The sequence below is a fragment of the Parasteatoda tepidariorum genome, chromosome 1 (assembly GCF_982258835.1).
Source record: "Parasteatoda tepidariorum strain Cologne lab strain chromosome 1, Ptep-v5.0, whole genome shotgun sequence".
Classification (NCBI taxonomy): Eukaryota; Metazoa; Arthropoda; class Arachnida; order Araneae; family Theridiidae; genus Parasteatoda; species Parasteatoda tepidariorum.
In genome coordinates, this window is record NC_141755.1 from 104078410 (window position 1) to 104191937 (window position 113528).

Below are 113528 nucleotides of genomic sequence, written 5' to 3' on the forward strand. Positions count from 1 at the left end.
AAAAATTATTTCTTACATATAGGACCCCCTAAAGAACTGAAAAGCACAATAAAAGAATAATATAATGCGAAATAAGCAAAAGAAAAAAAAAGAAAATTTTTAAAAGTTGCCGCAGCAGGGATTCGAACCTGCGACCTCTCACCCCAGCCGTGAGTTACTATTCCGGTGTCTTGACCACCAGACCACTTGAACACGGGAAGCCGGCCACAATTTCACTTCAAAAGCCCTCTCACGGTCAGCTATGAAATTGCCTATTGGGGACCCCCCCTGCTCTCCCTAATTCACCTATAAAAATTTCCTCCTAGAGTATTGTTTGGACGATGGACCCCTACTTAGGGTTAGAGTTTGAAAATTATATCTTAATATTAAAAGGAGTTACACGGCTTCGGAATTCGAACCGCACCCCATCTTTTTATTTCATTTTCTACTTTTTTAGTTATTATTCCATTATGTGTTGTTTAACATAGAAAGATGCAGGATTTTAATCATAGAACACCTTTCGCAGGATAAACTTTCAAGTATATTATAAAAATAATTTAAAACAATGGAAAAAACCAATTTTTCCAGTATTTTTCCAGTTTTCACCCATTATTTGAAGTTTTCCCAATTTAAAAAAATTATTTCTTACATATAGGACCCCCTAATGAACCGAAAAACACAATAAAAAAATAATATAATGCAAAATAAGCAAAAGAAAAAAAAAAGAAAATTTTTAAAAGTTGCCGCAGCAGGGATTCGAACCTGCGACCTCTCACCCCAGCCGTGAGTTACTATTCCGGTGTCTTGACCACCAGACCACTTGAACACGGGAAGCCCGCCACAATTTCACTTCAAAAGCCCTCTCACGGTCTGCTATGAAATTGCCCCACCTGCTCCCCCTAATTCATCTATAAAACTTGTTTGGACCATGGACCCCTACTTAGGGTTAGAGTTTGAAAATTATAACCTAATATTCAAAGGAGTTAAACGGCTTCGGAAATCGAACCGCTCCCCATGTTTTTATTTCATTTTTTATTTTTTTATTATTATTCCATTATGTGATATGTGATGTTTAACAAAGAAAGATGCAGGATTTTAATCATAGAACACCTTACGCGGGATAAACTTTCAAGTATATTATAAAAATAATTTAAAACAGTGGAAAAAACCAATTTTTCCAGGATTTTTCCAGTTTTCCTCCATTATTTGAAGTTTTCTCAATTTAAAAAAACTATTTCTTACATATAGGACCCCCTAAAGAACTGAAAAAACACAATAAAAAATAATGTAATGCAAAATAAGCAAAAGAAAAAAACGAAAGAAAATTTTTGAAAAGTTACCGCAGCAGGGATTCGAACAAGCGACCTCTCTCCCCAGCCGTGAGTTACTTTTCCGGTGTCTTGACCACCAGACTACTTGAACACGGGAAGCCGGCCGAAATTTCACTTCAAAAGCCCTCTGACGGTCAGCTATGGAATTGCTCTTTGGGACCCCCCCTGCTCCCTCTAATTCACCTATAAAAATTTCTTCCTAGAGTATTGTTTGGACCATGGACCCCTATTTAGGGTTAGAGTTTGAAAATTATAACTTAATATTAAAAGGAGTTAAACGGCTTCGGAATTCGAACAGCACCCCATCTTTTTATTTCATTTTTTATTTTTTTAGTTATTATTATATTATGTGTTGTTTAACAAAGAAAGAAGCAGGATATTAATCATTGAACACCTTTCACAGGATAAACTTTCAAGTATATTATAAAAATAATTTAAAACAGTGGAAAAAACCAATTTTCCCAGTATTTTTCCGAATTTACACAATTATTTGAAGTTTTCCCAATTTAAAAAAATTATTTCTTACTTAAAGGACCCCCTAAAGAACTGAAAAACACAGTTAAAGAATAATATAATGCAAAATAAGCAAAAGAAAAAAAAAAACGAAAATTTTTGAAAAGTTGCGGCAGCAGGGATTCGAACCTGCGACCTCTCACCCCAGCCGTGAGTTACTATTCCGGTGTCTTGACCACCAGACCACTTGAACACGGGAAGCCCGCCACAATTTCACTTCAAAAGCCCTCTCACGGTCTGCTATGAAATTGCCCCACCTGCTCCCCCTAATTCATCTATAAAACTTGTTTGGACCATGGACCCCTACTTAGGGTTAGAGTTTGAAAATTATAACCTAATATTCAAAGGAGTTAAACGGCTTCGGAAATCGAACCGCTCCCCATGTTTTTATTTCATTTTTTATTTTTTTATTATTATTCCATTATGTGATATGTGATGTTTAACAAAGAAAGATGCAGGATTTTAATCATAGAACACCTTACGCGGGATAAACTTTCAAGTATATTATAAAAATAATTTAAAACAGTGGAAAAAACCAATTTTTCCAGGATTTTTCCAGTTTTCCTCCATTATTTGAAGTTTTCTCAATTTAAAAAAACTATTTCTTACATATAGGACCCCCTAAAGAACTGAAAAAACACAATAAAAAATAATGTAATGCAAAATAAGCAAAAGAAAAAAACGAAAGAAAATTTTTGAAAAGTTGCCGCAGCAGGGATTCGAACCAGCGACCTCTCTCCCCAGCCGTGAGTTACTTTTCCGGTGTCTTGACCACCAGACTACTTGAACACGGGAAGCCGGCCGAAATTTCACTTCTAAAGACCTCTGACGGTCAGCTATGGAATTGCCCTTTGGGAACCCCCCCTGCTCCCTCTAATTCACCTATAAAAATTTCCTCCTAGAGTATTGTTTGGACCATGGACCCCTACTTAGGTTTAGAGTTTGAAAATTATAACTCAATATTAAAAGGAGTTAAACGGCTTCGGAATTCGAACCGCACCCCATCTTTATATTTCATTTTTTATTTTTTTAGTTATTATTATATTATGTGTTGTTTAACAAAGAAAGAAGCAGGATATTAATCATTGAACACCTTTCGCAGGATAAACTTTCAAGTATATTATAAGAATAATTTAAAACAATGGAAAAAAACCAATTTTTCCAGTATTTTTCCAGTTTTCAGTCATTATTTGAAGTTTTCCCAATTTAAAAAAATTATTTCTTACATAAAGGAACTGAAAAACACAATAAAAAAATAATATAATGCAAAATAAGCAGAAGAAAAAAAAAAGAAATTTTTTGAAAAGTTGCCGCAGCAGGGTTTCGAACCTGCGACCTCTCATACCAGCCGTGAGTTACTTTTCCGGAGTCTTGACCACCAGACCACTTGAACACGGGAAGCCGGCCACAATTTCACTTCAAAAGCCCTCTCACGGTCAGCTATGAAATTGCCCTTTGGGGACCCCCCCTGCTCCCCCTAATTCACCTATAAAAATTTCCTCCTAGAGCATTGCTTGGACCATGGACCCCTACTTAGGGTTAGAGTTTGAAAATTATAACCTAATATTCAAAGGAGTTAAACGGCTTCGGAATTCGAACCGCTCCCCATGTTTTTATTTCATTTTTTATTTTTTTACTTATTATTCCATTATGTGTTGTTTAACAAAGAAAGATGAAGGATTTTAATCATAGAACACCTTACGCAGGATAAACTTTTAAGTATATTGTAAAAATAATTTAAAACATTGGAAAACACCAATTTTTCCAGTATTTTTCCAAATTTCACCCATTATTTGAAGTTTTCCCAATTTAAAAAAAATATTTCTTACTTATAGAACCCCCTAAAAAACTGAAAAACACAATGAAAAAATAATATAATGCAAAATAAGCAAAAGAAAAAAAAAGAAAATTTTTGAAAAGTTGCCGCAGCAGGGATTCGAACCTGTGACCTCTCACCCCAGCCGTGAGTTACTATTCCGGTGGGTTGACCACCAGACCACTTGAACACGGGAAGCCGGCCGCAATTTCACTTCAAAAGCCCTCTCTTGGTCAGCTATGAAATTGCCCTTTGGGGACCCCCCCTGCTCCCCCTAATTCACCTATAAAAATTTCCTCCTAGAGTATTGTTTGGACGATGGACCCCTACTTAGGGATAGAGTTTGAAAATTATAACTTAATATTAAAAGGAGTTACACGGCTTCGGAATTCGAACTGCACCCCATATTTTTATTTCATTTTTTACTTTTTTAGTTATTATTCCATTATGTGTTGTTTAACATAGAAAGATGCAGGATTTTAATCATAGAACACCTTACGCAGGATAAACTTTTAAGTATATTATAAAAACAATTTACAACATTGGAAAACACCTATTTTTCCAGTATTTTTCCAAATTTCACCCATTATTTGAAGTTTTCCCAATTTAAAAAAATTATTTCTTACATATAGGACCCCCTAAAAAACTGAAAAACACAGTAAAAAAATAATATAATGCAAAATAAGCAAAAGAAAAAAAAAAGAAAATTTTTGAAAAGTTGCCGCAGCAGGGTTTCAAACCTGCGAGCTCTCATCCCGGCCGTGAGTTACTTTTCCGGTGTCTAGACCACCAGACCACTTGAACACGGGAAGCCGGATACAATTTCACTTCAAAAGCCCTCTCACGGTCAGCTATGAAATTGCCCTTTGGGGACCCCCCCCCCTGCTCCCCCTAATTCACCTATAAAAATTTCCGCCTAGAGTATTGCTTGGACCATGGACCCCTACTTAGGTTTAGAGTTTGAAAATTATAACTTAATATTAAAAGGAGTTAAACGGCTTCGGAATTCGAACCGCACCCCATCTTTATATTTCATTTTTTATTTTTTTAGTTATTATTATATTATGTGTTGTTTAACAAAGAAAGAAGCAGGATATTAATCATTGAACACCTTTCGCAGGATAAACTTTCAAGTATATTATAAGAATAATTTAAAACAATGGAAAAAAACCAATTTTTCCAGTATTTTTCCAGTTTTCACCCATTATTTGAAGTTTTCCCAATTTAAAAAAAATTATTTCTTACATATAGGACCCCCTAAAAAACTGAAAAACACAGTAAAAAAATAATATAATGCAAAATAAGCAAAAGAAAAAAAAAAGAAAATTTTTGAAAAGTTGCCGCAGCAGGGTTTCGAACCTGCGAGCTCTCATCCCAGCCGTGAGTTACTTTTAAGGTGTCTTGACCACCAGACCACTTGAACACGGAAAGCCGGCCACAATTTCACTTCAAAAGCCCTCTCACGGTCAGCTATGAAATTGCCCTTTGGGGACCCCCCCTGCTCCCCCTAATTCACATATAAAAATTTCCTCCTAGAGTATTGTTTGGACGATGGACCCCTACTTAGGGATAGAGTTTGAAAATTATAACTTAATATTAAAAGGAGTTACACGGCTTCGGAATTGGAACTGCACCCCATATTTTTATTTCATTTTTTACTTTTTTAGTTATTATTCCATTATGTGTTGTTTAACATAGAAAGATGCAGGATTTTAATCATAGAACACCTTACGCAGGATAAACTTTTAAGTATATTATAAAAACAATTTACAACATTGGAAAACACCTATTTTTCCAGTATTTTTCCAAATTTCACCCATTATTTGAAGTTTTCCCAATTTAAAAAAATTATTTCTTACATATAGGACCCCCTAAAAAACTGAAAAACACAGTAAAAAAATAATATAATGCAAAATAAGCAAAAGAAAAAAAAAAGAAAATTTTTGAAAAGTTGCCGCAGCAGTGTTTCGAACCTGCGAGCTCTCATCCCGGCCGTGAGTTACTTTTCCGGTGACTTGTCCACCAGACCACTTGAACACGGGAAGCCGGCCACAATTTCACTTCAAAAGCCCTCTCACGGTCAGCTATGAAATTGCCCTTTGGGGACCCCCCTGCTCCCCCTAATTCACCCATAAAAATTTCCTCCTAGAGTATTGCTTGGACCATGGACCCCTACTTAGGGTTAGAGTTTGAAAATTATAACCTAATATTCAAAGGAGTTAAACGGCTTCGGAATTCGAACCGCTCCCCATGTTTTTATTTCATTTTTTATTTTTTTACTTATTATTCCATTATGTGTTGTTTAACAAAGAAAGATGAAGGATTTTAATCATAGAACACCTTACGCAGGATAAACTTTTAAGTATATTGTAAAAATAATTTAAAACATTGGAAAACACCAATTTTTCCAGTATTTTTCCAAATTTCACCCATTATTTGAAGTTTTCCCAATTTAAAAAAATTATTTCTTACATATAGGACCCCCTAAAAAACTGAAAAACACAATAAAAAAATAATATAATGCAAAATAAGCAAAAGAAAAAAAAAGAAAATTTTTAAAAGTTGTCACAGCAGGGATTCGAACCTGCGACCTCTCACCACAGCCGTGAGTTACTATTCCGGTGTCTTGAACACCAGACCACTTGAACACGGGAAGCCGGCCACAATTTCACTTCAAAAGCCCTCTCACGGTCAGCTATGAAATTGCCCTTTGGGGACCCCCCCTGCTCTCCCTAATTCACCTATGAAAATTTCCTCCTAGAGTATTGCTTGGACCATGGACCCCCTACTTAGGGTTAGAGTTTGAAAATTATCACTTAATATTAAAAGGAGTTACACGGCTTCGGAATTCGAACCGCACCCCATCTTTTTATTTCATTTTTTACTTTTTTAGTTATTATTCCATTATGTGTTGTTAAACATAGAAAGATGCAGGATTTTAATCATAGAACACCTTACGCAGGATAAACTTTTAAGTATATTGTAAAAATAATTTAAAACATTGGAAAACACCTATTTTCCCAGTATTTTTCAAATTTCACAGATTATTTGAAGTTTTCCCAATTTAAAAAAATTATTTCTTACATATAGGACCCCCTAAAGAACTGAAAAACACAATAAAAAAATAATATAATGCAAAATAAGCAAAAGAAAAAAAAAAGAAAATTTTTTAAAGTTGCCGCAGCAGGGATTCGAACCTGCGACCTCTCATCCCAGCCGTGAGTTACTATTCCGGTGTCTTGTCCACCAGACCACTTGAACACGGGAAGCCGGCCACAATTTCACTTCAAAAGCCCTCTCACGGTCAGCTATGAAATTGCCCTTTGGGGACCCCCCCTGCTCTCCCTAATTCACCTATGAAAATTTCCTCCTAGAGTATTGCTTGGACCATGGACCCCCTACTTAGGGTTAGAGTTTGAAAATTATAACTTAATATTAAAAGGAGTTACACGGCTTCGGAATTCGAACCGCTCCCCATGTTTTTATTTCATTTTTTATTTTTTTACTTATTATTCCATTATGTGTTGTTTAACATAGAAAGATGAAGGATTTTAATTATAGAACACCTTACGCAGGATAAACTTTTAAGTATATTGTAAAAATAATTTAAAACATTGGAAAACACCAATTTTTCCAGTATTTTTCCAAATTTCACCCATTATTTGAAGCTTTCCCAATTTAAAAAAATTATTTCTTACATATAGGACCCCCTAAAAAACTGAAAAACACAGTAAAAAAATAATATAATGCAAAATAAGCAAAAGAAAAAAAAAAGAAAATTTTTGAAAAGTTGCCGCAGCAGGGTTTCGAACCTGCGAGCTCTCATCCCAGCCGTGAGTTACTTTTAAGGTGTCTTGACCACCAGACCACTTGAACACGGGAAGCCGGCCACAATTTCACTTCAAAAGCCCTCTCACGGTCAGCTATGAAATTGCCCTTTGGGGACCCCCCTGCTCCCCCTAATTCACCTATAAAAATTTCCTCCTAGAGTATTGCTTGGACCATAGACCCCTACTTAGGGTTAGAGTTTGAAAATTATAACTTAATATTAAAAGGAGTTACACGGCTTCGGAATTCGAACCGCACCCCATCTTTTTATTTCATTTTTTACTTTTTTAGTTATTATTCCATTATGTGTTGTTTAACATAGAAAGATGCAGGATTGTAATCATAGAACGCCTTACGCGGGATAAACTTTTAAGTATATTGCAAAAATAATTTAGAACATTGGAAAACACCAATTTTTCCAGTATTTTTCCAAATTTCACCCATTATTTGAAGTTTTCCCAATTTAAATAAATTATTTCTTACTTATAGAACCCCCTAAAAAACTGAAAAACACAATGAAGAAATAATATAATGCAAAAAAAGCAAAAGAAAAAAAAAGAAAATTTTTGAAAAGTTGCCGCAGTAGGGATTCGAACCTGCGACCTCTCACCCCTGCCGTGAGTTACTATTCCGGTGTCTTGACCACCAGACCACTTGAACACGGAAAGCCGGCCACAATTTCACTTCAAAAGCCCTCTCACGGTCAGCTATGAAATTGCCCTTTGGGGACCCCCCCTGCTCCCCCTAATTCACATATAAAAATTTCCTCCTAGAGTATTGTTTGGACGATGGACCCCTACTTAGGGATAGAGTTTGAAAATTATAACTTAATATTAAAAGGAGTTACACGGCTTCGGAATTGGAACTGCACCCCATATTTTTATTTCATTTTTTACTTTTTTAGTTATTATTCCATTATGTGTTGTTTAACATAGAAAGATGCAGGATTTTAATCATAGAACACCTTACGCAGGATAAACTTTTAAGTATATTATAAAAACAATTTACAACATTGGAAAACACCTATTTTTCCAGTATTTTTCCAAATTTCACCCATTATTTGAAGTTTTCCCAATTTAAAAAAATTATTTCTTACATATAGGACCCCCTAAAAAACTGAAAAACACAGTAAAAAAATAATATAATGCAAAATAAGCAAAAGAAAAAAAAAAGAAAATTTTTGAAAAGTTGCCGCAGCAGTGTTTCGAACCTGCGAGCTCTCATCCCGGCCGTGAGTTACTTTTCCGGTGACTTGTCCACCAGACCACTTGAACACGGGAAGCCGGCCACAATTTCACTTCAAAAGCCCTCTCACGGTCAGCTATGAAATTGCCCTTTGGGGACCCCCCTGCTCCCCCTAATTCACCCATAAAAATTTCCTCCTAGAGTATTGCTTGGACCATGGACCCCTACTTAGGGTTAGAGTTTGAAAATTATAACCTAATATTCAAAGGAGTTAATCGGCTTCGGAATTCGAACCGCTCCCCATGTTTTTATTTCATTTTTTATTTTTTTACTTATTATTCCATTATGTGTTGTTTAACAAAGAAAGATGAAGGATTTTAATCATAGAACACCTTACGCAGGATAAACTTTTAAGTATATTGTAAAAATAATTTAAAACATTGGAAAACACCAATTTTTCCAGTATTTTTCCAAATTTCACCCATTATTTGAAGTTTTCCCAATTTAAAAAAATTATTTCTTACATATAGGACCCCCTAAAAAACTGAAAAACACAATAAAAAAATAATATAATGCAAAATAAGCAAAAGAAAAAAAAAGAAAATTTTTAAAAGTTGTCACAGCAGGGATTCGAACCTGCGACCTCTCACCACAGCCGTGAGTTACTATTCCGGTGTCTTGAACACCAGACCACTTGAACACGGGAAGCCGGCCACAATTTCACTTCAAAAGCCCTCTCACGGTCAGCTATGAAATTGCCCTTTGGGGACCCCCCCTGCTCTCCCTAATTCACCTATGAAAATTTCCTCCTAGAGTATTGCTTGGACCATGGACCACCTACTTAGGGTTAGAGTTTGAAAATTATAACTTAATATTAAAAGGAGTTACACGGCTTCGGAATTCGAACCGCACCCCATCTTTTTATTTCATTTTTTACTTTTTTAGTTATTATTCCATTATGTGTTGTTAAACATAGAAAGATGCAGGATTTTAATCATAGAACACCTTACGCAGGATAAACTTTTAAGTATATTGTAAAAATAATTTAAAACATTGGAAAACACCAATTTTCCCAGTATTTTTCAAATTTCACAGATTATTTGAAGTTTTCCCAATTTAAAAAAATTATTTCTTACATATAGGACCCCCTAAAGAACTGAAAAACACAATAAAAAAATAATATAATGCAAAATAAGCAAAAGAAAAAAAAAAGAAAATTTTTTAAAGTTGCCGCAGCAGGGATTCGAACCTGCGACCTCTCATCCCAGCCGTGAGTTACTATTCCGGTGTCTTGAACACCAGACCACTTGAACACGGGAAGCCGGCCACAATTTCACTTCAAAAGCCCTCTCACGGTCAGCTATGAAATTGCCCTTTGGGGACCCCCCCTGCTCTCCCTAATTCACCTATGAAAATTTCCTCCTAGAGTATTGTTTGGACCATGGACCCCTACTTAGGGTTAGAGTTTGAAAATTATAACTTAATATTAAAAGGAGTTACACGGCTTCGGAATTCGAACCGCTCCCCATGTTTTTATTTCATTTTTTATTTTTTTACTTATTATTCCATTATGTGTTGTTTAACAAAGAAAGATGAAGGATTTTAATTATAGAACACCTTACGCAGGATAAACTTTTAAGTATATTGTAAAAATAATTTAAAACATTGGAAAACACCAATTTTTCCAGTATTTTTCCAAATTTCACCCATTATTTGAAGCTTTCCCAATTTAAAAAAATTATTTCTTACATATAGGACCCCCTAAAAAACTGAAAAACGCAATAAAAAAATAATATAATGAAAAATAAGCAAGAGAAAAAAAAAAGAAAATTTTTAAAAGTTGCCGCAGCAGGGATTCGAACCTGCGACCTCTCACCCCTGCCGTGAGTTACTATTCCGGTGTCTTGACCACCAGACCACTTGAACACGGAAAGCCGGCCACAATTTCACTTCAAAAGCCCTCTCACGGTCAGCTATGAAATTGCCCTTTGGGGACCCCCCCTGCTCCCCCTAATTCACATATAAAAATTTCCTCCTAGAGTATTGTTTGGACGATGGACCCCTACTTAGGGATAGAGTTTGAAAATTATAACTTAATATTAAAAGGAGTTACACGGCTTCGGAATTGGAACTGCACCCCATATTTTTATTTCATTTTTTACTTTTTTAGTTATTATTCCATTATGTGTTGTTTAACATAGAAAGATGCAGGATTTTAATCATAGAACACCTTACGCAGGATAAACTTTTAAGTATATTATAAAAACAATTTACAACATTGGAAAACACCTATTTTTCCAGTATTTTTCCAAATTTCACCCATTATTTGAAGTTTTCCCAATTTAAAAAAATTATTTCTTACATATAGGACCCCCTAAAAAACTGAAAAACACAGTAAAAAAATAATATAATGCAAAATAAGCAAAAGAAAAAAAAAAGAAAATTTTTGAAAAGTTGCCGCAGCAGTGTTTCGAACCTGCGAGCTCTCATCCCGGCCGTGAGTTACTTTTCCGGTGACTTGTCCACCAGACCACTTGAACACGGGAAGCCGGCCACAATTTCACTTCAAAAGCCCTCTCACGGTCAGCTATGAAATTGCCCTTTGGGGACCCCCCTGCTCCCCCTAATTCACCCATAAAAATTTCCTCCTAGAGTATTGCTTGGACCATGGACCCCTACTTAGGGTTAGAGTTTGAAAATTATAACCTAATATTCAAAGGAGTTAAACGGCTTCGGAATTCGAACCGCTCCCCATGTTTTTATTTCATTTTTTATTTTTTTACTTATTATTCCATTATGTGTTGTTTAACAAAGAAAGATGAAGGATTTTAATCATAGAACACCTTACGCAGGATAAACTTTTAAGTATATTGTAAAAATAATTTAAAACATTGGAAAACACCAATTTTTCCAGTATTTTTCCAAATTTCACCCATTATTTGAAGTTTTCCCAATTTAAAAAAATTATTTCTTACATATAGGACCCCCTAAAAAACTGAAAAACACAATAAAAAAATAATATAATGCAAAATAAGCAAAAGAAAAAAAAAGAAAATTTTTAAAAGTTGTCACAGCAGGGATTCGAACCTGCGACCTCTCACCACAGCCGTGTGTTACTATTCCGGTGTCTTGAACACCAGACCACTTGAACACGGGAAGCCGGCCACAATTTCACTTCAAAAGCCCTCTCACGGTCAGCTATGAAATTGCCCTTTGGGGACCCCCCCTGCTCTCCCTAATTCACCTATGAAAATTTCCTCCTAGAGTATTGCTTGGACCATGGACCCCCTACTTAGGGTTAGAGTTTGAAAATTATAACTTAATATTAAAAGGAGTTACACGGCTTCGGAATTCGAACCGCACCCCATCTTTTTATTTCATTTTTTACTTTTTTAGTTATTATTCCATTATGTGTTGTTAAACATAGAAAGATGCAGGATTTTAATCATAGAACACCTTACGCAGGATAAACTTTTAAGTATATTGTAAAAATAATTTAAAACATTGGAAAACACCAATTTTCCCAGTATTTTTCAAATTTCACAGATTATTTGAAGTTTTCCCAATTTAAAAAAATTATTTCTTACATATAGGACCCCCTAAAGAACTGAAAAACACAATAAAAAAATAATATAATGCAAAATAAGCAAAAGAAAAAAAAAAGAAAATTTTTTAAAGTTGCCGCAGCAGGGATTCGAACCTGCGACCTCTCATCCCAGCCGTGAGTTACTATTCCGGTGTCTTGAACACCAGACCACTTGAACACGGGAAGCCGGCCACAATTTCACTTCAAAAGTCCTCTCACGGTCAGCTATGAAATTGCCCTTTGGGGACCCCCCCTGCTCTCCCTAATTCACCTATGAAAATTTCCTCCTAGAGTATTGCTTGACCATGGACCCCCTACTTAGGGTTAGAGTTTGAAAATTATAACTTAATATTAAAAGGAGTTACACGGCTTCGGAATTCGAACCGCTCCCCATGTTTTTATTTCATTTTTTATTTTTTTACTTATTATTCCATTATGTGTTGTTTAACAAAGAAAGATGAAGGATTTTAATCATAGAACACCTTACGCAGGATAAACTTTTAAGTATATTGTAAAAATAATTTAAAACATTGGAAAACACCAATTTTTCCAGTATTTTTCCAAATTTCACCCATTATTTGAAGCTTTCCCAATTTAAAAAAATTATTTCTTACATATAGGACCCCCTAAAAAACTGAAAAACGCAATAAAAAAATAATATAATGAAAAATAAGCAAGAGAAAAAAAAAAGAAAATTTTTAAAAGTTGCCGCAGCAGGGATTCGAACCTGCGACCTCTCACCCCAGCCGTGAGTTACTATTCCGGTGTCTTGACCACCAGACCACTTGAACACGGGAAGCCGGCCACAATTTCACTTCAAAAGCCCTCTGACGGTCAGCTATGGAATTGCCTTTTGGGGACCCCCCCTGCTCCCCCTAATTCACGTATAAAAATTTCCTCCTAGAGTATTGTTTGGACGATGGACCCCTACTTAGGGTTAGAGTTTGAAAATTATAACTTAATATTAAAAGGAGTTACACGGCTTCGGAATTCGAACCGCACCCCATCTTTTTATTTCATTTTTTAATTTTAGTTATTATTCCATTATGTGTTGTTTAACATAGAAAGATGCAGGATTGTAATCATAGAACGCCTTACGCGGGATAAACTTTTAAGTATATTGCAAAAATAATTTAGAACATTGGAAAACACCAATTTTTCCAGTATTTTTCCAAATTTCACCCATTATTTGAAGTTTTCCCAATTTAAATAAATTATTTCTTACTTATAGAACCCCCTAAAAAACTGAAAAACACAATGAAAAAATAATATAATGCAAAATAAGCAAAAGAAAAAAAAAGAAAATTTTTGAAAAGTTGCCGCAGTAGGGATTCGAACCTGCGACCTCTCACCCCTGCCGTGAGTTACTATTCCGGTGTCTTGACCACCAGACCACTTGAACACGGAAAGCCGGCCACAATTTCACTTCAAAAGCCCTCTCACGGTCAGCTATGAAATTGCCCTTTGGGGACCCCCCCTGCTCCCCCTAATTCACATATAAAAATTTCCTCCTAGAGTATTGTTTGGACGATGGACCCCTACTTAGGGATAGAGTTTGAAAATTATAACTTAATATTAAAAGGAGTTACACGGCTTCGGAATTGGAACTGCACCCCATATTTTTATTTCATTTTTTACTTTTTTAGTTATTATTCCATTATGTGTTGTTTAACATAGAAAGATGCAGGATTTTAATCATAGAACACCTTACGCAGGATAAACTTTTAAGTATATTATAAAAACAATTTACAACATTGGAAAACACCTATTTTTCCAGTATTTTTCCAAATTTCACCCATTATTTGAAGTTTTCCCAATTTAAAAAAATTATTTCTTACATATAGGACCCCCTAAAAAACTGAAAAACACAGTAAAAAAATAATATAATGCAAAATAAGCAAAAGAAAAAAAAAAGAAAATTTTTGAAAAGTTGCCGCAGCAGTGTTTCGAACCTGCGAGCTCTCATCCCGGCCGTGAGTTACTTTTCCGGTGACTTGTCCACCAGACCACTTGAACACGGGAAGCCGGCCACAATTTCACTTCAAAAGCCCTCTCACGGTCAGCTATGAAATTGCCCTTTGGGGACCCCCCTGCTCCCCCTAATTCACCCATAAAAATTTCCTCCTAGAGTATTGCTTGGACCATGGACCCCTACTTAGGGTTAGAGTTTGAAAATTATAACCTAATATTCAAAGGAGTTACACGGCTTCGGAATTCGAACCGCACCCCATCTTTTTATTTCATTTTTTACTTTTTTAGTTATTATTCCATTATGTGTTGTTAAACATAGAAAGATGCAGGATTTTAATCATAGAACACCTTACGCAGGATAAACTTTTAAGTATATTGTAAAAATAATTTAAAACATTGGAAAACACCAATTTTCCCAGTATTTTTCAAATTTCACCCATTATTTGAGGTTTTCCCAATTTAAAAAAATTATTTCTTACATATAGGACCCCCTAAAGAACTGAAAAACACAATAAAAAAATAATATAATGCAAAATAAGCAAAAGAAAAAAAAAAGAAAATTTTTTAAAGTTGCCGCAGCAGGGATTCGAACCTGCGACCTCTCATCCCAGCCGTGAGTTACTATTCCGGTTTCTTGACCACCAGACCACTTGAACACGGGAAGCCGGCCACAATTTCACTTCTAAAGCCCTCTCACGGTCAGCTATGAAATTGCCCTTTAAGGAACCCCCTGCTCCCCCTAATTCACCTATCAAAATTTCCTCCTAGAGTATTGTTTGGACGATGGACTCCTACTTAGGGTTAGAGTATGAAAATTATAACTTAATTTTAAAAGGAGTTACACGGCTTCGGAATTCGAACCGCACCCCATCTTTTTATTTCTTTTTTTACATTTTTAGTTATTATTCCATTATGTGTTGTTTAACATAGAAAGATGCAAGATTTTAATCATAGAACACCTTACGCAGGATAAACTTTTAAGTATATTATAAAAATAATTTAAAACATTGGAAAACACCGATTTTTCCAGTATTTTTCCAAATTTCACCCATTATTCGAAGTTTTCCCAATTTAAAAAAATTATTTCTTACATATAGGACCCCTTAAAAAACTGAAAAACACAGTAAAAAAATAATATAATGCAAAATAAGCAAAAGAAAAAAAAAGAAAATTTTTGAAAAGTTGCCGCAGCAGGGATTCGAACCTGCGACCTCTCACCCCTGCCGTGAGTTACTATTCCGGTGTCTTGACCACCAGACCACTTGAACACGGGAAGCCGGCCACAATTTCACTTCAAAAGCCCTCTCACGGTCAGCTATGAAATTGCCCTTGGGAGACCCCCCTGCTCCCCCTAGTTCACCTATAAAAATTTCCTCCTAGAGTATTGCTTGGACCATGGACCCCTACTTAGGGTTAGAGTTTGAAAAGTATAACCTAATATTCAAAGGAGTTAAACGGCTTCGGAATTCGAACCACTCCCCATGTTTTTATTTCATTTTTTATTTTTTTACTTATTATTCCATTATGTGTTGTTTAACAAAGAAAGATTCAGGATTTTAATCATAGAACACCTTTCGCAGGATAAACTTTCAAGTATAATATAAAAATAATTTAAAACTATGGAAAAAACCAATTTTTCCAGTATTTTTCAAGTTTTCACCCAATATTTGAAGTTTTCCCAATTAAAAAATATTATTTCTTTCATATAGGACCCCCTAAGGAACTGAAAAACACAATGAAAAAATAATATAATGCAAAATTATCAAAAGAAAAAAAAAAAAGAAAACTTTTTAAAAGTTGCCGCAGCAGGGTTTCGAACCTGCGACCTCTCATCTCAGCGGTGAGTTACTATTCCGGTGTCTTGTCCTCCAGACCACTTGAACACGGGAAGCCGGCCACAATTTCACTTCAAAAGCCCTCTCACGGTCAGCTATGAAATTGCCCTTTGGGGACCCCCCCTGCTCTCCCTAATTCACCTATAAAAATTTCCTCCTAGAGTATTGTTTGGACCATGGACCCCTACTTAGGGTTAGAGTTTGAAAATTATAACCTAATATTCAAAGGAGTTAAACGGCTTCGGAATTCGAACCGCTCCCCATGTTTTTATTTCATTTTTTATTTTTTTACTTATTATTCCATTATGTGTTGTTTAACAAAGAAAGATGAAGGATTTTAATCATAGAACACCTTACGCAGGATAAACTTTTAAGTTTATTGTAAAAATAATTTAAAACATTGGAAAACACCAATTTTTCCAATATTTTTCCAAATTTCACCCATTATTTGAAGTTTTCCCAATTTAAAAAAATTATTTCTTACATATAGGACCCCCTAAAAAACTGAAAAACACAATAAAAAAATAATATAATGAAAAATAAGCAAGAGAAAAAAAAAAGAAAATTTTTAAAAGTTGCCGCAGCAGGGATTCGAACCTGCGACCTCTCACCCCTGCCGTGAGTTACTATTCCGGTGTCTTGACCACCAGACAACTTGAACACGGAAAGCCGGCCACAATTTCACTTCAAAAGCCCTCTCACGGTCAGCTATGAAATTGCCCTTTGGGGACCCCCCTGCTCCCCCTAATTCACCTATAAAAATTTCCTCCTAGAGTATTGTTTGGACGATGGACCCCTACTTAGGGATAGAGTTTGAAAATTATAACTTAATATTAAAAGGAGTTACACGGCTTCGGAATTCGAACTGCACCCCATATTTTTATTTCATTTTTTACTTTTTTAGTTATTATTCCATTATGTGTTGTTTAACATAGAAAGATGCAGGATTTTAATCATAGAACACCTTACGCAGGATAAACTTTTAAGTATATTATAAAAACAATTTACAACATTGGAAAACACCTATTTTTCCAGTATTTTTCCAAATTTCACCCATTATTTGAAGTTTTCCCAATTTAAAAAAATTATTTCTTACATATAGGACCCCCTAAAAAACTGAAAAACACAGTAAAAAAATAATATAATGCAAAATAAGCAAAAGAAAAAAAAAAAGAAAATTTTTGAAAAGTTGCCGCAGCAGGGTTTCGAACCTGCGAGCTCTCATCCCGGCCGTGAGTTACTTTTCCGGTGTCTTGTCCACCAGACCACTTGAACACGGGAAGCCGGCCACAATTTCACTTCAAAAGCCCTCTCACGGTCAGCTATGAAATTGCCCTTTGGGGACCCCCCTGCTCCCCTTAATTCACCCATAAAAATTTCCTCCTAGAGTATTGTTTGGACGATGGACCCCTACTTAGGGATAGAGTTTGAAAATTATAACTTAATATTAAAAGGAGTTACACGGCTTCGGAATTCGAACTGCACCCCATATTTTTATTTCATTTTTTACTTTTTTAGTTATTATTCCATTATGTGTTGTTTAACATAGAAAGATGCAGGATTTTAATCATAGAACACCTTACGCAGGATAAACTTTTAAGTATATTATAAAAACAATTTACAACATTGGAAAACACCTATTTTTCCAGTATTTTTCCAAATTTCACCCATTATTTGAAGTTTTCCCAATTTAAAAAAATTATTTCTTACATATAGGACCCCCTAAAAAACTGAAAAACACAGTAAAAAAATAATATAATGCAAAATAAGCAAAAGAAAAAAAAAAGAAAATTTTTGAAAAGTTGCCGCAGCAGGGTTTCGAACCTGCGAGCTCTCATCCCGGCCGTGAGTTACTTTTCCGGTGTCTTGTCCACCAGACCACTTGAACACGGGAAGCCGGCCACAATTTCACTTCAAAAGCCCTCTCACGGTCAGCTATGAAATTGCCCTTTGGGGACCCCCCTGCTCCCCTTAATTCACCCATAAAAATTTCCTCCTAGAGTATTGTTTGGACGATGGACCCCTACTTAGGGATAGAGTTTGAAAATTATAACTTAATATTAAAAGGAGTTACACGGCTTCGGAATTCGAACTGCACCCCATATTTTTATTTCATTTTTTACTTTTTTAGTTATTATTCCATTATGTGTTGTTTAACATAGAAAGATGCAGGATTTTAATCATAGAACACCTTACGCAGGATAAACTTTTAAGTATATTATAAAAACAATTTACAACATTGGAAAACACCTATTTTTCCAGTATTTTTCCAAATTTCACCCATTATTTGAAGTTTTCCCAATTTAAAAAAATTATTTCTTACATATAGGACCCCCTAAAAAACTGAAAAACACAGTAAAAAAATAATATAATGCAAAATAAGCAAAAGAAAAAAAAAAGAAAATTTTTGAAAAGTTGCCGCAGCAGGGTTTCGAACCTGCGAGCTCTCATCCCGGCCGTGAGTTACTTTTCCGGTGTCTTGTCCACCAGACCACTTGAACACGGGAAGCCGGCCACAATTTCACTTCAAAAGCCCTCTCTCGGTCAGCTATGAAATTGCCCTTTGGGGACCCCCCTGCTCCCCCTAATTCACCCATAAAAATTTCCTCCTAGAGTATTGCTTGGACCATGGACCCCTACTTAGGGTTAGAGTTTGAAAATTATAACCTAATATTCAAAGGAGTTACACGGCTTCGGAATTCGAACCGCTCCCCATCTTTTTATTTCATTTTTTACTTTTTTAGTAATTATTCCATTATGTGTTGTTTAACATAGAAAGATGCAGGATTTTAATCATAGAACACCTTACGCAGGATAAACTTTTAAGTATATTATAAAAATAATTTAAAACATTGGAAAACACCGATTTTTCCAGTATTTTTCCAAACTTCACCCATTATTTGAAGTTTTCCCAATCTAAAAAAATTATTTCTTACATATAGGACCCCCTAAGAAACTGAAAAACACAGTAAAAAAATAATATAATGCAAAATAAGCAAAAGAAAAAAAAAAGAAAATTTTTGAAAAGTTGCCGCAGCAGGGATTCGAACCTGCGACCTCTCGACCCTGCCGTGAGTTACTATTCCGGTGTCTTGACCACCAGACCACTTGAACACGGGAAGCCGGCCACAATTTCACTTCAAAAGCCCTCTCACGGTCAGCTATGAAATTGCCCTTTGGGGACCCCCCTGCTCCCCTTAATTCACCCATAATAATTTCCTCCTAGAGTATTGCTTGGACCATGGACCCCCTACTTAGGGTTAGAGTTTGAAAATTATAACTTAATATTAAAAGGAGTTACACGGCTTCGGAATTCGAACCGCACCCCATCTTTTTTTTCATTTTTTACTTTTTTAGTTATTATTCCATTATGTGCTGTTTAACATAGAAAGATGCAGGATTTTAATCATAGAACACCTTACGCAGGATAAACTTTTAAGTATATTGTAAAAATAATTTAAAACATTGGAAAACACCAATTTTCAAAGTATTTTTCAAATTTCACCCATTATTTGAAGTTTTCCCAATTTAAAAAAATTATTTCTTACATATAGGACCCCCTAAAAAACTGAAAAACACAGTAAAAAAATAATATAATGCAAAATAAGCAAAAGAAAAAAAAAAGAAAATTTTTGAAAAGTTGCCGCAGCAGGGTTTCGAACCTGCGAGCTCTCATCCCGGCCGTGAGTTACTTTTCCGGTGTCTTGTCCACCAGACCACTTGAACACGGGAAGCCGGCCACAATTTCACTTCAAAAGCCCTCTCACGGTCAGCTATGAAATTGCCCTTTGGGGACCCCCCTGCTCCCCTTAATTCACCCATAAAAATTTCCTCCTAGAGTATTGTTTGGACGATGGACCCCTACTTAGGGATAGAGTTTGAAAATTATAACTTAATATTAAAAGGAGTTACACGGCTTCGGAATTCGAACTGCACCCCATATTTTTATTTCATTTTTTACTTTTTTAGTTATTATTCCATTATGTGTTGTTTAACATAGAAAGATGCAGGATTTTAATCATAGAACACCTTACGCAGGATAAACTTTTAAGTATATTATAAAAACAATTTACAACATTGGAAAACACCTATTTTTCCAGTATTTTTCCAAATTTCACCCATTATTTGAAGTTTTCCCAATTTAAAAAAATTATTTCTTACATATAGGACCCCCTAAAAAACTGAAAAACACAGTAAAAAAATAATATAATGCAAAATAAGCAAAAGAAAAAAAAAAGAAAATTTTTGAAAAGTTGCCGCAGCAGGGTTTCGAACCTGCGAGCTCTCATCCCGGCCGTGAGTTACTTTTCCGGTGTCTTGTCCACCAGACCACTTGAACACGGGAAGCCGGCCACAATTTCACTTCAAAAGCCCTCTCTCGGTCAGCTATGAAATTGCCCTTTGGGGACCCCCCTGCTCCCCCTAATTCACCCATAAAAATTTCCTCCTAGAGTATTGCTTGGACCATGGACCCCTACTTAGGGTTAGAGTTTGAAAATTATAACCTAATATTCAAAGGAGTTAAACGGCTTCGGAATTCGAACCGCTCCCCATCTTTTTATTTCATTTTTTACTTTTTTAGTAATTATTCCATTATGTGTTGTTTAACATAGAAAGATGCAGGATTTTAATCATAGAACACCTTACGCAGGATAAACTTTTAAGTATATTATAAAAATAATTTAAAACATTGGAAAACACCGATTTTTCCAGTATTTTTCCAAACTTCACCCATTATTTGAAGTTTTCCCAATTTAAAAAAATTATTTCTTACATATAGGACCCCCTAAAAAACTGAAAAACACAGTAAAAAAATAATATAATGCAAAATAAGCAAAAGAAAAAAAAAAGAAAATTTTTGAAAAGTTGCCGCAGCAGGGATTCGAACCTGCGACCTCTCGACCCTGCCGTGAGTTACTATTCCGGTGTCTTGACCACCAGACCACTTGAACACGGGAAGCTGGCCACAATTTCACTTCAAAAGCCCTCTCACGGTCAGCTATGAAATTGCCCTTTGGGGACCCCCCTGCTCCCCTTAATTCACCTATAATAATTTCCTCCTAGAGTATTGCTTGGACCATGGACCCCCTACTTAGGGTTAGAGTTTGAAAATTATAACTTAATATTAAAAGGAGTTACACGGCTTCGGAATTCGAACCGCACCCCATCTTTTTTTTCATTTTTTACTTTTTTAGTTATTATTCCATTATGTGCTGTTTAACATAGAAAGATGCAGGATTTTAATCATAGAACACCTTACGCAGGATAAACTTTTAAGTATATTGTAAAAATAATTTAAAACATTGGAAAACACCAATTTTCAAAGTATTTTTCAAATTTCACCCATTATTTGAAGTTTTCCCAATTTAAAAAAATTATTTCTTACATATAGGACCCCCTAAAGAATTGAAAAACACAATAAAAAAATAATATAATGCAAAATAAGCAAAAGAAAAAAAAAGAAAATTTTTTAAAGTTGCCGCAGCAGGGATTCGAACCTGCGACCTCTCACCCCAGCCGTGAGTTACTATTCCGGTGTCTTGACCACCAGACCACTTGAACACGGGAAGCCGGCCACAATTTCACTTCTAAAGCCCTCTCACGGTCAGCTATGAAATTGCCCTTTAAGGAACCCCCTGCTCCCCCTAATTCACCTATAAAAATTTCCTTCTAGAGTATTGTTTGGACGATGGACCCCTACTTAGGGTTAGAGTTTGAAAATTATAACTTAATATTAGAAGGAGTTACACGGCTTCGGAATTCGAACCGCACCCCATCTTTTTATTTCTTTTTTTACTTCTTTAGTTATTATTCCATTATGTGTTGTTTAACATAGAAAGATGCAGGATTTTAATCATAGAACACCTTACGCAGGATAAACTTTTAAGTATATTATAAAAATAATTTAAAACATTGGAAAACACCGATTTTTCCAGTATTTTTCCAAATTTCACCCATTATTTGAAGTTTTCCCAATTAAAAAATATTATTTCTTTCATATAGGACCCCCTAAAGAACTGAAAAACACAATGAAAAAATAATATAATGCAAAATAAGCAAAAGAAAAAAAAAAGAAAACTTTTAAAAAGTTGCCGCAGCAGGGTTTCGAACCTGCGACCTCTCATCTCAGCGGTGAGTTACTATTCCGGTGTCTTGACCTCCAGACCACTTGAACACGGGAAGCCGGCCACAATTTCACTTCAAAAGCGCTCTCACGGTCAGCTATGAAATTGCCGTTTGGGGACCTTCCTGCTCCCCCTAATTCACCTATAAAAATTTCTTCCTAGAGTATTGTTTGGACCATGGACCCCTACTTAGGGTTAGAGTTTGAAAATTATAACTTAATATTAAAAGGATTTAAACGACTTCGGAATTCGAACTGCACCCCATCTTTTTATTTCATTTTTTATTGTTTATTATTATTCCATTATGTGTTGTTTAACAAAGAAAGATGCAGGATTTTAATCTTAGAACACCTTACGCAGGATAAACTTTTAAGTATATTATAAAAATAATTTAAAACATTGGAAAACACCGATTTTTCCAGTATTTTTCCAAATTTCACCCATTATTTGAAGTTTTCCCAATTTAAAAAAATTATTTCTTACATATAGGACCCCTTAAAAAACTGAAAAACACAGTAAAAAAATAATATAATGCAAAATAAGCAAAAGAAAAAAAAAGAAAATTTTTGAAAAATTGCCGCAGCAGGGATTCGAACCTGCGACCTCTCTCCCCAGCCGTGAGTTACTATTCCTGTGTCTTGACCACCAGACCACTTGAACACGGGAAGCCGGCCACAATTTCACTTCAAAACCCCTCTGACGGTCAGCTATGGAATTGCCCTTTGGGAACCCCCCGCCTCCCTCTAATTCACCTATAAAAATTTCCTCGTAGAGTATTGTTTGGACCATGGACCCCTACTTAGGTTTAGAGTTTGAAAATTATAACTTAATATTAAAAGGAGTTAAACGGCTTCGGAATTCGAACCGCTCCCCATCTTTTATTTCATTTTTTATTTTTTTATTATTATTCCAATATGTGATGTTTAACAGAGAAAGATGCAGGATTTTAATCATAGAACACCTTACGCAGGATAAACTTTCAAGTATATTATAAAAATAATTTAAAACAATGGAAAAAACCAATTTTTCCAGTTTTTATCCATTATTTGAAGTTTTCCCAACTTAAAAAAATTATTTCTTACATGTAGGACCCCCTAAAGAACTGAAAAACACAATAAAAAAATAATATAATGCAAAATAAGCAAAAGAAAAAAAAGAAAATTTTTGAAATGTTGCCGCAGCAGGGTTTCGAACCTGCGACCTCTCATCCCAGCCGTGAGTTACTTTTCCGGTGTCTTGACCACCAGAAAACTTCAACACGGGAAGCCGGCCACAATTTCATTTCAAAAGCCCTCTCACGGTCAGCTATGAAATTGTCCTTTGGGGACACCCCCTGCTCCCCCTAATTCACCTATAAAAATTTCCTCCTAGAGTATTGTTTGGACGATGGACCCCTACTTAGGGTTAGAGTTTGAAAATTATATCTTAATATTAAAAGGAGTTACACGGCTTCGGAATTCGAACCGCACCCCATCTTTTTATTTCATTTTTTACTTTTTTAGTTATTATTCTATTATGTGTTGTTTAACAAAGAAAGATTCAGGATTTTAATCATAGAACACCTTTCGCAGGATAAACTTTCAAGTTTATTATAAAAATAATTTAAAACAATGGAAAAAACCAATTTTTCCAGTATTTTTCCAGTTTTCACCCATTATTTGAAGTTTTCCCAATTTAAAAAAATTATTTCTTACATATAGGACCCCCTAAAGAACTGAAAAGCACAATAAAAGAATAATATAATGCGAAATAAGCAAAAGAAAAAAAAAGAAAATTTTTAAAAGTTGCCGCAGCAGGGATTCGAACCTGCGACCTCTCACCCCAGCCGTGAGTTACTATTCCGGTGTCTTGACCACCAGACCACTTGAACACGGGAAGCCGGCCACAATTTCACTTCAAAAGCCCTCTCACGGTCAGCTATGAAATTGCCTATTGGGGACCCCCCCTGCTCTCCCTAATTCACCTATAAAAATTTCCTCCTAGAGTATTGTTTGGACGATGGACCCCTACTTAGGGTTAGAGTTTGAAAATTATATCTTAATATTAAAAGGAGTTACACGGCTTCGGAATTCGAACCGCACCCCATCTTTTTATTTCATTTTCTACTTTTTTAGTTATTATTCCATTATGTGTTGTTTAACATAGAAAGATGCAGGATTTTAATCATAGAACACCTTTCGCAGGATAAACTTTCAAGTATATTATAAAAATAATTTAAAACAATGGAAAAAACCAATTTTTCCAGTATTTTTCCAGTTTTCACCCATTATTTGAAGTTTTCCCAATTTAAAAAAATTATTTCTTACATATAGGACCCCCTAATGAACCGAAAAACACAATAAAAAAATAATATAATGCAAAATAAGCAAAAGAAAAAAAAAAGAAAATTTTTAAAAGTTGCCGCAGCAGGGATTCGAACCTGCGACCTCTCACCCCAGCCGTGAGTTACTATTCCGGTGTCTTGACCACCAGACCACTTGAACACGGGAAGCCGGCCACAATTTCACTTCTAAAGCCCTCTCACGGTCAGCTATGAAATTGCCCTTTGGGGACCCCCCCTGCTCCCCCTAATTCACCTATAAAAATTTCCTCCTAGAGTATTGTTTGGACGATGGACCCCTACTTAGGGTTAGAGTTTGAAAATTATAACTTAATATTAAAAGGAGTTACACGGCTTCGGAATTCGAACCGCACTCCATCTTTTTATTTCATTTTTTACTTTTTTAGTTATTATTCCATTATGTGTTGTTTAACATAGAAAGATGCAGGATTTTAATCATAGAACACCTTACGCAGGATAAACTTTTAAGTATATTATAAAAATAATTTAAAACATTGGAAAACACCTATTTTTTCAGTATTTTTCCAAATTTCACCCAATATTTGAAGTTTTCCCTATTTAAAAAAATTATTTCTTTCATATAGGTCCCCGTAAAAAACTGAAAAATACAGTAAAAAAATAATATAATGCAAAATAAGCAAAAGAAAAAAAAAGAAAAATTTTAAAAGTTGCCGCAGCAGGGATTCGAACCTGCGACCTCTCACCCCAGCCGTGAGTTACTATTCCGGTGTCTTGCCCACCAGACCACTTGAACACGGGAAGCCGGCCACAATTTCACTTCAAAAGCCCTCTCACGGTCAGCTATGAAATTGCCCTTTGGGGACCCCCAGTGCTCTCCCTAATTCACCTATAAAAATTTCCTCCTAGAGTATTGTTTGGACCATGGACCCCTACTTAGGGTTAGAGTTTGAAAATTATAACCTAATATTCAAAGGAGTTAAACGGCTTCGGAATTCAAACCGCTCCCCATCTTTTTATTTCATTTTTTATTTTTTTTGTTATTATTCCATTATGTGTTGTTTAACAAAGAAAGATACAGGATTTTAATCATAGAACACCTTTCGCAGGATAAACTTTCAAGTATATTATAAAAATAATTTAAAACAATGGAAAAAACCAATTTTTCCAGTATTTTTCCTGTTTTCACCCATTATTTGAAGTTTTCCCAATTTAAAAAAATTATTTCTTACATATAGGAACCCCTAATGAACTTAAAAACACAATAAAAAATAATATAATGCAAAATAAGCAAAAGAAAAAAAAAAGAAAATTTTTAAAAGTTGCCACAGCAGGGATTCGAACCTGCGACCTCTCACCCCAGCCGTGAGTTACTATTCCGGTGTCTTGACCACCAGACCTCTTGAACACGGGAAGCCTGCCACAATTTCACTTCAAAAGCCCTCTCACGGTCAGCTATGAAATTGCCCTTTGGGGACCCCCCCTGCTCTCCCTAATTCACCTATAAAAATTTACTTCTAGAGTATTGTTTGGACCATGGACCCCTACTTAGGGTTAGAGTTTGAAAATTATAACCTAATATTCAAAGGAGTTAAACGGCTTCGGAATTCAAACCGCTCCCCATCTTTTTATTTCATTTTTTACTTTTTTAGTTATTATTCCATTATGTGTTGTTTAACATAGAAAGATGCAGGATTTTAATCATAGAACACCTTACGCAGGATAAACTTTTAAGTATATTATAAAAATAATTTAAAACATTGGAAAACACCAATTTTTACAGTATTTTTCCAAATTTCACCCATTATTTGAAGTTTTCCCTATTTAAAAAAATTATTTCTTTCATATAGGACCCCCTAAAAAACTGAAAAATACAGTAAAAAAATAATGTAATGCAAAATAAGCAAAAGAAAAAAAAAATTTTTTTTGAAAAGTTGCCGCAGCAGGGATTCGAACCTGCGACCTCTCACCCCAGCCGTGAGTTACTATTCCGGTGTCTTGACCACCAGACCACTTGAACACGGGAAGCCGGCCACAATTTCACTTCAAAAGCCCTCTCACTGTCAGCTGTGAATTTGCCCTTTGGGGACCCCCCCTGCTCCCCCTAATTCACCTATAAAAATTTCCTCCTAGAGTATTGCTTGGACCATGGACCCCTGCTTAGGGTTAGAGTTTGAAAATTATAACCTAATATTCAAAGGAGTTAAACGGCTTCGGAATTCGAACCGCTCCCCATCTTTTTATTTCATTTGTTATTTTTTTATTATTATTATTCCATTATGTGCTGTTTAACATGGAAAGAATCTGTATTGTATTCATAGAACATCTTTCGCAGGATAAACTTTTAAGTATATTATAAAAATAATTTAAAACAATGGAAAAAACCAATATTTCCAGCATTTTTCCTGGTTTCACCAATTATTTGAAGTTTTCCCAATTTAAAAAATTATTTTTACATATAGGACCCCCTAAAGAACTGAAAAACACAATAAAAAATATTAATATATTGCAAAATAAGCAAAAGAAAAAAAAGAAAATTTTTTAAAAGTTGCCGCAGCAGGGATTCTAACCTGCGACCTCTCACCCCCGCCGTGAGTTACTATTCCGGTGTCTTGACCACCAGACCACTTGAACACGGGAAGCCGGCCACAATTTCACTTCAAAAACCCTCTCACGGTCAGCTATGAAATTGCCCTTTGGGGACCCCCCCTGCTCCCCCTAATTCACCTATAAAAAGTTTCTCCTAGAGTATTGTTTGGACCATGGGCCCCTTCTTTGGGTCCGAGTTTGAAAATTATAACTTAATATTAAAGGGAGTTAGACGGCTTCGAAATTCGAACCGCACCCCACCTTTTTATTTCATATTTTATTTTTTTATTATTGTTCCATTATGTGTAGTTTAACAAAGAAAGATGCACGATTTTACTCATAGAACACCTTACGCATGATAATCTTTCAAATATATTGTGAAAATAATTTAAAACAATGGAAAAAAACCAATTTTCCTGGATTATTCCAGTTTTCACCCTTTATTTGAAATTTTCCCAATTTAAAAAAATTATTTCCTACATGTATTACCCCCTAAAATGCAGAAAGACACAATAAAAAAATATTATAATGCAAAATAAGCAAAAGAAAAAAAAAGAAATTTTTTTGAAAAGTTGCCGCAGCAGGGATTCGAATCTGCGACCTCACACCCCGGCCGGGAGTTACTAGTCCGGTGCAATGACCACCAGACCACTTGAACACGGGTAGCCTGCCACAAACGAGTTTGAAAATTATACCCTGATATTAAAGGGAGCTAGGGGGTCTCGAAATTTGAACCTTACTCGCGCCATTTTAATTTTTTATTCTTTTTTTTCGTTATTCCGTTACGCTTTCTTTGCTGAATTTCCCGCACCGGACACCCCACGCATGCTTGAATATCCAAAATGTTGCAAAAAGAGTCGAAAAAGAGCTAATAAATAGATTTTCCTGGATTTTTCCAGTTTTTTCGCAATAAAAAAATTATTTCCTTCATGCAGGGCCACGTATTATATTACCGGGTAATAGTGTACCCTTCCTGAGGAAATAATTTTAGACCTCATAGGGGGTTCACAATGTGGCCTTGTAATTTACTATGTATTTATATCTAAAATGGTCTTCTGAAAAGTTTTAAATGAGGAAATTCGTCTTCTAAAGCAGCGGTTCTTAACCTATGGATTTCGACCCGAAATTGGGTCGCGAAGCATATTTCGTGGGTCGCGCTGAGTCGAATCAAAAAAGTTAGTAATACACCAAATAATAAGTAATTCCAACAGCGTTTGGATGCACCAAGTAGTAGTGGTTTTATAAATTCTGCCAAACAAGCTACGCTTGCTTCTTTTCATGTGGCTTGGCATATTGCAAGACAAAAGAAACCCCATAATATTGCTGAAAAACTTATAAAACCTGCTGCCATGCCATTGACATTGACGGAGATGAAAGTTCAAAGAAATTACAAAAGATACCATTATCAAATGATACAATTCGTTTACGAATTAATGATATGCCATTTGATATTAAGAATCAACTTATTTCTGCTATAAAAATTGCTGGTTTATTTAGTATTCAACTGGATGTAACGACAGATGTAAGTAAAGATGCTCATTTCATGGTTTACGTGCGGTATCCAGGTTTAACAGCTATACAGGAGGACATTTTATTTTGCAAACCAATGTCAACAACAACTAGAGGTGAAGATATTTTTCTTATGGTCGATTCGTTTTTTGAAGAAGGATTAAATTGGAATCAGTGTTTCAGTATTTGCACCGACGGTGCAGCTGGCATGACAGCATCTCAAAAGGGATTTTCGACAAGAGCAAAACAAATGAATCCGCAAATTATATCGATTCATTGTTTGTTACATAGACAAAATCTTGATTCAAAAAATTATCTCCCGAATTATGTATCGTTTTGGATGAAATTGTTGCGGTAGTCAATTTTATCAAATCAAGAGCCCTTAACTGTAGAATTTTCCGCGAATTGTGTTTTGAATCTGGTGCAGAATACGAACATTTATTATATTATTCTGAAGTTAGATGGCTGTCCCGGGGCAAAGTTGTTCAAAGAGTATTATCATTACGGACAAAAGTCAAATTATTTTTGAGAGAAAAGAAACACCCATTAGCATTCCGAGTTGAAGTGGATTACTCAAGTTGCTTATTTGTCAGATATTTTATTTGAAATAAATAATCTAAATACGTCTATGCAAGGACGTAATCATACTATTATTGTATTAACTGAAAAAATTACATGTTTTGAAAATAAACTCAAATTATGGAGAAATAAGGTTGAAGTAAAGAAACTTGCTTCATTCCCGACTCTTAATTTGCTTGTTGAAGACAATAATATTGATACCACAGATTTTGAAATACAGAAAATTATTATTAATCATTTAGAAAAACTAATAGCAGACTTTGATCGATATTTCCCTGCAGACGATGTTTTCAAATATAATTGGGTTCGAATGCCATTTAATTTTGATGTAAGTGGTTTACATGAAGAATTTGTTAATATTAATCAATTTCAACAACAATTAATAGAAATACAAAGTGACCAAGCATTTCGATACAATTTCTACAAAAGCACTGAATCTTTATGTGCTTTCTGGTTAAAATTAAAAACCGAAAAGCCAATAATTGTTAAAGAAGCCCTAAAAGTATTATTGCCCTTTTCAACAACATAAGCATTCAACCGAGGTTTGAAGATCTTTCAAAATGTATTCAAGCACAAGGTTCTCATTAAAACTGTATGACTTGCATTTAAAATTTAAAAGACTTAACATATATATTGATATTTCCCTTTTTTTAGAAATAAGTTAACATGTCAATTATTTTCAAAAAGTTATAAATATATTTTAATTTGGTAAATAAAAATTATTAAAAACACTTGATTATTAATTAAATTTTCCTTGGATCGAAAAGTACTTTTGTTTATCTTTATTATTAAAAAAATAAATAAAAAATTTGTAAGTTAAAAAAAATCATCATCGTAGGATTGAAGATTTTTTAAAAATACGATCTAAAATAAAGCAATGAAAAAATTTTGACTTTTGTTTGGTCGCGACATGAACATATTTCTCAAATTTGGGTCGCGGCTTAAAAAGGTTAAGAACCACTGTTCTAAAGAGCTTTAAAAATTTGAAGTCATTTTTCAATATTAACTAATGCAAGGCCCGATATCAGAGCTTAATATTGACCATAATATTTTGATTGGACCACGTATTATATTACCGGGTAATTGTGTACCCTACCAGAGGAAATAATTATAGATCTCATAGGGGGTACACAATGTGGCCCTGTAGTTTACTATGTACGGTTATCTAAAATAGTGCGTTCAATCGCTTTAAAATGAGGAAATTTGTCTTCTAAAAACCTTTAAAACGAGGTGATTCGAAGCAATATTAACGCAAGGCCCGATATCAGACCTCAATATTGACCCATAATATTTTAATTGGATAACGCATTATATTACCGGGTAATAGTGTACCCTACCTGAGGAAATAATTATAGACCACATAGGGGTACACAATGTGGGTCGTTAATTTCTTATGTATGTATAAATATAATAGTGTGTTGAATAGCGTTTAAATGAAGAAATTCGAAGTCAATATTCTGTATAAAATATGGTCCTATATCTCCCTCTAATATTAACCTGTAATATTCAAATTGTACCATGTATTATATTACCGGGTAATAGTGTACCCTATAAATCATAGATTTTTTAGGGGGTACACTATGTGGCCCTATAGTTTACTATGTATCCATAAATATAATTGTGTGTTGAATTGCGTTAAAATGAGGAAATTCGAAGTCAATAGTCTATTTTAGCACTTGGCCCGATATCTTACCTTAATATTAACCCATAATATATATATTGAACCACGTATTATATTATCAGATATTAGTGAACTCTACCAGAGGAAATAATTATAGGCTTATTAGGGGGTGCGCAATATGGCCGTATAGTCTACTATGTATGCAGAAATATAATAGTGTGTTGATTAGCTTTAAAATGAGAAATTCGAAGTCAATATTCTGTTTCAACTAATAGTTTATTTTGAAATGAATATTATATTATTATATAATAATATTCATGTGACTTATATTATTATAAGCCACGTGTATACGTGGTTTATATTAATATTATACATACGTGGCTTATATTATTATAAAAGAAGAAAATATCTACCTTGTTGATTTATACTATAAGAGAAATGATTTTAATTTTAATATGTATAAACTTAATACGAGGAATTTTAATGTCTCTAGGAGCATCTATTTAAATACCACTTTTAATGAAATGAGTAGTATTAATATTTATTTATCTAAAAAACAAATCGATAAACTCTTTTAAAACTTGATAAAAAAAAACAATGGATACCCAACTAAAGTAATAAAATTCTATATAAAATCTTTGAGTTAAACGTATATTATTGTAGATATATATTTACTAAAAATTTTCTTTGTTAATTTATATACTTTTCCCATGTGCAAATCCATTCCGGGCAAATCCGTGATCAAAATTATTTACTAAAAAATTCCTATGTTAATTTATATAATTTTTCCATGTGCAAATCCGTGGCTAAAATTATTTACTAATAAATTTCTTTGTTAATTTGCACAATTTTTCTATGTGCAAATCCATTTCGGGCAAATCCGTGGATAAAATTATTGACTAAAAAGATTTCTCTGTTAATTTATATAATTTTTCCGTGTGCAAATCCATTTTGGATAAATCCGTGGCTAAAATTATGTGCTAAACAGGCAATTCATGTTTCTTTCTCTTTTCTCTTTTATATTTTTCTCTTAAATAAATATTTTTTTTCTAAAATTATTTATAGTCAATTTCTTTAAATTATCCAGTATAATATTACCTTGCGCACATCCATTTTCGGGCCCATCCTTGGTAACTAACAAATAAAACGCACTTCAGTATTACAGTAAGAACGCACTTTAAAACAAAACTCCTCTAGTTACGCTTTTATCTCAATTTGCGCTTTTGTTTTCATATTTTGCAATCTAGCAATCATGTTACGAAAATATTTTAAATCATTCTTGAAAAATTTCTCGTTCATGTAAGTTCATTTGATTTCGCTACTCGCTTTATAGATTATGTTTTATTCTGTTTTTTCTTTACACGTGTGTGTTATTTTCTGTTTTTAAGTGTAATTTTTACTTATTGTGTTCTATTTTATTTGTTGTAATTTTTGTAAATATTTTTTGAGTGCTCTTCACACTATTGTATTGATATATTTTGCTTTGGCTATATTGATGCAATATTAGAAAGCACTCTTTTTTGCGGATATGATCGTGAGGACTGATAAAAAGATGATATCTTTTATTTTCCAGATTTTTTAAAGGTATTCTACCCTTTTTTTGGATTTTTTCTTCTCTCCAGATTTTGTTATTTTTATTATTAATTTTTTTCGCCCCCTTTTTTTCATTAGTCTGTAATTTTCCTTTGTTTTATCTTCATTTTGAACATTGATATATGTATATATATAAGTTCAAAATGAAGATAAAACAAAGGAAAATTATAGACAAATGAAAAAAAAGGGGGGAATAATAATAAAAAAAAAGGAACAACTGATTAAAAAAAAAGGATGAAATTTTTTTTAAAAAAACCGGAAAATAAATTATATAATCTTTTCATCAGCCCAGACGATTATATCCGAGAGTGCTTATTGTTTTTCTTAACTTTCTTCGTGTTTTCTTGAATATATTTATTTTGTTGTTATATATATATATATATATATATATATATATATATATATATATATATATATATATATATATATATATATATATATATATATATATATATATATATATATATATATATATATATATCTGTGTGTATGTGTGTGTGTAATACAAAAATAATAAATACTTTTGTATTAATAAAAGAATTAAAACTCTTTCGGTTTCATAAAATGTCTTTGTTAAAGAGTAAGCGTAGAGCTATTCTATTTTGGGAATTCAAGGCTGAAAACATACCACTAAATAATAATTAGATTTATATTTGAAAGGAGAAGTTATTTTTAGAATCTTGGCCCTCTTTCACTTCCATATTAGGAAGAATTAAATGATTTTCCATAGTGCGTGGAGTTACAATGGCATGTACGACTGTAACCTAATTACACCAATCTCTGTACTGTTTAATGCGGGAGCGAAGGTTTTCGCATGTCTCTTGCTGAATAACGTGTTCCACAAAACATCTGTCGGAACCATCCGGAGTTACGTCCACACTCCCTCCCTTGGGGAGGGCGGATATGAACTGTTATAACCACCACCATATCTTTTAATAAACCTTTTGATAACTTATTATGGTTTTGACTGCATTTCTTAATATGAATACACCAATGATAACAGAGATGTAGCCCTGTTATTACACACACTCACACACATATATATATATATATATATATATATATATATATATATATATATATATATATATATATATATATATATATATATATATATATATATATATATATATATATATATATATATATATATATATATATATATATATATATATATATATATATATATATATATATATATATATATATATATATATATATATATATATATATATATATATATATATATATATATATATATATATATATATATATATATATATATATATATATATATATATATATATATAAGAGTATGTTAAATAGCGTTAAAATGAGGAAATTCGGAGTCAATATTCTTTATTATAACAAAAGCCTACATCTGCCCTTATTATTGACCCATAATATTTATCATGGTCCAGGTATTATATTACCGTGTACTAGTGTACCCTTCCAGGGGAAACAATTATAGGCTTAATAGGGGTTCGAAGATGTGGTCCTATAGGCTACTGTGTGTATGTATATGTGTGTTAAATAGCGATAAAATGGGGAAATCTCCCCTTAATATTGACCCACAATATTTATATTGGACCACGCATTATAATATCGGGTATTAGTGTACCCTAAAGGAGGAAATAATTATGGCCCTATAGTTTACTATAATAGTAAGCTAAATATCTTTAAAATGAGGAAATTCGCAATCAATATTTCTGTTTTAACACATGGCCCGATATCTTACCTTAATATTGACTCATAATCTTTATATTGGCCCACGTATTATATTACCGGGTTCTAGTGTACCCTGCCAGAGGAAATAATTAGAGGTTTATTAGGGGTACACAATATGGCCCTATAAGTACTATGTATTTTACTATAAAATAGGATGTTTAATAGCTTTAAAATGAGGAAATTAGAATTCAATATTCCGTTTTAACACATGGCCCTATATGTCCCCTTAATATTGACCTATAATATTCAAATTGGACCACGTATAATATTACAGGCTAATTGTGTACCCCAACGGAGGAAATTAATATAGGCTTATTAGGGGTACACAAAGTTAAGCATGTGCAGGGATAGTGATTGAAATTCCAAGAAACATCCCCAACCTATTCATTCCTTCTATTATTAGAAATTCGAAAAAACAAATTTGTCATAAACATGGAACATGATTTCGGACAGTAAATGTAGGGAGTTATAGAAATTTTTATATATATATAGGTTTTGGAGACAAAGAGGTTAGAGATAAGCAGGTTGATATAGGGCCATGTTGCAATACAGAATATTGACCTCGAATTTTCTCATTTTAACGTTATTCAACACCCTACTTTGTACATACATACATGGTAATCTATAGGGCCACATTGTGGTCCCCTATTAGACCTATAATTATTTCCTCTGATAGGGTACACTAGTAAACCTGATCTAATTTGAATATTCTGGTTCAATATTAAAGTGAGATATCCCATACAGCAAATTTCGTCCTAAAGACATTCCGAACGCTCCTGGAACAGTCATATCCGAAGAGTGTCAGAAGGAAGAATTTCGTAGGATATCACAGATATTAACGCTATTCAATACAATATTATACAGGGCTATTCATGATTCCCTCCGGCTTTTCGACGCGTTATAGTAAAAAAACGAATATGGCAAAAAAGAACATATGAAAGTATTCAAGTTTTAATTTAAGCAGTTGCCGGTAGATGTTAGTAACATGTACCACTGAAGCCAGTTGTAGTAAAGAAAAATGGCGTTTACTGGAGGAGGCAATTATGAATAACCCTGTATATATCCGTAGAAACCTATAGGGCTACATTGTGGGCCCCTATTAGGCCTATAATAATTTACTCTGGTAGGGTACACTAGTTCCCGGTAATATAATAAATTATCCATCTTTAATACTAAGGTGAGATATAGGGCCATGTTTTAATACAGAATATTAACTTCGAATTTCTTCATTTTAATGCTATTATATACTTACATGCATAGTAACTATTATATACTTACGGCCACATTAGAGGTCCCGTATTAAGCCTATAATTGTTTCATTAGGGTATTTCCTCTTTACAATGTATATATATATATATTTAAATAATATACTGTATTAATACTTGGCATTATATCCCCCTTAATATGGACCCATAATTTTCAAACTCAACCACGCATTATATTACAGAGTACCCTACCAGAGGAAATAATTATCGGCCAATCAGGAGGCCCAAAAAACGGCCCTTTAGCACATGGCCCTATTAACACATGACACGATATCTTAGCTTACTATTGACAAATAATATTTTTATTGGACCAAGTATCATATTACTAGAGGAAATAATTATAGGCTTATTAGGCAATGCGGACCTATAGGTTACTATGTATATATGTAATTGCGTGTTGAATTTTGTAAAATGAGGAAATTCGAGGTTAATATATATATTAACCTTGAATGCTATCATCAATTGCAAGAATTGTAAATTTTTGTTCTGTGGAATAAAAAAATTTTTGTTTTCATTCATTATTGAACTCTTTGATTTCTATGTTGCTACATCTTGATTTAGGATAATTTTTCCTGGTTTAAAATAAGCAAGGATTTATATAGAATATCTTTTTCAGCACCATAAAAATAAATAGATAAAATTGACACTCTTCTGTCCAAAATCAGTCTTGAGAAAAGTCATGAGACTAAATTTCATCAATTAATCTTATTTTCATTTGTTCTTAATATTAAAATATTCCTTAACCGCTTCCCTTAACAATTTTTTTGAAGAAAAAAAAATGCAACAAATCAACATGTTTTTCAATTTCATTAATAAATACCTGGAACTAAAACAAATCATAATACACAGGTTCTAAGTTGAAATTTTAATTTTTTTATGTGTAAAAAATATATAATTTACCATCAGTTTCGATCACGTACAATATATTCACTCGATTGCTAAAGGCAACACAGGAGCGACCACGACCGTGAACTTAATACAGCTCTCACGAACAGCACTCAAAAGTACAGTGATCTTAATACAGCTCTCCCAGCTTCTCACAAAACAGCAATGAATCAACTAGTAAAATCCATTCATAGAATTCTATCACAGCTAAAATTCTAGTGGGGGAGTACTGTAGTGTGTCAGTGTTATTTTAGTGTTGAATTAAATAAATAAAAAAACAAGACATAAAAAGGAGATACTTTTTTAATATTTTTATGAAGAATTCACAATGAGATGCATCATAAAATATTTTAAATGAGAAGATATAATTCAAATCAAAATATACTATTCATCAAGCTGATACAGTTTTTTCGTTCTTCTGGAACGCAAACACTTACATACCTGTAATAAAAATTATAATTAATTTATATTCAGTTTAAAAGCGTTCTTTAATAATCACTTTATTTATTTTAAAAAAATGACAGTAATAACTCCACAAAATTTTTAGGGAAAGTAATCTTGACTGGGCAAATCTATACAATATTACATTATACAGCAAAACCACGCTAAAACAATATTTTGGGGTCCAAATATACATATTGTTGTAGTGGTATATCGAGGGTCAACCTACTTTGGGGACACAATAAGATTTTCTTAAAAAAATTTTAATGTTATACAATATGTATTAACTTTATACATTATGCGAAAAATTAATTTGAAGAGTGTTAATTATGGTTAAATATTAAAGACAATTGAAATTAATTCAGAAAATAAGATCGTGAACATCGCTGAAAACTATTTTTATTGAAAATAATCGGATATTTGTGTTTGCATATTCATTTTTTTGACAGTTAAGTCAACCAACAAAATATGTATTGAGTCCAAAACATGAAAACGATTTTCGTTTGTGAATGGTGTTCCACCCTCCCTCTACATAAAAGATTCTCTTTCTGCTGGTCATTTGTGACTCATGATCAGCTTTCAACAAAAAGGAAATGAAATCAGATAGGAACGTTACATCTTCTCAAGAGGAAAGCAATATTAAGAACAGAAGCTCTTGGGGGTGATGACGGCAGATGATAAAATAATATTTTTTTTTTGCATTATTTAATAACTAATGGAGAAAATAAGGGTGAAATTTAAAAACAAAATCGTTTTACTGCTGCTTCAGAAAACATCGTAATATTGAGAGGAACATGACATTAATTCATATGCAAGTTCGCCGGGATCATGAAACATTATGGTAATAAGGGGAGCTGCATTGGATATTGTAGCAGCGAGAGATTATTGTACCTGTGTAGCGGAATTTACAAAGGGAATTCCTCTGTGTCCTCCCGACAAAGATAATTATTGTAAAAATTCATGTTGTTTAAATTTGATTTGAATTTTGTACAATGACACAAAATAATTGGAATAAATACCCTATACACAGAATCAAGTAACAGAAGAAAAAAAAAACTTTTATTTGCTTTTTTTTATTCATTATTATTAGAGATGAGTTTAGAGATGTTTTAAAAAGGAGTCAAACTTTCTTCAAACTAATCTGCAGAAATGGTGATAAACTACAATGCCTGAAACCAAATATAGTTCAAATGTCAATGTTGGAAAATATAATAATTATCGTGAATACATTGTATTTTTAAATTTTTCAGCATGAGACAACAAAAGAGGGAAAACATGAGAAATAAAAGAAAAAAATTAAAAGAATGCTTTTGAAAATCTATTAAGATTATTTAGTGCACTGTATTAACTAGCAATTTTTTTTTGTTCAATTACTGCTTCAAGGGCATAAGAAGAATTAAATTTATTGACATAACATAATAATTTACAGTAAATTTTTTAAACTTTAAAAAAGAGTATAAATTTATCAGTAGTAAGCAGATTAGAAAATATAGTATTTGAAAAATGTTCAAATTCTCTTGCAAGGCTAGTTGTTCTTAAATTCCTTTTTTTCTTTTTTTTAAAAAAAATGCGTCTTTAAATGTCCTTAACTATTAAACATTTCAATTTTTGTGATTTTTCCGAATTTTTGTTGAAGTTAACAGGAAGAAAAATTATTATACATCTAAAAAAGAACTGAAGAAATTTCAAATTCAAAAATTATGTTACATGCCATGAAACAAAGTAAATTACAAGAAATAAGATGAAATGATGTCCATTTTTCCCTTTTTAGTATAGATATCAAAAATGAATATAAGTGCCTTTCATTTTGCCCTTTTTCATATAATATTGTTCACTCAAACAACATATTTCCATTAAATAGGTAACTGTTACAATAGCGAAATGGCAACAGGGTTGCCACTCAAATCTGGAAGAAAAATTCTCTCTGTTTTCCCTGTACATATTATACACAATATATTAAGAGGAAATAACAATTACTGTGGGCTAACTATATTTATTAGTTTTAATTGATGGAAAAACTTGAGAGGAAAAAAAAAGGAACAGCTGAACATATTTATATAATGCTGTAGTAGAAGAAATCGTTTAGTATAGCCAGGGTTCTGTCTAGGGTTTTTGAGAGGTACTTATTTTGTAAAAATTTAGACATAATTTGTGAAAATTATGTCTAAATTTTTACAAAATCTTCCTGCAACAATTTTCTCTTTCTGAAATATATATATACATATATTGCTAATTTCAAGTAACAGAAGCATTTCCTATTTACAAAAAAAAAAAAGAAAAAACAATTTTTTAAAAAAAGACGAGCATGTATAGAATAGAACAGTATATAATTTTTTCTTGATATATATATATATATATATATATATATAACTTTGTAAAATTTTTATCGATTTGGAAATTACTTTTTGTAGTATTAATCAGTCATTGCGGAATTTTTTTTTATTCTTCAAGAAAAGTAAAAAAAAACAACATAAGAGCGTTTTTTCCATTTCTGATATGCAAGAAAGGCATTTTCTGAAAATAATTTTGCAGAAAAGGAAAGCAAGAGTTCTGCAGAAAAAGAAATTGTGTGCATAAGAAAGTGAAACTCTTTTGCTTCCTAAATAAAAAATCTGTAATGTTCTGCGACAATGTCACCATGATTTTGCCACGGGGACACAGACATAAGAATTTGAGTTAAAATATGTATTTCATTCATTCTGTTCATTTCTAAAAATAAAATAACAATTTGTTGGCAATTTATATTAAATCATTCACCTTATGAGAAAAGAACACAATAAGTCACTGTAAGGTCTTCCAAATGCATGCGTTCTGTAATGTGTATGAAAGAAATACTTTTATGCATAAGTAAATGTGCATTTAAAAGTTGGGGAAGAAGAAGACTTTTTTCACCAAAGTATATAAATGTCATATTATTATTTGGTATATGTTTTTAAAATTACAGTCAATCCCGCTTAAAGAAATGCCATTTGTTCCAGCCAACTCTATTAAGCAGGTAATTCGATTAAAAGGGGAGTGCTTTGTTGAATCTTAAATTATACATTTTTGTGATATTTTACTTTTTAATAGTATTTAATGCATAGTGTAGTGTTTTGATTAATTAAACTCAATTTTACAATCAATAAACAGTTGTAATTAAAGCTGTCTGTGTTAGTATCATAAAATATAAGTGTCATTTAAAGTTTACTGGAGTAGGCAATTTTTCTACTTAAGAGAAAGACACACTATACACTAGTGTGTTAGGTTTTTGACCGCAAAACAAGGACCGCAAAACAAATCACTCATAATCAACATCAATGGCTCGACAGCCCGGGGTGGGCCTTGGCCTTTTCAAGAAGTTTTTTCCAGGCAGGCAAATCTTTTTCCTGATAGTGTTTTCCAGTTTTAAAGACCAAAAGGTCTCTTTCTAGTCTATTTATCCATCTCAAATTTGGCCTGCCATTTAAGATGAATCAAGCTCCGTGGCAGAATTTTTTTCGGGCTTTCTGCAACAAATTTCCCTAGCATTAATATTTTGCCTTAAGATCATTTTAATTATAGCAATTACTAATTTAAAGTAATGTTGTGTTCACAGAAGAAAGTACAGAATAAAACACATAAAAAGTTTTATTTGTCAGAGTAATATTGCATTAATTCTAATATTATAGACACTTTCTCGCATTTTGTATTCAGAAAAATGAACTATAATTATATCCTCTTTTGAATTTTGTAAATCATTACAAACATCAAAATTCGTAAATAAATTAAGAATCGCAAAATCAGAGCAGTATTTTCAAAGCAAAGATCGACGATGAAATCACATGAATAAGACTCTTTAAAAAAGAAATACTCAAATATGAAATAAAATTAAAGATAACTCTTTAAAGAAAAAAAATAATAAAAGGAAGAACATCATTTCTAGAGCAAACTATCTTTTAAACTTTCGCGATTTCTGAATTTTTTATTTTATATTATTAATTTGAAATTCTAGCTGAAACCAGTCATTACAGACTTTTTTTTCTGTCCAAAATGAGAATAGAAAAATCACAATTACTTCTTTCCTCTTCTCTGATGCACAAAAAATGAATATTTGGAGAAAAAAATCAGCAGAAAAAGAAACATTTTTCAAAAAATTATGCAAAAAGGAAAACCAAAATTTTCTCCTTCCCAAATAAAAAATGTTTCTGCAAAAACTCGGCAACGTTCTACGACAATGTCGCCGCAATTCTGCCGTGGGTCAATCAAGCATGGTCTTAAGTAGTCTATGGTTCCAAAATAATACCATTTTGGTATCATAGCTATTGTTAGTATTCATGATAAAATTCAATCAGAAAAAAAAAACTTTTTTATTTCAATTAAACATAGGAAAGTCTTGAAATTAAGTCAATATTAAAACAATGACGTAAAAATGATAACTTTGTTTAACATGTGCTACGTAATTTTAGCTTGGTGATTGTGTGTGACTACCATATGAAATTGAGCTTAAGTTGTACGTTTGAATAAGATTGCCACTCAAATTGAAAACACAATCTCTGTGGCCTTGTATGAGCGGTATTGTACTAGTTTTAACTGTACTAGTTTTAACTGTTGAAAAAACTTAGAAAAAAAAAGAACAGTTGATCATACAAAAAACAAAATAACAATTAAAACTCCTTTTAGTTAGTTTACTTCGATTTATTTCGTGACTTATTCCTATGAATTTTGTTTATCAATATGAATTTAAAACAAATGAGATTTTAAAAAAAGCTCTTCAAACTCATGCCTATATAAATAAGAAATATATTGTATTTTTATTTTAAAAAAAAGCTCTTCAAACTTATGTCTATATAAATAAGACATATATAGTATTAAAGAGTTTTTCTTATGATTAAAAAAAGGGCAGGGTGTTTCCTCTGTGTGTTCATCAGTTTTGGAAGAGCGCTCACATCAAAAATGTTAAAATGTGTAATATTATGTAGAACTGAAATTTATCCTAGACAATTTTTAAATTACCATCTCATACTATCTTGTGAGTATATTTCAAAAAGTAATTCTTTTTCATCATCAAAATATGAGAAAATTTGTATAGTATAAAAATAATTAAAGGCATGCTTAATGGCAATCTCTGTGCATGTTTTTTTTTCAATAAAAGAAAACTAACAAAAAATGATTAATTGATAAACAAGAAGAAAGCTTTTATCAATAAATTTAACTAAAAGTTATAAGAAAATAAACTTTTAAAGATGCATTTTTTAAAAATAAAAATATTTAAATTACCTAAAAAAAAAATAATATCCCCCTCCCACCTGCCCTAAAAAAGATACTTATATTATATAAATTTGACCAGTTGAGAATAATCCAAACAAAGTAAATGTTTGTAAAAGTAATCTGAATTTTACCTATAAACACATAACTTTACCAATGTAATTGGGTATACTATAGCCTACGTCACAGGCTGTGTTATTCCTACTAAATTTAACCCATGAGCGGCATTTTCTGCGAGCCTAACTTCAAGCCACAAATAAACAAACGAAGTGTTTGATCGTTTAAATAGCTGCTCGCCAGATTTTATTGCATTATAAAGAAAAGTAATTGATATTCGATTTTTGATTAATAATTGATTTATGTGGATAGTGGCATAGAATTTAGCATTGCCTCATGGTAAATGTTATTCCTTAAGTGGAAGTAGTTGTGTTTTTTTATATTATACCCAATTATTATTTAAACAATGAATTAATTCTTTTTTCAAAATATAATCTTGAATAAAAAGACATAGTAGTTTCTAAAGAAGGGCGTCTTATTTTTCTAAAAAGAACAAAGAGGGTACATTTATTGGGAATTAAAGGTAGGGTAGTGCGGGTCGCCGTTCAAGAAACAGTTAAAGAGAACGCCATATTAAAATATACTGTTAATGAATTTCTTGTAACAAAATTATAATTAATGAAGATAAGATTTTGCCTTTTCCGATCAATGGTGCAAAGAATGTTGTTGCTTTTTTAGTTTACTGTATATGAAAGAAAATTCTACAGCTCTTTCAACTCTTTTGTATCGTTTAATTATTAGTTACGTTATATCATTAATATTTTTAAAAGTTTCCTGATGTTGTATCAATTTAAAATAAAAAAAATTTATAATTATAATTACCTTTTTATTATAATGTAATATTACATATTATAGAGCTATATTGTCTTCATTTCCAAATTATGAAGTTTCTAATAGTGTTCTAAGTGCTAAATCTTGCTTATTTACATTTTATTTATCTTTTTACACTGTTTGGACAAATTAGTTAATGCTTTTCCTTACCATTATCACATTATCATTATTTTAAACTCGAAGCCATTCAAATATTATGTAAGAATATTTTGGACAATTTTGAACACCTCCCTTATCAGCATAGTTAAGTAAATTGCAAACCTTTTTCCATGTGTCAAGATGTTACATCACCCCCTGGTTTTCACTTTAATTTTTACTGTACTAATTTAATTCAAGGATAAAATTCTAATCAAAGATATTAACTTTATATAAATCAAATTTTATATAAGTTAATACGAAATTAAAAAAAAATACTCCCCTTTCCTTTGCCATTTTTTTACTATAAAAATAGTTCTAGGTCAGTTAAATGGGAGTCTGATTTAAATTTGGGAAAAGTACCTTATCCACTCCTCTCCTGTGATTGGATATCAAAATACAAGTAGGGTGTGGGAAAACCAACAGTGTAAAGGAAATAATTAGCGAAACCGTGACTAATGATAGCCCTGTTTTAACCATGCATTGTATGCACTCATTTTAAAATGTGTGGTTTTTGAAACTTTTTATTTCATTTGCTAACATGTGAAAATGGAATTTTATTCAAATTCGGAAAATCTGGTAATTTGTAATGTATTTATTGTATATAGCTATCAAATATGAAACGGTAAAACAATTTTCACCAACATAATTTTCAAAAAGCTACAAAGAGTGAATTCTTGAAGGTCAAAGGGGAATACATAATTTTTCCCTTTGGCTTTTTCTTGCTAGATTATCTTTCACTTTGATATTTAGTAAGCCAGAATTTTTAGCAAACAATTCTCATTTCTGTACATAGCTTTAGTTACCGCTCAGTATGCAGTGTTTTTTTTTCCGAAGTTTAAATATAATCACTGTGCTAACTTCATTTCACTTTTTTTTATCGTTTTATGTTCAGTTTTATACATTATATTTTTATCCCTCATAGGTAAATATTCTGTGAATAAAATAATCAAGCATACTGTTTCACATGAAAGTAGTTTACAAATTATGTGTCTCATTATGGTGATTTGTAAATAACTGATCAGAGTCAGCATTGAAATGCTTCCTAAATCCTGCTAAGTATCAGGGTTGCAAAAAACCCACCTGCCCAATTAAACCCGCCCGGGTTTTACTGGGTAAAACCCACTCTGAAAAACCCACCCTAAAGTGGGTTTTTCTAAGATTGATTTCTTTTTTAATCCTCTGTTATATTAAAAAGCTATTCTATTGAAATATATATGTAGTCGGCCGAGCCGACTACATAAGTAGTCGGCTCGGCATATTAACCGTTATAACTAGTTACATATTAAGTATTAAGTAAGGCCGAGTGGTTAGCGGCCAGACTGCGGGCTCGAATCCTGATCTCAGAATGAATGTTTCTCTCTGTGCGTTGTCTTCTATTGTGTATGAAAATTGAGCCGTGATGGTTAAGAGGATAGAGCTTTCTCCTTCCAATGAGATGAGCCGGTTCGAATCCAGCGATGGCTGGTCGATACGAATTCCGCATCCGGCTTGCACAGATAACAGTGCTGACGTAAAATATCCTCAGCAGTGGACGGATCATGGGTTAGAGTTCTCTTGCCATCAGACTAACCGTGGGAGGTTCTCGTGGTCCGGTTTAATTTTTAAGGTAGAATTTGTCATTTGTATTACGCGCCGACCCAAGTCATAATTTTTGATGGTTTTTCAATGATGGTCCACCATAATCTGGATGACAAACATTAATAATTCCATCACGAGCCATTATATTTTTAATGGTAGCCAACATAAGTAACCATCCCCCCAATGTAGAAATTCGGACCTATTTATGATGGTCCAACATAAGAATAGCAACTTGTTAGGATGGCTTGTTCATGTTAAACCATCCATCATAAACATTCCATCATAATTTCTTGGAAATCAAATGTTGGAATGATTCTGAACAACCATCATCCTACTATAGGAATTGGGACTGATTTGTGATGGGTTAACATAAAATAAAAAAAATTGTTTTTATGGTATTTTCCAGAGAACCAAGGAGAATTCCCATTAAACCATGATGGAAATGCATAATTGGAACCATCATGGACTGATGGTCCATGAGAATAAAACTTGTCTTGATGGTTAGCCATTATAGTATTGAAGTACTTTCCATTAGGGGAATGATGGAAGTTTGCTGGCATATCAAAAAGCATGAATGCGTAATGGAAAATGTTGGATGTTGGACCATCATGAATCGCACTGAAGCTAACATAAACCATCAAAATGTTTTGATGGGATCATCAAGAATTTTGACTTCCTAATGCATGTAAATTTTTTTTATAAATTTTTGCATCCGACTAACCTGATAAAATTTCTTTTGCAGATACATTGGTTTAGACTTGGGGGAATGATTCTCAGTATTGTGATCTGCTTTCTCACTACCGTTTACTGCCAGGATCAAAATTGGAATGGGCATTACTATCAGCATTATTCACCCAGTTCAATATGGGTTGCACAGAACCACAACAATCGAGGCGGAGATCTGGAGTTGCAAAGTTCAATGAATAGACCATCTTCCAGGTTTGGAAAAATGCCTTGGAAAAACCCACAGTTCAAACCACAGTGGCAATCTCCAATGTACAAGGCGAAATGGCAAAATTCGCTTTCAAAACCGCAATGGCAACTATCGAAAGCACACCACATGAAACCGTTTATGAAACGACCATTTAAGAATTCGAACTCACTAAACAAACAGCCGCGTGACCAATGGAGAGCAGGACCTAAAGAGTGACAAGGAAGATTACGCACTAAACCTAATGGCATATTTTTCCGACAAACTACACCCCAACCCAGAAATTGGCCAGATTACATTCCTCCACTTTCTATTATAAAACCTGAACTGATCCGCATTTGCGTTACATAGAGAGGAAGACCACGAGAACCTCCCACGTTTAGCCTGACGGCAAGGGGACTAACCCTTCATCTACCACTGAGGATATTTCACGTTAGCACTCTGATCGGTGTAAGCCGGATGGGGAATTCGTATCGACTGGGATTCGAGCCCGGTTCACCTCATTGTGAGGCGAACGCTCTATCCCCTGAGCCATTACGGCTCAGTATATTGTAATTATCATCGAGAGATGCAGAAAGTTTTCCACTATTAACTCATGTGTTGCCACAGAGATGATCAAATGCTCACTTTTCGATGGCATAGATTCACAAATTTTATTTTTCAACCAGAGATTATTTAAAGCACTCTTAATGTGCATATTTAAGAATTATTGTCAAAGTTGAAGCCATAAAAATGCATTGGCTAGGAATCTTAAAAATAGGATATTGGACTTAAGAAAAAGCAAAACATTTAAAATCTAATGAATCCTTTCTGAGAAAGGTGACCAGAAAAGATCAAAACCCGTCTGTTTGCCAGAAAGAAATTGGAATGTGATTATTAAATATATTTTTAATTTAATATGCAAACAAAACTTATCACAATTGCTGATAACTCAGTTTCATCTGATGAAATAAAAGTGAAATTCTTTTCATTTTTGACTTAATTTCTGGATCGGAAGCAAGCTATATCTAAAATGTTATATCAAAAAATAATTATATATTTAAATAATTTCCAACCAAACTAATGTACAACCCAAATAATGATATGAAAGCGCATTTATTGCTTCGAAAATTAAATAGTAGTTCGAAGTAAAGCATCAACTTTGTAAATTTATGAGAAGACAATAGTATTTTTCAATTTAAAAAGAACGGAAGAATTCATTTTTAGACGACAACTTCCGAATTGGAAAGAGCTAATCAGAAGATGTAAATAAAGTTTAATCAAATAGTTTAGATCTTAAAGTGCGAAGACGGCACTTTCAGAAAAAATGTATTTCATTTGATTTAACCAACCAAAGGAAAATTTTAATTAAGCAAATAACGAGATAGAATTTTCTACAAACTATGCAAACAAAATAATGGAAAAAAAGTATTTATTGATTGAAAAGCTAACTCTTATTTGAAATAAAGCATCGAAGCTTGCAAAGGGGACAAATTGCCTAAGACTGAGTTTAGAAAGCTCAGTATGGAAGAAAATATCCTAACATCGTTTTTTGTTTCACAGTGCAGGTAAGTGTACATTGCAGGTACATATTTCAAATATTTATGCATTTTTAAAGAGCTTTTAATATTGAATGAACGCACAAATTGCTAATTTTTATACCTTAATTTAATTTTTTAAAGGAGAGGTTAAAAATAATAACAAACTAACGTAGTTTAAAGAAAAATTATATGTCATTAAAATATAGATTTGATAAAATCTGCAGTTTTTGAAGATATTAAAATTTTTCTGAAACACCTCAACTACTCAAAACTGATAAAAGTTCTCTCTTAACCGACCTTTAGTTATGTTTGAAAATCTGTTTACAAATTTGAATTTATGTTGAACTATGTTAGAAATTAAATCAAATGTTTGCTGAAAATTTAACTCAGAACTTCACAAGAAATAATTTATAAAAAGGATTTTATAAGATTAAACAAAAAGAAATTTTTAAACAAATTTGACCTTGTATTTAAAAATCAAAGATAATTTAATTGGACTTACGTACAAGTGACAAGTTTTAACCGAGAAAAATTAAAATTCATAAGAGAATTTAGAAGCTTGCATTCCATGGGAAAAATCAAAAAGTTATTGACTTAAGAGATTACAAGTGCCAAAACTTTTGATTGGACTTTTCGTTATGCAAACTCTTTTTCTGGTTTGACAAAATATGCTTCGATTAATTTCGATGGAATCTAAAATGTTCATTTTATGAAAAATCTAAACTTTTTGAACAGTTTGAAACTAGAATTAAGCATATTTAGTTGTTCTCTTATACCATTGAAGCAATGGGGCTGCGCTTGTTTTCCAGCGCCGTCATCCATTGTCAAGAATATTACTACTGCCACACATATTAGTCTACCAGTTTAGAGGGCGGACCCATTCACACATCCACAAATCGTAATTTTTTCCTGAACTAGAGAACGATCAATTTCCAATCAGTACCCCCAGAAGTAAGATTTGTTATGGAAATATGGGACTAGTTCGGGAGACATTGGTGACCAGACAGATTTAACGTGCACCAGTCACCATTTAATAATTTCTTCGGTAGGCGGCGATCCAACTCACGATCTTTGGACACGGGCCGAACGCCCTACCGACCAAGTTACCCCTGTCCCCATATGCTTCGTTGTAAATCAGTTAATCTAAGGTCGTATGTCAAAAACTAGTGTTCAAATATATTCCTTATCGAGGTTATTTAAGGTGCCCTCGTAATCTTTAGTCCACCAACATCCTGAGCCACACAGCAAGAGTGACACTTAACTTCAAATTTTGCCCAAACTATATATTAGAAAAAACTTTCTAGTAGAACCGTAAGAATTTCATTTTGTGCGAGAGTATTAAATACTGGAATTTTTCTAATCCCGATCCTTAATCTGCAAATTAAAACCACACTAAAAACAAAAATTTTTAAATCAAAAATTTAATTTATTTTCAATATAAAATACACAGTACAGAGATGATTTTTACACTTTATCTTTTAATATAGTCTAGCATTACAAAAAACTAAAAATCTATAACCAAAATACTTTTATGATATATAGTACAAATATCAGAGTAAAATTTCTTTCAATTACTGTAAAAAGTTTCAAACACTAGTTCAATACAATTATACAATGTAAACATTTACCACTAATTTGTTTCGTTAAACATTTCCTAATAATTTGTCCCGGAAAAAATTTAGTAATAAAAATAACAACGTTTTCATTTCGTTTATGATAAATTTTCCACATTACTAAAAGCGGGTGATTAATAAATAGTATAAATCCTGATATTACAACTAAATCTGATAATTTTTAAATTAAAATTTTAGATCTTTGTAAAAGGACTGTTTTGTTGACTAGAGTTTTACAGCATGTTATAAAAAAAAAAAAATCAAACTTCAGAAATTTTACTAGCAGAGGGGAAGGAATTTCCAAGCAGTTCAAGTTATTATTAAATTTTAAGCCATTAGAATTTAATTTTGATTAGTATAAACTAAACTTTGAAAAAGAGATTTCTTCGATTCATCCAAAGTGAAAATCCTCCTTTCCAAAATGATAGATTCAGCTTCATTAAATTTTAAATCCAAATAAAACGTAGTCTTCTTGCTAATGTAATTGACAGAGTTTACAATGATTCCTTTTAATGTGAATTTGTTCTGTTATTAATTCTATTAAAATAGAAATGTTCGCAATCTAGATATATAAAGAAAACCAACTCTGCGATTATGACAACACTTTAAAATTAAGTAAACTCCCAGAAATTCAGAAAAATTTTAAGTTTTGGTTGCTGATTATTCAAACTTTGGCATCTTTAATATTTCTTTAAAAATATGCAAAACTGATTTGGATTTATTGTAAATATACTAAAGCAATATAGTTCTATATTCAAATTTATACTTTATAGTTTGGTATAAGTTACAACAGGATTTTTACACCAATAATGTTCTTATATACGCATTAGATTAATTTTAGTGTCAAATGCTCACAAATTAATGAGTTTCAAAAATGAAAATGCATAAATTTCTTATCTAACACATCAGAGTAGCATCAATATACATCAATGACATTTGCATTATGAAAAATTATAATTTATGAATTCCGTTAGGTACATATTTTATAATATAAGTTTCATTTTATGCCATACACATAGATTACACATTCGATATCTAAGACAAGACTGATTACATAAAGCCTAAAAAGCAGTGGAATATGCAGTTTAAGTCGATGTTAATTTAGCTGATACAAAATATTTAGGAAAAACTAAAAGTTTAAAATTTGAATAATTGTCTTAAAGTAGAATTTAATTAAAAATAGTATTAAAAGTAAATGAAATAAAATGTGCACTTAACAAGTTAATGCACGGCACAGCCTTCTCTTGTTTGTAAAAAAAAAAAAAAAATTCAGGTTTCTCAAACACAATTATGTTGATCCAAAAATATTAAAATTGACCTAAAAATAAAAATTATTTATCTAATAATAAATCGCTAGTTTAAAGAAATTTTCTAAGTGCTTAGAATTTTGAATAAACAAAACTGTTAAATGCAATTTAATGAAACTCACTCAGGTCGGTAATTGAATTTGTTTTCACAAGATTTTAATAAAAGTACGATTTAATTGTTAAAGTTTTCGTTTTCACACAGACACTTTGCTAAAATTTCAAAATCTACAGAAAAGTTTCACTACCATTTTTAGGCCGATTATAAGGTAATACAGAGAAAGTACGATAACTTTAATAGTTACGCACTTTTAGCATACAAATCTTAGTTTACAGTTATCTCGAGTCGTTTAAAACCAATTTTCATACAACTTAAAAATTAAAATTTAGTTAATTTTGAATACTAAACATTTTTTTTATCCAGCTCTCACTTCCTTAATTTCTAAGTTACAATATATCACTTTGACGTCTTAAATTTCTTTACAAAAAAGAGAGTTCTAAATTAAAGTATAACAGCTTAGAGTTTTTACGTACGGCAACGTACACTAGGGAATCAAACTTTCGAAACTGCTGAACGAGTGTGGACGTCGAAGAGGGCCGTCTACCGCTACCATTCCTAACTCCACACTTGTGTAGGACGGAAAATTTCGAACAAGTTTTTTTTGTTAGCTCTATATAAATCTCCAAATCAAACAGAAAGATTTCAAAGAATTAATAGTAATTAAGTTAAGTGTTTAGAAGTATACGAATCTCAATAAAGTTTAAAACTATTTGATTTTAGTAGCGCTGAAATCCATCATTGATCTGATGCTAAACTGATCTCATGCTGGGGTCGAGATAAGAAGCTGGTATAGAGAAAGAACAGTAATTTCCTAAATATAGCCCTTCCTGTAAGCTGCTTTAATTCGATCAAATTGGCAATGCTTGAAGGCACATTTTTAATATCAATTCAACAGTCATGAAATTTTATACAAGAGCTTATTTAACTTCCCATTACATAATATGTTGGCTCGTAATAAATTTGTTCAGTCTTTGAAATTTCGAACTTCAATAAAAGCATTTTCGTAACTTTTTAATATTGAAAACTTAGCAATTAGTTTTATTTTTTAAAAAGATGAAGATACTTTTAAAAGACAAGATACAATTATATTAATTCCTCGATTGCTAATTATGATTTAAGTTTTAGACTGGATTCTTTCTGCATAGTTGAATAGTTAAAATCTGTGCATATTACACGAAAATACGGTTTCGGCCGTGAGGAGCAGACGATTAAGAAAATACTGCACTGACATTTTGTTCTTTACGTGCTTGTTATATAATTTCTTTACATTTTGTTTTTCTTTCCTATTAATAATTTTAAAGATTTTAGTGAAAATTGCGAATTAGAGTTAAAATTAACTATTGGAACTTTAAGATGGAACTACATTTTTATCTTAAAACTTTAGGATGTTTTAACAGTTTTAAATACTATAAATATTACATCAGGGAAGGTATTACGAAGGTACAATCTGAAGAAAAAAAAATCGAACAATTTGGAAAGGTACAAAAGGCAGTACTGCACCTTTTACGGTAATTTGTAAACTTTAAGTATTTGTTTCTTTATAGATAAGCATTTCATTTAATTATATTAAAATTATGATTTCTTAACTTTAAAAGATTCTAAGCTCTGAAGGAATTCATGATTTTGTTTTCGCTAAGAAAAAAACTGTTCTACATACCAATATTTTACTTTTAAACTAAAAACTTAAAGTCTAGGCAAAACTGAAAATTTAGTAAACCAAAATTTTCGGAAAAAATTTGATAATTTTTTTTTGCGAAATTTTCTGTACAACGTTAATTTTAATTTCTTTTTTTTTTACTCAATTCTGCATAAAGTTTGGTGCTTTATAGGAATTTAAGGAAACTAATTCCACCACTGAAGCAACAAGTTAGTGTTAGATGTTAAGTTAGGGTAAGTTAAGTGATTAGTAAATTAGGAATTATTTTGTTACTTCAGCAGCAAAATTAAGTTACATTAAACGTCCTGAAAATTATGAAAATTTGCTAAGCAAAAATATTGGAGTTCTTTATTTTAAATATAAAAACGCTATAGCCTTCAAGTACTTAAAAAAAAATACTAAAAAATAGTTTTAGTTAATTTGTTGAAATTTTTTCCCCTCATAGCACGTTAATGTCTACAACTGGATACATTATCCGGATAATGTATCCAGACTTTTAAAAAAAATTATCAAAGTAACTGCTTGTTTTTACATTAATTTTTTAAATTTTATTTTTGGCGTTATCTACACTAAGTCATGTAAACCTTGGCATGCGAGTTCGTATATTCATTATTTTAACTGCAAGTCAAAGTATGTAGAACAGTAAAAATATGCGAAATTAAATTTAGAAAACCTAGAATTTGAATTTTTTTACCTTTCAAGAAGCACCTTTATAATACCTGCGTTTCGCGAGTAAAACCTCCCCCTATTGTGCTCTGTATGAATACCTTCCTTTGTTTTTCAAAAATTTACCAAGCTTTTATTCTAGCTTTGCACAAGAGAGTTTTAATTTTATGTTACAGTATACGAATGATATATTTCTTCTAATGTATTTGAAAAATTCAATTAAATATATTAAATTAATTAAATTTGGATTTAAAGTAATATCGCACATTATAATTTGTGTGTGTTCACTGTCCATGTTTAAGTTTATTTCAGTCTAGCTTTTGATTCAAAATTATGAATCTGTGAAAAGTGCAGAGGAGGATATTTTGAAATTTTATTTCTCACAATTTTGGTGTATAGAATTGTGTGGATCCGTTTAAGTTTCGTTAAAGGGATTTTTATTTACAAAACTTAATACATCAATAAAGAAGAAATGAGACATGTCTGCGAACTTGTTTAGAAATTTTATTTTTGAATGTTCTAGCATGAATAATAAAAGCTAATTTAAATAGTTTGGTAACTGCTGCAAAACAAAGTTCATAAATTATGCAATTAGAGACGGTAATAAATACAAAAACTCTTAAATTAAACAGTTGAGTCACTTTTTCGAAGTTTGAATGTCGGATTTTAGTTAAAATTAAATTGTGCCAAAATTTACCCTCCAAATAAATATAAATTTAGAAAATTTAAGCTTAGATCATTCTAAAGCACTTTAGCATTGTAGTACCGAAACTATAGTACGACCTTTTCTACCTACTTTTATTTACGATTTATTCACTTTAGTTCACATTGTCTAAAGCAAATTCTATTCTTTTTGGTAATTATCATAAAACTTAATTAAAATTTAGTTTATTTTGAATACTGAACATTGTTTTTTATCCAGCTTTTACTTCAATTTCAAAGTTACAATATCTCACTTTGAAGACATAAATTTCTAAACATAAAGAACGTTCTAAATTAAAGTACGTCAGAGCGGAGAGTTTTTACGTACAGCAACGTACAAGTGGGGAAGAGGGAGCAGACCTGCCGCCTACCGCTTCCAATTGGAACTCCACACTTGCTCAGATATTTCAAAATTTTCCGTCTTACACAAGCTTTTATGTTAGCGCTATATCAATCTCCAAATCAAACAGAAAAATTTCGAAAAATTAATAGTAATTAAATTAATAGTGTTTAGAAGTCTACGAATCTCAATTAAGTTTGAACCTCGGATTTAGTAGCGTAGAGAATTTTCGGTTACTCTTTTTAAAAATGTCAAATTGCGATTGTAGATTTGAGTAATGCACCGATGATTAATTTGTTCAGTATTCCTGCTATCAAACTAACAGTTAATATTTGGAGCGCGAATGATACTACTTTCGCTCTAAAGCCCCTTCAAGAAGGTCTGCACAACTGTGTATAATCCTGGTGTTTCGATTTAAATTAAGAACCGTAATCGTCCTGTAATTTGGCTGTTTATTTTATAGAATTTAAGCTTATCTGTCAAAACTAACTACGTTTGCGTAAAAAGTACTTAAACGTTTAACTTAAATTTCACTGTAATTAAAATTTCGGTCAAAATTTTTATATATATATAACTCATACCTTTATTAAAAAACATTGCCTACCTATTCTAGTAGTACACAATTTCAACTTAACATCTCAGGCACACAGATTTCCAGAACAGGTAAAATTTCTATAAACTTCTTAAAACATTACTACAGAATAAAACGACATAAAATTCTATCATTCGTCAACTCATCTCATGCTGGCATTGAGCTACGAAACTGAAATAGAAAAAGAGCAGTAATTTCCTAAATATAGCCTAGCGGTCTTAATTCGATCAAATTTTCAATGTTTAAAGAGAGCAGGCACATTTTAAAAATCAACTATAGAAATTTAACTAAGTTAACTGTTAACTGTTAATTAATTAAATTAACTGTTATGAAATTTTATATAACCAGAGCTTATTCTACTTCCCATTACATATAATACTAGCTCATAATAACTTTGATCGGTCTCTTAGAAATTTTGAAAACTTTGGGAAAACTTTAATAAAAGCATTTTCATAACTTCTCATATTAAAACGCAGCAATCTGTTAAGGCAAATCATTATTTTTTTAAAAATTTATAGAGATTTAAGACACAAGACAGTATAATTCCTAATAATGCTTTAAATTTTAGACTGGATTCTTTCTGCAGAGTTGAAAATAGTAAAAATCCATATTAGAGGAAAATATGGTATCGGACGAGGGGTGCAGGCGATTAAGAAAATGTGTACAGTCCTTGTAGACAGCTATATTTGCATTTTGTTTTATATGTGCTTCTTATAATTGTTTAATATTTTGTTTTTAACTTTTCTTTTTAAGAATTTTAAAGCTTTTATTAGTGAAAATTCCGTACTACAGTTAAAATTAACAAATAAAACTTTAAGATAGAACTGCATTTTTATCTTGAAACTGTTTTCAACGCTTAAAAATACTCAAAATATTACATCAGGCAAGATATTACGAAGATGCAATTTGAAAAAATCACAAACAATTAGGAAAGGTACAAAATGTACTACACCTTCACGATAATAAATTTGTAAACTTTCAAGTATTAGTTTCTATAAAGAGAATCATTTCATTTAATTATATTTAAAAATTTACGATTTCTTAATAAGCCTTAAAGGATTTTAAACTGCTGTTTAGTATTTTATGAAGGAATTCACTATTTTGTGCTCGTAAAAAATAAAAACTGTTCTACATGCTAATATTTTAATTTTTAGAAAGAATAACTAAAAATTTAGGCAAAACGGGAATATTATTAAACCAAAAGTTCCGGGAAAAATTACATTTAATAGATTTTTTTGCGAAATTTTCTTTATACCGTCAATTTTAAGTCTTTTTACTCAATTCTGCATAATATTTGCTGTTTTAGGGGAATTTAAAGAAACTTATTCCACTACTGAAGCAGCAAGTTAGTGTTAGATGTAAAATGTTAAGGTAAGTTAAGTGATTAGTAAATTACGGATTATTTTTCTACTTCAGCAGCAAAAATAAGTGACATTAAACTTCCCTGAAAATTTGCCAAACAAAAATATTTGAATTTTATTTTTTTTTAAATATATAAACGTTACAGCCTTTGAGTACTTTAACAAAAAAATACTCATTCATAAAAAAAATCAGTTTAGTAAGTTGAAAATTTTTCCTCCTTCTAACTCGTAAATGGCTACAACTTCTTTAAATTATCCAGATAATATATCCAGACTTTAACTATTGATGTAAAAGCAGTTACTTCGATTACAATTTTTATTTAAATTTTATAATCGGTCTTAACTACACTAAGTCTATATAAACCTTTGCATGAGAGTTTGTATATTAATTATTTTAACTGCAAGTTAAAGCATGTAGAACAGTAAAAATATGCTCAATTATACAATTAATTTAGGAAACCTAAAATTCAAGTCTTGTTTTCCTTTAAATGAGCACCTTTATAATATCTCCCTCTGCTTAGAGAGTAAAACATTCCTCTATTAAGTTAAGACAGAATTTCTTCCTTTGTTTTTCAAAAATTTACTTGGCTATAAATCTAGTTTTGTACACGAGAGGTAAATTTATATTACAGTATACAAATACATTTTTTCAATGTGTTTAAAAATTTAAATTTATTAAATTTGTATTTAGAATAGTATAGCACATTATGATTTGTGTGTGTTCACTGTCAAGTTTATGATTCCAAGTTATGAATCCGTGAAAAGTGCAGGGGTGGAGGATATTTAGAAATTTTATTTCTCACAATTTTGATGCATAGAGTTTGTGTGGATCCGTCTAAATTCAGTTAAAGGAATTTATTACAAAACCATTAATGCATCAATAAAGAAGAAACTAGAGTCTGCGAGTTTGTTTAGAGATTTTATTCTTGAATGTTCTAGCATGAATACTAAAAGTTAATTTAAATAGTTTGCGAACTACTGTAAAACAACGTTCATAAACTAAGCAATTATATAGCAATAACTCCTTAATTTAAAAAATTTGTATTTAAGTCACTTTTTCGAAGTTTGAACGTCAGGTTTTTGTTAAAATTAAATTGTGCCAAAATTTACGCTCCAAATAAATACAAATTTAGAAAATTTAAGCTTAGATCATTCTAAAGCACTCTAGCATTGTAGTACCGAAACTATAATACGACTATTTCTATACACCTTTATTTACGATTTATTCACTTTAGAATTTGCTTTATACAATGTGAACTATTCTTCTTGGTATAGGAGTTCCTGATTGAAAAACCCCGTTCTATTTCACGCTATTATGAACCAAATTACCCCTCGTAAAAGAATAAACTAAAAACTAAAGTTCGAATTTAAACTTTTTTTATAACGAATTTTTAAGCAGTCTAAAAAAATATGGTTCACAAGTTCTTGGTACAAAGTAAATGTCTAGTACAAATGTTTTAAATTACTGGTATCATGGCAGCGAGTTTTTTAAAAAATGGAGTGATACAATAAAGTTAAACGACGAGAACAGTTTAGAGTTTGGGAAAACTGCGTGCCTGCGGAAGATAGAAATATGGCAGATAATTATTTTGCATTTAACAGAAATGTACCTAAAACATTTTGCTAGAAATTTCGAAAGTTTGCGCAGAAGGCTTAAAAAGTAAATCTTTGTAAAAAAATTAAGACTAAAACTTTCTCGAATACCTTAAATTCCAGCAAAAGTTTTTTTAAAATACTAAAGCCAAAATCTAATTTTTGAACCTAGTATTTTTATCAATCATAAACTTTTACATAGTTAATTTACTTTTCAAAAACAAGAGAAATTATTATAGATAAAATCTGTTCAGAAATTAACATCTTATATATAACAATGAAATTTGCAATGAAAAGCACCGAAGATACGAGACCAGTCAATAGAACATAAATAAATGTTGAAGACCTGAACGCTGCAATTATGACAGCCATGTAGCAGATAAATCGCCATGTAGTTTATCGTGGAAGGAATACATGAAACCAGTAGTTCCTATCTGCCATTCTGAAAACAAAAATATTTGTTACTTCCTAAGCAAGGAAAAAATGCGAAATCCTTAAAATTAGTGATCTAAACACAAAAAATTGTGGCTACGACTTTATATTTAGGTGTAGTGAAGCGCCATGCATACTTCTATTGATCTAGATGTTTCCGTACATCAATAATACTCTTTTACACCACTTTCAGTAAAGTTTGACATTTGTAGCTGTTTTACTAAAATTTGTAGTAATTTCCATAAGAGGACGCCATGTCGCGGAATAAAATTTTACTCATTACGATAAGATATATAAAATAAGCTTTAAAATTGTTCATGAACTACTAAATGTGAGAGTCTTAAGCATATTCAATAGAAAATATTTAATTCAAAAAGAGTTTCATTTGTTTACCTTAACTAGATTCTTATCCTCAAGGTGAAGCATTCGTGTGAACATTTTGTAAATATTTAATATTTCAATATAATATTCTTTTATATAATAAATTTTATACATTTGTCAATGGTTAATATTTTGAGAATATCGCAGAACCAAATATGAACACATAAAATTTTATAAAAATAACTTTAAAAGAACGTCTAACTGTGGAATCACCCTTTCGAAACTAGTGTAGTTTTAATTTCCAAAAACCTTTCGGGCACGTTAAAAATTATTTACTGACCAATTAGTAAACAAAACTTAAAATTAAATAAGTGAATTATTCAACGTTTGTGATTCAATAATCACCCAAACTGTGTTTAAATAATTTTTACTAACCATTTAATATACAAACATAGAAATCATTATTTTCGTATAAACTAATACACAGGTCAATCAATAGCAAATCTTAAAAGCCAAACTGAAAAAAAACTTTAAACCTATTCTTAAAAAATTTAAAATTCTAATAATTTAGACATATTGAAAAAGAAATAAACTTTACTGCCAGTTCATAGAAAGTTGAACGATTCATCAAATTAAAGACTTCTCAACTGAGCAAAAATATTTTAAAGTTTGGGTTGAGACTAAAAGTTACCAGTATTTGCAAATTAAAAGAGAATGCAAATTGTTTGGAGTTTAAATTTATAAATGTTTACAAGCTAGATAGAGGATTTTTAAAAATTTTCAAAAGGATTCCCTCAAATAATTTTAAATTTAGATCGAATAACTAAGTTCTAGACGCGACTATCAGCACCTTATTTTTATGCCTCCTAAATTATCAAGATGAAACTTTATAAATTTAATTTATACGAGTTTCTTCACTCTATTTCGAGTAATAGAATCTATGTAATATCCACAAACAATTATATTTAACGATCTCAAATATTTATGGGCCAATAATTTATAATTTTTATAAAAGTATTTTCAGATAATACTTATCAGTTTTAAAAAGTTAAAGCGTTAAAAAAATTTGTCATTTTAATTTTAAACATACTTAGAATTTAAAGGCAGCCGACTTGCATAATTTTTTTATTTTTAGGAGTTTAAAAAAAAAGATAACCTTTATTTGAAAATAAGTATGACAGATCAGTTTTGAAAAATTTTAGGTTTTCGAAATAAGTTTTAGGACTTTCTGGAACCTCTAAAAATTACGAATTACGCCCTAAAAATATTTTATATAATTTATTATGATATATAATATATAATATAATATTTTATATAATTTATATAATATAAAATATAATATTTATAATATTTTATATAACATAAAATGAACATAGAATGTAGATCAGTGGTTACCAACTGGCGGCCTGCCATTTTTTTGTGGCCCGTGAACTGAAATATTAATTGTCATTTTTTTGCGAGCAATTTTTGTAAAAAATTTATATGGGTTTCAAGTACTTTTCTTTGTTAAAAAAACCTAGTTTCTTCATTTCTGCGAAATTTAACATGCCAACGGTGCAAAAAAAAATTTAAGTCAAAAATCTACTTATTTTAATTTGTAATTAAATACTTTAGTTTTGTACAACATGATAAAAATCTGACAGTAATATTTAGTGTTGCTTTAAACAAAGAATGAGTCCTATATAAAATTTTGATAAAGTTGCGGCCATCCATTTGACTGACGTTTTTAATTACGGCCTTCGGCCTCAAGTAAGTTAGAAACCCCTGATGTAAACGGAATTTTTTTCACTCTTGAAAACACAACGTCAACCTAGATTTAAGGTTTTAATATAGAAGGTTGTTTTCCAAGGTTTTGGATTAGGGTAATGAGCATAGAATAGAGTAGATTGTCACAGATCTAGTTTTGAGGTTAGAAGGTTTACACGTAAACCGCATAGCAAACCTTTTCAGGTTTACATTACAAGGTTTTTTCTGAGTGAAAATAAACATTGATATTTGGGATTAATTTTTAATTACCCTGTATTTAACGTTTGCACTCTTTGAAAATTTTTAAGTGTTATAGTGACAGCCCTAATTCCTCAAACTGGAGAAAGAAGTTTATCATAAGAACGTAAAAGGTATCCAGGGTTAAAATATAAGTTATGTAGGAAAAAAACTCACCCTTTTCTTCATATGCACTTTAGATGCATTTCCAGCCAAATATTTTCATTGTCTAGTCTCCAGATAAACCTTAACATCTAGCCGAATATTTCCAGTCATTATTGTAGTCGCATCTCCAAATAGAGTAGGTCTTTCCATGCATTTAGGCAAATATTTCCACCATCATTATTGTAGTCGCATCTCTAGATATATTGTCCATAAAACCACATCCATTTTCCATGTAACCTGGATGAAAATCTGTAAGAGATTGTGATATTACTTTAAAAAACTAAAATTAAAAATACTTAAAAACGTCTTAAAGAGAGATCAACATTTTTAACTGGTCAAAAGATTGAGTCTTCTAAATCTATGTAATTAGTATAAAAATACAAAAATCAGAACTTTTCGAACATTTGAAAAACTAAATAAAAATTTGCACTAATATTAAAGTTTATTTTATATATATATTTTTTTAAGAAGTCCTAGCATTACCACCACAATTATTGCCAAAAAATTTTCAAATTGTTTCTTATTGTTGGCTTGCGTCGCACTAGAGCTGCACAATTTGCTATTGGCGACGGTCTGGGGAACATACCCGATTAGGATCCAAAGACATGCAATCTCCAATTTTTGGATGGCTCTGCTTCGGTAGCCAGACGACCAGCGCGAAGTCTTGCACTTCTCGGTAGAACAGTTTGACGAGGACTTTTTTGTTCTATTGGAAACAGTGTCTTGACGATCAGTTCACTGCGGGACTTGATAATTTGTAAAATATGTTATGATACATTAATACGAAGCACGAAGTTATTATTAATCTTTTTGGAAGTGAACGCTGCAATTACCTGAATTTAAAAACGAAACATGACGTAAAATAGGCAAATAACCAGACTTCAAAATAATGGCAGAAATGAGATTTAGAAAGTCGTAAGGGAGACAATATTTCTAGAAATTCGATTAATGAAGCTTAAATTGCCTATAGTTTTTAATTATAAAAAAGTAGCAAGCTTTGGATAGAGTAGGATAATTTTTTTTATTGTGTATTTCCTTGTATTTTGCTCACAAATACAAAATGCGCTAGACTTGCATGGCATAAAATTGTCTTTCATTGTAATTAAAATTCCCGACCTACGAAGAGCTGGCAAACTTAATTATTGTACGAAAAGTAATACAATTTAATAATTAAACTTGAAAATAAAGAAATAATTAAACATGAAAAAAAAGCTTTAAGTTAAAAATTTGAAATGAGTCTGAAATGCTTGGCAGAAAAAATGTTATAACACTAAATGAGAAGTAGTAAACAATGACATTACCTACATTGTCAAACAAAATGAAACTACCAAGAGTGGTGGATAAATTGTAAAACATATAGATTCCTAGCAAAAAAATGGCTATTGCATTTAGAAGGTCCGTATGTGCTGTATACGAAACTAATGGTTGCTGGTTATTAATACTACAAAAACTTAGATTTAGGAATACTATTTTCTAACAATACTGCGATCACAGCAACAAGAGAAAATTTTTTTTAAAGTTAAATGAATTTTCCTTTCATAAAAAAAAGCATTGAAGTAAATAAAATAAGACTAAAAATTTACATAAAATATTGATTCGGAGTAATAGATTAAAATATTAGGACACAGTTTTTTTTAAGAAAAAAATATTTTGCAAATAAATTATTTAACCTTTCGTTTAAAAAAAATCAACAGTTGGAAAATAAGAAATTAGCATCGATTTTCTCTTTAGAATTTTTGCAGAAACATTTTCGTATGGAATGATAAAATTTGAAAAAAAAATTCTAAAACCAACATAAAATTCAGTAAATTGATAACGTATCTTAAACGCTTTCAAGGATTCTAAAAATTAAGTATTATAGCTACTTCATATTATTGAATCCTGAAATACGATGCACATTTCAACGCTAGCAAATAATATTAGGATTAAATATTTCAAGCACAACAAACCGTTTAGGTGAGTTTACCTTGGGAAACAATAAAGTGCTACGTGTTACTATTTATTGACTACTTATTTTACACTTGTTGAACTATTAGAAAACTAAACGGGAATACATTAAACCACTTTATAAGTATAAGCAAGCAAAATTTGGTAATACAAACTCCGTCTGGTTAATTTAAAAATTACAAGGCGCAATTATTGATACATTAAAATAAATAAGTAAACTTACTTGATAGAATCAAACTTCACAATTTCAGGGCCCACAAACTTCAACTTATAGACAAATTAATTAGTTATGTTTGTAACACCGAAAAATCGACACGTGGGAGATGAAAAAGTAAATAATGCACTCTTATATAGGTTAAAAAAAAAACTGCGTGAAATTACTTCCGGCTGCTGGGTTTTGCTTAATTAGTGAAATTTCACATGGACAGAGTCTCTTTATACAGTTTTCAATGATCAATATATTTTGAAAATATCGCAGAAACAAATATGAAAGCATAAAACTTTATAAATTTAAAAAAGTAAGTATAGCTGCTGAATCACCCTTTCAAAACTAGCGTAGTTTTAATTTCCAAAAACCTTTCTGACACGTTAAGAAACTATTTACTAACCAATTAATTAACAAATTATAGAAATTGAATAAGTGAATTACTCACTTAACGTTAATCATCCTAACGGAATTTAAATCATTTTTTACTAACCATTTAATATACAAACATTAGAATTCATTATTTTGGTATAAACTAATACGTAAATTTATCAATAGCAAATTTTACAAGTCAAACCGGAAAAAAGGTAACTTTAAACCTATTTAAAAAAATTTAAAATTCTAATAATTTAAACATAATGTAAAAGAAACAAACTTTGCTGCCAGTTCTTAGAAAGTTCAACAATTTGTCAAATTAAAGACTTCTCAACTGAGCAAAAATATTTTAAAGTTTGGGTTGAGACTAAAATTTACCAGTGTTTGAAACTAAAGAAAAATGCCGATTAATTTACGCATTTGAAGCAAATTACATTAGTTCCTAAAGCAAAAAATTAAAGTTCATGATAAAAACAATACTCAAAATAAGATTCCACTGAATCAGAAAAAAAAAAAATTGTACAAGGAAATCAGTTTTAAAAACATATTGCAATTATTAAATTAAATAAGTTTGAAGATCACCACTTGCTTATTTTTATAATTCATTTTTTGTCAAACAAGTCAGCGTTGAGTGATAAAAAAATTTAGATAAATTATAGGATAATTCAAAATGAATATAGCGATTACAAACAGCTATAACTATTTAATCAAAAATAATTTATCGATATGGTTAACAGAATGTGAAGTGACGCAGAATCCTGCGTATGCGCGAGTTCATAAGTGAAAATAGAGAGTCCCGTGCAGAAAATATTCTGCGTGTTAGAATTTGCCATTTAGTTATCACAGTGTAGAGAAGATTTCGCCAGCGTTACAATCAAGAACCTCCAAATGAAAACAACCGCAGATGGCATAAGATGTTCGAAGAAATGGGAAGTTTGTGCAAAGGGAAAAATAGCGGAAGGGCACCTACCTCAGAATGTTTGACAAGAAAGGACTACCGCCTAGATGGGGTCTAGGTGACCAAGGGAAGTTGCATAGAAAAATCTGGTGCATTTATGCAAAATGTTGAAATTCCTTCTAGATTCTGTGTAAATTTTATCTATACTTTTTCATTAAATAGTTATAGCCGTTTGTAATAGCTTATATTAATTTCGAACTACCCTGTATTTAACGTTTGGAACCTGATTATTAAGTGTTATAGTAACAACCTTAATTCCTCAAACTGAGGAAATTTTATCATAAAAACGTAAAGGTATCCAGGGTTAAAATATAAGTTATGTAGGAAAAAAACTCACCCTTTTCTTCATATACACTTTAGATTCATATCCAGCCAAATATTTTCATTGTCTCGTCTCCAGATAAACCTACACATCTAGCCGAATATTTCCAGTCATTATTGTAGTCGCATCTCCAAATAGAGTAGGTCCTTCCAGCATTTAGGCAAACTATTCCACCATCATCATTGTAGTCGTATCTCCAAATAGAGTAGGTCTTTTCATGCATTTAGGCAAACGATTCCACCATCATCATTGTAGACACATATCTAGATATATTCTCCATAAAACCAAATATTTTCCATGTAATCTGAATGAATATCTGTAAGAGATTGTGAAATTACTTGAAAAAATTAAAAATACTTAAAAACTTCTTAAAAAGAGAAACATTTTGAACTGTTCAAAAGTTTGAGTTTTCTAAATCTACGTAATTAGAATAAAAATACAAAAATCAGAACTTTTCGAACATTTGAAAAAAACTAAATAAAAATTTGCTCTGATATTAAACTTCAATAAAGTTTCTAAAAAATTTTAGTCCTTCCAGCATTACCCCCACAATTATTGCCAAAAAGTTTTCAAATTGTTTCTTGCTGGTTTACGTCGCACTAGAGTTTTATAATTGACTATTGGTACCTGGTCTAGGACACATCCTTGAGGATGACCCAAAGAAATGTCATCACAATTTTGATCCTCCGCACAGGGGATAGCTCCCCTGCTTCGATAGCCAGCCAACCTGCATACGAAGACTAGCACTTTTCGGTAGAACAGTTTAACGAGGGCCGATACCGCACACTGTCTCTTTGCAGGCCGATCAAAGTGGTCACCTACCCGCACACTGACCGCAACAATTAATGCTCGACTTCAGTGTACTATTGGGGAATCATGTCTTGACGATTAGTCCACTTCGGGACTTATTCATGATTTGTACAGCATGTTTTGATACATTTATGAGAAGCCCAACGTTATTAATCTGTTTCAGAAATGAACGCTACAAGTACCTGCATTTAAAATGAAACATTGTGTGAAATAAACTACCCGAGTTCGAAATAGCAGAAATGAAAGTTTTATTTGGAAACTCACAAGGGTGATAATATATTTTTAGAAATTCGGTTAATTAACCTTAAAAATTGTGTTTACTTTTTAATTGTTAAAAAATTTAGCACTCTTTGTATAATGTAGGATATTTTTATGGTGTATTTCTTTATATTCTGGTCACAGAAAACGAATTTACTAGACTTACGATATGCATGGCATAAAATTGACCAAAAGGTAAATTTATTTAAATTTAATTTTCTTAAAGTCTTTATTATAATTAAGATTTCCAACCAACGAAAGTAAATACAAAAGTTTACATAAATAAATGCTTTGTACAGACATACAAAGAAATCAAAATCCTAAAATTTTCAGCAGTAAAACTATTCCTACAGTTTCTCAATATAGTGGAACTGGGTTTTAAGAGGTTTTTAAAGTTGTGTAATAATTTCTATGTTTTTTTCATAGAGACTAAACCCTAGATTCTGTTGTGTTTATAATCAATGCTAAGTTGCAAACCTGTTCATTTATATTAAAATTTAATTTCAAACTATACACTTATAAAATCCATTAAGGTATCAAAATACACAGAGTGGTTAAAATTTGTATACCATACTCACATTCTAATATCCAGGATTGGCTAGAAGCCTGCAAACTTAATTGTACGAAAGTAGTACAGTTTGATAAATAATTAAACTTTAAAAATAACTTGAAGATAAAAAATTGAAATGAGTCTTGAAGACTTTGTAGAAATAGTGTTAAAATCCTAAATGTGAAGTAGACTAGTAAACATGGACATTACCTACTTTCTCATAAACAAAATTAAAGCTAACAAGAGTGGTAGATAAATTGTAAATCTTATAGACTTGTGGAAAAAAATAAAACTATAGAATTCCGTTGCTCCGTATGCGAAACTAGTGGTTGCCGGTCACCAATCTTAAGAAAATTAGATTTAAAAATATTTCTAACTATACTGCTATCATAGCAGCAAGAGAAAATCCTTAAATTTCAATGAATTTCCTTTCATTAAAAAGCATCTAAGAACGTAAATAAAATAAGACTAAAAATACTCAGTTATGTAAAATATTAAAATCCTAATATTATAATCTATTGTTCCGAATAAACAGTTCTTAAAAAATATTTTTAAATAACTAGTTTGACCATACTATAAAAGAAAGCAAAATTTTGAAAATAAGAAATTTGTAAAAATTTATTTTTGAATTTTTGCAAAATAAAATTTTCGTATAAATTACAGAATGCTAAAATTAGAAAAATTTATAAAATTGTAACATAAATTCAGTAAATCGATAACGTATCTCAAACGAATTCAAGGATTCTAAAATTAAATATTATAGCTACTTCATATTATTATATTCTGAAATACGATGCACATATGAACATATAGGATTAAATATTTCAAGCGCAACAAAACGTTTAGGTGGGTTTACATTGGGAAACCTAGAACAAAGAGTACTACGTGTTACTTTTTATTGACTACTTATTTTACACTAGTTGAACTGCTACAAAATCTGAACTAGAATATATTAAACCACTATATAAGTATAATCAAGCAAAATTCGGTAACCCAAATTCCATCTGGTTAATTTGAAAATTACTAGGCGCAATTATTCATACATTAAAATAAAGAAAGTAAACTTACCTGATCGAATCAAACTTCACAATTGCAGGGCACAAAAACTTCAAATCATAGACAGATTATTTACTTTTGTTCGCAACACCGAAAAAATCGACTCGTTCGTTGTAACGGAACTGGACAACTGATGCCTTACAAAATCGACTCGTAGGCGACGAAAAACTAAATATCGCACTCTTATATAAGTTCAAAAAAACTGTGTGTAAAATTACTTCCGGTTGCTGGTTTTTGCTTAATAAGTTAAATTTCATATGGATAGAGTCTCTTTGTCCTAATGGTATTTTCCTTCCACCAAACGTTGTGAAGGATAGAGATGGTAGGTTCGAATCCAACCGTAACCTGGTTGTATTTTTGGACTGAACTTCCTTATTTTGTGATTTCTGATTTTCCACTTTACAAGAATTTATAAGGTATTTCTTTGTATATATAAGCGCATAACCCTTATTATGTATGAACTGGGGCCTCCCTTGCAGAGCGGTATCACTCGCCAAAAGCTGTGCGAAGCGTTGAGACGGGTTGGAATCCCGCTGTTACACTGGATGTATCTTTTTGCTGTCCTTCAATTTGACAAAGGTTTATAAGTCTAAATTGAGCACATATGCCTGCAAATGTATGTAAATCCAATAAACCAAATAAATAATATGCATGTACTATGAACAAATGGTTGAGGTCTTCATGGCCACTGAGTATTGTCAATCCGCTAAACATTCGAAAGCGTAAGGGTCGTGAGTTGGGTACCCACTTTAATCCAGAATGTATCTTTCATTCTTACTATACGATTTTAATTAGTAACTTGTTGTGCCCTGTTCTTTCTTTTGAATTAAGCACATAGGTCTGTATTTATTCATTTTTTTTAATGCATATCCAGGCTTGTATGCTCATCACAAAGTACGACTTATAAGAGCATGTCAACTTGAAGATAGTACAAGTAAGAGAAAGATATCATAAAGATACAGGATTGATATCAAACGGATATCATACAGGTTTATGACGGAATTCGAACCCGCCACGTCCAAGCTAACCGAAATGGCGGGACCACTCAATCAGGGAGGCCCTCTCTCAAACCTGTAAATTTGTGAATTTCGTGTCGATATTTACTCGTTTCAATTGAAAGAGTGGCAGAAAGTTAATAAACTTGTGCTTCAGCAGAAAAAGTTATGCTATGAAAATAAAAAAAGCTACAGTTTATGTGCCTTATACTTGAAGCAAAACGATGATTTTAAACTATATATATAGATCATCTCAGGGCCGGGATTGCCTGGTTGGTAGGGCACTGGGCCCATGTCCGAGAATTCGTGGGTTCGATCCCAGGCTGGCCAAAGACTCCCCGAGTAGTAAATGGTGACTGATGCACGTTAAATCTGTTGAGTCGCAAAGTCCTCCATGTTCCCACAACAAATCAAAACCTCTGGAGGTACTGATCCAGGAGTTTCCCTGTCTTCTGTATTGGTTCAAAATTACAAGGCTACGGAGTTGAACATTAGTAATCGTAAAGCCAATATTGGGTCGGCTGTTCAAACGGATATAATATATATATCATCATGCTGTGAAGAATTATCTGGGCCTTAGAATGAACGAATAGTTTAAATATTTTGAAAATTATTAAACTTACTTAAAAATCGCCAATTTGATAGACAATTGATGAAAACTATCAAAATCACTGCCTTATTCGCAGTTTTTTTTTAAAATTTTTATGACCCCAGATAATGCAGCATTGGAGGAATGTTTAAAATATTAAAAAAGAAATTAAACCATAAACGCATTTCATTTTGGCAAAGCTGCAGCTTTTCTCTGTATTGACGTTTTGCTAAAGCCTTAGGAAGTTTAGAATTTTGATTTAGAACGTTCTAAACTTGTTCTGGCAGTCATTAGTAACTGTTACAAACTCACGGCAGTTATAAAAATAGCATATTATTTGGAGTAGTAGAAGTTAATTTACGTCGCACTAGAGCTGTACAATGGGCTATTGGCGACGGTCTGGGAAACATCCCTGAGGATGATCCGAAGACAAGCCATCACAATTTTGATCCTCTGCTGAGGGGATGGCACTCCTCCTTCGGTAGCCCAACGACCTGCACGCGAAGTCGAGCACTTTACGGTAGAACAGTTTAACGAGGACCAATACCGCACACCCTTGGTCCCTACGCAGACTGATCCAAGTGGTCACCCACCCGCGCACTGACCGCAGCCAGTGATGCTTGATTTCGGTGATCTGCTGGGAACCGTATCTTAACGATCAGTCCACTGCGGGACTAGCATATTATTTGATAAAAAAGCATAATTTCATAGGATGACGAAGCCTTTGAAAAATAACCTTCAAATCCCATTTTGCGAAAAAAGTGCATAAATTTATACTGCAAAGTTACCAACTAAGTTACAAATCGAAACAAATATCAAAGTTTTTAACTGTTGGACTAAAGATGATCTTTATTTTGCCATGATGCAAATTGTAACAACTGTATTTTATTACTCGTTAAAACTTCATTTAGAAAAAAAGAAATAAAAGGAGAAAGATACCATACAAAAACTAATTTTTTTATTTTGTTTACAATATTTACAATGAAAGCAGTTAAAAATCTTGCTTCTGTTTACCTGCAAGTAGAAAAAGAAAGATGTTAAAGAAGTTGGTCTCAATCAGTAAGTTAGTTATTTTTAATAATCGGTTTAAAAATTCATAATATAAATACTTAAATTTTTTGTTTCGATTATATAATAACAAAATCGAAGTTTCAAACTAATATTATCCACTATACAGAATTAAACAGAGCAATAACGTTTTCAATATTTATTATTAAATTTGCTTTTATTATTTTTGTTTAAAAATATGAAAACACAAAAAGTGTTTGTATATTTAAATAGCTACGCTCCTAGCGGGGAATAACTTAAATTATTGCTTCTGCAAATATTTTCTATTCTATCAAAATGTTAATATTTTGTCATAAAATTGCAGAAACAATTTTGAGAGTTATTCAAAAGAAACCCGACAGTTAAAAACTGAATTAAAGAAAAAGGGAAGTAGGGAGAGATGTAGAGTTTGTTGCTTTCTGCTTCAAAGCTAGCTTAAAATGGCTTTAAATTAGTTTCGAGGTTCGTCAATAGATGACGCTGCTAACTATAAAATTTTTGTTAAATGTAAATAACTGCTTGTGGTATTCACGTATATTTTTATTTTTACGATTACACTGGATATTAGTTGCTTAACAATATCCGACTTTTAAATACGATTTTTCTCGGAATCAGCTTTCGTGGACAAAAACTATTTTCTCCCCTTGGTCTTCAATTGTCTTAAAAATTGCAAAAGTTTAGCTTTATTAGAAAACTTACGTAAAATGTAAAATTAATTCTATACGATTTAAGAATATTTCACACCTCTGAACAATAAATAAAGTCAACTTAATAATTATTTGAGTAAGATTATTGGACAGAAATATACGATAAATTAAGCACAATAAACCGGTTAATAAATGGTCGATTTATAATTTTTTTATTAAAAAAAAACAGTGATGAGGATTCTTATTTGTGTATTTCATATTTAGTTGTTATTTAGTTCATATTAATTTCATTGAAAATAACTAAACGGAAAGATCAAAATAATGTAATTAATTTTATAAAAGGTAATGCAATTGGAAAATATTTCCATTATTTATTATACTTACGGAAATAAATCATTGTAATATTGATTTAGTATTAAAGAAATACATTTAAAAAAATCTGCAGGCTCTTTTTTTTAAATGATTAAAAACGAATCAAATTAAATATAAATATCTTATTTACGCCATTCAAAATAAATAATAATAATAATAATCTGATAGCGCTGTCTATTCACTGTTTATGTTATAACCATGGTTATAACAGTGCCCGTTATAAGGCCTTGCTTTTGGCGATCGAAATGGGCTGCAGGTGGCGTAGAGCAGAACTCTTTTCCTATGGCAACACTTCACATGCTTTCCCCATTAGCGTGTGGAAAGTCATAGAGGAAGGAAGTACGTTAGTTTCTCTCTAGATTTTCACATAGATTAAAATCCTTTAACTTGAAAAACTATATGGAACTGAAAACTGCATTAAACATAGTTCTAAAGAAAAGTATCATAAAAATTTTAAAAAATATTTTTATTAAATAAAAAGGAAAAATATTAAGAAAAGGGAAATTATCGTAGTACATTCCTATACAACTGAGTCCCGCAGTGGACTGATCGTTAAGACACGGTTCCCAGTAGATCACCGAAGTCAAGCATCACTGGCTACGGTCAGTGTGCGGGTGGGTGACCACTTGGATCAGTCTGCGTAGGGACCGAGGGTGTGCGGTATTGGTCCTCGTTAAACTGTTCTACCGTAAAGTGCTCGACTTCGCGTGCAGGTCGTCGGGCTACCGAAGCGGGGGTGCCATCCCCTCCGCAGAGGATCAAAATTGTGATGGCATGTCTTCGGATCATCCTCTGGGATGTTTCCCAGACCGTCGCCAATAGCCCATTGTGCAGCTCTAGTGCGACGTAAATTAACAACAACAACAACATCCTATACAACTGAAAAGAGGAGGAGAGGGAAGGGAGAAGGGCTAAAGGCATGAAACCGGTCTCTCCCCAGATGGCGTATTCGAGTGTTGCGATCGCGATTTGCAAAGCTTTCGAAAGGGCTGGAAAAAGAAATAAAAAGCTGTTGGCAACACCACACCTTCTGCTTTAACAAAGTAAGCTATAAGCTTATTGTACACATAAACATAAAAATTTATTAACAAAGTAAGCTATAAGCTTGTGATATACATAAACATAAAGTCTGACATTCGTCCAAATGCCAATAAAAGGCAACCACCTATTTTCTATTTCCTTGTTTGTCCATTATTTGAGGCGAAATGTTTGCTTGTAATAAGAATAAAATGCAAATGTAAACTGTTCTGTAAAATTGTTATTTCCTGACTGTATATGATTAAATTTGCAAACTATGCAAGTTTTGAAAAAGGTTCCGATGATTTAAATTTAAAATTTACAAGTGCGTTTGTTTCAAATAAAGAGAATTAATCATGATTTTTCTTAAAGTAAATTTTGACTAATGTTAAAATACTTAATAGATAAGTTCCTAAGATAGATTTAATCCTAAATTTTCGATAAAACGTATTTTGAATTGCTACTCTAGCCTATATATTATTTTTAGTATATCATGAGAGTTTTGTTAATTAATTGGTATTTCAAGAGAGTTTGTTTAATTTTCTTCTTTTAAATTTGTATAAAATTTTTATAGTTAAGGTTTTCGTGTTGCACTCAAACATGATGATTGTTAATTATTTAATTTAATTTCTTATAAATATTTTAGCGTTTGATTTTAATTGTCTCTTTTAGCATTCCAGCACAATGATTTACTCGAATATACTAAAATTTAAGTTTTATCATTTGGATAGCTTTGTTTAGAATTAAAAACTATTTTCTGCTATTTGGTTGCATAGGTTCTTTACAGAATCAATTCCATTAAAACAAGTTTAAACTCATACTTAATAATTTTTTTAGGTTATATGTGTAACCATGCGATTTTAAAAAAATATTGTTGTTGGTATGAAAATTAGTTGATGAAAACCACTTTCGTTTTTATAAAGAAAATAATCATCTAAAAAGTATGAATATGACATCTTTGAATTGTTTTGTACTTGTTAATTTTATTACATTTTCATGCTTCATGAGAAACTTTGAAATAATAGATGCTTGAATTAAAAAAAAAAAAGAGCTATTGCTTATAAAATGTTAATATTTGTGCTTATAACAAGGGTTTAAAAATCAAATGACAATTTAATAACGTGCTGCGCACAATATTACAGTAATCAGTATCATGCTTATGTTTGGATACCATCATATAAATTTTTAAAAATATTTTTGGGACTGATTATTAAGAAGCAGATTGGAAAAAATAAAGGAATTTATGTGTAGCTTACAGATTTTCTAAACTTGATTTATATTTTATTATCATTAGTAGTATCTATGGGAATGTTAATTAAAATATTAATAGATTGTAAAATGTACATTCTTTTAGAATATTCAAAGGTTAAAATGTATTTTGTCCTAAAATTTCTGGAATATTACTTGGACCATATTAAAAATACTTAGCTCATAGGGATAATACATTTTTGTTGTAAATGCAAACTATGTTATGTTAAAAAAAATTTCTTTTGTTATTTTTCCAAAAAATATTAATGCCATTTTCGGAAATGCTATTTTGGAAATACTTTTATATATTTGGAAATGCTATTTTTCAAATATTGTCAGAAATAATTTAGTTTTTTTTTTAAAAAAAAAATTAATATAATTTAAGATGTTTTTTACTCATATTAAAATTGCCTTTGGATTTAACTCATTTTAACCAGCTTAAGCTATTAATCTATTAATTACTAGCACACACGCACACAGATATATATTAAATTGAGCCTTTTGTAAAATGAATGTATTGCTATAGGCTACCATTGACTTTTATTATTTTCATTGAATTATATAATAAGAAATCCAGCCAAGAGGAAACTGATGGGGTTTCTGCTTCTTCAAGAAGAGCAAATAAAGAGAATAGTAGAGCAAAGTTACAATAGATTGTATACTTCTTTTTATTAGACATCTGTATTTTTATAATAATAAATAAATAATTAATATTTCACTATTTTCTAATAATTTATTTATTTTGACCGACTGACAGCTCCGCTTTTAAAAAGTTATGTTTTAATCTGCAGTCTTCTCTGCATAATAAAATTGTTTTCTCTCTGTTATTAGATAGGGAAACATTTTCTCAGTTTTGCCCATTTGCAAAACCAACAATGAGTCAACAATGAAAAACCTTTATAGTATATCTAATTTTAAATATAAAATTTTTAAAAAATCACATTTGCTTCAAAGATAACTAGATCTTTGGAGAAAAGTATGGATAGCTTTTCTATAATTATAAGTTGGTACGGCTCAGTGGTTAAAGCACTGAGCTATCATTGTGAAAAAACTGAGGTTCAATCTCTAGCAGCAAAAGTAAAGACAGCTTGTAGGTATTACTGACCATATTGCAACTATTATCATGTTGTTGGCTACAAAATTGGTAAACTGTAACCTTCTTGGCCTTATTAAATCACAAACAACTCTTGAAGAAATTTTTTGGGGGGCTTTCTTTGTGTAAAAAATAGAATTTTTCTCAAAAAATTGTCATTATGTCACATATTTATTTCATTTTCTTTCAGCATTTAATAAACTTTTGAAGCAAAAAACATGAAGGATCCAAAGAGCCATATTCAAGCTTTGGCCATGGTTGCCAGCAGTGTTACCGTTAATCCTCATATTCCAATTGGTCGTTATTTTAGATCTGGTTCTGAAATGCTGAAAATGGCAAAGATGTATCTCGATGAAGGAGAACTAGAAAATGCTTTTATTCTCTATACTAAATATACAACGTAAGTATAACTATTCGTTACATTTCTTTATTATTATAAGTTCAAAACTTTATTTCTTTTGACTGTAGATTCTAGGAATTATATATGCATATTTATAGTTAAACTTATTTATCGTATGTAAATCCTATGTTTAATGTGGAATATTTTTAATAAATTGTAAGTTTAATGTTTGAAAAACCTTTTACTTTAAGGTTTTTCATCGGTAACTTGAATTTAAAAATTTTCAACAAATTTCTTGATAATTTTTTATTTAAAGCTGTTTGAAGAAAGATAGACATCTAACTGTGGGAATTTCATTCATTTAAAATTATGCAGGGTGCGTAGGGTTTTTTAAAAGTGCTTAAAGGTACTTATTTTTGATTTACATTATTTAAAAGCTACTAAAGGTGCTTTTTTTTATTCGGGGTTTGTGAAAAGTGCTTAATTTTCTATATTTTAAAAAGAGATTTCTTTTTCCCGTATCGATTGCCATTCTAAATTACAAAAAATGCATGATTTATCACAATTTTCTCTGCGATATTTATCAGAAACTAGTTATTTTGTCATGATTATGTAAAGTTTTTGAAAATGTTTTTGAATTTTATTGATTTCATGTTTACAAATTAAGAACTTTAAACGAGAGAAAAAAGTAATTTTTTTTACTGCACCAATCCTAATTATGATTTTTTTTGGAAAGTGATTCAAAATATTTTTTGAGTGCTTAAAAAGTACTTAAAAGGTGCTAACTTTTTGTTGAAAAATATGCCTACCACCCTGTTATAAAACATCCCTTTTGCTCAATTTATTCAAAAATCTATGTGTATAAGAATATGAGATTCTTCATATATCCTCTCATAAATCACTCAACCACTTGAAATCACAGTGCTATTTTGTTTGGTAAGGCATTGCGAATGGTAATTTCAGTATTTAGAGAAGGTATTTCTAGTATTTAAACCATCTAAGAGATTTTTTACTTTGTGTCTATTATCCATATGTTTACTCACCAAAGATATGTTCCGACCAAATGTTTGCAAAATCCGAGAGTAACAGGAAGAAATAATTCTATCAACAAGATTCTCATTTAAAGACACTAAAGTTGTCAAAAAGTTGAAATTTTTCTGGGATTAATAAATGCTAGTAATAATATATTTTGTGTCACATGTGTTATACATTCAACAATTACAAAGAAAAATAATGGCAAAAAATAATCAACAATGAAAAATAAAGAAAGGGAAGAGATTTTTTAATGCTCTCTAATATTTATTTTTGATATTTTTTGCCCAATCTTGTTTCACAAGAATTTTGATTTAATCAGCGAATTGCCTCATTCCTGATATTTTTGTTGTTGGCAAATTTTATTAAATATTTGTATATATGCATAGCTCAATTTGTAAAAATAAAGGTTCTTTTTATTGTTTTTTTATTCACATTGAAGAAAATAACACTTCAGTTATTTTGTGGTTGAACTTTTTATTTTCTAGACAAGTTTGACTACTGTGGTCCAAAAAAAAAAAAAAAAAAAATTGTACAAAAGGTGGTACTAAATATATTTCTATATATTGTAATATCCTGCACAGTCAACAAGGAAAATTTTTTCTTAGTGACAGCAACAGTTATGTTTTAGTGCATTATACTTAGTTTTTAAAATACCTTCCATGACTTATCAATGATTCAAACATATGTAATTAAGAATTTATGCTTTTTTATGGTTGCCAAAAGTCTTCCTGGTTTATCTATTTTCCCCTCCCTTGTAAAATCTTTTACATCGATTGGCAGCTATGCTTTTTTTGGAATTGCATTTTAATGCAAATTTAGACAAAAGAAACTTTAAAGTCTTTGTTTTGTGAAATATTTCAGATGGACTAAGTTTTTAGTGATAATTTTCCCCAACTTTTTTGATGTAGGAGATTATAATCTTTTGTTATTGCCCATTATCATTATTGTCTTCCTGGTTTATTAATTTTCCCCTCTCCCGTAAAATCTTTTTTATCGATATTAAATATATATATATAAAGGCTTATTGTTTTTCTTAATTTTTTTCATGTTTTTCTGTATTTATTTATTATGATATATTGATATATATTTATATATATATATATATATATATATATATATATATATATATATATATATATATATATATATATATATATAATGCAGTAAAACCTCCGTTGAGCGGCCATTCTTGGGACCGAAAAAATTGTCCGTTTACGGGAAGAGTACCCTAATAACGAAGTTTAACGCAACAATGTAAATTGTTTTTAGAATATTTTCAAAGATGTAGAAATAAATAATCCACAATAACTATCTACAAGGATATTTATTTAAACTTTAAGAAAGATAAAAATATATAAAAAAGTTTGATATAAATACATAATTTTAGATGTAGCAACAGATAAATAAATATAATTTTCCTACTAGCATAGATACTCAAGTTAGACATATGATGTCACTGTTTAGAAGGTCCAGGATAATACCAGCACTATTTAATAACATATTTTATTCAACAAAACATCAACAATGGTATACAATTAACAAGCAGACAAACATAACATCTTACATCCAGATCTCGTACGTAAAGCCAACTAATCTAGAAGTATTTGGGGGAGGTTATCCAATGGATGCGCGCATGCGCTAACATTTAAGTTTCAGTTCGTATTTCTAAAAGTTTCACTTCGGATTTTAACTTACCACATTTCCTCCCACCTTGAGTAGAATACCTGTAATTATACTCAACAAACTTCTAATTTTTAGACATATAAAATTTCTATATAAATGGAAGAAAAAACATCAATGATAAAAAATCATACAAAATACTTAACATAAACAATACTTAATGAATCATACAGTTAACGGTACAGTAGGTTTAACAATTCTTCCACTGCTACTTATTTTCAGTGATTTTCCTGTTACATCAACATACTCATTTTCCAGTTCTAATCTAAACAGTCTTTGAACTGGTCTTAAAATTTCTGAATTTTCTGTCTTTACAAGGGCTACTCGTGTGTGACCATCTCTGCCAGGAATTACCTTTAATACCTTAGCTAAATTCCAAAATGTCCGCTTCTTATTAATATCTTCGACTAAAACTATTTCCCCGACTTTTAACGGTTTATCCTTATAATCTCTTAACGATTGTTGGCGTAATTGCCCTAAATATTCAGTCCTAAATCTAGCTCTAAGTAATTCTCTTATTTTTTGGAGATATTTAGCTCGTTTACTTAAATTTTTCTTATCTACCTGATCAAGATCTACTACACCTGAGGAAGGTATCTCGTGCAAGAACATTTCGGGAGTTAATGGTGAAATATCGGCCACGTCTTCGGATACGTAAGTGAGGGGCCTCGTATTTATTATTCTTTCACAATCACAAAGGAGAGTGAGTAACTCCTCATAGTTGAGCGTAGCGCGTCCTAATATTTTACGTAAGATTTGTTTCACCATCTGGATTAAGCGCTCCCACCAACCCCCCACCAACTTGCTGAAGGAGGATTGAACTTAAAGCGTATTTTTTGTTCTGCAACCTTTGAGCTCAATTTATCCCAATCTATTGAACGAAGAGCTTTTTCTGCGCCGACGAAATTTGTTCCATTATCGGAATATATAACTGAGGGTCTGCCTCGTCGCGCAATAAATCGTCTTAAGGACTGAAAATATGCTTCCGTCGTCAAAAGGGTTACTAATTCTAAGTGTACTGCACGATACACTGCACACGTATAAAGAACTATGTATGCTTTTCTTTTATCTTTAAGGTACAGTGGACCTGCTAGGTCAACCCCTATTATCTCAAATACTGCGGCATCATTTACTCGATCACTAGGTAAAATTCCTGGCATAACTTCACATCTTTTAACTTTAAATCTTTGACATTTCACACAATGCTTAATACAATTACGAATAGTCTTTCGACTTTTCAAAATCCAATATTTTTCTCTTAAGTGAGACATCAAAAGAGAAATACCAGCATGTAAATAATCAACATGATAACTTAAAATTAACAATTTTACTACAGGATGATTATTAGGTAAAATAATAGGATGAATGAAATCTGATGTATCATCACGATAATCAAGGTTGGTTTTAGCTCTTATAACACCATTTTGGTCAACAAATGGTCTTAATTGCTTAAGTTTATTATCATTTACATCTTTAAAACCATCCTTTTGAATTAATAACATCAGAGAAATTTCAGCTTTACAAAGTTCATCTACACTTAAAACCTTAGACAAATTTTTATCTTTATGTTTACAGTTATAAAAGAATCTATATATCCATGCTATCATCCTTAAAGTTTTCTTATATGATGAAAAATATTTACAATACCAGTATTGATCACTATCATCCGTATTTAAAGCAATTATTACCGTTTTACGCAGCTCTGAATTAACCAATTCTTCATTTGGGTTTTCTTCCGATTTAGGCCAGTTTTCTTCCTTATCGTAGAGCCAAATCGGTCCCTCCCACCAACGACGTTTGATTAACTGTTCAGCAGTGCAGCCACGTGATGCAAGATCGGCAGGGTTCGAGCTACCTGGCAAGTGGCGCCACATGGTGAGAGAAGTTTCTGAGCGAATTTCTTTAACGCGATTATATACAAATAATCCCCAATTTAAATTACGCTTAATCCAACTCAGAGCTGTGGTCGAATCAGTCCAACAATAAATTTGAACTTCAAGGAGAGCAAGGTCTTTAAGTATGGATGACAGCGATCTAGCTCCTATACAACAGGCTAGTAGTTCCAGCCTAGGAATAGTAAGTGGCTTTAGAGGAGTTACTCTGCTTTTAGCATTGACCAAATGAATTTTAACAATATCATTAACAACAATTCTTAAAAATATACAAAATCCGTAAGCCAATTTACTGGCGTCGCAAAATAAGTGTACACTATATACAACATTAGATGGTTCATATTCTAGCCATCTAGGAATCTTAATGTCCTCTAATAAATGTAACTGAGAGAGCCAGAGTTTAAATCTCTTTGCCAAATTATCTGGAATTTCATTATTCCAACTTAATTTTAAATTCCAAGTCTCCTGCAAAATTATCTTAGGCAACAACATAACAGGAGCTGTATATCCAATAATATCAAATACCCTATGAGCCATTGCTAATACAAATCTTTTCGTAATTAATTGTTCAGAATAATCAACAGGTTCTATTTTACAAGATAACGTATCACCTTCCGTATTCCAATTGAGACCTAACACGGACACATCTTTCTTATCAGAATTATTTATCAAATCAGATGCATTGGTCTGCCAATCTCGTAAATTAAAAAGACCCTGTGCCATTATCGCTTGCGATTCCAAAATAAAATTTCGAGTTTCGGTTTCTGAACTTAAACTAGTCACACAATTATCAACGTAAAAGGAATTCTTAAGAATTTCAGCAGTATGACTTAAATGATCTGAAACTCTATTTAAATGATATCGTAACGTAAAGGCTAAACAAAAGGGTGAAGTGGTTAAACCAAACACTAGTCTTTTGTGTTTATACTCTATCAATTTATCCGAATTGTTTTTATCATACCAAAAAAACCTTAAAAAATCGGTGTCTTTCGGGTGAATAGATATCATACAAAAGGCTTTCTCAATATCTGAGGTCACACCGATTTTATTCTTACGAAATTTATTGAGAATCGATGGAATTATTTCGATTAAATTTGGTCCCTTGGCCAAACAATCATTTAATGACGGTTTACCTGCAATTCGAGCACTAGCATTAAATACAGGTCTTATTTTAGTACTTGAATTTTCTTTAACCACTGGCCTATGAGGCAAAAAATGAACATTTTCCAATTTATTATCCGACACAATTTCAATAATTCCCAGAGATAACCAATTTTCAAAAACCTCACAATAAGCATTAAAATTTCCTGAGGCAATTAATTTCTTTTTGGAATTATTCGCATTCTTAAGTGCAATATTTTTATTACTGGTTAAAAGCGAACTATCCGTAATCCAAGGTAACGCGATTTCATATCTTCCCATAGAATTGACTTTAATTGTCTCCTCAAAATGTTTAAGAGTTTCTTTTTCTAATTCGCATTTATTCTGACTCATCGTAGGATCGGAGATACCCAATAAATCAAGCCGCCATAAATCTGCGATTTCTCTTTCATTGATAAGTAGAGAAGAAATAAAAAGAGAAGCTTCATTCGTAGTTGTAGGCGTATCGCATAAATAACTGCCTAATAAGCAATTTCCGAGCTTCGTTTCTATACACAACAGGCCTGAACTTAAATTTATTATTTTTCCTGTCAGTATTTTACTCGCAATATCTGCTCCGATTAGTAATTTTATTTCTTTCTCAACAGAGTATCTTTTCCGTTCTAAGTCACTTAAGCGAATATTCAAATTATTTAACTCTCTAATCCATGGCCCATATGGAATTTGTTTAATATCAGAACAAATCTTATTTTGACTTAACACTTGAAATTTATATTTACATTTATGATCAACGCTACTTAATTCTATACAATACACATTATGAATACTTTCAGAAGTTTCTATACCACTAAACAATGATTGTTTTAACTTCACTTCACTTATTGGTTTTAAGTTCATATAATTAGCAACATCGTTACATAAATAACTACGATGTGAACCTTGGTCTACAATTGCTCTTATTAACTTATAATTCTTACCATTATATATTTTTACGACCAAAGTTTGGAGCAATACATCCGAGAGTTGTAATTGATTACTTAAGGTGTTTGTTTTATTTTCGTGGTTTTCTTCCGTAGAAACATGTTCTATCTTATTATTCGGATTATCTGGACATAATATTTCAAAATGTCTATTTTTACAAATTGAACATTTAACATGTTTCGACCTACAATTGCTGGCTCTATGTCCTTTTTTTAAACAAACAAAACAAGCATTAGTTTTCTTAATGATATCTCTCTTATTTTCTAAAGACATAGAAGCTGTTTCTTTACAACTCTCTGATGCATGCGACTTATCACAAAAAATACATACATAATTATTTACTCTTATAGACTTATGTTCATTATTCTTAAATTTACTATTTGCAGTAAATAATTCATGCGAAGTAGGAACTGAATACTTGTTTTTATGCTTATCAAAATTATTTCTCTTAGGCACGTATTTATCACATGAAAATTCTTTTGCCAGTTTTAGTTTTGATTCAGTTTCTACTTCAATTCTTAAGAAATCTATTATTAAGTCTAAATCAGACTTACCCTTTTTTTCAAACTGATTTCTTTGTCTTTCGTACACTATTAATAAATCCGGTGGTATTGCTGATTCAACTAACGGATACAAAAAATCTGAATACTTATCTTGCGTTAGTCCAAGGACTTGTAGGGCTCGTAATTTTCCTTGTAGTTCATCGTATAGGGCAGATAAGTCAGTTTTTGTTTTATCAGCAGTTACCAACTTCAGTAAGTCCTTGATATAAATCTGGATCAATACACTTTCGTTGCCAAACCTTTCTTTTAAATATTCCACGGCTTGTTTATAGTGTTCGGCTGTAAGGGGGAACGTTTCTAATATTCTTCTCGGTTTTGAAGAAGGCGTAGTGGCTTGCAGTAAATAGGAGAATTTGTCTCTATCATCCATTCTCTCGTCTTTGTGAATTTTTTCGAACTGATTCCAGAAAGACTGCCAATTCCTTGGATCCCCGTCAAACTTAATTAATTCCAATTCGGGTAACTTATAGCTGTTCGTAGTGGCACTTCCTTCGGAAACGTTATTAACGGCGGTGTTTACTATTTTGTCCTTGGCCGCTAATACCTTATTTGTTTTAACTTTTAGAGCTGAAAACTTATCGTAATAATCCTCAGAAGATTCGAATTCCGTAGTATAATCGTCTGGGCTGCATTTCAGACTCTGCATAAGTTTCAAATGTTCGTCTTGTGATTGTCGTAATAGATGATTTTTTTCCTTAATTCGTTCCAAATAAATTTCTATTTCTAAGAAATCTAGAGCTGTGTCTGCTATAAGGGCTTCCAACCTATTTGCAGTTCTCGTAAAAGATGTTCGTAATGCAGTACGTGCTTGTTTAGAAGCCTCCATCTTAACTTAACTTAATGCGTAGTTGTTTTGCTGGCTTACGTAGTGCTTTCGTTTTTTACTTTAATTCGTAATGTATCATCCCGGCAGGGATGCCATTAAATGTCACTGTTTAGAAGGTCCAGGATAATACCAGCACTATTTAATAACATATTTTATTCAACAAAACATCAACAATGGTATACAATTAACAAGCAGACAAACATAACATCTTACATCCAGATCTCGTACGTAAAGCCAACTAATCTAGAAGTATTTGGGGGAGGTTATCCAATGGATGCGCGCATGCGCTAACATTTAAGTTTCAGTTCGTATTTCTAAAAGTTTCACTTCGGATTTTAACTTACCACATATGATACCGAGTAGCTGCTTTTAGTTTTTAGTTGGTTTTAATTATTAGGTTCACATTCCCTTACACCTACCTATCATTTGATAGGGAGCGTGGATAATACCTTCTTGAAAGTAAACCTCCCAGGATTCAAAGAATAAAAAAGCAATGCATACCTGTAAGTCATGAGGACCTATGGAGTTAATTATTCACAATTCATCAGCTATCAAGTGTCTGAATAAATGTTTCATTTATATGAACACCTCAAAGATTATACTTTTGTTCTCTTTTTTATCCCAACTGTGTTAAATACAGTCTTCAAATTGATAAGAAAAATTAAAGAAATTTTCAATGGGGAAGAAGCATTGAGAGCATTTCAGATGTCATTTCAACTTGAGGGGTCTTATAACCTATGTGGTCCAGATGAAAAGATCAAAAGATGCCGCTGTCGGAATAATTTCAGGAAAGCAGTATCATTTTCTTTCCTTTCCATAAGGCAAGGTGACAGAGGAGAAAGATTGATTGTTTAGTAGTGAAATAGCTTAACAATACTTTTAGTTATGGATAAGGCAAAAACTTTACATGCTTTAACAATAATGAAAAGTCGCATTTTTTCCCTTGCAATTTAAAGCAGAAATAGTTTTTTTTTTTCCGATTTAGAAAATGTAGTGTCCAGTTTGAAGAGATTGAAAATAATGTTTCATGGCCAAAATGGCTGTCCGCGTACGGATACGGGAGTGTCCGCTTTGCGGAGAATGTACATAATAGTTTATTCATAGAAGATTCTCGGGGAATTACAAATATATCCGTTTTGCAGGAGTGTCTATAACTGGAGGTTTCACTGTATATATATACACACACAAACATATATATCCAGAGATTCAAATTTAATCTTTTGTTATTGCCCCTTATCATCTTATTTGCAAAAAAATTAAAAAAAATTTTGAAACAATTAAGAAACAAGAGGGCTTTTCAGTACTTTAAAGACAAGCACTTGAATATATCAGGAGAATTTCATGTGTGTGATTAGTAGCATTTTGTGACTAAGCTCAGTGAAGAATATTGTTTGACTTTCATTGTAACTTTCCAGGTAATAAAAGAAGAAAAACTTTTTAAAACCTACTTTTTTATTTAAGACTTTTGTAATTTAACGATGACAACCAATTTCAATATTCATTAATTTTCATTAATACATTTTTCATGAATTTTTATGGTCTTTTATGTTTGAATAGCCTATTCATTTTTCATTTTATTTGTCTATAAAATATAAAAACTATGTATATATTTATATTTTAATAAAATATATTTATTTTAACACAAAGGTTGTTTGTGGAGCAGATACCTAAGCATCCAGAATATCGGACTTTAACTGACAAGGATAAATTTGAGACTAGAAAGGTAAATTTCTCTTATGTTGCATTTATTTTAAAAACCATTCCAGTTAGAAACATTCCTTTTTTTTACCACTTAAAAATTAAAGTTTAGACAGGATATCATTTTGCAGGTATTTTTATGAGATATAATTTATAAACCTACATTCCCTGGAATAAAAACAGCTGCTGATAAATTTAATTTAATTTAGTTGTTGGAAGTCCTACTATCGTTATTTTTTTTTAGAAAAAAAGAGGGTGCAAGTTTGAGCTACTTTTCTTATTCCTTCATCTAAATTTAAGATTTTTAGCATTCATCAAAATGTATGTTAGCCTTATACAAAGTATAAGTATTATACGAAGTATATCCATTAAAAAAAAGATTATCTTAATATATGTTTCTGTAACAAATAAGTTATTAAAAGCTCCATTTTTTTTTTGAATAAGTAAACTATCCAAAGATAATGTGAAATTATTGCTAAATTAAAAATTTTAATAACTTTGGTATTTCGGTAAAATTTGCGTTTTATCAGCAATTAGCATACAATATTGTATATAATTACTCTACAAATATTTAGATGATTATTGCTCACAATTTTACAAATTACAGAATAACCATACTAATATTTTATGAATTCCAACTTTTTTACCTCTGAGGTTTTTTAATAATTTTTTTTACCCAGCCAATTTAAAATAGATTATTGCCTTACAAGAAAAATCCCTTTACTCAGCATAGGAGAAACTCTATTTCATTGCAAAACTTTTGCTATAACCACTTCTTGTAAATGTGATTTCTATAAAGTTTTACAAAAGAAATCTTGTTTGGGTGAAATTAGATTTTTAAAATTTGATGAATGCCTGTTTGAATCCTTGTTTGTGAAATGCTTGCTGTTTGAAAAATATTTAACCACAACACTTTAATGAATTAAAAACTTGTAAAATAAACTATGAACATACACATTTTTTTGTTGACAAAATGCAGTAAGGCACCTTGCCTAGTGCATGAACCAATGATGCTATAATCTAAGTTTGTTTTTTTAAATAAAGGTATAATATAGAAAAGATTAAAAATCAGATCAATTTGTTTAGTTTTCCTTTTTTTCGTAATAAAAATACTCACATTATGTTCATAATCTCTACATTATAATGCAATTCTATGAAGCACAATTCTCCATAGATCATATTGATTTTGCAGGTATAAACAATGAAAATCATATTGAAGAAATTTCTGATAGTGGTCATGAGCCATACTATTCACTGTCTGCAAGAAACATTATTTGCTAAGTGTGATCACAATCTCTAAAGCAAATCAACATTGCTACATTTTTGATGTTAATTCTAATGTTCTTGATAATATAATTTTAGTTTTTTTTCCTTGCAAATATGAAATACTTAAGTGCACAGGTTTTAAATAATTTGAATTAAACAAAAAATTCTTTAAAAACGTTCAAATGTTATATTTTCCAGATATATGTAGCAATAGTTAATTGTTTAGCTTAATGTTGATACATAAAATGATCTAGTTAACAACAAAATTCTGTATGATGTAAAGCCTCGTGTTCCAAGGTTTGCATTATAAAGGTAGTCTAATGCATCTTCAAATGTACTGTTGAAATTGTTTTAGAGTTCAAACTGCACCATATTCAATCGTTCCTTGGAATTAATATTTATGTTTCAGATAAATTGTTGTTCATTTAATTTAGGGGTGCACAACCTTTTTGAGTGAAGGGCAACTTGGACAGCAGGTTGGCTAATGAAGGGCCGCACATGTATTTAGACATGTTAATGACAAATGTAGTAATATTTATTTAAACATTAGCGTTCCATTTTTTTTATCAATAAACTTAGTAATATCAATAACTTAGTAGTATAATGACTCATTCAAAAATAAAAAAACTTGTACTTTTTTTTTACTAAAAAAAAACTTGCTATTTTTATCATATGAACAATAGATTTATCAAAATAAATAAACATTGAAGAAAAGAAATGTTTTTTTTTATCATATCATGCAATACGAAAATTCATTTTAGAATTAAATTCTAATAAATAAGAAAAAACTGCAATGCCCACAGAATGAAAGTAGGAAAAAGTTTAGTCATAATTAAGTAATATAAATTCAAATTAAATATTTTAATTGAAGAAAATTTATAGGTTTTAAACAAAAGCCTAAAATAAAAACAAAACTGTGATAGTTCAAAATAAAATTCAATGCTTATTTTGTAATGTACTTTATTATTTTGTTTTATTAATTATTAGATTTTTTTATGTCGTAAACATTTTCCTTTTTTGTTATCGAGAAAGATCAGGTAAGCAACAAAAAATAGAAATCTAAACTACAAACAGTGAGCAGTTTAAAAATTCACGTTTTCCCCCATTTTATGAATTTCTCAAGTTGCAATAACATTGCATTTAAATTAGGGAGAAATGTAACGAGTATTTGGCCTTTCTGTGAAAAATTCAGTTGGTTGAATGATCAGTCAAATATTCGGCAGAATTTTTTTAGAAATGTCTTTTTCTAAGTTTTTTTTTATTTTTGAATTTTTATAGATATTACTTTTTTTTAAAAAAAAAAAAATTTTAATCAGCCAAGTCAATTTTGTCATTTTTTCGATACTTTGAGATTTGAGAAGGATTTTTTCTCTCCATTTTTTGCTGTTTTTATTATAGCACAGCATTTTATCAGAGCGTCTCATACTATTAATTTATTATCACTCTTTCCCTGTACTGTAATATAAATAGCCAGTAACATAGAAAAGTGTGATTTTCAGTATTAAAGTTTTGTTTCAGGAACTAAGAAAAATTTGTTTTTTCTGTTTTTCTTTTTTTAGGCATTTTTATTATGATTCAGCATTTTTCTTCTAAAATTATGGCAATGAGAAAATTTTAAATTGAGATTTTCGGCATAAGATTTTCTTTTAAAAAATTAAGAACGTTTTTTCTATCTTTTTATTTTCTTTAAATAAAAAAAACTTTTTTTAGACGTTTTCATTATAACGCAGTAATTTTTAATAGCATTTCTGTTGACTTAATTCTTTTTTCTTGGCTTTTTCTGGTAATTGAAAAACTGAGATGTTCAGCTTTAAATAAATTTATCAAAAATTAAGATTGATTTTTATGTTCTCTGTTTCGCTTTTCGACATTTTCAAAAACGTTCTTGATTGGCCTTATTTTTTAGTGTTAATTTAGGAATACATTTTTCCAGGAAATATTATTCTGAGCATTGAAATTTTAGTTTCAGTGTTGCTATGCTGCTTAAAGATTTTGCTATTTGACCCCAAGTGTACGGCATTCAGTCGATTTTTTCTTCTTTTTTTTTTGCCGAATATTTGGTTTTTGATCAAATCACAATTCGTTACCACATTCGACCAAATCATATTCGTTGAGAAAATAAAAACGATTGAAAAATAACTAGGATTTACGATAAAATTGTACCATAATACCGTATCAAAAAGTTATTATTTAATTGCGCGATTAACAATCACGTGTCGTAATAACATCATAGTTAAATAAAGGAATCATCAAAATCACGTGGAAAAGTATAGAAATAATTGGGAAAAAATATATTTATGCTGAACTCAGCAAGAATAAAGCGCGTCAAATGCATGATTTAAAATTTGCATGTCGTAATAGAATAATTGGAATTTTTTATAATACGTGGGAACGCATCGCAATAACTGCCCAAAAAATTTGTTGAAAAGAAGAAAGAATTGCAAAAAAAAAAGATAAAAAATCACTTAGATTTAAGATGAAATCGTCACAAATAAAGTGCACGAAAAGTGATTATTTAAATTTGCGATCTGAAACTCGCGTCGTAATAAAAATACGTGATTTTCGAAATCATGTAGAAAAGCAGAAATAACTGTTTAAAAAAATCATTTATATTTACGATAAAATCGGCTTAAAGAAAGCGCGTTAAACGTACATTTGTACATTTACTAAATCTGTTAAAATTGATTGTGTCAAAACGTGATGACTTAAAAGTGCGATTAAAAATTGCCATTTTTTAAAATTTTTTATTGTGTTTAGAAGCTCTCGCGGGCCGCACTTCAGTAGTTGAAGGGCCGTATTTGGCCCGCGGGCCACAGGTTGTGCACCCCTAATTTAATTAATTGGTTGGTGGATGCCTACATTAAATGGTTCTATTTCAGAAATTGGAATCAATTTTTGATGTAGCCATGAAAGTAAAAGCTGCTATAACTGAATCTTATACAAAAAAATATGAAAAATGGAAACAAGAGCAGGTAAAAATTTTAAATGAATGCATTTGTGCTATTGTTATAAGGGAAACTTCAAAAATAAATTCCTCTACTTTGAATTGTTTTTGTGATAATTTTTTAGACCAAAAATGATATTTTAATTTTATTTTGCTGATTAATAAGCATTGTTTTCGTTCTCTTTTTGCTAGCATACTATTATGTTTTGTTGTTTTCTTCCTTTACTTAAACCACGAATTTAAAGAAGAATGACGTGGAAATTTTTTTCAAAGGCTCCAGGAATGAAAGAAAGGTGTAGCTAACCATTTGCTACTTTTTTTTTGTCAGAAATACACCGTGTGCATTTTGTTGTCATTATTTTTTAATACATATAAAATTATGACCATTTTATAATTGTAAGAATTTTTTTTTATTTTTGAAACCCATAGTGCTCTAATGAGATGATACACTGTTATGTTTTTTCTTTTATTTTTATTTTCATCTTTTTGTCGCAAATTCTTTCATATCTTGTATAACTTTGATATTATCAATAATGTTTTGTAGAATATGCTTTCATAAATAACTTTTATTTAAATCTAAAAAGTGCACTCAATAACCTTTTTAAATAATAGTTTAATTCAAAATTATAATTAATTTAATTTTTTTACATAATTAAAAAAGGTAATTATTAATTCAAAAAAATAGAATGAGCAACTCAGTCTTGAATGTGTATAAAATTATGTATAGATTGTTTTTATAGTGGCTAATATAATCAAGAGACGCCCGGTGGCTGAGCGGTAGCGCTTCGCGCTGTCGTGCCACAGGTCCCTGGTTCGATCCTCGGGCCGAGCAAGGTTGACTCAGCCTTTCATCCTTTCAGTGGGTCGATAAATAAGTACCAAGCATGTTTGGGGACTAAACACTGGGGGTTCCGCGCTCGGTTGACCACCTGACCGGAACATCTGCTCCTGCACCCCGGAGCCCAAGGTCAAGAAAACTGAGATGGGCACAGTAGGCCTTGGCCCTCTATGGGCTGTCGCGCCGCTGAGTTTAGTTTTGTTTTGTGCTCTAAGAAAAGGAACCACCCTGAATAACTCTTGATCTAATGATGGGATCTTTACCTTTTACGACTCAATCTTAATGGTTCAAGAGGATTAATGTCAAATATGCTAATTAATTAGAGCAGGAGGTATTTCAAGTTATGAAATCAGACAGAAAAACATACTTTCTCTGAATAAACTTCTTTTTTTTAACAGATTTATATTTCTGACCGCCACAATATGGGAGGTAGCTGCAATTTGGGAAATAAGGTCCTCATAGTTTGGCCAGGAGAACAATCGAAAGTTTGGACCCTTCAATGTTAATTTTACTTTTTGTATATTTTGCCCTATCTCTAGAACTTTTTAAGCGAAATGAAAATTTTTTGCACCCAATTATGAAATTAGTTGCCCAATGATAATTCTGTGCAAAAAATAAATTTTAGTAAATATTTATTATTTTTTATTATTTCATTTATGCATAAGTATGTAATTTTACATAGCAAACAAAAATGTAAGCAAAATTGGTTGAATAGTTCCTGAGAATTCGCTCTCCTGACTAAACTATGGGGATCATATTTCCCAGATTGCAACTACTCCCTGTATTTTGGAGGTCAGAAATCCTAATCCATTAAAAAAATCTAGATCCATTGTCTCTGATTTTGTTACTTCGTAATGTCGTCTGTACTACTAGCATATTTGGGCTTACCCCCTTGAACCATTAAGATTGAGTCCTGCAACGTAAAGATCCAATCATTAGATCAAAAGTTATTCAAAGGGGTGCATCTTTTTTGGCACACTTTACATTGTAAAATTTACAATATTTAGAGATAGGCTTCAAAAGAAATGCCTCACATTATTAATGTCGAAAATTTTTTTGAAATCATTTTAAAATCAGAATTCCATGGGGCAGGAAGAAGAAGGAAAACCTGTAAATGTGAGGGAATTTTATTTTGACTCTAAGAAGAAAGGATACAGTGAGGGAAAATTGAAATTTTTTACAAAAACCTGGAAAATTCTTGCATCATACCCAAAAAAGTACCAGTCTCAGAATTGTCAATAACAGTAACTAGTTATTTTTATTTAACATATTAATTTAAAATTTTGTACAACTATTTGTTATAAAAATGTCTTATTTTTAGTGAAATCCTCATTTAATGATATTTTTTGTTTAACCTTCCGTTAGTCGCGCACTTGTTTCCGACATGGTTAGTCGCGTTGCACCTATGAGGTGTTTCTGATTTTTTGAAAGCCAAATGAAATTTAGTCTAGTTTAAATAGTTAATTCTTACCAATTTAAGACTCTTTAGAGAGATAAATATCAAAAAACTTATTTAGCGAAGTACCGAAGATAAATTTTTCTTGCTCCCGCGTCGGATCTCTTCTTCCATCACAAGATGTTCAACCAATTGACGCAAGAAGGTTCTGCGGTTTTTTACTCCGTAACCATTTTCTGTGTATATAACTTGACCATTTATACCTGCTACGTTGAGAAGGACAGAAAATGAGATAAAATATATATATTTAATTCAGAAAAATATTATATCCATAATACTTGCGTCAATGGTCGCGCTGCACCAGAGGGGTGATTTGAGCGGTTCCAACTCTCCATCGACATGTTCTAAGGTCGGTTTTACACAGACATTTGAGTAATCCAAAGTTAGGAACATAACATTAGGCTCGACCCCCGGAAAAATCTATTGACGGCAAAGGAGGTGGAAGTGCAGTTGGGATGCACCTGTGAGGTGCGCGCGACTAACGGAAGGTTAAAAATCTAATAATTAATATTTTACAAGCAAGGAAATCAAAGATTTCTGATGAAAAATTGCATGTAATAAATAAAATATTGTCTTTATTTTCATTTAAATTTTCCTGATATACCTACAAAACAGTGAATTTTTTTCTAAAAATTGGTTACACTTAAAAATGGTATAACTAGCAAAATATCCTTATTTTGTCCTGTTGTATATGTCAAAGGCTAATTGAATAATTTTGCCTTTTTCTAATAGCCATCATCTTGTTACGATGTGTTAGGATCATTTGAGAAGTGTTCAGTATTTTTTAATCAGCCTGAGACATTTTAGTATATTGCAGTGATTCCATATAATTTTAGCCTAATTAGACTATACTTCATCCATTTAGCCTAATTTATTAATCTTGCAATAAGCTTAGACTAGTAAAGAATTAAAAATAATCTTTTAAAAAGTACAGTGGAGCGCCGATTATCCGAACCCTTATTATCCGAACCATGTTCAAATTCGCTTCTTCTTCTCTCTCTCTCTTTTTTTTTTGAAGTTCAGAATACTTTTTAACTTATCGACAATTTTCTAAATTTCGAAGAATAAATAATACCTACTGCATCTGAAGACCATATTTAATTTACAACATTTTTAAGCAGTTTTCTTATAGTAGCCAATACATACATGTATTGTTATACAGTTAAACCTACATACCCTTTTAGCCCTCTTCAACTGAAAATTATCGACCAAAAATGCGATCATCAGTTTGACAGTCTACAATGGTTGAAATGAGGAAGGAGTTTATGAATAGATATGTGCTGAAGTTCTACAATTGGGGGATGCGTACTTATCACTTATGGTTAATTAGTGATTACTGTGCTTGGAATCTTAAACCTTGGAATAACATTCTTAACCAAAAAATAAACGAAACTGAAGTTTCTGGATAGCTTCTGGTTCTGGATGAAGCTTCTGGTTCTGATCTTCCCGATGAAAAGATGCCAGGTTATACAGCAGAAGAAATAGAAGACTGGTGTCGAGACACTGAAAATGACCCTGGATTTCAAATTTTAAATGATGATGAAATTGTTGTTGAAATTTTGAATGAAAATTGGAACTCCACAGACGAAGAGGAGGAAGTAAGTGATCAAATTCAAGATAGTGGACCATCTCATATAGAAGAAGGCAATTCATTAGATATTGCAATAAATTGGCTAAAACGTCAAAATGATGTTGATCCAGTTCAGTTGATTTATTTAAAAAGAATAAGGGATACGGATGCTCAAAAAAGAATATCTTCTTTGAAACAAAAGTCTTTGCTGAATTTCTTTTGCAATGGAAAATGAAGAAAAATGTGGTAAAATCAGAAATTGATAAAAAAAATTATGAAAAGCTGAAATATGATAAAAATAATTCAAAACGAAAAAAAAGTTTTAAAAAAAATAAATAAAAAATACTTAAAAATTGAAGAAAAAAAAACTTTTAATTGCGCCAGAGCTATTTTAGATAGTACTGCCAGTTCCAAGCCTAGAAAAAGTGTGAAGGGAAGTTAGTGCACAAATAATAATCATTTAAACTTGATTTTAAACAACTTTCCAATTATCCGAACTTTTCATTATCCGAACCACGTTCGGTCCCGAGCAGTTCGGATAATCGGCGCTCTACTGTATACGGCATCACACCTTAGTATAATTAGTCTGATTGAGTATTTTTTAGCACACATTTTATTTAGCCTAAAGGCTGATAATAATAGGCTGATTGAGATAAGCCTAAAAAGTGTCTGGTTAATAAAATACTGGAGACTTTTCCTGGTGCATTGCAAAATGGCAGAAACATTGCCAAAGAGCTATTTTTTTTTATTAGCTTATAACTCCTGCATAACAGAATTGCTTTTTCAATTTCTACTATTAATTCACACTCTCACTACAGTTTTTTCAAATATTAATTCATTCATTAAATAGGGAGGAGCGAAAAACGAAATGGAATTTTCTGATGGGTTAAGCATTAGTCATTATTTTAAATTTTACTATAAGTGATTCAGTTTCTCATATATTTTAAAAATAACATCAGTGATAATTTATGCCTTATAACTCTATTTGAACAAAAAAAAAAATAGTTTATTGCGCACATTTAAATATTAAATTATTTTATATTCTCTGTCGCAGATAAATTCAATAAAGAACATTACGTGATAGCACGTGTGGTCCAAATAACCAAATGTATACTTTTATATTTGTCTGATACCAACCGCCTTTTTTTTTCAATTCCTACTATTAGTTTACATTCTCTCTCTATATATATTCTATATTTTGTTCGCATTTTCAATCGTCTATTAAATATTTTTTATTCAAGTTCGAATACATTTTTTTAAAACTTGTAATGAATGAAACTTGATGTTAATACAGTTTTTTCAAATCTTAATTCATTAATTTTAGTTTTATATGGGAGATAGAATTGTAATTATGTAATAAATAGTAACTAAAATAAAATTTTTCTTTGTTGATATAAGTAGGAATTGGCTTTAAATTTTTTTTTTATACTACTTGTTTTTATGCAGGATAAAATATTAGCTGAAGAGCAGTTAAGACTGAAGAAAGAGGAAGAAAGGGAAAAACTTAGAAAGGAATTTGAAAAAGAAAAGAATTGGAGAATTGCATATGGCAGGGAAATAGCCATTGGACCTCCCTCCTCACTGGAACCCTCTTTAGATTCTTCAGATCTTATTGCACCACAGCAGCCATTTGTTGATTCCGCAGCTCTTATTGCACCACAGCAGCCCTTTATTGATTCCACAGCTCTTATTGCACCACCGCAGCCATCTCTAGATTCTTCTACTCATATTACTCCAGTGTATGTTGCAATCAGTTTTTAACTTAAGTATAGTTCGTTCACCAAGAGTTGGCACTTGGCTCTATCTTCATCATGTGGTATCCGATGATGCTATTTTTGGGAGAAGGATGTGAGCAATCCTGAACAAGGTTGCTATTTGGCGATCGTATGACAAAAATATTTATTTAGCAATCTTTGTGTGCCTTTTTTAATAATAAATATTTCATAAATTTGATGATATTTCTCTCTTTTGAGTGAATAGTTTGTCCTTTTTGAGACTGAATGCTGCAATATATTTAAATAGCTAAAGTAACGAAAGGTATAATAGCAGACATTAAATCGAAGTAAGTGATTGAAACTAATTCACTGTTTGCATTTGGCGCGCATTAAGGGTTGTCCAATTTCAAGCGCGGAGACGCTTCTCTTCTTACTCCGCATCGAAATGACCTCTTCAACGGAGAAGGTGGAAGTGCCAACGTGAACAAACTATAGCTGTGCACATGGAAGGGCGCAAACACCCTGTGGCAGAATTTTGTTGGGCTTTTTGCGTCAAACTTCCGTAGCACTAATATTTTGCTCAAAGATACTTTCAATTATACAAATTAATAATTTAAAGTAACAGAAACGTTTTGTTTACAGAAGACATTATAGAATAAAAATGTATAAACATTTTTAATTGTAAGAGTAATATTTTTTTTAATTCTAATATAGACGATATTGCATTTTGTAGGTGGAAAAATACACTAATTATTTCCTCTTTCAAACTTTGTAAGCCATTACACAAATTAATATTCGTAAATAAATTAAATGATAATAAATTAAAAATCGTAAAATCTGTTCAAAAACTCTCAAAATAAAGATCGACGACGAAATCACATGAATAAGACTCTTTAAAAAAGTGATACTCAAGTAAGTTTATGTTCCGCAATTTGTGAATTTTTTATTTCATAATATTAATTTGAAATTCTAGCTGAAACCAGTCATTACCGATATTTGTTTTAAAATCTCAAATCAGAATAGAAAAATCATGATTATTTCTTTTCTCTCTGATGTGCAAGAATCTTTGAAAAAAATCTGCAGAAAAAAGAAAACATTTTTTGAAAATTTATGCAGAAATGAAAACCAATATTTTTCCCGTCCCAAATGAAAAATCTTTCTGCAAAAACTCTGAAACGTTCTGCAACAATGTCTCTGTGTTGCCGCAATTCTGCCACGGGGCTCAGACCTTCTAGTTACCCCATTATTATTGTTAGTTGCTGTAATATATAAAACGCATCTTGTCATAAACTGTTTAAGCAGGCATATTTTTGACAATTTTAGACTCATTTCTCCTTTTGTCAGCAAAAATTAGCAAATATCTTATCTCCTTTATACTTACAAAAAAAAAAGTTGCAGTTCTTTAATTTTGACTTTTATTGTAGTAATTTAATTTTTAGAGTTAAATTCGAATAAAGAATGTAACTTTGAACAAAACGAAATTTACTTATTCATTTATTTTTTTAGAACTTTGATTAGAATATTAATGAGAAATCTTTTGTGTTTTCCTATGGTGGTCAAAACTCTTAACCTTTGAAAAACTTTTAAATTTCAAGTTTTAATAGTCAATTGTAAGTTTTTAATTTAAACAACGAGTATGTGTGCATCTTCGATTGCGTGAATTAATTAATTTTCTCTTATTAACATTCTAATTTATTTAAAACTTTAAAATAAAAGTACCGATATCTTTTTTTTTTATTTGGTTCAAAATAATTTTTTTTAAACTTTAATTTCATTTTGACTTTTTTTGTAATCCTATAGTGAATGTTTATTTTAGGATATCCTCAAAAAGTTTGCCTACTGTTGATCGCAGTACGAAACCTCGTTCTATCTTGAGTCTAGATTCTGATACAGAATTTACTCATGGCCTTCGAACTGTTAAAGTGCCTTCAAAAGGAATTGAAACTTTTCTAAATATTGCAAAGAGAAACACAGAGTCCAATATTGAAACCTGTGGAATACTCACAGGTAAAATGGTAATTATTCCTTTTCATTCTTTTTTCTAAAGAAACTAACCTATTATTCAAAATATGTTTACTTTGTGCTTTTTATTTTGTGTTTCACCATTGTAGAAAGTGGTCACCTTATCTGACTAGAAATGCATTTATGTGATATCAATATTTGACTGTACAGGGTATCCGCTCATCTGGAAAGTCATAAAAATCAAGGAAAGTCATGAATTGAACAAAATTTGTCATGAAATGTCATGATTTTGACTATTTTTTAAAAAAAAATCATGGAAAGTCATGGATTTAGGTCGCCGAAAAATCTAATTTTTAAAATGGAATTTACCTCTCCCCCCTCCTCCTCCGAATTTCACAGTGTTCCGAGTATCTGAATTTGTAACAAAGTCCCCACTCACAGTCATATTTTATTGAAACGTAAAATGTTTTTATTCTAGTCTTTAAAAATTATGTTGTTCTTTCAAAAGATGAAAGAAAGATCATCATTTCTAGAGTGAATTATTTTTTAAATTTATGTTTTAAACTTCCGTGATTTTTCAGAATTATTTTATTTATTTTATTAATTTAAAATTCTAGTTTAGGCTTTTTATATTACACTTACTTTTAAGAAATAACTTTAAATAATTAAATGTATCTGACTGTATTTAATTTTTTGCTTTTGTGTATTTTTTTCAGCTAGTTTATTGCTTCAACTCTTTTTTTTTTACTCTGTTTTTTAAAGTTTAAAATCAATAACGGGCGCAGATTATAGCAGTTTTGGTTATATCTATCATTTCAATTAATGTTATTATAATGCTTATTTAAATTTATTGTTGTGTTTTTGTCGGATAAAATGGTAACTTCCGTAAGTCATGAAAAATTCTTGGAATTATTCATGGAAACTCATGAATTTAAAAATCTAAATTGTAACAGATACCCTGACTGTACTGTGCTAGTAGCTTTCTTTGAACATTCTATCTTATTGATCTATCTATCTATCAAATTGATCTATCTTATCGATCTATTCTATCTTATAAATTTGTAACTCCATGTTTTTAGAAATTTATTAAATTGGTTAAAAGAAGCATTTCAAAATTGTGATATCTCAAATATTATTGTACATTTTTTTTTCAGTCTCACAATCAGTTGGTGGTGACGCATTTAATCATACCAAAACAAAGTGGAACTGCCGACTCTTGCTTTACGGATGACGAAGAAGATGTTTTCTTGTATCAAGATAAACACGATCTCATTACAATTGGTTGGATACATGTAAGAGCCTTTTTCTAAATTATGAACCGAGTCTTTCTTGTTTAAACTATTTATTACAAAGATAACCAAATTTATAACTAATTGAGTGGAAGGAATTGACACTTATGAAAAAAAACTATTTGAATGCATTCAACTGAGATTTACAATTTTCTTGAAATTATGATTTGGGAACAAGAGATTTTCTGGTGCACTTTTTAAAATAAAGATTACTCCATAAAATATTTTGTCGCAATTTCTTAAATACAAATCATTACAATGTATTTCATTGATAACTAGCCAGTGGTCTGTCCAGGGTAAATTTACTACTGTTTAGCGGTACCTTCTCAAATTCAACTTTAGAAATAAGGGTAGTTTCGCTAGTAAAAAAGCAAGTTCTAATGTGAACCCCGTTCTCATAGCAATCTATGGAAAAGAGGAGCTTTTCTGTCAGCTTTCTTTTACGAAAAGGTGTTACGTGTCCAGTCAAATAGTGCAATGTATTAAGCAGAATCGGACACTTACGCCATATCGAAGCGAGCTCTTTTACTTCTTCTGAGTTTTTTAAAAAGGAAACAATGAAGCTCTCCCTCTATAAACTCTCTACAGGAAGTCGACATTCAAACATTATTAAACAAATTATAAATTTATTCTAACACAACTTTATTTTTTTATGAACCATTTTTTTTTCTCAGTGAAACTTTTTTTTTTTTGTATGACCCAGTTGAAAATGTTCTCATAATTAAAATAACTTTCAGTACTGTTAAATGCATGCTTTTATTAAATTCAAGTTGAAATGTAATTATGGACAATGATTTTTATGGATTTATGCATTTTGTAATTTAGATACAATTTTTAGCCCAAAAATAGCAAAATGGTTTCTTAATATATGGAGAAAAATATGTAGAAATTTACCAGTCATAAATGATCTTTATTTGTAGTGACATTTTTTGCAAATATTTTCTTCCTTTACCATATTCTTGTGTTGATTTTTTAATATAAATTTTTTTAATATAATATTAATATAACAAAACAAATTATGATTTTTTAATATCACAAATTATGTCTAAATTTTCACAAAATAGGTGCCTCTTAATAAAACCTAAACAGACCCCTATTAGCTGAATTCCAGTTAAGAGTGAAAAAAAGAGTAAATAACTAATAAATCAGTACTAAATAACATTTAAATCAGTACTAAATAACATTTAAATTATGCACAAAACTGAAAGGCATTTACCAACACATTAAATAAAGCTGAAATAAACCCAGTTCTATTTATTTATTATTTGCTGCCCTTTCCTGTGGTAAGATGCTGTGGTAAAATCCACGCTAAGATGGAACAAAGCACAATTTTAGTAGTTTATCCTATCAAAATGAAAATTTACTGTATTCAGTATTATTTGGCTTGATAGTCAAAATTAACCACAATCAATTTTTTTCTTGCTTACCACTTATGGAATGCGGTAAAAAAAATCTCTTTCCATAGTATCTATTATAAAACTGCACAGTATTCATGTAATTCTAATAGGTACCAAATATACTAATTTAATAAATTGTATCTCTATTAACTACCTATTAATTAAAACTACACTAATTACTATTGCATCAATAGAATCTATAACCAAATTTAATTAAGCATCATTAACATCAATAATAATATTATGATTTCTTAATTTTTCTCCCAAAAAATTATTTATTTCTTCTTTAGTTTTTTTTTTCAGGACGAACTGTTTTTTTTTTTTTTTAATTTCAATTATCGCGGATTGTAAATTTAGTTTTATAGAAAAACATTTTAAAAGTATAACTATAAACAAAATAAAAATGCTGTGTAATATAACGTTCGAAACAATAGTTAGGTGAAGTAAACTGTGCATGCCACCACATTCACATTACTCATTTAGTTTATCTGATAAAGCGAATATTCGAATATTAATCATTAAAGAACATGCAAAAAACTCCATAACTCTTTTTTGAGACAATGAAAACTGTGAACTAGCAAATATGAATGATGTTACTTTTAAAATATTTGAAAATAAAAATGGAATTGTTTACAGTTTAATTTGAAACAGCGACTAATGCTAAATTAATGAGAAAATAAGATTTTCAGACTCTTTTTCTGAAAAATTTAAGTGAAAATTTCAAGCAAATTTTGGGATGAAGGCTAAAATTGGCAGTTACAGTCGCTGTCTGAATTTCAATAACAATATGTATAACAATAACAATATATGTATAACAATAACAATTGTCAATAATAATAACCATTTGTTTTAATAAAACAAATGGTTCTGGAGTTATAAGAGAGACATACAGAAATACAAACTCTTCATTTTATTATTTTAGATGCAAATTATGTACATGGTCTTTGATAATAAATAATCTTCATTGTACGTACTGTTGGACCAAATTATTCTGAAAATATGTACTAAATGTGGTCATTCCAGAACTTGTATATATTAAAAAATTTTCTTTTGCGCATAAATATTTTCTTAAGTGAGTTGAACCAAGTAATTTTATTACTTAATTCAATTTTTAAAAAAAAATTAAATTTTATTGCGAAATTAATAGTTTATAACTATTTCATAGAAATATTTTTCATAAATAATTATTTTAAAAATAAATAATTAAAAAATATCAACCTTCGTTCAATGGATGGTGTTTTTGACCCTTGGAAGTGTTGCCACTTTTTATCTGGGACATTTCGGGGTTACTGTACTATTTTTTTTATGCCATTTAGCTTACCAGGTCAGTATTAAGAGGCTAACAAAACTTTGAAAGTAAGGAATAAATAAATAAAAAAATAATAAATAAGTAAAAAATTATTAAAAAATACACACACACACATATATATATATACTAATATATACTATATATATATATACATATATATATATCATTATTAAAAATAGTATAGAAAAGCACTTAAAACTAACTGAACTAAAATGACTAAATTAAATAAAAAATTTATGAAGGAGTAAAAAATGATAATGCACACCTTATAAAAAATTTTTCTCCTATTGTTCAAAAATCAAAAATTAACTAACAAATATTTATCAATAAATATGTTTAGAAATAAAACTAATAAATAAATGTTTATCAAAAAATATTTGAATTTCAAACATGTGATGGCAAATTTATAATATATGAAAATCTGTTTATATCTGAATCGCAAAAAATGTTGATAATCACTTTTCACCCAACAGATCTTCAATGAGACACCTGCATGTGATGTAGTGTGGGTGTCTCGATCCTGATTGGTTGTTAAAATGTGGCATTTGTTCATGTTACTAACTGTTATTTCTATTCTGTTTTGAATAAGCCAATCCCCAATTCCCTTAAGTGACACATTCTATATTCTTTCGCGAAGATTCTTTCTCAAAGATTTTAATTCTTTCACTATATATTTACGCAGAGACTTAACACAAAGGCAGGCATGTGGAATATAAACAAACTAATTGTGCATCAAAAAAAAAAAAATATATATCACGGTTACAATAAAACACTTAAACAAATAATAAATTTAAGTTAAGTAAAGGAAGTAGACGAGAAAGAATTTTATTTCAACGAATTCGATGTGCAATACGGCTCTGTAATTAATTTACTTACCGTTAATTAGCATTCTGACTTATGTAGAGAAACTTAGCTCAACTTTAATATGCCATTTTGCTGATAAAGAATAGTTAGCAATGAAGTCACAGGTCACATGTGTGGGTATGGGAGGTCTTCTTCTTGGAGTGCAAGTCCCCATTTGTAAAATTGCACATCTTGCGTAGTTGGGGGTTAAAATTCTTAAATCTTTTAGTAAATAGAATAACAGAATATTAGATAATTTGAATAAGATTTGATATAGAACATATTATTATTATAATCTTGGAATCTTGTTTTCTGTGATCTGATTCTATGGCAATAGCCAATTCAATCACACCATATATATATGGTGTGATTGAATATATATATAAAGTGAACTCTCGCTACTACGATATCCGATACAACAATAACTCCCTCTATTACGATAATGTTTCTTGGTCCCGACGAATTTTCATATGAATTAATGTTATTCTTCTCTCAATATTACGATATTCTCTTAACCCTTTCGCGACGCAAAGCGCGCTTACCGCTGAGGCCGGCAGTCTCTCTAGCGTGTGTCTCCCCAGGGCCGGAGGGTTTCTTGATGTTAAGCCTAATTCCATGAAATTACCGAAATATCAGCGCGTTGTTTAATATTGTTCTGTAGAGTATTTAAGTGACATATGCTTTATATATATTTCTATGGATACTTTATTTACTTAAGTTATTTCTTGTTTAAATGTAATATAAATGTTAATAAGTTTAAATATTTTGCATAATTTCCTCTATTTCCAGCTCAGTTAAAATTTTTCGACGCTTCGACATTCTATCGGTAAAAAGAAAAAAAATTCAAACCTACAAGATCTAATTATCCACTAAAAACTAATCCGAAAATCGAAAGTAGCGAGAGAAAAAAAAAACTCCCATACTTACTGTAAATAAATATCACGTGCTAATTTAAAGAGCCCTCATAAAACATTCCCCCCCTCCACTCCTTCCCCTAAAAACCACGTGAATGTACTTTCATCTTGAGTAGAAAGTCAAATCTACATGTATCTGAAACCATATGGACATACAATGCCATCTTTTGGAAGAAATTTCATTTTTTAAAACGTTCCGAAACGCTGGCACAAATAAGTGACGGTCAGGGGTGAGCGAGAAAACTCTCTGACACGCGGGTGTGTCGGCCGGGAAGTGAGCGCGTTTCTTGCTGGCACATATATGTGACAGTCGGCTCGAAAGGGTTAAGCAATAAATCTCTGTAAAAAGAATTTTTTTTCCAAATTTTGTACCTTATTTTCTCCATTTATTAATGGTTTTCAAATGTAAAAAATCTCATTTATCAACTTTTTCCTTTTTTTTCTGGCAAGAAAAGATTCACTGTTGACCACCCCAAGACTTTCCATTCTTAGAATTGCTTCCCTTATCTCTTAAGAAGTCACAAATGTAACATTCCTACAATGATTTCATTTCCTTCATGTTAAAAACTGATCATGACTCAGAATTACCACAAGCATCATATTAACGCCTGAAATAGAATTTTTTCCCTTAGGGGGAGGGTGGAGCACCATTCACAAATGAAAATCATTTTCAATCTTTGAACTAAATGCATACTTTGTTGGTTGAGTCAGAAGAATGAATAAACTAACAAAAACATCGAATTATTTTCAATAAAAGCAATTTTCAGTTTTGTTTGTGATCTTATTTTATTTCAATTGTTTTTAATATTTAAACATAATTAACCTATCTGCAAATTAATATATACATTTATAGTTAATACATATATAACATTAAAATTGTAAAAAAAAGTTATATTGTGCCCCCAAAATATGTAGGCCCTCGATATAACAATATTTCCCTCTACAACAATATATTTATTTGGTCCCAAACATTTTCGTTGTAGTGAGGTTTTACTGTGTATATATATATATATATATATATATATATATATATATATATATATATATATATATGTATATATGTATCTATATATATGTATATATGTATATATATATATGTATATATATATATATATATATATACAGTGGGTGATCGGTTAACGAACATAATCCGTTCCAAGACTATGTTCGCTATCCGAATTGTTCGTTAACTGATCATCGATTTACCATAGACTTCTATGTGAAATCGATTAATTCGTTCTGGAGACCCTAAAAATTAAATTTTAAAAAATGTATAATTTCTTAATAAGTTTTTAAAAAAATTATACATACATATAGTCTTGCATATTAATCAATCCATTTCATTTTATGCTTATGGGGCGGTCCAATGTCGATTGCTTTTCTCTCTTTTTTAGGATTTTTCCGGAAGTAACTAATAGCATTGTCGTTGTAAAGATCCCCAAACCTATTGACATCAGCTTGGTTTGGGTGCCATTCTAAGACCATTGCTCTGACATCCTCCCACTTTTTCAAAATATCTTTAATGGCAGATGTCGGCATTGGTCCTCTTTCATCATTAGTACATCAAGAGTAGGAGACACATTTCGCTGTGTTTCTTGGTGTTCTTCATTCAAAATTTCTTGGAGTTCTTCTGTCGTTAGTTCATCTTCTTTAAACATTTCTCCTCTCAGTGATCTTATTTCGTATGCAAAATGATCACAAATGTTTAATATAAATTTTTTTCAGGCCGAGAAGTGTTCGTTAGAATTCGTTTCGTTCATTAACCGAATATGTTTTCATTGTCCGAACACAAAAAATCTTTTTTGAAATTGTTCGTTATCCGAACACAAAAATCTTTCGTGAAAGTGTTCGTTAACCGATTTGTTCGTTAACCGATCACCCACTGTATATATATATATATATGTATATATGTATATATGTATATATATATATATATATATATATATATATATATATATATATATATATATATATATATATATATATATATATATATATATATATATACATATATACATATATATATATATATTTATATATATATATATGTATATGTATATATATGTATATGTATATATAGAAGTGAAATAAATAAAATTAGTTTAATAATTTAATTTAAAGTAATTATGTTGAAAAAAAAGTTGTTGTTTTTCTTCCTACTATGTATATATATGACAAACGAAACAATCTGTGTGTAAGAAAACCAACAAAGGCCTATAGATGTTGCTCTCTCCGTAATTAAACTGTTAGAACTATATTTGATGTGAAGGAAGAAAGAGTTAGTTAAGAAATGTAAAAGTGTGGTTTAAAAATGAGTTTATGTGACTCGTTTGGCTGCTGTTTTTAAATATTGAAGAATAATATATCAGGTTTTTTCATTGTCATAGTTAATGGTTATCCTACATACATATGTACTTTATATCATCATATTATTGCAGACGCATCCTAGTCAGACTGCTTTCATGTCCAGTGTAGATTTGCATACACATTGTTCCTATCAACTTATGATGCCAGAAGCTATAGCAATTGTATGTGCACCCAAGTATGATAGGTAAGACTTTCACAATGTAGAGACAGTCTCTTTTCTAAGGAAATACTTGGATTCTTTTACAATTTTAGACATTTTAAAATCTATCAATAGATTTTATGTTCTCACTTTCCAATAGCAATTTATTTAGTGCAACTAACCTTTAAAGATCTGAGAAAGAAAATATTTTATTTTAATTTTATATCTGTAATTTCTTTTAAATTTTATTGTTATATCACAGCAAATTATAAAAATTTGGAAAAAAAATTCAATTTTAATGGCATAAATTTAAAAAGTTATTAAAATTAATGGATTATATTTTTGGAATTCTTATGAATGCTTTGAATAAAATGGTTTCTTTCTTTTGTAAATTGTCATTTTCCATCTCCTAATACAAGAATATACTTATATACTTTATGATCTTGAATAGGGTACATTTACATTTGTAACATTTATATGATTTTTATCTGATACACCATTGCTTATTTTACTATACCACTTCTTGTACTTCTTCTTGAAATGATTAAATTGTTTTTTATTGTAACTTAGATTGCAGGATATTAGTGAAGTTTAAAAATATTCTTTTCTACCATCTAGTTGTTTCATGTGATTTTTTTAAAAATGTATTTAATGATGTGTCCAAAATTCTTTTAGTGAAACTATCAGGTTAAAAACATGTGTAAACTTTATTAGAGGAGAGAAGTTAAAACGTGAAGAGTAGGTTTATTATTCCATAATGATTGGAAGTTTAATATTTACTAAAATTTGAAATTTCAAGATTTAAATTTAAAAATTTTTTGTACTAGACTTCCAGTTATTCTATTTGAATACCACACATTTAAATTCCATACAATGCGTAGAACAATAAAATCAGAGTAAAATTTTTTTTTTAAATTTGTAAATTCCAAATGTATTTTAAGGTGACAAATTTGTCGCTTGTGCATATAATTTTAATGACATTTGGCAATAATTGTCGCCATACTAGTGTGAACACAAGTAACTGGCATTATAGTGGTATGATAGTAATTGATGGAGTTTTAATAGGCACCAAATTTACAGACATAGGTATAATGCATCATGCTAGTATATTTGATACCTATTAAAATAGCATCAGGGTAGGAAATTTTTAATATTTATACCTTGAAAAGGGTTTTTCTTACAATTCCTCTAAAGGAATATGTACCAGTGAAAATCATATGATTGTGGTAAATTTTGACTATCATAAAATGGCCTCGAGCAACAGGGCTAGAGAATAGCAGGGCTGGTTCACTCCTTTAAAGAAACTCTCACCGCGACAAACCTCCGATTTTCCTCTGTGGCATCACGTTGGCGCGAAGCTTGAACTTTTACTTCAAGAACCAAGCGTTCAGTCTAACTGACTGTTAACTAAAATTGGAGCATTCCTTTTTGTGACAGATTCCTAGACATTCGTTGTTTTCTATAATGATTTTCCTCAGTTTTTTTAAAGTTAATTATAAACATTTAAAATTATTAATGAAATGCTAGTTTGTGCGATTGCAACTTGCAGAAAATAGTTTCTGAAAATAATAATATTCTAGACAACATTGAAGATATAATGCATGACTTGACTTCCGTTCCTATGTCTTGGGATGTTGACCTTAATTTGGGAAACAAAATGATTAATTCACAAGAAAAAGGTCTAAATTATATTGCCGGATACATAGCATTTCGCCTTAAAAATATTGATTTGAAATTAGAAATACCATCTTCTCAGTACATCCAACTACAGGGGAGCAACACGGAATGGATAAATCTGTTAACTAAGGGAGGATTATTTGTTCTATCAGCAGAATAGATGGAAGTGTGTCAGGAATTTGAGAATATTTTTCAAAGTGTGCATGGGACATTTTACAGAAAATCAAAAGGTATCATCAAAGAACTTATAAATGAATTAGAGGGAAGACATCCTGCAGTAAATAAAGCAGCAATACACTTATTTTGTTGTCTAAGAACTTTTATAAGAATTCGCCATCTAAACAGAAACCGATCCGTTACTTCAAAAAGAAAGGCAGGCGAAAAAAATAAGAAAAATGGATAAAGTCAAAGAAAATAAAAACTTAAATGAAAAGTATAAATTATTAATAGTTAAAATTCTTCTAATTTCATAACATTTAAATAAGTTTTGAATGTAGTTATTCTACATATTTATGATTTTTTTAAAATTATATTCTCCAAAATTTAAACATCTATAAGCGATTGTAAAATTTCAAATGTTATTATGAAAACAAATTATTATTTTATTTCAGTAATTAACATTTAAGGTTGTAGTTTCCTAACAATTAAGTATAAACAAATTACCATTAACAGCTTATTTTAAAACCAGGATTATAAATTTAACAAAACTTTACAAATTATAGCTATTGAACAATATGTAGCAAAAAAAGTATTGATACGTGCTTTGTTTCTTTGTAACAGTAAAAGTTAAACTGAAAATTTTAAAATAAAGTATTTATAGCTTCATTTACTACAACTAGTAAAATATTTTTATAAGTTTAAAATGGTATTTATTTTAATATTATGGCCAAGAAATTTTTTTTTGAACTATGTTTATGAATGGAAATAATGTGTTAATTACGTAAAGTTTGAAAGCTAATAACCAGAAAAAGTCTAACTTATTTTTACCGAGAGAATGGTGCAAAGTTATCATAATATCTTTGCTAGAGATTTCCGAGATCTGTGTACACAGTGACGTCATGAGGAGGGAAATTGTAGCTTCAGGCCTGAGAGCGGATTGAACTAGCCCTTCTCTCTTCTCTTTAACCCTGCTCAAGCAACCGCATCATCCCTAATGATTCTAAATGCAGGTGATCTTTATTTTGAAGGGATGAACTACTAAGAACATCTAATCTAATTACACAAAGCCACCGAGATGAACTAAATTTAATTATAAATTTAAATTATAGAATTATTTTAGCTTTATTAATTGTGCTGGTATATGTCTTTCAGTTATATGCACAATTTTGTAGTGTTGTTCAGTATTGATTTATTGATTTGTTTTTTCCCCCCACCCCTTACAAAATAGGGGTATTCGGTAGAGAATAAGCAAAAAAAAAAATTTTTAAATGGTCTTAACTTTCTGGAAGTTGATTTCTTAATTCAATAATGAAACAATTTATGCTAAATCAATCATTTTAATGAAAAATCTTTTTTTTAATCTGCCTGTTTCTCTTTCAGTACTTGCATATTTTCCTTAACACAAAGTTATGGTCTTGATTATATTACTCAGTGCAGGCAGAAAGGTTTTCATCCTCATCCAAATGAATCTGCAATTTATGAAGTGAGTCTTTTTACTGTATGCTATTTCTATTTTTTCAAATTATACAACTACTTCTAGGATCAAGTTTAATAACCTGTTTTTAATTTTGAATTCCCACGTGGAACTCTTGCTTTTAATTACTACATCTTGCTCGCATTATGTAAAGAAGTGTTCCCCTCGCATTATGTTCCCCTCATCAACAATTCTAAGTTTTTTTTCTTCTCTAATTTAATTGTTAAATAAAAGCTATCTTTAAATTATTTCACCTTTTAATTTTAATGTACAGTTTTGTTTAGATTATCAGGTTATTGATATATTCTTAGATTATTTGTAAGAAAATTAAGTGAAAAAAAAATCTAAGCATGGGTGGAAAATTAATATTTAAAGGACAGAAGTACATTAAAACCTCCTTTAACGATCACCTCTAAAAAGCAGTAACCATAGCTGCCAACTCTACTGGATTTTTCAGTAGAGTACTGAATTTTGCCAGTTTCTCCTGGTCTACTGGTTTAATTAAAATTTTCCTGGTTTTTGTAAATTTTAGAAAATTCCCTAAAATAAATCCCTTTTAAAATAGAATTTTTTTGCAGATTATTGTTTGCTTGCTTGAATATTTAATTAAGTCAGAAATCAGTTCAAAACTTTTTTTTGTTTTGAAATGTTTAGTTTATTCAGAAATCTCTTTTTAAATTAATTAGAAAAAATCTTTTAACAATCTTTGATCAATTAAATGCCTCTTAATATTCGAAATTATGAGTAAACTTAGCACATCAAGTATGTTTAATGTCAATCATAACTGAAAAATATTGCAGTTTTTCTATTTTGATGACTATAAAAATCCCTAAAATTCCCTACGTGTAAATATTAAGTACATTATGCAACAATTATCATAAAATGTATATTATTCCGTAAAATCTACTGGGTTTTTTCAGATCCATGTTGGCAGCTGAGGATTATATGTTTCGTCTTCTATAGGTTTTACATTAGAAAGAACCTCCGAACAGCCTTTTGTTGCTAGTCAACTTTTTCCTCTCTTGCTTGCAATTATTTTTAACTAATCAATATTATTTTATCTCATCACTTCAAAGTCATTGTTAACTACAATCAGAGATTTGACAGTTCAATTGCACCTGCAGCAATCTTGTTCTATTGAAATTTTTAAACATTCATAGTGTCATAGTTTTGATAGTTCAATTCCTACAGATAAGCTTTCATATGTGTTGTTCTCACATACACTATGTATGACATTTAATTGAAGCAGTTTATAGAATTTGCTACCATTTGTGCGAAAGAAGCAATGTGTGTATTCACCCAACCAATATTTGTTGAGCGATTTCATCTTTTTCTTCCTTAGACACTGGAAGAAAAAAAATCTTTAGTAAATGCAGGGTATCTGCGCACCTGGAAAGTCATGAAAAATCATGGGAAGTCAATAATTTCGGTATTGAACAAAATTTGTCTTGAAATGTCATGATTTTTAACTATTTTTTAAAAGAAAATCATGGATTTAGGTAGCTGAAAAATCTTAGTTTTAAAATGGAATTTACCCCCCCCCCCAATTTCATGGTGTTCCGAATATCTGAATTTTTAACGAAATCCTCACTCACAGTCATATTTGATTAAAATATAAAATGTTTTTATCAAGTTCCTTAAAAATTATGGTGTTCTTTCAAAAAATGAAAGGAAAGAGCACCATTTCTAAAGCGAATTATCTATTGCACTTCTGTGATTTCAGAATTTTATTACTATTAATTATTTCTCTTTTATTAATTTAAAATTCTAGCTGAAGCAAGCCAGTCATTGGCGAATTTTTTTTATTCCGAAGAGAGCAGAAAAGTCAGCAGTATTTTTTCCTTTTCCTTTAAACAAGAAAAGTATCTTTAGAATATAATTCTGCAGAAAAAAAAGAAAGAAAATTATTTGCTTTTGTATTTTTTCCAGCTATTTTATTGCTTCAACTCTTTCTTTAATCTGTTTTATACATTTAAAATCTCTAAATATGAAGATGCAGTTTTAGTTATACCTATCATTTTAATTAATGTTATTATAATGCTTTTTTAAACTTATTGTTGTGTTTTTGTCGGAGAAAATAGTAACTTCGTTATGTCATGATAAATTCTTGGAATTAGTCATGAAAAGTCATGGATTTGAAAATCTAAAATGTAGCAGATACCCTGAATTCATCCTTTTCTTCTTTAGACACTAGAAGAAAAAAATTTTATTAAATGAATAATCAAAATATGAGTGATAATCACAAATAAAAGTCACCTGACATTGAAGGATAAAATATAAATTATTGGAGATAGTAAAAAATGAATAAGCGTGTGAGAATTACCATATGACTTTTTATTGTTTTCTACTATTTGTGATTTTTTTAACAACCAATTTGTTTATAATTTGGAATAGTGGCGACCTCTTAATAACCGGTGACATAAATGCAGACACTCAAGGCACAGTTTTTTAGAGGTTTTCCTGTTTCATCAAATTCTATCGAACCACTTGGAGAGAATCCAGAATAATTAATATTAAAACCAGTTTCTTTGGCTGCTGAACCTTGGCCGTTTTTTAAACGACCGCCTTTCAACTCGTTTCTGTTGCCTGCAGCAATTCAACATGCTTTGATGTTAAACCTTTCTTAGTCTTCTATTTTTTTTTCTGGCTTTTAATATATACTCGCATTCCCTAATGTGCATACATTTTTCTCTTCATTTTTAAAGAAGATTTTAAAAATATATAATAAATGATGTCACATTTTATTCCATTATTTTTGAGCCCCCTCCTCTCCTTTGTCTCAATGTGTCATACTTCACCATTTGCTCCATGTCACATGTCATGTTTATATTTTATATATATAGAGGGGTCTGTTTAGAAGAAATTTGGGTCCGTTAACGGACCCTTCACAAAATATCTTTTCATAAAAACGGACCCTTCACAAAATATCTTTTCATAAACACGGACCCTTCACAAAACATTTTAACTTAAAAACGGACCCCTTCACGAAATTATTTTTCTTTTAATCGGACCCTTCACAAATTTGTTTATCTTCATTATTATTTTGTTAATCAAATAAACCCTTTCCAGGGCAGAAAGCAAGAAAAATGGATGTAAACGAATTAAGTTTTGTCTTCGGCAGACGATTCTTCCATTATTCGTCCGAAATGAATATTCTGCATTCAGCAGTATAGGCTAAATACCAAATGTTTGTATGTTGAATCTCTAATTTAGAAGCAGCAATTGTTGTTTATTTTTTAAAATTAAATTTTTTTAATTATAATTTTACAGTGTTGAGCATAATCTTGTATGTCTTTACAATTTAAAAACTCCTTGAAAAAGTTTTTATTTTGCAATAACGGACCCTATTTGCACAAATTCATAAAAGCGGACCGTGGTTGAAAGAATGTGAGTAATTGTTTCACAATTTCACGAAAAACGGACCTTTCACAAAATGTCTGGACAGACCCCTGATATATATATATGTTGTGCTGTATTATATAACTGTACCACCTGCATGCGGTGCCCAACTAATTGCTAAATTGTATTCAATTTTTGTGTTATGTAAACAATTTTTTAAGTGACTAATTTTAAAAACAAATGATTTCACTGAACAATTATTGCAATGATTTAATCATAAATCCCTATGGTTTTTCAGCAATTACTATTATAGATTTCTACATGGTGTTTTTTGAAATCCTGGTACATTTCATTGGATGTTACGCTAGCAATTTCGATTTGCGAATTTGAATAATAAATTTTGTTGCACTTGTTTGATTTTCACGGATTTGGATGTAAATTCATGTTTTGCTTTTCTTTCTTCTTTAATAAATGTTTTGGTAGTTATACCCATAGATTTATAAGTAATTTTAGAAATACCGATATTTATAAAATGAAACTATTACGACTTATGAATCGCAAAATACAGAATCAGAAATTTGAGGAATATGCGACAGTGCAAATTGAAGTTAAGGGAAAAACAAGATTTTCCCCCCAAATGGTTGTGGATTTGAGGGCAAGAATGGTGTACTAATTCTCATACTGAAAGTTGTAATTAAAAAGCTAAAAACATAGTTGCCACACAAAATTTATTGGTCGTTGTTGGTGGCCGTATTTATCCACAGAAGAATAGTAATGAGTTGATGTATATGTGATTATTTTGATGAAAAAGGCATAAAGCAAGTAATATAAAAATATTTAATCAATTAATTTCAAATATATTTTTATTTTAACGGAAATGGGAGATGTCGCACTATTCTTTATCACAAACTCCTTGTCACTAACTCTCACCATTTTACCAAAATCATTTATGAATGAATGTCACAGAACACCTTTATGTTAAAATATTGGATGTTTTTTCATTATTTACGTTTATTTAAATTTTTTTTCATTTTTGCTACCTTCCCATACTTCAGGAAGAATCAGATTTTAAATGAAAAACAATTCAGTGTGAATAAAATTCAGTTAAATATTTAGCAGAAGTTCTACTGTTACAAATTTAACTGAATTAAATAACCTGCTAAAATTCAGTTTGAATATGTAGCAGAAGTTCTACTGTTACAAATTTAACTGAATTAAATAATATAACCTGCTAAAATTCAGTTAAATATGTAGCAGAAATTCTACTGTTGCAAATTTAACTGAATTAAATAATATAACCTGCTAAAATTCAGTTTGAATATGTAGCAGAAATTCTACTGTTACAAATTTAACTGAATTAAATAATATAACCTGCTAAAATTAAGTTAGAATATGTAGCAGAAAAAACGTGAGTGCGTGCACGGTAATCCCTTGATGACATCCTGTATTGAATTCATGTTTCTTTTTTTTCTCCGGAGTCAAAATGCTTGAGGGTCCCATCAAAAATTTTTAATGGTTTATGTTGATTTCAGTGTGATTTTCTGATGGTCCAACGTTTTCCAATCTGCGTTCATGGTGTTTGATATGCCAACAAACTTCCATCATTCTATGATGGAAATTGCTTCTTTAATACTATGATGGTTAACGGTCAAGAGAAGTTTGATTCTCATGATCCATGATGATCTGTGATTTTCCATGATGGTTCCCACTATACATTTCCACAGTTGTTTAATAGTAATTCTTGTTGGTTCTCAGAATATACGATCAAAACAATTTGTTTTTTTTTATATTGGACCATCATAAATCAGTCCGAATTCCTACATTGGGATGATGGTTGTTCATGATCGTCCCAATATTTCATTTCTAATATATTATAGAAATTAGTGATGGTTCATAATGGTACAATAATAAATTTCTATGATGGTTTAATGGAAATTCTTGTTGGTTCAGCAGGAATATACCATCAAAACAATTTGGTTTCTTTATGTTGAACCATCATAAATTAGACCAAATTCCTACATCGGGCTGATGGTGGTTCATGATCGTTCCAACATTTGATTTCTAAGAAACTATGATGGAAATTTCTGATGGTTCGAAATGAACAAAGCACAAAAACAAGTTCCTATTATGTTGAACTATCGTAAATCAGGCTGAATTCCTACATTGGGATGATAGTTACCGTAAAAAATATAATGTTTCATGATGGAATTATTGATGGTAACCATCAAGATTATGTTGATCCATCATTGACTTAGGCTATTTCAATTTACTTTTCTATTTAAATAAATTCTCTAATCTTTATAAAAATTCTTTTCCAGGAATGTGCACACGTCAAACTGGAGGATCAGACTACGCTAACTGTTGTTGATCTCAGAAAATAAAGTAAATAGATATGAAATGAGGAAAAAAATATTTAAATGAGAAGATTTTCTTTTGTAATTTAGCCTTTTTTTGTTAACCAGAAAATTAAATATTTATTCGCAACTACTCTCTCTCTCTCTCTGTTTCTTTAACACTGTTTTTTTTTCCTCTTAATATTTCTGTTTCTAGGTAATGAATAATTTAGAAGAAGTGTTTCAATCATTTTATAATTTAAATAAAGAGGAATCTGGTTGCATTTTATCATTTGAATGATAACTCATAATTTTTCAAGCTAGTTTAAACTGTCAGTGTAAAAATTTGCTTCACTTCCATTTTGGACCTTTTATGCTTATATTTAATTCTTGAATTAGCACATTTTTTTCAAGAATTGTATCAACTTCAAAAGAAAGAAAAAAATTCTAAAAATATGTTTTAGGGATTTTTTAAGGTCAATAAATTAAATTTGAACAATCTAGAATATTTTTAACAGCAATGGCGGTTTATAGTAATTTAGAATTTTTGTGACAAATATGTTACAACGAACTCATACTTTGTCATACTTTTCTTCATTTAAAATTGTACTTTGCTGTATTTAAAATAGATGTTAATTAAAGAAATATTTTACAGCCAATGTATATATTTTTCACGAAATTACTGTGCCGGGTGCTAAAGGCAAGCCACAACAATCAGTTTCATTTGAAAAAAAAAAAAACCATTGAAAATAAGGAGATTTTAATGTCTCATGCAAGCATTCTTCATACCTTTTTAAGTAACAAATCACAAACCCTTCCCTCCTTACGTGTTTTCGTAATATTTAAACAGCCACAAATTAAATACTTAGTTAGATTTTGTAGACACCGCAAAAGCTGTGTTTGAGGAGTATAATTATCAACTATGTCAACCTTCATCTATCAAAGAGTACGTGAAGTTAGAATCAAGTTAACATGTTTTATATACTAGTGAATTGGTATATAATATTTATAGTGGTAGTTATGCCACATTACTCCCCTTCCAGAATTTTATCTGTGATCATCATCAATGGCTTGACAGCCCAGGGTGGGCATTGGCCTTCTCAGGTGGTTTTTTCCAGGCTTACCCTTTTCCTGTTAGTGTTTTCCAGTTTTTAGTTTTTAAGACCAAAGGGTCTTCTATCCATCT

General features: G+C 30.9%; 1 protein-coding gene and 1 long non-coding RNA gene across 9 annotated transcripts; one reads left to right on the forward strand and one right to left on the reverse strand.

Moving 5' to 3' along the window:
* Nucleotides 1-50073: 50073 nt before the first annotated feature.
* LOC147816664 (uncharacterized) lies at nucleotides 50074-66375 on the reverse strand. The gene is made up of 4 exons (XR_015428676.1): nucleotides 66240-66375; nucleotides 63569-63869; nucleotides 59759-59995; nucleotides 50074-57287 (listed from the first exon to the last, which is right to left on the reverse strand). It is a non-coding gene; the product is annotated as an uncharacterized LOC147816664 (long non-coding RNA).
* A 4605-nt stretch (nucleotides 66376-70980) lies between these two features.
* Nucleotides 70981-112496, forward strand: LOC107437331 (STAM-binding protein-like). Of its 8 annotated transcripts, XM_087149988.1 has the most exons (11): nucleotides 71027-71189; nucleotides 71732-71835; nucleotides 73426-73635; nucleotides 83301-83376; nucleotides 87497-87589; nucleotides 92872-93164; nucleotides 94957-95155; nucleotides 96257-96394; nucleotides 103293-103405; nucleotides 106577-106679; nucleotides 112328-112496. In XM_087149988.1, exons 3-11 carry the CDS (start codon nucleotides 73454-73456, stop codon nucleotides 112388-112390), a joined length of 1260 nt encoding a protein of 419 aa, XP_087006114.1. In that variant the 5' UTR covers nucleotides 71027-71189; nucleotides 71732-71835; nucleotides 73426-73453; the 3' UTR covers nucleotides 112391-112496. The 8 variants fall into 8 exon arrangements, with proteins under 8 accessions (XP_087006099.1, XP_087006093.1, XP_087006095.1 ...); XM_087149973.1 differs by lacking the exon at nucleotides 71732-71835 and having other exon boundaries at nucleotides 70981-71189; XM_087149967.1 differs by lacking the exon at nucleotides 71732-71835 and having other exon boundaries at nucleotides 70996-71219.
* Nucleotides 112497-113528: the final 1032 nt, after the last annotated feature.

Excerpts from the sequence above, each read along its gene's own strand:
- LOC107437331 (XM_087149973.1), top strand. The coding sequence starts at position 73,454 with ATGAAGGATCCAAAGAGCCATATTCAAGCTTTGGCCATGGTTGCCAGC. Across the intron at positions 87,590-92,871 it reads AAAAATGGAAACAAGAGCAG|GATAAAATATTAGCTGAAGA; the intron begins GTAAAAATTTTA and ends GTTTTTATGCAG. Across the intron at positions 95,156-96,256 it reads GAATACTCACAGGTAAAATG|TCTCACAATCAGTTGGTGGT; the intron begins GTAATTATTCCT and ends TTTTTTTTTCAG.